Genomic DNA, 136,730 nt, shown 5'->3' with positions numbered 1-136,730 from the left:
TTGGTGTCAGGCAGACATCAAACACCAACAGGCTCCTCTCAAACCTGACCTTCAGCTGTGCCCACGGTTCTTCCCCACAGAGAGATGAACCACATCTGACAGATGGAGGTTGCCTCGCTGCAGGCATCAGCTAGAGAGGCTGCCCCACATGGAGCACAGCACTCACATGAAATGATATCCTGGACTAGTGTGGTGACTTCTGGCCATCATGGTGTGATGTGAGGACACTGCAGGCTGTAGGAGATGCACTAGCAGGGCTGACCAGGAGGACACATGCAGAGAGAGAGGGTTTTTTTCATTCCTTCTACCTCCAGCTGCCACTGTAAATAAACAGCCTGCTACTCGCTGTGGGCAGAAAGCTCACCAGATGTGCTCCTGCAGTCCCTGAAGAGACAGCTGCTGCTGGTGTAACGGGAGAGAAGGAAAGAGAGAGGAAGATGGAGAGGTGGAGCAGAAATGCTTGGCTGCAGGATGTGTTGGTGGCTGGGCAAAGCCAGGGAGGATAATGTTTCTAGTCCATCATGCTGGGACACTAAAAAAGGTTGTCACCCCAAAGCCACAGCTTTGTTTCCAGAACAGCACCTGAATCTTCACATTAGCAGCAGAAGATGCCCTGTGGGACGTGTTCCTCCCACACAAGGCACTGCAGGACCTGGCTCCTGTCCAATTTATTTGTTGTGATTTGAGGTTTGACTGTTGTTACACTGTCCTCCAACTCCAGGCAAAGCTGGAAGAGCTGATAATGCATAACACCATCACAGGTGCTGTCTAGGGGAAATCTGAGAGCTGGTAGCTGGAGGGATACCGAGGGCACCTGGGGTCTGCTGGTAGGACAGTGCTTTAGTCACTGGGGCCAGGAAGCAGCACCTTCCCTCATCCTCACTCTCAGCTGTCAACAGTGGGGATGGGAATGGGAATGGATGCAATGTTTTACCCTGCATCCCTACTCCACAGCATTTAAGGAGCAACAGCCACTGCACACCCCACTGGGAACAACACTAATGTCTACATTTCCCACTGGAAATAAATGCTAAGGTAGAGAAAGATTTAACACAGCTATTTTTGGACTACCACTACTTCTTTTCAGCATATGATTCAACACCTGATTGCATCCATTTTGACAACTGACTGCAATATTGGGCACTGGTGTCTCTGGGAATCAGTGACTGGGTAGACACAGCTGAGCTCCTTTGGACTGTGAAGTCTCCAAAACGTGACATTTCCATTATATTGTCCATGAGGTGGGCTAAAAACCTCAGTGTTGATGCTTGCTGAAGGCTCAGCTCAGAAACTGATCACTGTTATGCAGGTAATTTAGGGGTGCTATTTCTGTGGATCTGGTTTGGTTATCTCTTTTGCAATTCAGGAGTCTGACGGAATGTGTGCATGGAAATCAGTGCAAGAGAAAATGTCCCTGGCTTTATGTTGCTCTCATTTCTGCTTTTCAAGGTCTCAAAAGCCCCGGAGATGTGTTCCCAGGAGTAACATGGTCAGTGTGAGGCCAGCGTTTGTGAAGGGCTTTGCAAGACTTCTGACCACCCCACTGTGCTAAACACCAGCTTGACTCACAGGCAGTGACACTGACTTCTGGGGAGCTGAGTGACAGAATCAGGCCACACCTAGAAAAAGAAGTACATTGCAGCCAAGGTCTAACTTTCCATCTTTGAAATTCACAAAGGAAGCCTCAGAGTCTTGATCCATTTTTTTAATCCATGCCTCTTTGCATTTATTGTTTTGTTGCTGAGCCTTTGGGGTGATCTGGGATCATGCTTTTAACATCTTCTTCATGACCAGGAGGGAAATTTTATATGAAAGTCAGCACAGCTTCCTAAAACTGCCAGCTATTATGGGACTTGCAGGACTGTCATGAGAGCTGGCACCAGTGTTATGTATGCTCCCACAGGGCACAGGCTGGCTGCACTCCTCTTGTGCCCGCTACATCAGCATTCCAAAGGAGTGAAAGAAAAACCTGTCTCAGGCTGGAAATACCCTGGCAAATACTGCAATGCTTAGATCTGAGAAATGGGAAAGAGGAGATGCATGTTTTCATCCCCTTGTTTACTCTTTATATTCCACAGCATGATGTTTGTCTTGATGAGGATTCTGGTCTTTCCCCACGTCTATAGAGGATGCTTAACAGAATGAAAAATGAACAGGTCGAGGAGAAGAGACGAACATGGAGCAGATGGACCAAGATCTTCTTGCCATCAGTGGAGTTCTCAAATTTGCTTTCCTCCTCCTCAGACCTGCCTGTGATGTCGTCTGCCCCAAAATATGAGGCCCTGAAGCAAGCCCATTTCAGGCACAGACAGCGTACATTTAGCCATACAAACTTTCAAGGAAACGGGTATCTTGAGGATAGCAATGTATTCATCCTTTGAATACTGACTGGTACTGAACCATTCACATTGCAGACCTTGCCCCATTCTTTCCATGATGCCACAGCAGCTGCTGCTGCTGCTGCAGGAGTGTCCGGGACTTCGCCAAATGCTCCCTCCCCATCCAGTCCTCGTGGAGCATGGTGATGAGCTCACACATCTCCTGTGTGCTGCAAGAGGGGGCTCCTACTCCCCCCGGCACTAATTTTCAGCAGCTGCACGGGGCGGGGTGACGGGAGAGCCCATCCCAAATCCCGTCCCTCTGCCTTCCCGCTGGTTCTTGGCGCCCCGCATGCCCTGGCAGCGGGCAGGCCCGGTGACAGCCGGGGAGGCCCATGAAGGGAGCCCGGCGCCCTGCCTGGGCCTGGCTCGGACCGGGCCGCGCACCCGGGCCCGGCTGTCCCGAGCCCCACGCGTGCCCGGCCGGGGGTCGCGGCCCGCGGCAGCCCCGCCCCGGCAACGGCCGCGTCCGTGGCGACAGCGGTCGTGGCGAGCGCAGGGGCCGGGCTAGTCCTGGTCCCGCTCCGTTCCCTGCCCCGCAGCAGCAGGACAGAGCCGGCAGCCGAATCCCACAGGCACAGGTGCCGGGAGGGACCCATGCGTTTCACGTCCCGGACCCCCCCCGGCGGTTCGCAGGGCTGGGCACACCCCGCGCCCCTGACCGAGCCCTTACCGGCGGTTCGCAGGTCCGGGGACACCCAGCGCCCCTGAGCGGCCCTTCCCAGGGGTTCGGAGCTCTGGGCACACCCAGCGCCCCACAGCAGGCCTCCCCCGGCAGTTCGCAGGGCCGGGCACACCCAGCGCCCCTGAGCGGCCCTTCCCGGGGGTTCGGAGCTCTGGGCACACCCAGCGCCCCTGAGCGGCCCTTCCCGGCGGTTCGCAGGCCTGGCTCGTAACGAAGCGGCCGCGCCGATGAGTTCCTGTCCCTCTCGGGGTCTCTGGAGAGGAGTTTGGCTGGCGGGGGGAGCGCAGGGCCGGCATCCCCCGGAGCTGGGCTGGCGGGGCACCCAGGCGTTCTCCTTGCCCTCTGGGGAAGGGAGCCCTCTCCGAGCCTCCGGGGACCGGCTCGGCAGAGGCGGCTGCGCGCAGTGGCCGAGTCTGCGATGTGCAATGCTTTTTTGAGTTTTGGGTTCTCTGACATCCCACTGGGGCAGTGGCCCTTCCCAGGTCGCGCTGACAGAGATGCGGGAGCACAGTTTTGGCCCTTCACACCGCCAGGATTACAGTGGTGACATTAACCAAATTCCCAAACGGCCAGCTGGCCTCACTCTGCCCAATCTCCCACTGCAGACAAATTTCATTATATCTGAAGCTAAATAGATTCTTCATTTGGCTTTCTTTTTTTTTTTTTTTTAACTCACTCAAAGCCCATTGCAGTGTCTCAGGCCCAGACTTAGACTGCAACACGGTGTCCTAATGCACTCTTAGCATTAGCCCATGGAGGTGCCACAGAGCATGGCAAGTCCCCACGGGTGTCAGTGGGATCAGTGGTGTTATCCAGACTCAGGATCACTTGCCTGGACTACACATAATAGCATTAAGGTTGGCACACCTGCAGAACAACTGGCATTTTCAGGGTGCTGCTGCAGTGGCATAAGAGCCTCCTCAATTAATGGGCAGGCAGAGTTTCAGTGCAAATGCAGTCTTGGCTGGGGCATAACCACCCTCTGAAATAATTTATCCTGCTCTTACAAACTCTCCAGTAAGCACAGTGTTTACTGTTGTTCCATTTTTTGTATCTCTGTAATCCTGGTAGGAACATCAGCCAAAGGTCACCAGTTTCCATGCAGCTCTTTTTTTTCTGGTCTCTCTGGGATTTGGTGTGAATGAAAAGAGCAAAAATCTTTTATTTCCAGATCAAAACAGGATTAGTTGAAGAAGGTTTGTAAGGCATGTTAGTAGCAGCATAATTTGGTTGTGTGAGTAGATTTCTGTCAGTTCCTCTTGGGGAAGGGATGTGTGATTTCCTTATTTTTTTAAGAAGTTCAAGCATTATTTACTTTTCAGTCTGATCTGGGTGTTAAATGACAAAAACTGGGAATTTGCTACATGGCTCTGTTCACTGTATATTGTCTAATAAATCCTTTTTAGGATAGGTGACTGATGTGTATGCAGAGTGGGTGGGAAGGAGTGTGCATTAACAGTGTTGGCTTGGTTTATTGATAGTGAATTATGGCACTACTCCTGTGCTTAAATACGTGCTTGGCAAACCTGACTCTGGAAGCTGGCTTAGAGTCTCTGCTCTGGCTGGGTGAGACTCCTGCAGACAAAGCAGAGGGGGTGAGCTGTGAAGGAGGCTCTTCCCTGGTGCTAAGGGCACCTGGCAGGTGTGCTCACCACGCTGGTGTGGAGGGATTGGATGTATTGGGAGCAGTGGCTCAGCATCAGACCTGGCAGCAGGCATGGGGTTGATTTGGATGCTTTGCAGCCTTGCTCCTGTTGGCTTTCTAGTGAATGACAAGTGGGCATGGTGGAGTCAGCTGAGCTGACTTGCTCTCGGGCTCAGATGAAGGGAAAACCTCTCAGCAGCCTGGGCAGCACTGCCTCAGCGCAGCTATGTCTCCTGCCTGGACTCTTGGAGCCCATTTGGCAGCCCTGCATGTGTCATGGGTTACCTACCCTCTGAAAATCAACCTGCCATGGGTAAACAGGCAATCCCATAACCTCCTGGAGCAAACAGGAAATAATCCTAGGCCATCAATGCTGCACTGGCTCTCCCCAACCGCTGCCTTTTAATGATTGTTACCAAAAGGTCAGGAAAGCCATCAGAAGCTCCAATCAGCTGTGATTGGCCTGGGGGACAAAATGACACAGATGCTTTTTGAATAGTACAAAGGACTGAGCAAGGAGAAAACAATTTTCCCAGTCACTTCTATTAATGCCACCTCACTGCCTTCTGGCTGTGTTTTGCCCTTCCATAGAAGTCCATCGAGCACACCAGGAGCTGGGCCTCAGCTGGGTTAGTGTGCTGTGGAGAATCAGGTCTCTTCTTTTCCCCCTGAAAGGTGACCTATCATCATAGCACCTTCCGCAGGCACAAGGACCTTTGCAGGGAAAGGATTCCCAGCATTCTCACAGCTGCCTAACACTCACTCCTCTCCCCATTTCCACCCTTCATCAGATCAGGCTCCCTTTTTCTACAGCCTTTACCTTTGTCATCTGTACAATACTGCCTCCCAGGAAATACAGCTTCCTTGTCCTTGGCACTCTTCATCCTCCTGCTTTGGCTCAGAGAATGCCCTGCCTCTGCCATCCCCACCCTTTCCCAACTGTGCCTCTCAGGCCTGCCTCAAGTGCATTTGAAGAAGCCTTTTTTACATAGCCATATTTACAGCATGAATAATTTGCTCCACTCTTCTAGACCTCAGCATTTCACAGATCTCTTCCCTCTTTTGCAGGCCCTTCCTCAGATGCCTTTTGGAGGGGAACGGAGCAGAGGGAGTAACACTAGCAAAGCCAGCTCCGAAGCTTTCAGGGAGAGGGCAGAAGCAGCATCAGCTGGGAAGGCAGAGGTGAAAGGAGCAACCTTGTGCAGGGGAAGGAAGGACTAAGGTGGTTCATCTAGGGACCACTGTCTGGATCACATCCCTCATAAAGGAGGAGCTGGTTGGGATCAAACCACCCTTCAGGTGAGGGATATGGTGGCCAAAGATACTACATGGCAGTTATCCTTCCACAGGATCCTTTGATCCTGTTGGTACAAGGCCACCACTGCCCTGAGATATCCTCTTGGTCTTGCAGGAAGATCTCACCTCTGGCGCTGCCATCCACCTCTGCCTCATGCTTCTTTTAGGTGTCCTGCAGCCTGAAACTGCCCAGCCCTGTGCTGCAGCCCTGTTAAGTCCCATTAGCCCCAGTAAGGATCAGCATGGGTCTGTATGCCCTGGGGGGTGCTCACCAGACCTAGGTGCTCTTGTGGAACCCAAAACTCGAGTGGATGCTTCTTTCCTGGTGTCTTTTCTGCCTCTTTCAGACTGGCTGGTTAGAGAACCATTAGGACTTCCAGGCAATAACCATACGTGTGGGATTCTGAGAGCACTGGCCTTGAGGCTGGAATAGGTAACAGCCAATGGAAAACTTTGGTCTGGGAAAGCTCTGCAAAGTTAATAGGACCAGGCATCCTTCCTTCTGCTCCAGACTGATTCTTTTAGCTCATATCTGCTTAGGCTCAGTGTGGTCTGAACAGGTCTGACCCATCTCATCAGTTAATGGATGTTTGGAAGGAGTTCAGCCAGAGAATAATGGAGAAAAGCAGGAAAAGAATACACTTAAATGTATTCATCTGTAAAGCATCTGTCTTTAGAGAGTCATAAGAACAGACATACCAGATCAAACCAGGGGATAGCTGGCCCAAAAACCCATCTCTGACAATGGCTAGAAGCAGACACCTGGAGAAGAGCAGAAAAACAATGCAAGTATGTGTTCTTTCCTCCAGCACTCTCCCCACCTCCAGCTGTGTTCAGCTGCTCACACTGAGCCACATGACTTCTGTGTATTTCATCATTTCTCAAAGGGTTTCTCTATCATGGACTTTTCTTAGAGTCTGCAGACTCCTAACATCCGCAGCATCCTGTGGCAAGGAATTCCCCAGTTCAACTGCAGCCTGTGTGAAGAACCCTTTGCTTTAAGCCTAGCTCTTGCCAGCTTCCCCTATTACTTTTATTGGAAAAGGCAGTAAACAATCAATTCCTGTCCATCCTCTTCAACAGCACTCTGAATTAACACCACGTTATTATCTCATTATTGTATGTGGTGCCTAGAGACCTCTTTGCACAGGGCAGGGTATAAAGATGAGGCTCAGTAATAGTTGTTTGGCTGCAGTGCTTCCAGTCCAAAGCAAAGGTGGCAGGCAAAGGGCAAGTGTGTTACAGGAGAGCAGTGTGAGCTGACCATTAATGTTGCCAGCTTCTTTCTAAAGCTGCCTTTTTATTTTGCAGGTAACCATTTAGTGGTGACTCTCAAGGAATTTTCCCCTTGCTTCTCCTGAAGGAGAAGTAGGTCCTGAGCAAGGATGCAGCAGCCAGAAGCTGGTGATAAGAGCAGATCCCTTCCCTCACCATGTCCACCTCAGGCCAGCCTCACTGATGTCTCATTCTACACACGCCGCTGCATCACCGACGATCTCAGCTGGTCCCTGGTCACTGTCCCCCCCCTCACGGAGCTCTGCCTCCAGCACATCGCTCACAATTTCGAAAGTAAGTGGGAGCACATTGACTCTAGGACACGTGGAAGGAGGGTCAGTCCCAGAGAGCAGAGGGTCACCAAGGCAGGCAGATGCATCTGAAAGGCAGTGTGGCACCCAGCCCTGCCAGAGGAGCAGATGGGCAGAAATATCCCCTTGGGCAGCCAGTTAAACAAACTGTTTAGTTGCTATGTATCTGTACACTCCAGGGATGGCTGTAGTCCTCTGGGCTGCACTCCAGGATGTGAATCTGTACTGACCTTGTTCTATCACATCTTCTTCCATCCATGCTCTTCTGGACTCACCTCAACCATGACTGGGGCTGTGCAGTTGCTGTTTCCTGCTCTTGATTCGTACAGACGTTAGGGTAGCGCTCGAGGATGGGGCCCTGTTGTACTGAGTGCTGTACAAAGAGATGCAGAATTGCTCCTGCCCAAAGGAGCTATCATCTCAGTATTGTACTCACAGGCTGAGCCCTCCTCCATGGCTTTTGGTGGTGATGTGACAAGTTATATCCTCAGGCAGGGAATGTGCTTTTGAAGCAGGTGGACTGATGAAACACAGCAAAACAGAAGAAGCGTGTCTCATCTGAGAAAGAACTGACTGGGAGGGGGAGAAGAAGGGCCTGTTTTTTTGGCTGACTCAGTGAAGTGGCAGCAAAGACCAAAGATAGTTTTAAGGCTATGTCCGCACTGGGACTGTAAGATAGTACAAAGGAACTTAGTGCTGCCTTATGCCAGGAGCTGAAGGTACTTGAGGGTCTGAGCTGGGACAACCTTGCAGTCCCAGCAGCCTGATCAGTCAGTTTAATGCCAATTGCATTGGACCTGCACTGTGCACACATAAAATCTGTGTGCTCATTTTAATGGGGACCCTCGTGCTGTTACCTGAGCTGTGAGGCTGCACCTTGCCCACAGTGGGGCCTGAGTGAGCCTGAGTGAAGCTAGCCCAGCCCTGCCCATACGTGTCCCACCTCTGCTTGTGTCATGGGACTTCGCAGAGAAGGTCACCGCAGTGTCAGCTGTGGCACACTGGAATAGAGTCCAGGAAGAGGCTGTGGTAAAACTGTCAGTGTCCTTACGAAGGGAATGCTCCAGAAATTGGGGAACTATAAAGCTAATCCTACTTTGTGTTTAATAATCTGGTTTCCCATGCACAGGTAAGTTTCTTCACTGATGATTTATGTTACTCAATACAACTGTGTATGCATGACCAAATATTCATGGTGTGAGTACACGTGGCTTTTCTCTGGCATTTCTGGGCACAAAGAACTTCCACCAGAGAAGACAGCTGTGACAGACAAGACAGCTTAGGGCAAGCATTGGGAAAGAGACTCAGGGGAAAGAGTACCTGGGAAAACAGAATTTTTATTTAAACAAGGTGGACCTAAAAGCTAGGAGTGTGCCTCAGCTAAAAGGAGCAGGAATCAATTTGAGGTAAGACCTGTTGTAGTGTGTTGTTAAGTTTCTTGTGTTATTTCCCCAATTTATGTATTGTTTCCCCCTATTAAGTGTAAAATGGTTTTGTCCCCCCAGTTTTTCCCGCCACAGCCCTGATGTCCGTTAGGTTACCATGGTTACCCCTGTGTCTGTCACCCAAGTTATATAACTTCTCCTGCCCCTTTTTCCCTTTTTAGTAAATCTTTTCTCCTCCCTGGGCTCAGTCAATCACCCCCCACTCCTCCTGGTTTTCCAGAACTTTCGTTCCCCTGGAGGTGTTGGTTGGCTGGGGTCCCGGGACCCCTCCCTTACCTTTTGATTATTGATTTCCATGGAGTGTCAGTTCTGTGAACTTCATCCCCTCACCTTTCCCGATTGGTTCCACCTGTACCCACCCCCCTCCTTTATAATCCTGTTTCACCCCCTATTCGGGGCCACTTTCCCGGTTGGTTTCCCCACGTTGGATCCTGCTACACCTTCAATAAACCGACGCTAACCCCCGGTGAAGTGGTCAGCTCCGTTCCTCGCCAATACCAGCGGTGTGAGCCAGTCCGCAGCCAGCGCAGCCCGAGGCCATCAGACGCCGAGGGGTGCTGGCCAGGAATTGCAGAGGGGCGTCGGCCATTCACCCTCAGCTAGCCGGACTTCGAACTTCAGGCCACATACGCCCCCCCACAAGACCAATGCTTGAATTAAGATAAATAGGCACAAGGACCTGCATGAAAAGCGCACAGTTGTTCTCAAATACTGTTCTTCAATATGCTTAGAAACCAAAAGGGAGAAAGTTCAGCAAATGGCAGGCCAAGCTCTCCCATCACTGTAAGGCTGAATTAGTTCTCTTGAGAACCGAATTCCTGCCCTGAATATAAAACCAAGATTTTTTTGGCATTCAAATCAAGTTGAAATGGGGAGCACAGTGTCTGGTGCAGTTCCCAACTATTATGAGAGTAAACCAAATTGCACTGATGTTTCATTGTAAAAGTTAGAAATCATACATGGAAATGTACAGATGAATCCTACATGTGTTCTGCCAACTTAGCTCTGTGCTCCAGCTGCTGGCAACCAAGGAGAGAGCCAGTGCCATCAGAGGGGAGGGCATGGGCACACAGCTGGGGGCCAGGGCAGAACCATAGTGCCAGCAATTGTTCCTATGCCCAGACCAACCTCTCATTCTTTTTATCTCTTCCAGACAACCCTATTTTGAATGATCTTCTGCCTGAGCACCAAAAGAAGGTGGTGGAGAAGCTCTCCACCAGCCTTCCACTCTCTGTGACTGCCAACAGAGTAAGCCATGAGGAGTACTGGAAGAGGTGCTGTATGGAGCGCTGGCAAGTGTGTGACGTGTCCAACTACGGGGACAGCTGGAAACGGATGTTCTTTGAACGTCACCTGGAGAACATTCTGAAGTTTTTCATCCCTAACACCACAGACCCCGACCAGGTCCTAGACCTCATCCCGCTCTGCCAAGACTACGTGCGGAAACTGGAGATCAATCAGTTCCTGCCACCTTTGCAGGTGGATCCAAAGGAGGAGGGCCATGACCTCTCTGACGCAGAGGATGAGGCTGAAATGGGTGAGGTCTACAAGCATCACTACAACCTGAAAGAGCTCATTACTTCTCTGCCTCACCTTGAAGAGCTTCATCTCATTTATGATGTGAAGAGCTGTGGCATGAACTTTGAGTGGAACCTCTTTAACTTCACTGAGCTGGACTGCTCCAACTTGGCTTCTGCCGTGAGGATGTGCCGTAACTTGAAAGTAATATACCCCAAACTGAACCTTACTGCCTCAGCTAGATCTTCAAATTGCCTGTGGATAGAAATACCGGGATCAGTTCTGCTTGCTGGTACCACCCTTCCTTTTGCAAGTTACAGACTCTGACAGAGTGCAGAGATGTTAACCTGCTGGCCTAGTGCTGAGTATCTTGTTCTGCCATGTCCTTGTTAGAATGGGTTGTCTGGGGATCAGTGAGAAGAATGTTTCCTCCCACAAAACTTGTTGCCTGTAGCATAAGAGGCAGCAGCACTCTACTGTTTTAACTCTCATATAGTTCTGGGAGACAGGAGAGGAAAAGTCCAGAGGGAGCTTTTCATAAGGAGTTTTTGGTAGTTTTGCTCAGTAAATGCATGTCAGCCTCTCCCAGAGGAGAGAGGACCCCCAAGAATAGTGTGGGGAAACACTCACACTTGCCTTAGCAATGAGGGATAGTGCAGATACTCAGCCCCTCCAAAACATCAGTGGGCATTGCTATCCAGAGTGGAGCAGGAGTGAGCTGGATGAACTCCCCACAGACTCTCATACTTTGGGAAATATGGCTTCCAGAAGAGTAATTACCTCTCTTGTGGCTATTAGGATGCCCCAGGCACACAGGACATTGTTCTGTGGTTATCACTGGTGCACATGTTCATCCAGACAGGTTTGACTGTGATCTGGGCTGGGTTCTGCTGCCAGTTGCTGCAGATGTTTTGACAGCTTTATCTTGCTTTAATTTAGTCCCCAGTTAGACATTTTGTGCAGTCAGAGGAAAGGAACAGGCATTTCCAGGAGGCAAACCCTTTTTCTGTAGAATAGGCATGGGACATCAGTGGCATGCCCTGCTTTCTGGAAGTTTCAGCCCACTAGGAAAGCAAATACTTGAGCCTGCTTGCTAGAGGTGTCTGAAGTGAAGGGAGATGAATCCTGTCTGGTGGACCATAGGTTTAACTCCATGATGGTTTTGTACAAAGCTCAGTCCAAAGCCTCGGCTGTTGTAGTGACCCTGGTTTTTATGCCCACAGGTTTTCAAGCTGACACGAAGCAAAGTGGACGATGAGAAGATCAAGCTCCTGGCCCGTAGCTTGCAGAATCACCCTCGCTTGTTGGAGCTGGACTTGTCCCACAATCTCATCAGGGACCACGGGGCACAAGCGATTGGCAAGCTGATCAGCCACAGCAAACTAGAAACCCTCAATCTGTGTAACAACCAGATCTGTCACCTGGGGGCTCAGGCTCTTGCTCAAGGCCTGGCTGAGAGCTCCACCCTGACCTCCCTGAACCTGCGCCTCAACTTCGTGGAGGACAAAGGCGGGGAGGCGATCGGCCGTGCCCTGCTGACCAACACCAGCCTGAAGTGCCTCCATCTGGGAAGTAATAACCTGTCAGAGCCAACTGCAGCAGTGTTCTCCCAGGTCCTGGCTCAGAACACCTCTCTGACAAGCATCAACTTCTCATGCAACCACCTGGGGCTGGTAAGAGAAGCCTTTTCTGCCTGCAGTCTGTGAGCCTGTGTGGTGGCCTTGCAAAGCAGATCCTGAGGCTGTCTCAAAGCCACAGAGGCAAATGCATCCCTCATTTTGTATTCTTGCAATGATAACAATCAGTTGTGAGCCAGGAAGAGACTGTAGCAGATGTCAGGAAAGAGAAGGACACCTTCTCTGCATGAACATGCATTTACCTCGCTTGTAACATCTAGCTCTGTTCATAGGGCTGAATCTGTCTTTGAGGCTTTGGGCTTTTGGGCAGAGAGGGATTTTACCCCCAGGAAACTGAAAACCAGGAAGCATGTCTGTGAGAAGTCACAGATGCTTCGCACATGTGAGCGTAGTTAATGATAGGCAGCATGAGATGAGGGTCTCATGCATTTCTTCTGTGCTTTGGATCTGCTGTGCCATCTGTCACTCAGCAGCACACAGATAGTGTCACCCTTCCCAGAATTTGTCCTGTCCATCACATGCTCAGAGGAGACTGTTAGCAAATGGGCTTGGTTGTTGAGCTTCTGTAACTCACCCTGCGGCCCAGGAGCGGTGCGGTGGGTCAGGAGTGTCGTGTCTGTGTGCTTGTAAGTGGCTCCTAAAACACAGGCTTACATTTTCTAGACAGAGGAACATCCACAGATCTTACTACATCCCTAAGAGCTGCAGTATGCAACATGCCCACAAACCAGACCGCTTCTCTTCTGCTGATTAAAAAGAGCTTTAGAAATCTGAAACTAGACAGCCAAAAGCAATCATGCTGGCTTTTAAACTTTCTGTGCTGCCTCGATTATTCTCACTGTCAAATAAAGAGACAGCAAGACCAGCTGTCCCTGCTGGCAGGAATATTGGCATCAATGTATTTGACAAGGGTTTTAAAAGGATTTGATGGGAGAAAACCTTTTGTGAGTTCTGAGTTTTATGGTCCTGGATGTGGAAACCCATTTGAGTTTAATGATAGAAGGGGGCAAAGGTTGGAAAGGATAGAAGGATTTTTGTTTAGTAAATAATTATCTCTGTGCTTAGAATCTTCCTTCTGATGAGCTCTCCTGTTACCCATTTGTGAAGTTCCATGGCAGCCCAAAAGGTGGCTGGTAATATTATCTTTGGGAACATTGGGGGTTTTGCTAGAGATGCATTCAATTCTGACCTCTGTAGCCCATTAAAAAGAGACCTCTTCCCAGACCTTTTTGCTCTGTCCTTTTTGGCAAAAGGGCTAAGAGGCAGGGTGTTGGGATGAGAGGGCCATCTGGATGGAGGAGAAGGGGCAGGAGGTGTATTTGGTACCTGTAAGAGAATAGCAACAGCAGAAAAAAAATCTGGAAATTCTCACATCCCTAAATACAGTGCTTCATGTATGGGGGGGAAAACCTCCCTCTGGGTGGGTGCCTCCCAAAGGCTACATCACCTTTTCTGTCTCATGAAGGCTGGTCTTCAGTTCCATGAGATACTCCTCTCAGTAAAGCCAACCCAGCCTGGGAAATGGCATCCAGACAGAAAACTGCCAGTTCTGGGGCTCTCACAACTGCCAAGATGAGGAACAGCACTCTAATCCATTTGTGCCCAGCCAGCAGTAAGCTGGGAACTGGGGGACAGGGGAGAGCAGACTCCTCTCAGGTTATCATTGCCAGATGTGTTACTAACCAGCATGAGCTTGAGAACTCCTGACATGGTACCCAGAGGGAGTCATTAGCATGTGTCATGTCACAGAGAGCTGCATAAGGTTACACTCCTCCTTTGCACTTCTCCTGTGAGCAACATTTCGGACCTGGGTGGAGGCCTTTATCCCTTTTGGCACTATCTCATGGACCTCCCACTGGCAGCAGCAGAAGTTGCCCTGGGGAGGAGGGAAAAGGAGCAATACACTTCTGTTTTGGATATCCTCCTTTAACCATCCCCTCTGATCCTTTTGCAGGATGGTGGGAAGCAGCTGCTTGCAGGGCTGGCAAACAACAAGACTTTGACCGAGCTTGATCTCCGCCACGCAGAGGTGGAACAGGAGACAGATTTCCGCATTCACGAAATTGTGTGGGCCAATCGGGAAGCAGTGAGGCTGGCATCTCTGCAGCACCCCAGCACTGAACCCTCTGAATGAAGTGCTCCAGGGAGCAATGGGCTTTGGGTGTGCAGTCTTAGAAACACTCTGCTTCAAGGTCTTGGTTTTATTTGCTTTCCTGAGAAACACAACTTGTGGCTGCCACCGTAGCCACATCATCCAACCTGTGACTTCATTGGAGACAGACACTTGATCTCAAGGCACTGTAGTGGCACCACAGAGCAATCTGCCTCTTAAGCCCTCTCTCTCATTGCACCCTAAATCTCACCTCCTGTGATGCTTTTCTGTGCTCCAGCAGCAAGCTTATTTCAGGCAAGTGAATATTGTTTCACCTGTAAAGCAGCAAAGATGAAGTCTCTGCCACCTAAATGGTCTAGTCCAGACCTAACTTTAAGGTTTTGCTGAGGAGGATGTGAGGCATAGAGGATTGAGGCAATGTTGTTTCTAGTTCCTCAGCAGCTTTTTCTGGCTATTGCTCTGCTCAATAATCTATTTGAATTTATAGTAAATTTCTCTGGAGTCTGATATGGGTGGTGAAAAGTAAATAGAAATAAATTCAATAACTCAAGAGGTCTCACCACTGTAGTTTCCTGCTTTGGGCTGCTCTGCTTTTAATCAGTGCTAGCTTGCTTTGCAACAGGTGAATTCTTTACAACCAGATGCTTACCTTACCTAGTAGTGCTCTTCTGTGCAAACCTGTCCAAAGCAATCTGTGTTTTGCATAACTTCAAGCTAGAGGGGTCCCTTCAGGACTGCTGGCCCACATAGCTCACAAGTTTGAAAACAGTGCAGCTTCCTTGGGCTTGGAGCAAAATGGAGCAGCTTCCTTTTGCTCTACAGGCTGTAGTCATCTGAGGATGGGACAAGGCACATATTTGAGTGAGTTGGTCCACTGACCATCCTGCTCAGGAGATATCAGGGAATTAAGCAAGTGGGTTGATTTCCATCCCTTCCCACCTTCTGGGCAATGCAGGAGCTTCCCACACCTCTGAGCCCTGCCCAACGCCAGTGCTCACAGACCCACTGCTGGCAACCACCTCAGTGAATCATCTGAAACTTTTATTACACCGATTTGGTTTACAATCTTTGTACTTTGATATTTCCAACAAAAAAGGCAACATTGTGATATACTGTTTGTACATATATAGAGAGACAGACAGAGCTAGATCATATTGACAGAGTTGAAAAGTAAAAACCGTTTCCCAGTGTTCACAAAAGGATTTGTTCACCACGTACCCGCTTCTGCCTTGCCCTGCCTGATGGATACAGACACCGAGGTGCCGCTGGCCCCTGGTTGACAGGACCTTTACCTGCACCGTGTCACGCCCACATAGATCAGAAAGGATGGAGTGCAGGGCTGCCCTGGCAGCAGGGGTGCTGACAGGGCTCAGCCCCAAGCCCTCACAGGTTTGTGTAGTCCCTTCCCAACTACTGATGGATGCTCCAGGGGCTACGTCCAGAAGAATTCCTAACCAGCAGTAGCAACTGTGAAACCTCCCTACCTGGGCAACTCCCACTACTTGTTTCCCATCCTCGAGACCGAGGTATTGAATATACTTATTTATTTTTATTTGCATTTACAAAATATTTTCACTGGATGACACACCTCAATGAGATGAGAACTCATGTTCAGAAACAGCAGAAAAGACCCAGATCAGCATCAGGCTGATGAAGCAACAGCTCCAGCAGCGAGGGTGGGGGTTTAATGGGGGTGGCCTGGTCCTAGGCAAGCCTGCCTGTGGCTCCAAGGACAGGGCTGCAGCTGGTCAGCCAGTTGTGCAATGAAAGCTCATGCTTGGAGGGCAGCAATGAGATCCTGCAGACATGCTAGCAGACACATGAGGAGGAACTGGCCACCAGAGTCAGGGAGGACAAGGGACGGAAAGAAAAGGGCTTGGGAAAACATGCCATCACCAGAACAACTTCTAACTTGCTTTCCAGGAGCTTTTTTCACTGCTCATTTTCCTTCTAACAGCTTGAGACTGTTAACACCACTTAAGCACCCTTCAAACGCACTCCTGGGCTGCCGCATGCAGGAATGCCTGGACAGGTAGCTGTTGCCTGGAGAACTCTTTGCCTTCTCTCCCATCCATCTCTTGGCCAAAAAGCAAAGTCCAAACCAAGCAGCCTCCAGCACTTGCCCACACCCAAGACCAACAGTCAACTATCTGCCAGCCTGCAAGGGTTGAAACCATTTCAAATGCCACACACTCTGGCCAGACAGCAACAGCAGATTGTTGGAGTGTGAACATGCCTGCTGCTGGTGGGTCACTTGTCAGCTCCGGGTCCAGCCACCACGGGGTGGGTAACTAGCTGGTCACTGTGCTGAGTGCAGGGCCAGAACAAACCTTAGCTCTCCCTGAGGTCTATCTTCAAGGCAGGCTCTGAGGAGGGGGCGCCATTTGTGGGCCTCTGTCTGGAGGAGAGAGTGAGCTTGGGCACTGCCACCACTCCCAACACAGCATCAGCAGCACTCAGCAGTCAGGCTGGGAGCACCCCCTCACCCACCCCACGGGTGTGTGCCAGAGAGATGGTGAGACAGGGCCGGCCGGAAGGCAGAGAAGGGGGAAAGGCCCTCGGGCTCTCCCCCGGGCTGAGCGGGGCGTGTCCCATCAGGCCGGAGCGGGGCACCCGGCTGGCTCCCTCCCACAGCAGATGGCGAGCCCGGCTCCCGCTGCTCTGAGCAGAGCGCACACGGCAGCAGGAAACAGTGGCCAGCTTCCCAAGCCTGGCGGTTTCTGCTCACAGAGACCCAGGCATCGATTTGCAAGGTGTCACACTGGCATATGTCACAAACAGGATGGCAGGTTGATTTTGAGCACCGACTTGGGGAGGAGGAGCAGGTTGCCGCAAGGATGAGCAGAGGCTGTGTACAGAAATGGTTGCTGTGTTCAGCCTCCCTTTGCTCCCATGGACTGGATTTGTCTAGGCTGAGCTGTCCCTGCCCGTTTGATACCTGCTGGCCCTCTGCACAGTCAGCCAGGGTGCTGGTGGCTGGGTTCACACACAGGGGATGCTGAAAATGGGGGTCCTGTGCACTGCCTGTGGGACAGCACAGGGGGGTGAGGAAGAAACAGCACGCTTCTAAAACATAGTGCCAAGCACTCCTGCCCTGAAACACACACAGACAACTAACACAAACTCTCCCAGTCACTGGGAACCCACCACTGTATTCCATCACCCCTACAGCACATGTGCCTCGTGTCCAGCAGCTTCCCTCCAACCTCAATCACCTGCTAGCCCCGTGTACCACCCTGCTGACATGGCAATTTTGGCTAATCTAGATCCTTTCGTACTTCTTCAGTTGCAGTGAAGAGGGATGAAGCCTGAGCTCATGTAGCTGGGAAGATGGGAAGTGGCACAGAGCCAAGTCCTGCATCGGCTTCCCTAGGTGGAGGGGATGGCTCAGAAATGAAGCATTCCTCCTCCCTACAGGGTATGCCTGAAATAGCCAGGCTTGTCAGATTCCTGTCTCTGGCTGTGATGGATTAGCCTCTCCAAGGCACAAGGCAATTTATTCATTAGTGACATTTACACCTTGTGGCCATCGTGGTTGATGAGACGTGCTCAAGCTGTCACTGCTGGGCTTGGAGGTGGCATTGCTGCTCCAACAACGCAGTGCGACATGGCCTGGGCACCTCAGCTTGGGAATATCTCCTGCCTTTCTCCTCAGCCAGAGCATGCACAGATTGCTTTGAAAGCCCACTCTGTTCCTGAGCTTCTCAGGATGCCCTGCTCCATTTCCCTCCCTGCCTTGCAGCACCACTGCTCCAACACTGCACCCTCCTGCCCCATTTTGCCTTCTGTCTCCTGTAAAAACCACCACTTTGCAAAGCCCTTTACAGATGTTCTCAACCATCTCTCTTCCTCGCATGTGTTGCTGAGCATTCACATCCTATTGTGCCCTCAGTCAGCTGCCCTCAGCCCCAGCAGAGAGCACAGGGCCCACGTTTGCACACTTCTCCAGGAGATATGCTGCTTTCACCATGATGCTGTCCCCTGCTCCCTCACTGCCACAACAGCTGACCTGCCTCTCCTCTCCTCCCTGGTCCGGAGACCAGGACCACCAAAACATCAAGGCCTTCTGTCTTCTAACTCAGGACAAGTGCTGTGAAATTCTCTGGGAAAGCACCAAGTGATGGCAGGATGTGCTGCGGTTGCTCTGCAGCAAGCAAGCAGTGGGGCACGCCAGGGCAGGGAGCGCTGCTGGAAGGCTGTGCGCAGGCAGGGATGGTGAGGTCTGGCCACCAGCATGCCTGTGGTCATCATGCAACTGCTGGCATTCCATGGGACTCAGCAGGGAAGGACCAAAATGATGGGAATGCACGGCCTCGGAGGAGTTCAGGAGAGGGGAGTGCTTTGGCTAGCTCAGAGGAATGACAGTTTGCACATCAGGTTTGGGCAGGGTGAGAAGAGCTGGAAAGCGTTGTCCAGGGAGCAGATCCGGCAGCTCTCCAGTTTCAGACAGCCAGCAATGGATTAGCTTGTTCTCAAACACAGCTTGCTCCATGCTTTTATCCCCACTCCCTGCCACTCTCTGCAGCAAATGTGACACTTCACACCATCTCCTCACAGAAATCAGGTCAGGAGTTTCCTCTCACAAAGAACAAGCAATGCTCTGTCACCCTGAAAAGCCCTTGCTGCAAGGGTGGATGGGTGTCACCACACCAAAGCCATAAACATATCAATCCTCTGCAGGGCCACAGATCCCAGCTGTGCAGGAGCATGCAGAACCCCACCCTGCCACATCTGGGTGGATAGCCACATCACACCTCCAGAGACAGAGAAAGATTTTAAACTCTGGCCTCTGTTCCTGATCAACCCACCCGACTGCAAAGCCACAGGGCCACCATCCTGATCTGCTTTGGGCATGGGCATTCCTTCTCCACCAGCATGGCACATTACTAACAGAGATGGAAGGAGTGGAGAGTGTAAACCCACATCGTCACCAAAAATTTTTTTTTTTTTTTTTTAAGCAAGGAACAGCAATGTGAAACACTTCTAACAGCTGTTAGTTAGGCATTTCAGTTTGAAAAAGCCATTGGCATTCCCAAAGTGAAATCCTGTTATTTTGGGGTCTGGCTGTCACTGCTGTTTCCCCAGCGAGCTGAGCAGTGCTGCTCCATCAGACACACTGCTGCTCTCACTCCCCTCGGCTCAGCCCCTGGGGACAGGCTCTTCCTGGGAGCAGGTGCAGCACAAACAGAGCCCACCAGCTCCTGCCGGGGCTGAGCAGGAGGGGATGCCTGCGTTCAGCTGATCCTCCCCCTGCATCTGCTTCTGGAAGTGTGCATAGACTCAGGCTTGGGATTTTCCAAATTTTCACCCTGACTGGTTCATGGGCTGCCATCCAAAGTCTGAATTCATGTCACGGCAGCTGACGGCGCTGCTAATGGACATTGGGACCATGGGACTGGTACAAAGCACTACGTCATCTCACCACATTCTAGCTAGGCTTTTTCTTTCACTAATGTGAGTAGCTAAGATTGCAGAAGCAGCTTGTGCTGATGGAGAGTGAAAGAACCTCATGTGTCTGTGTGTGAAGTTATTTTGTTCTACAAAATCCACTAATTATAATCACAGTAGGTGATCCATCCATTCACAGAGTTCGAAGGACTGGGGAGGGTTCAGGATGGGCACCAATTTCTCACGAGCTTCATTTCCCCCAAATGAAGTTTACAAAAACCAAACGAACGAACAAACAAAATGGCCCAACAAAAAGAGTCTTCCTGGGGAATGGGGGAGGAATAAAACCCACTTAGCTTTCCAGCAGCCACTGTGCTTATTCTCAGTGCTGGATGGCCATGCTGCACACTGTAATGGGCTCCTGAAAATCTGGCAGCTTCTGGAAGAGTTGCATAGGTGGATGATATACCTGTTAGTAGAGCCTGTTCACGAGCCGCAGGAAGAGGAGCCTGTTGAACTCCACAGGGAAATGTCCCTCCCCCAAGACAGACATGAGGTAAGGAGGGAAGGAGGAAGGGCAGGCCACGAGGCCATGGGTCTTGCAGGTTCAGTTCTGTCCTTGGGACCTCTTTGAGCTCAGAGGCTGAAAGGCTGTGATCCTGTGGGAGAAAGCTCCTCTCCCGGTGCTGTGGAGGTCAATTTGCTTGTTAGCTTGCTTTTGAGGGAGTTGACGAGATCACATCCATAATGTTCCCCTTGGCAGAGCAGCTGTGAGGCAGTAGAGCAGAACAATTCAATCCACTGCTTGTAGAAACTACAGATATTCAACATTCATTCATGTTGGCCAAGACCCAACACAAAATCTATGCAGCAAAGCAACACTGTGACAGATCAATTTTTCAGGACTCAGGGACAGACCCCTGTGAGGAGCTGCTAAGCCAACCTCACATTAGTATAGTACCACTGGCTTCAGTAAAATTACCCTAGGAATGAACATAGCCCATTAATTTCTACCTGAAGTGTGACTATGACCCCTTTCCATTTTTTCCAGAATGCCCACAGGGAAAACAGCCCTAGGCAGGCTCAGCCCCAAGTCCCCACTGGGGTCCCAGGTGCTATGAACCAGCCTTTGGTCCCCATGCATACCTGGCTCAGTGGAGAGTGTAGGCCCAAGTGCATCACAGGAAGCAGCAGCACCAGATAGAGCTATCACTTAAACTGCATTTCATTGTGACATTGCCTGGATCCAGATCATGTTCCTACAGACTTTATTCTAACCACTGAATGTGAATGAAACATGATCAGAAGGACATACCCCACCTTGAGACTCACAGAGCTTTGCTAACACAACATCCTGGTGGTGGTGTGGCACTGCAGACCCAGCCCCTAGAGCGACTGCAGCAGAGCAGGAGCACACTGCAGCACAGTCTGTGCCCTGCTAAAGGCAGCACCCTGGTGACATTAGACAGCACTACTGAAGCCATGGGTGGAAAGGCTGGAATGAGAGCTTAAAAGAGATTATTTGTCCCACCTGCTAATCAGCAGGTGTTGTTTTACTGGCATTGATGCTACCTATCTTTCTTAAACTTCCACTTCATAAATATTTTCCTGCAGTTCTCACCCCATGAGTATCCACCAGTTATTAAACAACTCTGCAGCCTTTTGAGTGAAGAGACAGCAAAGAGGGCAGGGACCAGATAGATTTCTAAAGTGCATTTTATGGGGAGCAGAAAGGAAGGGGGGTGCATTTGTTTGACAACAGATGAACAGCAGGATGGAAGGCTTGGCCTTGGCCATAGGCTCAGATTCCCTCTCCCCATCCTAATGAATGCCCCTACAGCTGTTCACCCTGACAGCCCTCTCTGACACCTCCCTCCTTGGTGTGGAGTGAGACAGGACACACAGAGGGCTCAAAGAAGCACCACTTGGCTGGTTGGTGTCATCAACTGGTTCTGTACAAGCAAAGTGCTAGGCACTATTTGGGAAGCTTCTACTGTGTTGACAGATAGATAAATGGGTGGTGATATGTCTTGATGATCAGGTAATCCAGAGCTTCTCACACACTTCTTTCTCTCTCTCTCTTTCTTTTTCTCTAGTTCAGAAAAGCTGGAGAGCTTTGAAGTACCTGAAAAGTATATTGAAGAGTGGGAAACACCAAATAGCCCAAACCAATTGTCCAGCCTTGCAGCAGTAAGACCATCCCTCTTCTGGGTTGCATTAGCACCATGAGGGGCCACAAAGAGGAGCTGGTAGCATTCCTGACTCCCTCCTTCTGGTATATGAGGAAGGTCTGCTGCTAAGTGCAATGCTGAGCCTGACTCTCAACCCATGGAAAACTGCAATGTTTGAATGATGCATGGAAAAAACCAAAGCCATCTGACTGCAGAGATCCTCCTAATTATTGCCCCCATCATACTGACAAGCACCCAGCTCTGACCTTCCCAGAGGGTGATGTGTGCTGTCCTGCTTTTCTTGTGCAAGCAGCCAGCAGCTCTGTGAGCTCTGCTCACTTCAAAGAGATCTTCTGCACCAGGAATGAGGACACAGCCATCCTGACAGGCATTGACCAAGGCATTGCCTGCACCTTTGGCCCTCCTGCCTGGGCCAGGCTCAGAGCAGGAGTGACATACTCACTACATAGTGAAAACTTCCGCACCACCACTCAAGCCAGGGCCTGGCAAGTGAAATCAAGACTCTGGGCTTGGTGAAGAAAAGGCTACAGATAAGAGGCCTGCTTGTGTCAGGAAGGCCATGAGAAAAAGGAACAGAGCCAATTAGACTCACCAGTCAATGGAGGAGAAGTAATGGGATTAAGCTACAGCAGGGAGAACTCGGGTTAGATGTAAGGGAGAAGGCTACAGAGAGGAGCAGACTGGGCCCTCGAATGAGCTGCCAGAGGAGCTGGCATCACCAACATGGAGACGGCAGAGAGCAGACACACGTCTCAGGAAGAGCAGGCACCTGACTGCTGCACAGCCCAGAGCTGTGGTGGGTGGTGTCCATGTGCCAGGAGATGGGACCACTCCACCACGGAGAGGCTGTGTGCCAGAACAGGGACAGGCCATCTCTGGGTATCTGTGCTCATAGCCTGAGCCATAGGAGAATTACAGCAGCTGCCCTTGGTCCAGGGCACTGTGTTCTCTCACCAACACTTACGAGAAAACCCTCTTTGCTGGTAGTGTCCCATGCCAGGAGACAGGAGGGAGAGCCCAGCTTTCTGCTCTGAACTTTCCTGCCTGACTAGACATGCCAGGACGAGCCCTAGTTTCAGTTTCTCCTCTTCAGCTCCACCACTTCTCTGTCAAGCCACCAGGCAGCTCCTGTCCCTGCTGCCCAGTCCTGCTCCCCTACCATGTCCAAGTGCACCATCTCCCTTTCCTGAGCCTGAGTCAAGTCTCCAGCCTTGAGAAAATGGAATGGGATGGACCAGGGGAGCAGTTCTACCAGGTGCACTTGGGTAGCACCAAGAATATGAGGGATGGGATCACTGAGAAATCCTGGCATGCAGTGGGGAACACTGACTAGAGAGGTCCCACTCCTCAGGGTACTGTGGGTCTGGACCAGCCACAGACAGAAGCACTGGGACCTGGCTGCAGCTGACACCAGGTACATGGGGAAGGTGTTCAGCAACAGAAAGACTCTATGGATCCTGTGGGTCAGAACAGCAGCCGTGCCTCAAAGACCCACCTGGACAGACCACCTCCAGAATAATATTCCATATTATTCTGGCCCCCAAAATGGGGCCAGAGGAACAAGGCCAGGCATTCTCATGGAAAGCCCCAGAAAGAGCCAAGGACAGGTGCCTGAAGCTCTGCTGCAGGTGCTAAAAGCTGGGGGGCATAGAGACCCTGCTAATCTGTTCCTGTTGTGAAGAATGTCTTTTCCCCGGGGAGATAAAAGGCCTGCCAAAACTGAGATAAATCCATCTGTCCAAGGCACCTTGGAGGCTGGAGATAGAAAGATGAGCCACTGCAGCCTAATTTAAGCAACAGTGCAGATTTCAAAGAGAACATGTCAGGAAGGACAAGCGGGGACCTCATTCCTCACTAATGACCCATTGCAGCTCCACTGCCTCAATTCCCTGGGACATACAAGCACGCACCATTATCTCCCTGGAGTCAGGAGAACACTCCACACTGGCCTTGGCTTACATTAGGCCCTTGGAGAGAGGAGCACGAGTGCACAGCGAGCCAAATGTCATTACTAAGCAAGGAAATCCCAGGGCTGCTTTCGCCCAGTCTGAATCTATGCCAAAAATAATGAGAACAAAGTGCAGAGAGGGATGTGCCTACATCAGAGACCTTAATCTTCTCTGTCCTCCAAGGGACCCTCTTCTTTAAGCCAACATCTAGCTCTGGTAGTGAAAGTAAGGGCAGAACTAAGGGCTAAGACAGAATCATAAACACAGTGAGATTTTAAGAGACTTCCTGTTCAAACCACTGTTATTTGTAGTTTAGCACCCCAGATCCAGGAGGACAAGCTGACTTGAAGGGCAAGAGACGCTAACCAGGATATGCAGGGCATAAAGAGCAGAACAGACTGCTCTGGGGGAAATGAAAAGTGGAGCTCTACAATGCCCACAGGTACTGACCACTCCAGGCTTGCCAGCAGGAGATGACTTTCAAAATAGGACCAGTGTGGAACATGGGTGCATTGCAGCCTCCTCAAGACCTGGGAGGCAAAGCAGTACAGCAGCACGATGAGAGAGACAGACCCCTCATTAATAGCTGGCAGGAGGAAGATGGCTGGACTAAATACAGTGCCTCACTGTTCTGTGACAGATGGGGAGGCAGACACAGAGCACAATGCCCAGGTGCCACTGGACTTGCCCTTGTCACCCCAGATGTGCTGCTCTTAGCTTTTGTCAGCCACAGCTGATGAGGGAAGAAGGGTGAAGCTGAGGAATAGTGCTGGAGAAATCGCTGGCTGATTTGGCATGCACTCCCCAAAGAGCTGACTGAAAAGGAGACAGCTTTTCTGAGAACAAGGACGCAAGAGATCTCGGGATGTGTTGTTGGAGGAGGAAAAGCTGGGTGTGTGCATGCTGCAAACACTGTTGCAGCTTCAGTGACAGGAAGGTTCTTTGCCCAAGGTCACTGAGATCCTTTCCAGCAGGGTAGAAGGGGCAGCACAAAGCCAGAGCAACCTGCCCTGACAAGAGCAACGCAGAAGAACCCAGTCGCTAATGAGCTAAACAGAAGAGACACCTCACTTCTGACAGCCTGACACCTCCCTGCAAAAACCTGTTGTGCAAAATGTTTCACTTCAATCAGGTTTTCCTCTAACATATCCCCAGCCTCTGTTCTGCAGAACATCCCTCTTGGCAGTGCCTCCTGCACCAATAGTGGGGTACCACAGAAACAGAATCCTTTTGATCCTCCTTTCCCCAGTCAAAGTTCCCAATGCTCCAGCATGCTTTTGCATTTGTCCCTGCTATCCCCAGAGTTCTCTGCCAAAATGAGGCTTCCAGGAGCCTGCAGCTCAGAGTCTACAGCCAGAGCCCAGCTGGATCTCATGCCAAATTCACTTGTGCAGGCTTGCACTAACCTGCTGCTCCATTATCAATAGGTGAACTGCAGCTGAACCTACCAGAGACTTCCTTGATGCTTGGCTGAACCAATTAAGACTCACTTCAAAGCCAGGAAGGGTCCCCAGCCACTTGATGTGCCACCTGATACCACAATGTCTGTTCCAGTGCCATCCTCTTCCCCAGCTCACCAGGGGCCTCCCCTTTTCTCTTTCCAGCTGAGCCCTCCTCCAGCAAACACATCAGTAGCGCTGCAGATCTCTGCTCCATCTCGATTTGCACATTCATCCCTTCCCTGGTGCTGCATGCCCAAACAGAAAACCCTTTACCAAGGGGATGCTGACTCACACCTGGCACACCGAAACTTCCTCAGGAGCTGAGCATGAGATCCTCTGGAGGCAATGCCATTCCCAGCAGTGAGAAAAAATAACAGTCGGAGCATGGTCTAAAAAAAAAGTGGACAGGGTGGGGAACAGGCAGGGGGAAGGGGAAGAGGCGGATTCGTGGCTTTCAGCCTTTGCTCTAACCTGCCATTGAGCTCCACGTGCCTGGGCACCCATGACCTTCTGTCACAGGCAGCGACACCCTGCTCCAGGGGCATGCTCTCCTCCACCCTGTCAGGGCTCTCGCTCCAGTGTGGGAAGCAGGGTGGGCAGGAGTGCAGCAGGGTGCTTTTTGGTGGCTGCTGGTTCCTTGGAGCACGAGCCAGCCTGGAGCCAGGGCTGGGAGCCAAGGCCACCCCCTCCCTGCATCAGGCCTGTTGTTTTATTCCCCCCTTTGGGTCTTGATACCATGAATTATGGTTTTGCTGTTGGTTTGGTTGGGTTTTTTTTTTTTTGCATGTGGTGATCGGTCGAGAGTTCTGTGCCATGTCAGGGGGAGCATCAGCATCCACCCCTCGGGGAGCTCAGAGCCACAGCGGGGGAAGGTTTTGCTGGCTGCCGGAGCAGGATGCCATGTCCACTCCATCCTGATGTCCTCCTGGGCTATCCCCCTCGTGCTCCTCTCCCCAAATCCTGCGCCGGCTTGGGCCGGGCAATGGACAATGAGATCTCACCACCGTCTGCTTTCACAGTGAGGTCTCCACGCAGGACCCATTGCGATGGAGGTGACGGTGGTCATGGTTCAGGCAGCCTTCGTTGCGGTGTACAATGAGGACGGGGAAGTAGAGGGCATCCTGATAAGGAGGGGGGTCTTCCTCCTCCACAGTCACCTGGCTGGAGAGGCGTGTCTGCTCGGTGGGGCAGCTCTGCTCGTTGAGGCTGCCGCTCCGGCTCTGCCAGAGGCAGCTGCGGCGCGAGCCGTACAGGCGGCCCAGGGAGAAGCGGCTGCTGCTGAAGGGAATCCTGGGGCTGCCGTTGCAGATGCTCAGAGCGCTGCGGGAGAAGATGGAGGAGCTGCTTATAGTCCTGTGGCAGCGCTCGCAGTTCTGCCGGTAGCCCCCGTAGCGGCAGGCAGAGTAGCTGGTGCAGCCGGAGAGCCCCACCAAGTCCATCAGCACCGCTTCCGAGTAGCTGGGCACCAGCTGCTGGTTGGAGCGTATGTGCCACTCCAGCTCCGTGCTGTCCACCGTGTTGACACGGGGCATCCTCCGGCAGAAGGAGCGCTCCTCGGCCGGCGTCACCGCCACGTAATCGAACCCAAAGAGTTTTTCCACGTGGTAATGGACGTAGGAGGTGCGATACTCATTTAGCACCCGCAAGGGCCAGGACAGGGTCAGCAGAGCTGCCACCCAGAAGACATAGTGAGATACGTACCAAGGCAGGTTGTCTGGGTCGGAAAAGGCCACCATGTATTCCTTGAAGTCCACATTTTTGAGGTGCATCCCCTCCCTGGCCTCCATGTAATCGTCTAGGCCCTCGTTCTCCGTGAAGAAGCGGGCCCGCTGGGTCAGATAGGAGTTCTCGGACTCCACGTTGGCAAAGCTGAAACACTTGGTGAAGCGGAGCCGCGTGGCTGGGTAGCTCTCCAGGTCGATGAGGTCCTTGGAGATGTCCTTGACCCCGCAGTTGGAGTAATCAAACTCGGCCTCTGCCACGTGGGTGTTGACCCGCTCGTGGTACACCTGGGTGGTGGTGTAGGCGTCCCCGTTGCGGTAGCGGGTGACCTGCCGGGTCCTGCGCACGTAGTGGTAGCTGATGGCCTTCCACCAGATGCAGGGGGTCGCCTGCTGCATGCGCTGCACGCGCTCGTGCACGCTCTCCACGTCCACCTTGTACTGCAGCTCGTTGCGCGTGTAGCAGTGCCAGCACTCCACCAGGTACACCACATAGAGCATCACCAGGAAAGCCAAGGGGATGTAGACATAGCCGTTGGAGCAGGGGCTGTCATGGTACATCATGGACTTGCCCTTGTAAGCGCTGTCGAAGGTCAGCCGGGTCACCTTGGTGACGTGGCACCAGGTCATGGCTCCCATGCAGCCATACATGAGGAGGGACAGCAGCAGGCATTTCCAGTGGGACTCTCGGCACAGGGACTTGCTGAGAGACTGCTTCACTGGCCGCTGCTGCTCCGGGGCACCGGGGAGAAGAGAGAGAAAACAAGAGAGGAGTCAGCAGGCTGCAGGGGAAGGGGAGCAGGATGCTGTGGGGGCACCTACAGCTCTGTGAACACAGACCAAACAGCAGATGCCATGAGGCTCCTGGCCTCAGCGCGCAGGGCAGAGGCTGGGATCTCTCACAGGATGACAGCCATGCAGTGCAGGCAACTATCACCTCCATTTCTGGTGCTCTGCCCCTCCCTGGGAGACAGACAGAGCCCAGCTGGACATGGGGGAGAGAGGCAAAGGATAACTCTGTCAGCCACACCCTGAGCATCTCCCTTCTCCAACAGGGAGTAAACTCTACCCATTGCCACTTCCCAGGGAGAGCTGTTGGAGCATCAGATAAGAGTCTGGGTGATCTCCTCCACATTCCTCAGCTCTTGCACCCACCCCACCAGCACAGGCAGCTCTAACTAATGTCACCCCACCTGAGCCCCTCACCACAGCTCATCCCACTGCACACGAGTCTCTTCCCCGCTTCCCAGTAATGACCAAGGGCAACATTCCAATTCCTCCACCAGGGCGGCACAAGCTGCCTGGTGTGCGTGTCAGATGGAGAAACAGCCCTTCTGCAGCTGGGAAGGTCTGTGCTTGCTAATGACAATTCCCACTACAACACTTGGCAGCCTAAGGAGCTCTGAAGTGCTTCTCAAGTGCTTTATAAACCATACCAATGAGAAAGTACTTTTCCACTATTGAAATGGAGCCACCTCTGGTAGGAGAGAAAGCAAATATGGAGTAACATCCTAAAAAGTGTTCAGGCTGGAAGGAAGGAGCATTCTACCAATCTGCAGCAGCAAGGAGGGCAAGAGGCCACTCACAGCTGCTGGCAAATGTGCCTGCTTGCACTGGGATTCAGATGTGACAGTCCACACTTCTGGAAAAATTGCTCTTAGGTCTTTCATGGTGAGGAAAAGGCAGAACTTGAGCAACACGACTTTTTAAAGGGATTGCACTGGTGCCTTTACCACAGCACAGTGCAGGGCTTCACACAAACCCATGAAAAAACTTGGTTAAGGAAACCTCGGTCACTCTGCAACACTCTGAAGTCTCAAATATTGATCCATTGTCTGTGAGATCTGACATCATCCTACCCAAAGAAAGAACAGACAAAGTAACTATTTGCTTTCTTATACAGAAGATTTCATCCAGCAATCTCCAAAGGTGCAACCTGAGAGAGGGGGTCAAGACCCCCAGCCTTGTGCAGATGCCACCAAATTCACTCAGAGGCTCCAAGCTTTGCTCCCCCTCTGCCCCTGCAGGCAGCAGCAGCTCCTGAGCCCACCTCTGCCATGGCAGGGGCCAACACCAGCTGTAATGACCCTGCTCACAGCACTGCAGTCCAAGCCTGACTCCATTATTCTCCACTCCTGAGCACGCTGGGCTGGAGAGGTCTCTCATCCAGGAATCCCAAACAACTGAATGGGCTCACACTGCTAGGAAGCAGGAGGGGCACTTTCACTGTGGTATGAAAATGAAAATTAAAGCAAGAACCAGAAATCACAAGGGCACTGACAGGTCTAGGGGTAGACCTGAGCCTCTTCTTTCATTAAAGAAATGCATCTTGCCCTTCTGAAGAGCCCCTCATTCCTGGCTTGGTGCTCTAGAGTCCCACAGGCCAATATTTCCTCCCCACCCTTGTCAAAGCCTGCCAGTGGGACTTCTGTCACTGCACTCATGGATCCAGCCCAAATCTCCAGCAGAGGTTTCCCTCCTGGAGGCACAGAGCTCCCCTGCCTGCCCACCCCAGCAGCCAGCCCATGATGAGCAAGCAGGTGGCACATCCAGAGACGCCACTGCTGGCACGGGGAATGGCGGCACATCCCACTGGCACTCCCAGCCATCAGTAATGCTGAGCTGCTCTCTTTGAAGCCACTAGCTGAGAGCAGGAACCTGGGGACAGACGGACAGACAGACAGACAGACAGACAGACAGAGCCCAGGGCTGGCAGTGGGTGGTACTGGTCTGCAGGCAGCTCAGAGAAGTGCAGGGTGGCACTGCTGGCATGGACACACGTGCAGCCCAGTCTTCTGACCACTGCAGCAGCCTCACAGTCATGGGGCAAGGAGGCAACCCCAGGTAAGAGAAAAGGGAGTGAGGAGAAGAAAGGGGGCCTTTCAGGAGGCAGAGCCACCTGAGCTGTGCTCTCCCTCCTGAGGTCAAGGCTGCAGTTACCAGAGCTTGCTCAGACCCCTCTGTCTTTGCTTGGTTGCAGCACAGCTCTCCCATGCTGGAATACTGTGCCACTGCCCAGGCAGCTAAAGGCTTCCTCTCTCACTGCTGCCTCCTGCGTTGCAGGCTTTCCCTGGCAGCGGCAGCCCTGCTCTGCCTATGAGGATCTAAAGGAGCAGCTGAGCCAAAGGAGGAGCGTGGGGAGGGTCTGAACAGGGCCCTTGGGTGGTACATGCCAAGCCTGGGGTGTCTGTGGGGTGTGAATGCTGAGAAACAGCACCTTGTTTAGGAGGCAGACATGCAAACAGCACAAGGAATAAAGCAAAGCACCCAGCTCATTCATTTGCCAGCTGGGGAAGGGGCACCAGAATGACAGGTCTTTGGACACGTCTGTCTCAGAAGAGCAAATTCCACCTCACAGCCAGTCCCCAGCCCCGGCACTCTGCACTGCCCGTGTCGCAGGAGAAGGGAGCCGCTGGCTGCCACCCTGCAGAGATGTAGGCAAGCCCCACTGCGGTTACCCACCCAGGGCAGGGAGCACGATGCAGCCCAGGCTTGGTTCCAGGAACTGTGTTAGCAGGGCTCTGGTCCATGCATTAGTCTCCTCCTAGGACTACGCAGTACTCAGATACTGCAGCGCTTTTACGGGGTCACACTAACCCCTGCTGTAAACCGTTTACAACCCAGCCTTGTCCCAGGCTTTTGGGGCTAAAAACACACACCTCAGCTGCTCTGGTGGGGGCTCCGAAAGCTGAGCAAGTGCAGGGACGGGATACAGCCACAGCAGAGACAGAGGAGGAGCCAGATGCAGAGTCTAATCCCAGTAGGAACTGCAGCATCCCTGCTCCTCTCCCAGGCTGCAAAGGGCTCACAGGAGCAAACAATCAGCTCCAGAGATTCCTCCGCAGAAGCAGCTGAATAAGATTGTCTCCTTGAGCTCTTAACCAGCCTTGGATAAGTCCAGCATAGCAAACAAGCAGATGAAAAAGCTGGGGAAAGAGAAATCTGTCTCAGAACAGTGTCACTAGGAGGAGAGCAGGCACTGATATAAATGCCATCGTCATCTGCCCGCTGCAGTCTGATGGAATGAGGCAAAAGACTTGCCCTACTTCACTGCAAACAGGGTTTCCCTCCATCACCAGGAGCCTCCCTCACTGATCAGGCTCCAGCACTGGAAAGTGGTGAGCAAATCTGCTATTGCAGGTGCACTGGAACATCCCTGCAGTGCTAGGGGGCCAGGCTGGCCACAGCTTAGCTGAGCCTGTTGTGGGATCCCAACCAGCTCCCTTCCCTGTGCTTCAGTTCACCTCAGGGAATGCATGGGGCAAACCTCAGCAGGCACTAACTGAGACACAGCTCGGGAAAGGCAAGGGGGGGCTGCTGCTTGGGCCTCCCCTCCCTCCTGCCTGGCACTGGCCTCTGACACTGCCCTGAAGGGGACAGAGATGGAAGCCCACACCTGCAGCTGCTGCTCGGGATGGGTGGGGAGGGATGGAGGCGATGGAGAGGATGGAGGGTGTGGAGGGATGGAGGGGATGGAGGGGATGGAGGGCATGGAGGGATGGAGGGGATGGAGGGGATGGAGAGGGTGGTGGGATGGAGGGGATGGAGGGATGGAGGGGATGGAGGGCGTGGAGGGATGGAGGGGATGACTCACAACCAGCCATGAAGCAATGGGGGACACCCACAATGCACAGGGCAGAGGCAGTAGAAGAGGGGACCCCCAACACTGCTTGCACTAAACTCCTTTGAGGTCTGGGGGATTCTCTTTTACAAAAAACAGCCTCAAGGGGACAAATCTGCCCAGCACCTCAGTGGCCAAGCACATGGGTCAAAATCCCTTAATCACCCCTGCAACCTTGACCCTGCAACTTTGAATACTAAAACCCATCAAGTTCTTCAAGCTACTCCCAGTAACAGCCTGGCTCTGGCCCCATCCACTGTCCCCTTTTTTAACAAGCATTTCCATGTCATTACCTCCCATGCCTCTCACCTGCCCCTCCCTGCAGAAATCTCTGTGAAATCTCCGATTCACCTCCAGAATGCTAAACCTTCATATTTCGAGACAGCCTGGGTTTCAGAGGGTTAGGAGTCCTAGAGACAGCCCTCTAGAGGGCTGAAAAAACAACCCAAAAAAGCCCCAGAGCAGCAGCCTGAAGGCCCAGGTAGTTCCTGAGTGCCAGGTGGTGGCAGCAGCCTGCAGGGGACTCCAGAGGGACTCCTGAGCATCAGTTTCCATGGCTCTTCCCCAGGATTCACTTACATCATACAAGAAATGAATAAGCCCTGATTCCTTTGACCTCAAATCCCCAGAAAAAGGGAGGTAGGGAGGATCCAGTCATTTCTAGGAATTACCATTGTTTTTGAAGGCTCTGGACAAACATTGGCAACTCCTGGCCAGGATGGTCCCAGCAAATACCCACATCACACACCCCATGCCTACAGGTCCTGTCTACAAGCAAGAGGTGGCTCAGTCCCAGGCTGGCAGGGTTGCCAACTGCAGAGGACAGAGGAAGGCTGAGCATCGACAAGCCAGGGAATCCTGCCAGCAGTCAGCTCCTGCAGCGGTACCAAGGTCTCCATTTCACACAGCAGCTTGGAGGAGGACTGCTTCCTTCCATCAGATCCCCTCTGAGCAGCAGGACAAGGACAGGTTTTTGCTGGTTCCCAGCTGAAGAGCTTGTCCCTTGGCGTCTCCTACCCTCCAAGTATGCACTGAGGAGTGAAATTCAGTTCACCACCACTGAGTGTGGGTGTAGGCATGTGATGCCAAGATGGAACAAGGGCTCAGTCAGCTCTGGTTAACAGCTCTTGCTACTTGCCTTGCTGGGACAAGACGAGAAGCACCCGAAGCCCTGCCTGGCTCCCAGACACAGCAACCTGAGATATCAAGATGAGACACCTTCAAACAGGACAGGGCAAGTTTCCCATTTTCCAGACATCTCCCCTGGCTTCCCACTCGCCCTGGCCAATGGACCCTGACATGGGATTGAGCCACACTGCGGGGACACTCGGCAATGCTGGCACCAGCAGCTGGCTCTGATGGAAACCAGGACATTGCACAGCCCGTATGGCACTGCATAGGCACTAGAGGGGAGGAGGAACATTCTCCCCTCCTGGTAGTTCTGAAGACAAGAGGATTGCACTACGTCAGCCCATGAATCCAAGATTGCCACTAAAGTCTCTCCTCATTGCATCAGATGAGACACCAGCAAGCGTGGCACCATCACAAGAGGCTGCAGCTTTCCTCTCCTCCACCAGCTGCTTCATGCAAGTCTGTGACAGTTTCTGGCCACAGGAAGGATGCCCTTAGCCTAAACAGGGCAGGTCACGGACTACAGCCCTTCTGCCTGCCCCCATGGAGTGTTATACTCGTATGCAGCCACCACAGAGTAACTGTGGTGCTTGGACAATCCTATAATCCCTGCGAGCCAGGGGGCACTGTAGGTGAGGGAAACTCGTCTGGGCACTGCCCCTGCTACACTTTCACCCAAACTGGCTCCTGCTCTGGCACCTCTGAAAAGTCTGTGCCATCTAGAAAGTAGAACCAGCACTGCCAGAGCACTGGCAGTGAGAGACCACATCACAGCAAGCACGTCCTCACATGCAAAAAGCACCTCACAGTTTGGCTACCCTCGTCAGGGTCTGTCTGAAGAGCTGGGCTCAGACCATCAGGAGTTGCTGAATGCAGGCAGGAAGAGAGTAACAGACACAGAGTATACAGTATGTGTGCAGCTTCCCAGTCCTTGAACTTCAGCATTCCTCTCCTGCAATTATTTCTATCTAAATATAAATCTGTATATATAGCATAACCGTGCATGGGCATGCATGTTCTGCCCAAGCCAAGGAGGCAGAGAATACCAGGATTATGCAGCACTCACAAACTGCAGCTCCTCATCAGCAGAAGGGGAAGTGATGCACCAGCTTCTGAGTACCCCCAAGCTGCCCTCTGAGCTGTGGTCTCTCCAGAGAGGGCAGCCCACCACCTGCAGGAGAACACTGCCCTTCCTACACTGCCTAGTTCATCTCCACGGGTCAGCACCCCCATGGCATAAAGTGAGTCCCTCCAGCCAGTGCAGCTGCCTTCCCTCTTCTCGGGAAGCCCAAGCTGCAAGCAGGCTCTGTAGAGGCAGACAAAAAGGCTGGCACTCCTGCCTCCCGGTGGTGCTCCCAAGGCACAGGGCACCCTGCTCTTGACCCTTTCTGGCGTCTCCTGCCTGGACTCCAGAAAAGTCATCTGCTGAGGAAGACTGCAGCACACCTGGAGGCAAGGCTGTGCTGGTACCCGGCCTGCCCCAGTCTGCACCTTCCACTTCTCTAGCTGGGAGCAGCCGCCAGCCAGCAACAGCCCCTGGCTTTGCCATGTCCCCAAGCCCTCTACCCTGCTGCCCACCGCGTCCTGCCTCACAGCGACCCAGGCAGCTGTGCCACATCCTGGATGCGCCCAGAAGCCAGCGCACAGCACGGAGGGGGTCTCCACGTCCACTCCTCCCAAGCATAACAAGCTCTGCCCGCGGCTGTAAGCCCAAACGGTGCCCCGCGCTTCTCGTTTCTCATTTTTCCCTTCCTCCTCCATCCCGACCACTCCAGCTGCGGCCCCCGCTCCGGACGGCGCGGGCTGCTGCCTCCCTTGCAGCCCCGGAGGCTCCGCAGCGATCCCCAGGTGACTGGCAGCGATGGAGAGGAGGCGCGCCGGGGCAGCCCTTTGGCGGCAGGGCATGCTCGCCCCCAAACCCCCGGTGCCCCCCGGCCCGCATCGCATCCCCGGGGCCGGAGCGGGGCGGGAGGGGCTCCCAGCGAGCGGCTCCGTACCTGGGCGGGCAAAGCCCGGCCCGGCCCGCGGCGGGGCGGTCAATGCCCGCGCCACGCAAAGCGCCCGGGCAGGAAGGAAGGGTGGGTGGTCGGGGGCAGCCCCGGGCCGGGGGCGGCCGCTCTGCTCACCTCCTCTCTGGCCCCCTCCGCCTCCTCCTCCGGAGGCACCGGCGTGCTGCTGCCTCCCTCGCTGGCGGCGGCCGCCGAGGCCGGGGGGGACATGGCGGCGGGGGCGCCCCGCTGGCGGTGCCTGCGGGCTGGGCAGCCGCATTATCCCGCCCGCCGCCGGGCGCTGCCTCGCCGGTGGCCGGGCGGGCGGCGCGGCGGCGCGGCGGGCGGGCGGCGCGGCGGCATCGCCCCCAGCCGCGGCTCGGCGGCAGCGCTGGCCGCCCGCCGGCCCCGGCCCCGGCCCCGCCGCAGCGCAGCGCCGCTACACGCGGCGGAGGGCGGGCAGAGCCGCGGTGGGAGGGCCGCGGCGGAGGCGGGGGAACGGCACGGGGATGGGATGGGATGGGATGGGATGGGATGGGATGGGATGGGATGGGATGGGATGGGATGGGATGGGATGGGATGGGATGGGATGGGATGGGGATGGGGGCACGGATCCGCGCCCGCCCGAGCGGAACGGCAGGTGACCTTGAGGCGCCGGGCGGCAGCGGAGAGGGAAGGAGCCCTGTGCAGAAGCCCCTGCCGAGCCCCACCGGGAGCGGAGCTGCCGCCCGGCCCAGGGGAAAGCTCCTGCTCTCAGCAGCGCCGAGGGGTCGTCAGGCTGTCTTCGGTCCCAGCTGGCCAGCTGATGGAGAGGTGAGGGTCCCGTGGGTTTTCCTTCCCTCGGGATGAAGCGGGAGAACCGGGAGCACTTTGCATGTGCCCCGTCTGCTTTTCTCATCTGTGGGCACCCCAGCTGGTCGGGGGAAATGGGGTAGTGCTGACCGTGCTGGCACTCACGGAAATCTTTAGGTTGGGCAGGATCTCCCCTGCTGTGATCTGCGCCGGGCCCAAAGGCTCTCAGCTAGCTATTGCAGAGCCAACTGCAGCCTATTTCTCCACAGAGCTAACATGTTTGGTTACACGGATGAGTGGAACAGTCTCTTCAGACCCTCAGCCTAAACTGACTAGAGGGACACACACACACACAGTTTGGGAAGGGTCCATACTTGTCAAGATCTGGATATCGCAGGTACAGCCCAGCTTCCTTGACAGTCAGGAAATCAGGTGTCTCTGCAGGTGCTTCCCCAGATCCAAACTGGGGAGAAGCACAAGCTGCAGAATTTGCTGGAAACTACTTCTCTTTTTCTGAGCTCTGAGGCTCAGCCTTGGCAATGGGATGATTGGCATGCCCTTGTCCACTGTTGCCTGGGATGAGGAAGGAACAGTGTGTAGGCCTGATGGTCCCACTCAAGGAGATGCATCCGAGGGGAACTGCCAACCCCTGCTTCTTATGGGAATAGCTGTGATGGCCGGGGGTGCTGCTGAAGGAGCTCATCTTCAAAAGAGGCTGGGAATATGTTTCCTCTCGCCTTTCCCCTGTTTCCATGGGAACAGCAGCAAGCAGGAGCAGCCTGCTTGGAATTTCGCTGCCTACCGCTCAGACACCCCCTGCCCAATCACCCCGGCAGACTTTGGCTCTTGGGGGTTTCAGACCCACCCTCACATGACAGATCCCATGCTCTGAGGAGAGCTCACCCATGGATGTGTGTCATGGCAGAGCAAGGCAAAGAGGCACAAGGCCAGAGCTGCCACAATTCCTGTAGCAGCATGTTGTTCCATGCACACTAACAGACAGTTGAAAATAATTTGCATTCCTATATGCATTTCTGCTTTTTATAGGATGTGACCTCAGCTAGACCAAAAAGTGCCTGAGGGATGATCGCCCTCCAGGAACAGCACTGGCTTTATCTCAAATATGTGAATATCACACAAAAAGAGCAGAGCAGAGCAGAAGGGTGAAGAGGGGGGAGAGGTGGCACAAGGTTATGCCTTTGCATTCCATGGTGTCTTTTTCCCCAAGGAATTTGTCCATTTACTTTTGAATTTGTTTTGATTTTGGACTTGTAGATGCTTCATGCATTCTGTGGCAAGGAGTTTCACAGCATACCCACAGACTCAAGGACCTTCCTTTGATGTGGCCATCCTGGGCTTTTTATCCACTAGGACTAACCCTTGGGAAGCAGGCTGCTGCCACCCTTATGGACCTACCCACAGTGCGCTTTATCCTCCACTGGTGGAGTTGGTGGCTACTGGTGAGCCAGAGGTAGAGTTTTTTGTGTCAGGCATCTTTGATACTGGTCCTGGCAGCATATCTTGGAGACAGCACTGTCAAGCACATCACCAGCTGTGCTATTTTTGAAATGAGGTGGCACAAAAGAGGTTGTGTGCCCTGCCTTGTCTGAACTGGAGTTTTATAAGTTCTCAGCCACTTTCTGAGGAAAACAGGCACGTGGCAGATTTAGACGCTTGGGCAGGTACCCAAAGGCATGGCTGAAAATGTGCAGCAAAGGGCAAAGGACTCCCAGGAATGGGAGAAATAGGACCATATATGATGTTTAGGCCTTTCAGAAACTAAAGCAGGATGGACAGCATCCAAGATTGTGTTCTGTGTCATGATCACAGGGAGGACCCAGAAGCTGTAATTACAACACACTGCCTAATCCACTCAACCCTTCTGTTCTTGGGGGCAAGACACAAAAATGTGTGACATTTCCCTCCAGTTATTCCTGTAGGTTTCAGGATGCTCTAGTGGAAAATCATGTTGGAGAGTGGGATATTTCTGGGATGAAGGCCTTTCTGATGTGACAAAATGGTTGAAAGAAGCAGGGAGGCTTTTAAGATGACACAGCAACTGAAGTAGAGGTGGTGCCCTCACCAATAGGTTTGTTCTCCAGAAACCCTGTATCTGCCACCCTGCAGAGACATTCATATCTGTTCCAAGCAAGCATAAAGCATGACATCATATTAGCAGGATTCATTCACTTTCCATAATGCATCAAACCGCAAAAGGTCTCGCTCTTCTGTCTCTGGTAGTTACAGAAAATAGCCTTTTAGCTCCTGCTTAAATATGTTATTAGTTCTTACCCATGCAGCAAATTTGCATTCAATTTCTAGACAAAATTTTGATGGAGGCTGCATTTTAAAACAGATGGTCATAGATAACCTATCCTTGTGCTGGTATTTGTAGCCTGAATATAAAAATGGAGTTGTAGCCTGAATATAGAAATGGATTTCACAGCATCATATAGATATATATATCACTGTGTTTAGCTTTATTTTTTCCAATAGACCAAGTGTGATCGAGACTCAGTCTTTTGTTCCAAAGCAATTAATGATTCCTAGCGGTGTGCTGCTTTTTGTCTCTTAAGAAGATGCGTGGTAGAGAATCCCCTCATGTTAGGATGCAGGATTTTCTATGCTCAGAAATTAATGCCTATTCAATTTAGGAATTTCAAGGATACTTTGTGCTGGCTGCCTGAGCGTTCCAGAATGTGTCACTCCAATTAAATTACTCCTTATTAATGCAACAAGGGGAGTGTGGGTAAAGGAATGCGCCTCTTGCTCCAGTTAACAACATCCCTTTGCCGCTGCTGGTCAGTGATGTTGACTGTCTGAGTGCCATGTACCTCTGCAAGATTTGGCCTTAAAGGAAATATGTGCCATTAGTTGTGTTTTCATGTGCTGCACTCAGACTTCATGTGTGCTGGGAGGAGATTCAGGTGTGCTTTTTTATTGTGGGAAGGAAACTCCCAGGGGTCATTAATTGGTGACTGGGGAGCTCATTTCTGTTTAGCATCACTAGCAGGGGTACACATCACCACTGCAGTCCCCAAACACTCAAAATCTCAAACCTCACAAAGTAAGTGGGTTTGTGGCTGATGCTCTGGGGCACATTTCACTGAATAGAATTGCTGTCATTGAAAAGTCTTTGATCCCCGCTCTGATCCTTTCTTTTCCAACAGGCTGCCTGTATCCAGTTTGTTTGTGTTCCATCCAGCCTCATGAGAGTCTATTTTGTCATCATCACAGCTTTTGTGAGGCTCCACAGAGGTTTCTGGGTCAGGTTAAATCATTTTCCTCTCTGCAGTAGCCCAGCAGGATACCCAGGGCCCTCCCTCACATCCCCCCCAGAAATGAAAAGCGGATTCAGCACTGCCCAGATGCTGTTTGACAGTCCTCAGGACATTTTGTCCAATATAACTCCAGAGCAGCAGCAACCACCCCAAGTGCCTGGAAACTGAGCCAAATCCTCCCTTGCCAAATGCTTTGTTCTCACTTAAATGTTTGGCCCATCACCCCCAAGAAGGAATAAACCACAGAAACTAATGGCTCAGGGAATTTAGTCTATCTCTGGTTAGGTCCTGGGAGTCACCTCCCTAAAAGCAGAAAATAAGTTTCTGTTGCAGTTTTCCTTCCCCACACTGAAGGGTAGGACCTGACATACCCTGACCTGGAGAAGCATCCCTGTCCCACCAAAGTCTCCCCATGGACCTGGCTGGCAGAGAGGTTGCTATTCTAGGGAAAGGTCTAAAACCCACTGCATGCTTAGGGGTCATTGTACAGGCCAGCTCTGTCAGTCTGGCCAAGGTCCTGAGGAATGGCTGCAATCCTGCTTTCTGTGTGCCCCATCACTTTTTCATGATGTCAGAACTGCTCTGTCCAATGGGATGGCCACCTGCTCCTACTCAGCACCTGAATATTTCCAACAGCTCACTCACCCTCACCTCCCCTCCTTGTCACTGTGCTCACCTCTCTCTCCCTGCCCCTGCTTGGGCTCCTCACTTATTTTCAGTAGTGTGGCACCACCAGGCCTGTTCCCAACTCACTCTGATGCAAGTGTGGAGAGACACAAGCCCTAATTGAGTCTGGCAGCTGGGAGGTTTAACGCTCCTGAGAGCAGAGCCAAGCTTGCCTGAGTAATACCTAGCCACTTGGAGCATTGCTAGGATACAAGGACTGGGCTAGTGGGGGTGCAAGGCTGCAGTGAGGGGCTGAGGTGATGCAGAAAGCAGCTCAAACAGAATCAACTCAAAAATGAAAATTAACCCATGTTCCCTTCTATCAGCCATCAGGTTCAGTGCAGCAGTGCTGAAGCTCAGGAGCAGCACTGGCAGCATCTGTCCTGTGCTCTCTGGCAAGGTGAGCTGGGGGATGCTTGGGTGGGTTGAGGTTTTTGTTTGGTCATGGGTAGTCTCTGCCAGATGAACTGTACTTAGAGAGTCATGAATAAATGATAGCCCCACGATGGAGCACTGTCTTCCACAGCTATTCCATGGGGAGGGAGGAGCGTTCTTCATTAGAGTGATGTGGCCAGACAGAGGTTATCAGAGCCACCCTCTGAAGTGAGTCTGTCTCATCACTAGCTATAAAGAGAGCCCCAGGTGACAAGATTTCTCACCTAGGGCACAGTTTCACCATCTATTTAAGCATGGTTTTATTTTCAGTTCTCCAAGACCATGTGCCACTCCCTCCCCATTCATAAGCACATCTGCCATCTCCTTTGGGAGAGCTCTGAGCACACACACACATAAATACATAGCAAGTCTTATGAGCCGTGCATTTGCCCAGATGCAAGCAGAGAGTGTTGCTGCAGCAGCCAGCAGGCTGACAGGAATTACACAAGAGAGATATCATTTAGAATGAAGTTTTGTTAAAATATCATGGGGTTTTGTTCATTCACTTTGTAAGGTCGAGGATTTTTAGTGCATCTTTATACCAATCACTTTCTGTTTGTGGAAGTGAATGCCGAGAGTGCAGTGAGTTAGGTGTGATCCCCATTCAGGGGATTAACTAATCCTCTTGTCCAACTTCTTACACATCATACACACAGTGAGCAACAGAAGCAGGTAGAAACTTCCCTGTTCACTGGGACTCTGAGCAACAGTGGGAATCTCCTCAGGAAGGGCGTTAGCTGGGCAACTTGCCGACCACCTACCACATGTGGACAAACCTGATCTGCTCTGGGTTGTGTCACCACTATGGCACGATGGCTCCCATACATTCCAGGAGTGCACAATGGAAGTATGAGAGGTATCCAACAGACTGCAAGGAGAAAAATTCTGGCTGGAAATAATCCCATATTAAAAAAGCAAGCAGATGCCCAGAGCAGCATCCCTGGAGTGATTCAAAGCAACTCTGTGACTTCAGCCAGACTTACCAGGAGAGGGCAGCCAATGCTTTCTGGGCTGACTACCCCAGAAAATGGGTACTCGAGGAGGACCTGCATTGCATTGCTCTGTTGGAAAGCTTGGCCTTGCTTCTGGGCATAGAATCTCGAAAAGTCATGTTCCTCCTTTCCTTTATTGGGGCAGAAAGTGAAGCGACCCAGTTTGGTGCACTACAGAACTGATTTGCTGTCAGATATGTGAAACCAGTCAGAGCAGAGACTGTTGTCTTTCCTGAAACTTCCATCCTCTTCCAGGGCTTCTGCTTCACTTGAATGCCCAGCTCACAGGCTGAGCTCTCTGAGCTGGAGCTCCAGACAGAGGTCCAGGTTGTTGCTTGGGGTGCCAGCAACATCTCTGGTGGGGAGAATGCAAAGAGAGCTTCCTCAAATGGGGATCTAACACTTTTCTTATGGACTCAGCATTTCTGATTCTGGGGATGAGGGAAAAGGGCTGTATCCTCAGGGAATGGGGCAGCTCAGTGCTCATGTGGGATGAAAGCTGTGCAGTGGACAGCCTGCATGGGGGGAAGGTAGCACTACTTCACGGTGTGAAGTATTGTGGCAATAACTGCTTATCACAATTTCAGGTAACCCATGTTGCTTACAAATGACAGGACCACAGCCAGTAATTAAAGGGCCATTATATTTTCTCAGATCAGACACAAACTGGGTATAATTTGCCTTTCTCCATCTCTTTCAGCTGCATTTTACTTATGTTATGCAGTTAACAGTTCCAAGAACAGAGAAGATGCTGGTGCCAGGCCAGGCCTTCGTTTAATTTAGTCAGTCAGAGGGCTGTGCTTGGGGATAGGACATTATCAGGGACAATACCCGGGAGTCTGGGTAGCCTAGGGATTCCTTCCCATGTCCATGCTCTGACCTGATGCTCCTCGCAGCGCGGTGTGGTGGGAAAGCGCTGCTGCCTTGAACAGCGTGTGCTGGCACTGACCTCTAGTGGGAATGGATCCCTTTCTCTTTAGATTTTCCCTGCAGTTTTAACCATTTTAAGTGACACATATTAAAGGGGACTGGAGAGACCCAAGAATCAGAGCTTCGTTTTTTAAAACCTTCAAAACTAAATCAGAACATCAAGATTTGCCTCATAATATATTTAATTATTTTTAATCCCTCTACCATTGCCTTCAATACGTTATATATAGATATTTATGCATATGTGTATCTCTCTGTATTTAAAGCCTCTGAAAATAATAGAAGTCCAAAACTTGCAGAGCCAGGCAGAAAAGTTCTCTGTTAGGAAGACAGCATGAAAGGGAGCCCAACCCTCACAGAATGAGTAACAGAAGGCAAATAACGGGGCAAGGAGGCCAAGTTCCTCTTTCAGACTTTCCAGTAAAATTATCTGAAAGGTTAATAGAAGCACACCCAGTCACAGGAGGGTGGCAGGAGATGGTGCCTGAGCTGGGTGCAGTTGAGAGGTCAGAGCAGAGGGTGGCTGGCCATGGATGCTGGGGGGCATAGCTGATGGCCATGGGGCACGCCTGGTCTCCCCACTCAGCTGCAGCCGACCACGGCAACACAGCCCTGCCACAGCACTGGCCAGAGAAAGGAGTTCAAGGCTCACCTTAAGGAAGCTGCAAGATCACAACCTCCAGATAAATTCACATCAGCAGCAGAGGACGGCCACTTCCAGGGGCTACTTGCTAGCCAGAGGTGTAGACAGCTTGCAGTGGACTGGACTGTGGAGTCCCTGGTGGTGGGTCTTGAATTGCTTCCTTGCTAGAGCGGGTCCAGGGCTTACTACTCCAGGTACTGTGCTTTGGCTGAACTGTTCCTGCACATGTGCTAGTCCTGGAATCAGGATCCACACCTATTTCCCAACTGGAACAGCACATGGCAATATAATCAAGGTGAGACTGATGCTTGATGCAAAGATAAGCTGCAATTAGCTGACAGAAAAATTAAATCTTTGTGTATCACCAAACAAATTTGTGTTGATTTGACCACTTTATCCACAGGAAAGTGTACAAGGAACCATTCCATGCTGGAGCTGCATCTAGTATGTTACTAGAGAAAATGGCAAAGGCATTTAGGAAGGCAGCTGGGGGATAAGGCAGTAGTAGTTGGGTATGGAAAGCTGAAAGAATAGAAATTCTGTGTGTGGATCAGGAACAACAGCTAGAGGTGGAGCTGGGATGCAGCCACCACCAGGGTGTGAGAAGGAGTGACATGGATATATGGCCCAGATCCCCATACTGCACTGAAGAGAGCTGACAGACGGGGAGAAGCTCCTTTCCCTCAATAATTGTAATCTTGCAGTGACACAGTGCCAGAGACACAACTGGAGACACTGAAACAGATCCTGAGCATGGCAAGAAAACTTGTGACTGGAAGTAATTGATGCAGAAAGAGACTTATCTGTCTCCCTGCTGCTGCCCTCACATCCTAAAACCTTTCTTCCTACAAACCCAAAGCAACAGCTGCAGTGTGGGATAGGGAAATATTTGTCACTCTGCATGTAGTTCCTGTGAGTCCATCCAGTATCCATCACCAAGTTCTTCCCAGGTAAGCTTCCTCGCTGGAGATTGTTCCCCTCCTGCTCAGATGAACTGGAAAAAAGGGCATCCTGCACAGACAGAAAGTCCTCTCAAGCAATAAAAGCAAAAAGTGAAACTGATTTTAAAGTGTCAGCTGTGTTCAGAGCTATCTAGTTTGTCTTTTGAGGAAAGCCCACTGCTTGGGACACTGGAAAGTAATTACATTACATCTATGCAGATCCATAGGAGTTTTGGCATTGGGAAGAGAGCACTGGAATCCAGTCTGGTCAATCATTCACAGGCAGTGAGCTGGGCCTTCATTCGACCTTCTATTCTCAGCTTTATTCTCTATGTCTTGGCTGCTCTTTTGTGAGCCCTGGTAGCCACTCTGGGCTTTGAAAGGATTTCTATTTGCAACACAGAGCGGTGGTGAGAAGCGGCCGGACGCAGAGGCTTGTGCAGCCAGCTACAGTGACGTCCTGGCTTTCCCTGTGGAGGCAGAAGAGATGAGAAGGTGTCTCGGTGGGTGGAACACTTTGGTGTACGCACGCGGGAAAGGCGAACGCCTTGTTTGCACCTCTGCTGCAAGTGGCATCCACCATGTTGTTTCCCACGGAGCCCGAGCTTCACCCAGCACCTGCACAGGCTTCAGCATCCTCACCCACACACCGCCTGCTTGGACAGGGTCCCGCTCCCTGCCCTGGCAGATCTGCCTGCTGTTTAAAGAACCCAAACCAGCCGGGCAGGGGGAGGCAGGCCGAGGACAGAGCGGCGGGCCCGGCCCGGCCCAGGGCAGCGCAGCGCGGCCGCCTCCGTGCCCCGCGCACCCCGGGTGCCGGCCCCGCTGCCGCGGCCGCCGCCTCTCCCCCCCCTCGGCGCTTGTGCGCTCCCCGGACAGCAGGGCGGGAGCAGCGGCCCCGGGTTGTGCCGGGGCGGGGCGCGGCGGGGGAATCCCGGCCGGGCGCGGCTGACTCAGTGCGGGCAGCGGCAGGAGGCGGTGGCGGAGGCGGAGCCGTGGCGCCTTAGACCCTGCGCCGGCCGCCGCTCCCCGGCTTTCCGGCCATGAGCCCCCCGGCAGCGGGGCCGGGAGCGGGACCCGGGCCGGGCCGGGCGGACGGCGGGCGCTGAGCCATGGCGCGGGCGGCGGGCGGCAAGGAAGCGGCGGGCTGGGAGGGCGAGGACGGGCAGTGCGACTCGGGCATCGAGTCGCTGCGCTCGCTGCCGGGCGGCAGGGAGACCCCCGCCGCAACCGAGGGCCCCCCGGCCGCCCCCGAGGAGACCCTCGCCGAGGCCGCCGCCGCCGAGGAGCGGCTGGATTCCAGCTACGGCTCCGGCGCCCTGCCCGAGGCTCTGCCCGAGGCTCTGCCCGGGCTGCCGGGGGCTCCGGGGGGCCGCCCCGAGGAGCCGCCGCCCCGGCCCGAGGGGCTCAGCCGGCAGCAGCTGGACGCCCTCACTTACCTTTCGGAGGACGGAGACACGTGAGTGACCCTCGGGGAGCTGCGAGCCACTGTCCCCCGGCCCCGGCTGCTCCCCTGGCAGCGGCGGGAAGCCGGAGCCAGAGATAAGCCAGGCTGTGTTTGCCGCGGTCCCCAGCCCTCCCCCGAGGAGCATCCGCTCAGCCGTGTTGTTAAGGTCTCCCCGGGCCCCTGTCCTAAGAGCCTCCCGCCTTGCCTTGGTGTGCGTGGATGCTTGGCATCCAGGTTTGGGTGGGTGACCCCTCTGACCCTCCTGAGGTGTGTGAGCCACCCTGAGAGGTATCTGAGCCAGGTCCAGCGGAGTGAGCGGGAAGAGAGGCACCCCATTATGGAGCCACCATAGAAGCCCACCTCCACTTGCCATGGGGCTGCTAGCAACTAGAAGAAAGGGGAGAGCGAATCAAGCCTCCCCCACTCCCTCTTCCCCAGAGAATGCACCGTTTCCTCTACAATGGGGAAGGCTTGGCTGCGTGAGAGGGCACGTAAGCAAGTCCTGAAGCAAGATTAGCTGTGCAGGGCAAGACCTTGCGACGGCCGTGTTAGACGCTGCTCAACCAAGCAACCCAAGAACTATTTGTTCTCAGGTGGGAATCGCCTTGCTTTGCCAACTTGCCCGCAGAACCGCGGGTTTTGGCAGAGCTGTGACGCACATCCCGATGTGGGGCTGCCCTCCTGAGCTTCTGTGACAGAGACAAGTGTTTCTCTTAACGAGGGGGGCTTCCCACATCTGTAAAGCCCTCTCAAGGGCAGAGGCATCACGCCAGAGTTATTTGGTTTGGCTTCTGGTAATTACCTTCAGCTAATCACAGCATTTTTCCTGTTGTACGTTCCCTCGATGGAAGGTTTTCGTCATGAGTGTACACACAGAGCGTGAGCGAAGTGTTCTCACAGCTGAGGGCGAAGCTTTGCCCCAAAACCAGGCTAGAGTTTAATACTGAGTAATGGTGCAAGAGGAAGAGAAACTTAGAGGCACTGGCATGATCAAGCAGTAGTGAGAGCAGCAAGAAAGCTCTGTCCTTGCCTGGCACAGCACATCTGGATTGAAGCTGAAGATGAGCTGGGAGACAGCCTGAGTGTTTACTTCCCTGTTAGGAAAGAATCTGTGCATCTGCTAATTAGTTCATTAATGCTGACTCTGGGATCTGTTCTGAGGATTGGCTGGAAATCTCACGGCAAGCAAAGTTACACTAAACCCAGCCTCCCACACTCCCCAGACAGGCTTTCTAGTCCTGTCCTATCTACAGGCTGGTTCTGTGGCTCCTCAGAATGGAGGAGCTTTGCCAGTTTTCCCAGCTGTAACACTAGAGCCAAGGTGCCCATGGAGAGAGCCAGGCGTCTTTTAATCAGAGGTATGGAAGTAACACTTCCCCCCAGGCTTGTCTGTCATGGTGTGCCCAGGGCTCGGTGCTTGCTGTCTTATTAGTGAGCCCCATAGATGCAGCTGCTTGGAGATGCTTTTAGTGCTTGAGGCTGTCTTGTTTGGTGCTTGAAGCCTTTTGCCTGTCAGACTTGCTTGGAGAGACCTAATGCAAACATCTTATTTACTAGGAAAACATTAATCAGTGGTGCCTTGGTTACTGTAGGCAGGAGAGGCTCTCAGAGGCTGCCTTTGCTCTTCTGTTTTCTCTCCCTCACAGTGCATTTCAGAACAGGAAATCTGTTAAGACGGAGGGAGGGAGCTGTAGGTCTGCTGGTTGTACAGCTCTGGGCTCACCATGTCCACACAGGAGACAGCTTTCCTGGGATCTACTCCCACTGCTGGGAAAAGAAACTATTCTTGTGGTTAGAGTGGTGAGGCTGTGGATTTGTGCCTCCGCTATTCTTGTGTCTGCTCCTGACCCTGCGGCAGAGGTAGGTGGCATTTATATTTAGAAGTGCTGAACATCCACCACTCAGGTCATTGCAGATGGGGACTGTGAGCACCCAGAACTCATTGAACTGCCACCGGTTTTGTATGTGAAAACAAGTCAGGGCTGATAGTCATGCTAAAGTCTATGGTAAAATTGCTCATCCAGTGACAGAAGGTCCCCAGAGAGAAGGGATCAGATGGCCACAGGCTACATCCCTTTCATCCAGCCAGACAAACCCATCTTCATTTCTTCTTTTCATCTCTGTCAGCAGCATATTTCCCTGTGTGCCTTTTTTAAATGTCTGCCACAAAACAGCTCCAGGCAGAGAATTAAAATCATACTCTCATTATATTTCAGAAGACTTGGGCAACTACACTGTCCTGTAATTGTAATTTTGAAAATACAAAAAGTCCAGGGGTTGTTTTGTCTAAATAGTTCCTGTTTCCCCAGATGCCCTTGCTGGTACTGAGCTGAGAGGAGCACTGGGCTTGCACAAAGGGAGCTGGCAAAAGTCTTGCCTCTACGTCTTACGAAAATCTTCACCGTCCATGGCTCCCTCAGACTTACCCACCTGTGCCATCTCAAGGTGTGCCTGTGTTTGTCAGCCTGGCACTTGTGGGGTGAAAACAGGAGGTGGAGGCAGAGGTGAAGAGCACATGCTTGGGCGGTTGGAGTGCCAGCAGGATCCTGCTTGGATGCCTCAATGCCTGCCTGCCTGCCTCCGCAGCAGAGGAGCGTCAGAGCCAGCAGGATGAAGCAATGGGGCTAAAGCTGTCTCTCCTTGTGCCCAAAGTTAGAAGGAATCTCACTTTGGCAGGAAGGAAATTGGCTAACAGGAAGGACCAGGGTATAATGACCAGTGAAATGCGTGGGTGCTGTCTTCCAAGAATTATTTGCCCAAATGTCATCCTCTTGTGGCTCCCTCGTGCCACTGGCAGTCCCTCTGCCTCAGGGAAGTCAGAGCTGCAGTAATAAGGCACATCAGTTCCCAAGAAGAGTGTGGCTCAGCTGTGAGGGCAGGAGAAGTCAAGTATGAGGAGTGGGGTGGCAAGCGGAAGATGGTGGGTGTGCTTTGGGCAGTGATCTGTATCCTGCTTATCGTGTGGGCAGGTGGAGAACAAGCCCTGTGCACTCCAACTCAAATGGTCTCCTCCAAGCATCCATCTGGTGACCTACAGCTCCAAATACCTGTCTCTTCCATGTAAACAAACTCCTTTTCTGCCGACTTGGATCCTGATGGGACTGCTCTGTGTGGAAGTGAAGAGAGGGGCTTTCCAGCTGTGGGCCTGGCTGCCTCTGAGGGCACTGCAGGCTGATTTATTGTTGTGCCCCAGCCTCCAGACCACCTCAGCCTTTGTGAGGATTCACTGAGGAAACCGAGTCCTTCCCCACCTCACCTGGCAGGTGCACAATTCCACCATCCTGGGAAAAGGATGAGTGTGGGACCAACTCCTTGGGGGTGAAATGGGGTGTGAAGGGATCACCTGCTTTTGTTCCAGCACAAGAGAAAACCTCCCCATTTCCTTGGGCTGATGTCAGCCTCTGCCAGCTCTGGAGAGGCAGAGTTGATTCATGAGAGTGTGAAGTTAAGCACAGTTTCCTCTCTCTAGGACTGTATAGTCTATCTTAAACTTAAAAACATGTTTTCCTTCCTGCCTGTGCTGGTTCTTGGGCCACACACGGCTTTCTGCCGTTGTACCTGATGTCGTGGTGATGGAAAGGCTGGGGACTGTGCCTCTGAAGGAGAGTGAGTGTCTTATGCATGGGGCTCTGTATGCAAAGCAGTGCAGCACCTCTGCAGGGGTGAAGGTTAAGGGACCCCAGCTCGATCACAGAAGGAAGACCTAGGCCTCCTTGAGATGGAAAATGGGACTGTGTGGTTTTGGTTGGGTGTGCATTTCAGGGAGGGAGGAGAGCAGAGGAAGCCTGACTTCCTCCTTCCACCAGAGACAAGTGGTGTCCCATCTGCTGATAAGAAATCACGTGCCAGTGACTCGGGGGCTGAAGTGCCTTAACCAGGGCTTGGGGACAGTTAATCGTGTAAAATCAGGGCCCCGTGGGAGCTGCTGTTCTGAACTCTTCACGTGGTGGTAGTGAAGGGGCCTCCCTTGCCTGCACAGGCTGTCACTGAGCATGAGGCTCATCTTCAAGAGGCCAAGAGCCACTTTTAACCATTCATTGGCATGTGCCAACCATAACCCTCTCCAGTCATGTGGTCTTGGGCTGGAGATCTTCCCTGAGCGGGGGAATAGAGGTTGTTCCCGTTTAGGTTTTCTGCTCCAGTTTGGCTGCTTTCTCACTGCTTGCCCCGCTGTACGAGGGTGTTGCCAAACCCCTGTGCACCTGGGGGAGTGCTCAGAGTGTGACAGCAAAGATAAAAGAAAGGGAAGGAAGGACAAAGAAACAGAAGACTGGAGAGACTCCATTTTAGGAGAAGGATTAAAGAAGTCAGATGCAGGGAGCACACCTTGTTGTTGGTCAGGCTGTGAGTCCCCCTGCTTTGCTGGGCTGTTGCCAGCTGCCCAGCAGTGGGATGGCCACAGTTAATGGGAAGTGGAGATGCTCTTGGTTTTACCAGAGAGTCTTCAGAAACCTTGCTTGACTGCCAGGATTCAAGTCCATCCCAAGTTATTCCCTAGCATGCTGCTAATTGTGGGGCATTGGAGAAAGTGAATCCTAACATGGGTCTGCCAGGAGGGAGATTTTCCTGTGTCCAGTTCCCTATCCCTGTACTCTCAGCTCTTCCTCTGTGTGTGCTCAGGAGTTTGGTAAACAGGAGAGCCTGGTGTCCCTCTAAGCAAGGCCAGACAGCTCTGCACAAGTTGCTTTGGAATGCCCCAGAAGTTTCTGGCTGCTGCAGGGGTCACACACATCCAGCCTTGGAGTAAAGTGGGTAAGTCCTGGCAGCCTTCTGAGCTCGTGCAGGCTGGAGGTTTTTTTCCCTGTTTGGATGACTTCAGCCTGGCCTGGAGGAAGTTTCTTCAACCTTTCCACCTGCCTAGGTTTGCCTCAGAGCTGGGGATAAACACAGGGAAGTTCAGCACAGAGGAAAGGAAAGAATGGCTGGAAATTTCCATGTCCTCGGATGCAGAAGCCTGGCTGTAACAGATCAGCCAAGGTGCAGAGGGCTTCAGGTCCTTGCACTCTGCAGGCAGGCTTAACTGCTGCTGGGACAGGGTTGAGCTCAGCTAATTAAACACAAAAATTTTGCTATTTTTTATTGGCTTGAGTTTGGGTTTTTTTAGTACAATGTGAAAAAATGAGGAGTCAGAGCTGACTGTGTAGGAAGAGCTTGTGGGCTGTGAGCTGTGAGAGTGGCTGCTGTGTGCCTATCAGTGGGCTGTGTGGGATGCTCTCTGTCACAGAGCTGGGAAGCCCCTCTGACTGAGGCACATCCAGAGCTGAAGGGGGGCCCTGAGGCATCTTAGACCCACGGCTTGTGCCTCATTAAAAGAAAATTCTGAGCCAGTGAGGATATCTGTGGGGTTGTAAATGATTGCTAGGGTGTGTTGTACAGGCTCTGGCAAAGTCCAGGCGCTTTCCTCTTGTGAGAGGCTCTCCTGACCTCAGGATATCTCTTTGTGTACAGAAACTGTAGAATGTATTTGTCTCCCAAGGAGTCAGGTATGAGTTTGCTCTGTTTGAAATGGACTGTCCACAGTCAATGGACTTTTTGGGATGTTTGCTGCTTTTATTGAAGTTGTTCGTCATGCTTCTCTGATGGTGACTGGCCCCTGCTTGGGTGGACTGACCTGTTTTCTGGCTTGGCCCATCTGTGCCTAGATAGTAGTGTGGGACAGGCCCCTTGTTTTGCAGGGAACAGCCCACATGCATCTGATGTGTAGTGCTTCTGCAATCCCAGAGCCACCATCTGCTCAGAAATGGAGCAAAACTCTCAAATGTGTGGGTGAAGAATCTAGAGGTTATGAGGTCAGCAGGGTACCTTCTTGTCCCCACCTCACTGAAAAACAGGGTGCCCACAGCCCTTCTGCCTCTCCTGCCAGTCAGCCTCCAGCTTCCCTCATCCTCAAGCACTCAGACCAGACCCTCTGCAGAGCACCCCAGGAAAGGTGAGACTGTCTCCTCTGCTCACCTCTCAGTTCCCACCCCTCACTCTGGCCCCAGGAGCAGCAGGCTGGGAAGCAGCTGCTGCCCAGACTGGAGATCAGGAATGCTGAACCCAACGTGGGTGAAAGGGATTTGCATTCCTCTAGCTGCAACCTCCCTCCAGTCCCATCCCAAACCCCCCTCCACTCAAACTCAAGGATTGCCTTTCCCAGGGAAGGGGTGATGAAACCTGCAGGGCAGGAGCACAGAAGATGGGATAAGGCAGCTGAGATCAGTGCTCTCTTGGAGCTGCCAGAGGGCAGCTGGAGCAGCTCTATGGAGCAGGGCAGCATTGCACTGGTATGTGGGGAGGAAGGAAGGGAGCCAGGCTGGGCTGGTTCAGGGCTGCAGGGCAGGATGAGCTGTGCTTGCTAAGCCACTGGCAGAGGTTCATGCTGGTGGCTGAGGAAGCGGTTAGCAGTGCAGGTTACAGGGCTGGAACAGGAGAGCAGGGTAAGCCTGGAATTCCCCTGCTCTTTTCCTCCTCCCTTTTCTCTTTTCTATTGCTGCTGGGCCATTTCCTCCCCTGAACAAGTTTCTCTTGTGTGAATTGTTTGCATGATCTACTGCTCCACTCAGCCAAAACAAGGAGCTGGGAATGAGCTGTTCCTGCTGCAGGCAGGGACCTTATCTAGAGAGAGAAAGAACTTTTCAAAACAAATTCAGTTGAATGCTGGGTCTCCTGATTAAGGTGCTTCTGGGGTGATATGGTGAAGGGTGAGGCTACTTTGTAGACAAGGTGTCTTACTCTACAGATGGGGGGATCTGCATGGTCAGCTCCTTTTCTAGAGAGATGGAAAAGGATAGCCAGAGAACTGGTGAGACTTCATCCGTTCTGCTTGTGTGTCAGAGCTGGGTGTCACTCCTTACACTGTTCTCCTGCCTCCAGTCCTCATGTGTGGAAACTTTTCCTACTGGACACTTAAGGTCACTCAGAAGTTGGAGATGGACAGCACTGTGGAAATAGATACTTTCCTGTGCCTAAGCTAGGATCACTTTGGGCATGGCAAGTTCATTTGCCTGGGATATCCCCAGGGATAGCCCCAACCTCTCTGCTGCAGGGGTAGATCACTTTGTGCCGGGGATGTCCTGTGCCTTTGTGATTCAGAGTGTTGAGTCCCCTTATGCCAGGACAGAGCTGGTGAGCAAGTGGAAAAGCTGAGAATGAACCCAGCTCCTGTGCTCCTGCTGTGTTTCCCTTGCTCACAGCTCCTCCATCCGTGCCCTTTTCAAAACTCCCTGGTGCCCTTTCTGACTGTTCCTGCTGGGCACCCAGCCCTGTGGCTGCAGCCAGGAGCACTGCAGGCAAGAGCATGGGAGGGAGGGGGCAGGCAAGTGGAGGAAAGCAGAGGGGAGATGTGCAGGCAGCCCGGGATGGGCACGGATCTGAGTATGACAGGGCAGAGGGCTTGTTGTGGCAAGGGCACACTGCTGTGGCTGGGCACAGAGGGGTTCTGGCAGCGAGTGGCTCTCTCCATTGCCATGCCCTGGCTGTGGCACACCGTGTGCCAGCACACAGCAGCCCATCAGCAGCTGGACTACGCAGCTGCTGTGACACAGAGAGAGGTGGAAAAAAGTGGAGATTGGCACGATGCCTGCCCCTCGAGTCTCCTGGGTGTAAGAGGTTTCCTGAGTGAGGAGACAGTCCCAGTTCCTGGCTGGCAGCGCTGCCGGTGGCACAGAATGCCTCAGTGCACATGTGCTCCTGGTGAGCTCCTCCCAGCCCACTGGCCTTGTGATGATTCCCCCAAGAAGCTCAGGTTCTTGCAGCCATTTCAGGAAGTTGAGGGCTGATAATGAGGAAAGGCGGGAACGAATGCAGAAATGAAAGCCCAGGAGGAGGCTGCATCCGGGTGGAGAAGGAAGGGGGAGGGGGAAAGCAATCCTTCAAAGCAGGCACATCCCACTGACAGGTGAAAGCCGGAGCTCTGCCCAGAGGAATGGTCACCCCGATGCCTCTGCAGCCGGGATGCCCGAACTAGCGCAGTGTCAGCCCAGCCCTGAGCCTTGTTGAGCTGCAAAGGCAGCCAAGCCAGGACAAGCGAGGTGCTGCAGGGGCAGAGGCTGCTCGGGGGTTTCCGTCTCCCCCGGGTGACCGCCCCGCTCGTCCCCGCATGACAGTGCAGTGTGGCGTGGGCAGTGACACAGGGGCCCGGGGGATTCCTGGGGCACCAGGGCTGTCGGCCGTGGGACACAAGCATGAGCGCTGCTCTCTCCCCTGGGAGCCCAGCGAGGCTCTGGAAAGCGAAAGCACCAGCGGTTTAAAGTTCAAGCTGAATAGCCCTGGAAAGTCCCTTATTTGAGCAGTCTTAACTCTGCTGTACCTGAAGAAGGCAGATCCTGCAGCCTCTTCCCGGACGTGGTGCCCTGGGAGCAGGTTTGGAGAAACAGGGGCTGTCCCTGCAAGTGTGCAAAGGACACCTCAGCTGAGGTGCTACCACAGGGACTGATGCCAAAGCCAGCAGGGAAGCTCCCTGCTCAGATCACACCTAAGCTAGGTCAGTAAAAGCCTGATGAGAGGAGCACTGTCCTTACGTCTGGTTGCCTTGTTCCTGGGCTGGGCCCCTTGGCTGTGCCTCTGCCTCATGGTCCATGGAGGGTGGCCAGACCCTGCCCATGGCCCTGGGAGTGCTGGCAGTGAGGGGCACCCCATGGCTGTGCAGAGGCAAGCAAAGTTGGGTGGCCTCCCCTTCCAGCGGGGAATTCCCTGCTGCAACATAACCTGGGGCTTCCCCAGGGACAAAGCCTCTCCTGTTGGGCACAGCCTGTCCCTGGCAGCAGGTGGAGAGGAACTGGCCTTTAGAAACTGTAAAGTGCACTTTGCCTTCAAAATCAGGTTTCAGCTGAAGATGCCTGGGGTTCCAGATGCTGGCTTGATCTTCAAGCAGGACTTGGGAAGAGGTCAATAAAACACATTCTTGGGGACTGGCCTTTGAGCTTCTCAGCACATTCATGTCCCAGTGCAACTGGCAAAAAGACAGTCCCAGCCCCACTTCTTGTCTGCAGTTCTTTAGGGCCAGGTGCTGTTCTCCTGCCTGTGGAGAGATGCTCTTTACACCCCACATTGCAGGTGGCACCCCAAAGCTGGGCTGTCTGGAGAGCGGGGTGTCTTGCCAGGACTGTCACAGCTCTCACCCTCCATCTCTTGGCCCTGTCAGTCTCCATCAAAGCAGCATGGGTGGCAGAGCCCAGCCTTCAGTTTGGAGCTGGTTCTTTCCAGAGACAGAGGCCACCCAGGGCCTCTGGTGCAGTGGTGAGGGTCAGGAGGCTGAGCTCATGCCTGCCCTGCTGTGCAGAGTGGTGCAGAGTGGGAGATGCTGCCTGCTGACCACGGTGGCCAGGTTTGACCTGTGGGGGCTGCCCTGTGGTGGGAGGATGGGCCCTTCCGTGTGGGGGGGCTGGGAGGCAGGAGGTTGGCAGGGGAGGCTGGAAATTCCCTCTCAGCGCTGCCTCTGTTCTGCTCTCACTTCTCTTCTGACTGTGCAGGGGCCGTCTGGAAACCAGACCTGTCCTTGGGCTGGGGGACTCAGGTGCCTGGCCACCCCATAGCTGTGGGGACCACAGTCCTGAGGACCAGAGCTCCCTGCTTGCCACCAAGCTCTGACAGCTGCATCCCTGGTGTCCCCTGTGCTGGCGGGCTGCGTGCCAGCCCTGCCATGGCAGTGCTGAAAGGGAAGGATGTGGGGGAGAGAAGAGGAAATCAGTGTGGGACCGGCAGATTGATCGCCTGCCATATGGACTGTGCCATGCAGGTGATCTTGGACCAGCCCTGGGCTCCTGCCCAGCTTTGGCTGTTTGCCTTTGTGGAGGGAAAGCAGAAGTACAGTGTGCAGCTGGCAGGAGGGAACTGGAATTCCCCGGGTAGCTGCCAGAGCCCAGACCTCTCTCCACAGGCACCAAACCCAGCTCCTGGACTCTGGGAAAGACATCCCAGGCTCTTTGGACCTACCCCAAAGGATTGGAGGCCTGGCTTTGGGCAGTGCCAGACTGAAACTCTACATGTTGTGAGGTCTGAGGGAGGACCCTGTGCTGCTTAGCAGGGACAGGAGGGTCTATTCCCCGTGGGGATCATAGTGAAGGACTGCCATGTGGAGTCTCAGACCATGTTCCTGCCTTGGCCCTCTGCTGAGCTTCCCCAGAGAGAGAGCAAGATTGAGTACCTCCAAGCTGGAGGGAAGGGGACTGGAGGAAGCAGGGAGATTATTACTTCATGCAGCAGGGAAGGATCTCTGTTCCAGAGCATGGCACTTGGGACTTATTTTACTTTTTTTTCTCTCCTGTCACCATTAACCCTCTGTAGGTTGGTTCATCTGGCCATTATCCACTGTGTCCCAGCTGTAGCACTCTGCTGCATCGCTCAGCTACCCAGGGAGGTGCTGGAGATCCAAAATGATCTTTTCCAGGTATGCTGTTGTGATAGGCAGAAGATGGGAGGACAAGAAATGCCACAGGCTGTTCCCTGGATAGCTGCTCAATCCATCTGTCCCTTCCCCAGGAGCCCACACCTGCTTCCCCCAGAGCATGGTGAAGGTCCTATGTGTGCAGCCTCTTTGCGGGGGGGTTTCTTAATAAATTTTTAAAAAATCAACCTTCTATAAATGATAAAGTCTATATCACTTATTACCCAGCTGGGGACCCCTTGTGACATCTCTCCCCTCTCTGATTTCTCTGCAGACCCCACTCCACCTGGCTGTGTACCTGGAGCAGCCCAGCGTGATCCAGGCACTCATCCACAAGGGAGTGAACCCCGGGCTGCAGGACCGCAATGGCAACACGCCGCTGCACTTGGCCTGCGAGCAGCAGCACCTGCAGTGTGCCCAGCAGCTGCTGGAGGGCACAGCCACCCCGGATGGCACAGCTCAGCCCCGTGGGCACCACCAGGACCTGCAGCTCCAGAACTGGCAAGGTGACACCTGGGGGCAGCACAGTGGCAGAGGTGATGGCCAGATTAGGGCAGACACTATGAGATGTGTATGCAGGGATCCAGGAGCACAGCAGAATGGAAATGCAGCTGGGATTGGTATGCCCCAGGGTGGTCTGGGCTGACTGTGGCTCTCTCTTCTGCCTCCCCATCACAGGCTTGGCCTGTCTACACATCAGTACCTTGAAAGGGAACATCCCTATGATGTCTCTGCTGCTGGAGAGTGGTGCCAACATTGATGTTCGGGTAAGACTGGGCATGGTGTGATGTTTTGTAAAGGCTGGGATGGTGGGTCTTTCCTTTGGGCACTCCCTTCAGCCCGAATGTGGCTTGGGAGCACTGAATTTTGAGGGAGTAGAGAGTAAAGGTCCTTGAGAGATTGTTGGGTGCTGTGACAGCAGTCAGGGTGGGGGCTGCCCTCTGCACCCACTCAAGAGGGTGTGGGTGGGTGCTGCAGGGCCCATCTGAGGGACCCCCCACCCACCCCCTTGTGATCTGTGGGTTGCAGGAGGGCACGAGCGGGAAGACCCCATTGCACCTGGCTGTGGAGTGCCACAACCGTCGGGCTGTGCAGTTCCTGCTGCGCCATGGGGCCTTCGTGGACGCGCAGATGTACAACGGGTGCACTCCGCTGCATCTGGCCGTGGGCCGCAGGGACGCTGCCATCGCCGCCATCCTCTCGCACTCCGGGGCTGACACCCTGCTGAGGAACATGGAGAACGAGACAGCTCAGGACCTGGCTGATGGCAACGATGATGTGAGTCTCTGTGGGGGGAAGCCTGTGGCTCTGCAAGTGTGTCAGGGGGTGCAGGAGTTGGATGATTAGAGGGACTCTCCTAGGAGGAGTTTCCAGCTGTTCCTGTCCTTCCCTGTATGTTGTAAGCATTGGCTCTGTGATGTGTGGGATAACTGCCTTTTGCCTCGAGCCCTAGGAAAAGCCTAGATAAGGCTTCTTGGCAATTCCCTGGGGATGTGGGAGGCTGGAGGACTGGGTGGGGGGAAGATTTAGGCCCCTACCCCAGTTTGGTGGAGACACAGCCCTGGATGCTTACATGTCCATACCCTTGGTCTTTGCAGCTCCTTGCCTTGCTGCCCTTCGATGACCTGAAGATCTCAGGGAAGCCTGTCGTGTGCTCTGAATGAGCAGATGGACTCCTTTGGCCTGTTGGGCTGCCTCCTTCCTCTGTGCTGCTGCCCACTAGGATCTTGCCTGCCGGCATTTCAGTGGGAGCAGAGACACTTTGGGAGACTTATCCCACTGCTCCTCCCCTCTTTGGAAAAGTTTTGTTTGCCTCAGGCTGCCATCCCAGATAGAAGAAGGTGGCATTATGAGCACTACACAGGGGAGGCTTTTCTTTTAGAATTTGTGCTCTGCAGCAGGACTGAATTTCTCCTCCCTGCCATAGGTCTGACTTGTGGGGATCTCCAGCATACACAGGGAAGGAGCAGGAGAGGACTCATTCTCACACTGTGGGCCAGACAGAGCATTGTCTGGCATCCCATCAGAGTAAGTGTGAGGTGAGGAGAGTCAACACTCACTCTAATAAACGTTTGTTGTTGCTGTGGGCACCAGAGGTCTCATGTGATCTAACCCACCGCACACCCCACAGCGTCAGGAGGCTGTGCATCACCGCGGGGGCCTGGGGACACGAGGCTACCGGGCTTTCCCCAGTCTGCCTGCTCCCTCAGTCCTTCACTCCACAGAGGGTGAGTGGGAGCACAGGGCCTTCCCCTCTTGCAGAGCCTTTCTAGTGCTCGGGGGAGGCTGGGGATCCCAGCAAAGTGTTCTATTCCCATGCTGTCTTTACGAACATCTGCCTGCAGGCCTGGAGAAAGAGCACAGGAGATGCTGAAGACCAGGTTGTGGATCCCTGCTTCTGCCATTGTGCCTTATGCCTTGCTGCTTTACTGTGCTGTCATTTCCTCTCTCACAGAGAACAGGAAGATCCTGCCCCCTCTCCTCCCTGGAAGGGGGTTAAAAAACTTAGGGTATGGGTCTTCCCTGGCTTTTAGATCCTCCCAGGCCAAAAGTGGAAGAGGTGGCAGCATTATCTTCCCATCCCTTTTGTTGTTCAGCTCACCACCCTTCCCTGCCACTTACTTCTCCAGCCAGAGGAGCACATGCAATGCATTAGGAAATCAGCCAAAGGTGCTGTGGGAATGGAGGCACAGATGACTTACCCCATCTCAGCCAGGAACATTCCCCACTTGTTGCTGGGAGCAGCTGCTATTGTTTGGGACAAATACTGGATGGTGCAATCGACCAGGATGCTCTAGAGTTAGCTCTTGTCTTCTTCCTCCCTTCTTGTAAGGGAATGCTGTCAGGAAAGCAACATAAGGACCCCCCAGGCCTTGGGACCTTGCCTGGTTTCCTCAGGAGTCCAGGGTTGGATTGCTCTGTTTCTTTTGAATCTTTGCCTCTCGCCTTCTGGCAGGGCCTCAACCCTGCTGCAAACCCATGGGGCTGTTTCAAGGACATCTTTCACAAGGGACACAAGGCACTTCCAGGCTGCCCAGAGAAGAGATGACTGATGCTGCGGGGCAGTGCGGGCTGGTGTGCCCAGGGCTGCGGCTGGGAGCAAAGGGAAAAGGCAGAAACAAGTCATCTGCACTTTTTTGTTTGTTTCGTTATTTTAAAATAAAACTATTTGTTTTAAAAAGGTGTATTGTAAAACATCACTGGGTGGCCACATGCTGGCTCCAGCCAGCCCTGCATCCATGCCTGGGGCTGGGATAGGGGATTCAGAAGCAGGGCTACAGTAGGTGCCAGACTGACTGCAGTCCCTGGGCAGCACCTGTGCCAGGGACCAGCTGTGGCTGTGCCCAGTGCAGGGCAAACCTGAGACAGGGGGCAGGAATCAGCCTGGAGGTCAGCTTTGAAGGCTTTTAGCTTGGATCAAGAATAATGTGGCCATCAGGAGTAGGGAAGTCATCATCCCTCTGCAGTTATGAGACCTCCCATCATGTCCTGTGTCCACTTCTGGGCCCCTCACTTCAAGAGGGTGCTGGAGCATATCTAGAGAAGGGCAGCAGAGCTGGTGAAGGAAGGGTTTGGAGCAAAAGCCCTATGATGAGCTGCTCAGGGAGTTGGGAGTGTTTAGCCTGGAGATAAGGAGGCACAGGGAACCTTGTCACTCTCTACACCTCCTTGAAAGGCGGGTGTGTAGCCAGGTGGGGATCGGCCTTTTGTCCAGGCAACCAGTGCCAGGACACGAGGACACAGCCTCAAGCTGTGCCAGGGGAGATTTAGGTAGGAGGAATTTCTCTACAGAAAGGGCAATGAGACATTGGAATAGACAGGCCAAGGAAGGTGGTGGAGTCACCTTCGCTGGAGGGTTTAAGGAAAGATTGGCTGTGGCACTCAGTGCTACGGTCCAGCTGAGACGGTGGCGTTCGCTCATCGCTTGGGCTCGATGATCTCAGCTCTCTTGCAGCCCGATTGATCCTGTGCTCCCGTGACCGCGGCCCGCCCCGCCCCGCTCCGCCGGCCGCGCTGCCTCCGGAGCGGCAGGGGCGCTGTGGGGCGCCAGCGCGCCCGCCGGGCGGGGTTCCGCCGCCGCCGCCGGGAGCGGAGCCGAGGGGAGCCGGCCGACACCGGGCCGGGGCCGGGCCGCAGGTGGGTAACGAGGCCGGGGCGGGCGCGGAGGGGGGCCGGCCCACGGGCGGCAGCTCCCGGCGAAGGCTGCGCCGCGCTGCCGGCCTGCTCGCCGCGAACGTGGCCGCCGGGCAGGGAGGCGGCGCCGGGGCCACGCTCGTCCCGCAGCCGGCCGCTCGCCGCTCCTCCCGCGGGGCCGCCGCAGCCTCGGGCAGAGGAGCCCCGGAGCGGGAGGCGTAGGGCTCGCCCCTCCCGGGAGCCCCGCGCCGTGCCCGCGGCGAGGGTGCCCCACGGGCGGCGGGGAGCCCGTGCCTCTGCTGTGGCCCCCGGGCAGAGGCGGCGGTCCGCCCTGGGGGGACAGGGGCAGGCAGCCCTGCGACCCGGCTGCGTGCAGGGACAGGGAGATGCCGAGATGTTAGTATGGACTTGTCAGCTCCAAGCTTGCGTTTGACCTCAGCCCTGCCAGGCGCTGGAGGCGCGCTGAAGAGTATCAGGGCTGTAGGCAGAGATCTTTTTCAGAGCCGGGACCCCGACTGTTCATGCCAGGCAGCGGGCTGGGTGCCAGCCCGGCTCTGAAGCGGTGCCTTTGAGAGCTGCCTTTGCAGTGCCCAGGGGAGCAGCGGCCGCTCCGTTGTCTCGGCTCCTGGGCTGCTCCGCAGAATAAGGCTCCTTTCATGCCTCAGCATGCTCCCTGCTCGGCCCCCCCGCTTTCTACCTGTAACACTGGCGTCCCTGTTCCTTCCCAGCCTGGGCAGAGAGGGCAGGGGCTGCTGCACTGAGTCAGCTCTCAGGGCCTGGGAATTGCTAGCGCAGGCATAGAGAGCCATTGTCCCTCCATAGCCTCCTCTTCACGGTCGCTGTGGGAGAGCGGAGCTGATTCTCCGCCCATGGCAGTGCTGCAGGAGCTGGCGGGGTAACAGCAGGCGCAGCCGTGCTGAATGGAGCTTGCACAGTCCCTCTCAAGTTGCAAATGTGGCAACAGACCCTGTCATTTATATCCGACTTCTGCAAAAGGGAACGGTGTTTCTGCACCCCACCGCCAGCCACAGTTACTTAATACGGACAAACCCGGGAGCGCTGAGGCCTGGTTTTGCATCCCACAGCATCTGAACAGCCTGCGATGGTGCCCCTGCAGCAGGAGTGATTGAGTGGAGGGGTCAGACTGTCATTTCCAGGGAGGGGGGAGACACAGGAGTAGGAAGCAGGCACAGAAATCCACCCCTAGCCATGTGCACCTCTCCCTGGTCTGGGAATTTCTGTGTTTTATGTCACAGAAGGGAGTTTTCTGGGTGAAACACAGCCCCAGCTTTGGTCAGGTTATTGAACTCCAAGGGCCTGGCCACAGAAGCTGAGGATGAGAAAAGTCCCTGAGGTCTTTCCCAAGAGGTTGATTGGAGCGCTTGCTCATGAAATGGCAGGGGACTTTCTTGCCTTTAAAGTCCTTAAAGTTTGTAATTTTCTAAGTAAAGTCCCTAAGTTTGTAAATTTCTGTTTGTAAGTTTCGTGTGGCGGCTACTAGAGGTCACAGTTATACAACACTGGGGCCAGGTACACCCCTAAATAGGGCCTAATTCCTCTGACTCGCTTGTTTCAGGTGGAGGCGGAATTAACATCTGTGTCTCTTTCAGTCACAGGAGCTTTTCAGGTGTGTGTTTATGTCGCCAGCCCACAGCGCTATCACCTGGTCCCCAAGGAACTGGGAGGCTTTTTCAATTGAGGGAACTGGGGCAGGGATGTAGCAGGGACCAGGGAAATGTTCTACCCTGCTGCAGGAATCTGCAGCTTGCTTTGTGAGGGGGGATGCAGGTGGCCTTGGGTGTAGGAAGTTGTTGCCTGCTTGCTCATTCTGTTGAGTACCTGGTGCCCCTGAATATTGCATGTTCGCCTCTGTGAGAGAGAGAATGGTGAAGGGAAGAACTCCTTCAAGGACTAGTGAAGCTGTTTTAAAGCTGGCTAGATGACTTCCTACAGCTACAGCTGAAGAATATCAGCTATACCTCATTGCATAGTCCTGGTAAAATCCCAACCAGACAGCTGGTAGGAAAGTTCCTTTCCAGTCTTGCTTTCTGGCTGTGTTTTGTCAAGTGGGTGAGCCCTGGTAATTTCCTGTGAGCTGTGAGGAATGCCTTGGCACACTTCCAGTGCTGCATGGGGAGGTGGGGGAGGCTGGCAGCCCCAAACCCTGCCTCTCATCCATTCACCTGGCGTAGCTAGAGGGGAAAGCTCTGAACTGTTTGCTTCCAGAGCAAGGTTGCTCGTTGCCACAGGCTTGAAACATGAGCTTCTAGGTAGGAGTAAATTCTTCTGTTCAGTGACCTTTTCCTTTTCCACCCAAAAGCTGTGTAAAGTTTAACTTATAAAGGTGAGGTGTGAGGTGCTCCTTACATTTGGAGTAAGAGCGTAGTCAAAACCAGATGGTTACAGCAGTGTTCTCTCTAATCCTGGGAATCCATGGTTCTAAGTCCACATGTTCCAGAGCAACGACCCTTACCAGAAGCAAACACAGATGTCTGGCCTGTGCTTTTCAGCTCCAGAGGACTCTTCCTGCTCTGTGTGCTGCCAGCATTGCTGTTGCCACTGCAGTGGGTCTGGGTGGCTGTATCACAGGTGATGAGGATCGGGCTGGATGGTGGGTGTGTTTCAGCATGTGGAGTGGAGCTGCCCGTGTACCAGCAGCCCACCACCTGCCTCTCTCTCTCTCCGCAGATTTTGCATTCCCCTCCTGCTGGCCTCCCTTCCTGCGATGGCTGCAGGTGAAGAGATCACCCCTGCCCTGCAGGACTCGTGGGGGGACTTCTGGCTCTTCCGCTTCTTTGTTAATGCTGCCGGCTATGCCAGCATTGTGGTACCGGGCTTCCTCCTCATCCAGTACTTCAAGAGAAGGAACTACTTGGAGACAGGTAGGAGCAGGAGCTTCCCATCCTCAGCCTCACCTCTCACAGAGCTGTGTCCCAGTGCTGTCCAGCTGCTATCCTGAAACAGATTTCTCTGAGGCCCCCGTGCTAGCCGATCTGGAGGCTAGTGAGGAGGAAGGCTTCACCTCAGGCTGGTGCAGCATGTGGTGCCCAGACTTTGGTTAATTATGTCTCCATCTTCTTTTATCCTGTTCAGGCAGAGGCATTTGCTTCCCTGTCATCAAATCTTGTGTGTTTGGCTCTGAGGTGAAGTCTGTACATCAGGATGATGGCTCCCTGCCACCCCGAGCAGAGCCCACAGAGTCCTCCACAGCCCGACAGGTCTTCAAGCTGCTCTTCTGTGCTGCTGGTCTACAGGTAGGGGTCCTGTGCATGTGTGGCTGTCCCATTCTGAAAGGAGGAATTGGCCAGTGACTGTCAGTTCCTTGGAGACTGAGCATGCAATGCTGTCCTTGATCAAGGCAGGGTTGGAGGATGGGAAAGGACATTCCACCTCCAAGAGCTGTGGAGGTCTGTTTAGCTTTTGTCATTTGGGTTGGAGCATCCTGTCTGATCACAGTCCTCTAGAGCCTCTGAAAATTCTGTGATTCAGCAGGTTGGTAAGGCTGCTTTTGTTCTGGCTCTGATGTCAGATCAGCCCATAGTTTGTGCCCTCTTTTATCCCAGGCTCTCCCATGGGTCACTGTCTGGGGCTGATGCATTCTGCCTTGATGGATTGAATTTGAGTACTGGAAAGAAAATACTTAATTCAGCTACAGATAAACAGGAATTTAAAATCTTAGATTCCCCAAGTCTCATTCACAGCCTGAGCATCATTAGGAAGGACAACTTTTTTGATCTGTGAGGACAAGAAATTAGCAGTGTGGGCAGTGAGATAGAAAAACCCAGGTGCCCTGCAGCCAGGAAACAATTCACTCTCTGGCTTACTCCTCCAGCCTATTCAGACATGCTGTGGGCCACCAAATTCTTTCATCTCTCTGTGTCTTACTTTCTTGGGAGATGTGTGGTGAGAGGAAGTGTGTTACTTCTGTGAGAGGCTTGGTGTTGCACCAAAAGTAGTGGAGATAACAACTACGACAGTGATCATCCCTCGTGGACAATTTTGTCTGCTGGTTTTGAAATTAGAATTGATTTGGATGTAAAAACCAGACCTAGGGAGCTGGAAGTGAAAACCAATGCAGAGCCCACTGGGAAAAGTGCCAGGACCTGCCGCAGGGAGCTGGCACCAAAACCGCAGTTGTGTATCAGTGGTGTTCCCTGATTCGGTCAGTCTGGTTCCACAGGCTTGAAGCAGCTCAAAGCTAACTGCTCGCTCTCACCAGGATGTTTGCATTGTGGGCTTTTCTCCCCTGCCCACTGAGAAGCTGTGCTTTGGAACAGGATGTTCCTGGTTGTAACCACATGGATCAGCAGGTTGCCTCAGATGGGTGGAGTGGGGGGTGGTCCTGTCTCCCAGTGTCTCCAGGAAGCATTGCCATGCAGAGCTGCGGATCTCAGGACTTCTGCTGCTCAGAGTGACCCTGAGATGCGTTAGAAAGTCTTGTTTCCCAGCCTGGCAGTCAAAGAAGGAGTCAGAATTCTTCTGTTCTCATTCTCCAGGTTGTTTATTGTTTATCTATAAAATTCTTTCTCTGACCCGCCGAGGTCCGTTCAGCAGGTTAGACAGAGGCACACTGACTGCCCTCGGGGCAGTGTTATCTTTTATACTAAAAGCTACATGTACATTATTTACCATAACTCCCCAATACCTATCACCTATGCTAAACAGTGAGTTTCTACCTTAAACCAATCCAAAAACATCACAGCAGAAGATGGAGGCCAAGAAGAAGGAGAAAGACTGGACGTGCCCAGATTCCTCCATCTTGCCTCCTGAACCTCCATTCTAAAAACCCAAAAAAATCTATTTTTCATCCTGTGATAAACTAATTATTATTCTACTTAGACTTTCGTGGCTTGCAGATCCTCATATAAGGTTGATAATTTTTTCCATGGGTTATAATCAAAGTCACAGGCATCTTGGGCTCTGTGCCAAGGTCTCTGAGCCCCTTGGCAGGGGTTCAGGCAATCCAGGACAGCCAGAGGGATGTCCTGAATTCCGACATGGGGAAAGCAAGGATCTCCTGAGGTCTGTTCTTCCTGTTGTTGCTGGCAACTGCTGTTGTGGGTCCTGACTCTGCCTGTGCTCCTGCTGCTTTGCAGATTTCCTACCTCACATGGGGTGTCCTCCAGGAGCGTGTGATGACGAGAACGTACGGTGCCACTGAAACAGACCCTGGAGAGAAGTTCAAGGACTCCCAGTTCCTCGTGTTCATGAACCGCATCCTGGCCTTCACAGTGGCTGGTCTGTACTGCGCCCTCACCAAGCAGCCACGCCATGGGGCTCCTATGTACAAATACTCCTTTGCCTCCCTCTCCAACATCCTCAGCAGCTGGTGTCAGTATGAGGCACTCAAATACATCAGCTTCCCCACCCAAGTGCTGGCCAAGGCCTCCAAAGTGATTCCAGTGATGATGATGGGCAAACTGGTGTCACGCAAGAGCTATGAGTACTGGGAGTACCTGACTGCTGCCCTCATCTCCGTGGGGGTCAGCATGTTCCTGCTCTCCAGCGCTCCTAACAGGACGGTGTCCACTGTCACCACTTTCTCTGGCATAGTGCTCCTGGCTGGCTACATCATCTTCGACAGCTTCACCTCCAACTGGCAGGACGCTCTCTTCACCTACAAGATGTCTCCCGTGCAGATGATGTTTGGCGTCAACGTCTTCTCCTGCCTTTTCACTGTGGGCTCGCTCTTGGAGCAGGGTGCCTTGCTGGAGTCACTGCGCTTCATGGCCCGCCACTCGGAGTTCACCGCCCACGCCGTGCTGCTCTCCGTGTGCTCCGCCTGCGGCCAGCTCTTCATCTTCTACACCATCAACCACTTCGGGGCAGCTGTCTTCACCATCATCATGACACTGCGGCAGGCCTTTGCCATCCTCCTCTCCTGCCTCATCTACGGGCACACTGTCACTGTGGTGGGTGGGCTGGGCATAGCCGTTGTCTTCATGGCCCTCTTCCTGCGCGTCTACGCCCGCAGCCGCATGAAGAAGCGCAGCAAGAAGCTCCCGCCGGGAGAGGCCCCTGTTCAAAAGGTCTAAGGAAGCTGAGGCCATGGCATGTAAGCCATGCCTGCTGTTCTGCCTCCACTTGAAGGGCATTTGCTGGATTTTCTCAGAACCCACTGAGAAGAAGAGTGGGGTATGGACAAGCAGGACCAGTGACTCAGTTTTCCACCTGCTTTTCCTGAGAAAGGGTCTGGAACAAGCCCGGGAAACGCTCTGGGCTGACGCAGCTCCAAACCTTTCCATTTGCCTTAATAGGTTAAAGACTTGCAGCCAAGGCACAGGCCTGGGGACACACCAGCATGGGGCTGCTGGTATTCCTGCCTCACCTCTGTCTTGTGGCTTCTCCCCAAAGTCACTGATGAACAAGGGAACTCTTCCCTGGCACTGTCTTGCCTCTGGCTAAAGCTCCTCCATTTCTGTTAGTACTACAGAGCTTGGCAGGAGGAAAGGGCAAGCAAAACACTAGGTTTCTTTTTGAAACACCTCTGAGTGAGGCAAGTCCCAAGTTGAGCCCATCCAAGGGTGGGGAGTGCTCTTCTCCATTCCAGGAGGGGCTCTGGGTAGTAAGGCACAGGCAAGGGAAGAACTCCCAGCCTGTCCTACCCCAGGCCTGGGATCTGCTCTGGGAGGGCACTGCAGTGAAAGCCAGTACCTCCCAGTTTGGTTTTATCAATTCTTTACCCCTGCTCCAGGACACTTTTCTTTCCCTCTCAGCCCAGGCTGATTTTTATGCAGTATCTGAGCTGGACAGTTCCCAAGGCTTGCTGAGTCTTTGAGGTTGCTTTTTGGTTACATCTGCTGCTGTTACAGGCCAAAGGCTGCACTGCCCAGAAGCCCCAGCACCACCTCGGGCTCCCTCAGTGCCGTGGTTTCTGAGCTTTGCAGTTGCCATTCAGACAAGCACAAACAAGCCCTCTTTTTCCTGCCACCTGGAGGCACTGGCCCTGGTTTTCCCAGGGGCTGGCCAGAGTCTGTGCCTGGAGGGCTGGGACACGGGGCAGAGCCCGCATGCGGTGCCTTGTTCCTGCTCCACAGACAGCCGGGGATGGAGCAGTGAAAGCTGTTCTTCCCCACAAGCCTGGGTTTTATCTGTCAATCCTTTTCTCATCAACACAACCTGACTGACAAACCAGCAGGTTTTGGTACTTTTGCAAGGCAACTTTTTTCTCTTTTTATTTTATTAAATTAAAAATATGCTGCATATAGTGCCATGGGTGTAAATGTGGGTTGGTTTTTTTTTTTTGGTTGGTTGGTTGGGTTTTTTTTCCATGTACTTGAAAGGAGGGAAGAGATTTCCAACTCTTCCTGTGTCCCTAGTCTCTCTGGGACAGCAGAGTTGTCTTTCCAAATACAGGTGCCTCTCTCTTTCAGCCAAGGCTGGTTGCACTCCAAGCTGCAAGGCCTGACAGATCATTGCACACTCAACTGGGGAGCACAGCCAGGCTTGGAATGCTGCTTGTGCTGGGGGGCAGGTGAAGGAGCCATTAGCCTGAGCCTAGTGTGGCTCCTAGGTTCTCTCTGCATGGTGCAACTTAAAGAATTCCCAGTGGGTGTAGCTACCCAGAGGTGATACAGAGGCCTGCTGAGCACATGGCAACCAGGGCCAGCGGTGCTGCAGCACTTTGTGGGCTGTACAGGAGAGGCTTGAGGTGTGGAAGGTCCATCCTCCTGGCACGTGTGGGAGGCCTGGTGAAAAACTGTAGGCAAGGGTGAATACGGGGTCAGAGACAGGACTGGGGCCTAACACAGCTAGGGAAAGGGGACACTCACGTGAGGGTTACAGGGGAAACAGAGGAGGAGATTAGGAACAGTGGTGATGTAGTTGAGCCTGGAGGGATACCAGAGCTGGTGCTGAGCACAGCCCAGGCTTCAGAGCACTTGGCTCTCCAGCAGTTTTACCAGTGCTCCTTTTCTAGCTCTGGGCTTTTAGAGGTGCCTGTACCTCACAGCTTTTCATCCTGCCTTACAAATTCACCCAAATGTCTGCACTCACCCTCTGCGACAGACTGAGAATGGAATGTGATTTCCTTTGATTAAAAACAAAACAACAAAAAACCACATTGCCAGGTCAGGAATGGGATACAATGGGATAACCTTTCTAATTTAAATGTAGATTTAAACAAAACATTAGTGGAAAAAGAAAACCCAGGACATTAACTTAAGAAGTTAATTTTGACTGATTCACTATTTGGCAATACTTGCTATCAAGACAGAAATCCTGGTTTTGAACAATTTGCTAGCTCAGCTCCACCACTGCCCTAGCAGGCTGCACCCACACAGCTGCCACACTGGCAGCACAGCCAGTGTCTGGGTGTGCACAAGGGATTCCAGCAGGCTCTGCCTCCCTGTTGAATATGGATACTTGCTAAAGCCCATTCCATTTTGTGCCTGTGGCAGCTGGCATGTGGGCAGCAAGAGAACTTAACTTAATGCAGCAGAAGAAGTTAAGTGTCACTTTTCTCTGACAGACCCCAAGGGCCATTGTGGCCAGGGGTGACAAACCTCACACTGTGAGCTCAGTGGAAGGGGCAGCTCAGTCAGAGGTGATGTCCCAGGCTTCTCTTCTAGGACATAGATGGAAAGAAGGCAGATACTTCCCAACACCCAATGGCTGCAGAAGGCCAGAAAGGGCAGGCTGGAGGTGGGAGGAAAGGATTTGAGTCTTTGGCCCAACAGCTGAAGAGAGGCAGCTTGACACCAGTCCTGAGCTGTCACTCCACACCCTGCTCCACGCTGCTATGGAACAGGCAGATGGCTTCTGCCACTGTCCTGCCCCAGAGGTGCTCAGGTCAAACCACCAAGCAGCAGCTCAGCCAGCTGTCCCACACAGACTGGAAATTTGCTCCCAGGCAGGGGGCATGCAGCTCTCCAGGTGGAGAACTACTGCTCATTGGAGATGACCCCACCTGCACAGCAGGTCATGTGTACCTTCCACCCACTTCATCCTGCCAGGGCATGGAAGAGATAAAAATCTCCTAAAGCAGGGCTCAGCAAGCATTCAGGGCACAGACCTACACAGCAGAGTCCAGTGCCCTCAGGAGCAGGCTGAGACATTTTCCTCAGCAGAGCAGGCATGAAGCACAAGGGACCCCACCATGTAAATCATCAATTCTTTAATTCCAGTAGAACAAAAATCCAGAAAAATACTCAAACAAAACCCAACCAAAATACATTATGCTATCCTGGGGCTTCAGGGAGGCAGCAGTTTGGAGGAAGGGCTCTCCCACCCCAGTAGAATAAGGACAGTTTGATGCCTACTGGTAACATGGGACACTCCATGAGGGGAGAGAGGGAAGCCTGAAGCCTCCTCACACCTCCACTCCCCATCAGATGTTCCTACACAAGCAGAAAGACACAGAACAGACAGGCCTCAGGCTACCTGAATCACTACTAACAAACAGGGAATCATGCCCTCCTGCACCCTGCCAAAAACAACCCCAACCAAACAGAGCCAAAGGAACAGACACCACCAAGAAGTCAGTAGCAGCTGGTGGGAGCAGACCATCTTCTAAGCAAACATGATAGAGCAGGGGTCTGGCAGGTGAAGGAAGAGCCTTCCTCCTTTAGTCTACCTCTTCCATGCGGGATGTATCTTCATCTCCCTCCAGAGGGGGGATTTCCTCAGGGGCAGCTGCACTGGGCTCCTCTGCAGCCACCTCATCTTCATCTATGCCTGGGAGAGGGGAGGAAAGGAAGAGATAAGGCTTCCAAATGACACCTAATCCCAGATATACAGCTTCTCCAAGAGCAAACCTGGCTCCTACCTCCAGCCTGAGGAATGAGGCTATTAGCATCCAATAGTTCACAGAATCATAGAATATTCTGATTTGGAAGGGACCCACAAGGATCACTGAAGTCCTGCTCCTGGCTCTACACAGGGCAGCCCCAACAATCACACTGTGTGCTTCAGTGCTGTCCAAACACTTACTGAATGCTGGCAGGCTTGGTGCTGTGACCACTTCCCTGGGGAGTCTGTTCCTTGGCCAGTCACTCTCTGGATAAGAAACCTTTAACTAATATCCAACCTAAAACTCTCCTGACAAAGCTTCATGACATTCCCTCAGGTCCTGTTACCAGTCACCACAGAGAAGGTACCAATGCAGGCCCTCTGCTTCCCCTGGTGAGGAAGCTGTACACTGCAATGAGGTCACGTCTCAGTCTCCTTTCCTCCAGGCTAAAAACTAATAATTGCAAGTCAACATTGTTAGTAGTAATTGTCAACTCCAGCACTAATCCTGAATCAGTAGCATCTTCCCAGTAACATCTACACTACTATATGGATACTAGATATGCCATTAGAGTGCACTCCTTAGCCAATTAAAATTAACTACAGAAGATTTGTCACCCAGCACCACAAAGCCTGGAGTTTAAGCCAGGAGAATGCGGTTTAAGCCATGAGCATTTCTCTAGAGAAAATTGAAGTAAATCCAGTCAAGTCACAACTAAAGCAGTTGCAAGATTCTAGAGCTCATCAGTTTCCAACCCTGCAGGCTGCTGTTTCAGTATACTCTGAACAGAAAATTGTCCTACCATACAGTCCCCCTACCTGCAACTTGACTAACAGAACACCCTACTCTTACTGAGACAAGGCAGCATAGGGTTACCAAGTTAGTTGTGCCAAGCCACAGCACCTTCTGACTTACATTTTTAGCTGAATTTGGAGGAAAAGGCTGTGTGCAAGCACAAGCTGTTTCTCCAAATGGGTCACATAACCCATGACAGACTTTTCACATTTACTCTAAAGGAATAAAAAGCCTCAGCTTGTCATCTGATCATCCTGGTGGTGGCTCCTGGTGTTGTGGAGGACAGGGCAGTCCACCCAGAGTCCTGAGCCCTCCTTAAGTACCTTGTTCCAGGTTTACACTTTCTCCTGGCCACCTTATGTACAGAGCCACTTCAGCACACCATGGCAGCATGGCTCTCTTAGTGGCCTCCCCCTGCCCCAAGACACCAGCCTGACCAGTTAACCTGCTTTCAGGCCTGCTGCAGGCTTGAGAAGTGGCATGGATACTCACCAAGCCCGAGTTTGATCATCCTGTAGATGCGGTTGGAGTGGGTCTGGGGATCTTCCAGGGAGAAACCAGAGGACAGCAGAGCAGTCTCAAAGAGCAGCACCACCAGATCTTTAACAGCTTTGTCATTCTTGTCAGCATCAGCCTTCTGGCGAAGGGTTTCTACAATTGGGTGGTCAGGGTTGATCTCCAGGTGCTTCTTGGCCATCATATAGCCCATGGTCGAGTTGTCCCGCAGTGCCTGAGCCTTCATGATGCGCTCCATGTTGGCTGTCCAGCCGTATGTGCTGGTGACAATGCAGCAGGGGGACGAGACCAACCGGTTTGAGACTGTGACCTGCCAACATAGCCAAGGGTTAGCTGAGCAAGGCCCCCATAAGCCCTGGACTGGGCCCAGCCACAGCACACTACTACCTAAGTCTTTGCCCCTGGTTCACCTGGGGACACCCCAAAGCAAGCAGAGATGCTCCAAGCAGCTCCAGGACTGCTGCAGACTAATTTGGACAGCTCAGCCAGCACTCAGAGCACCCACTGCATGTTTCCCACACTTACCCTCTCCCATCAATGCACGTATTTGGGTCAGTGCCCCTCGCCTGCAGCCTGGCTGCTTAGAGCAAGATGGTGCATGCTGGGACTCCAGTCTCCTCTAGCGGCTCCTCTGCAGGAGATGAGAGGCATGCATTGAGCGGGGACCCTCACCTGCAGCACGGAGGGCCCAGCCCTCCTCCCTCCAGTGCAGGGCTAAGCTCCCTGCCCCTCTCACCTTCTCCACCTTCTTGTCCAGGATTTCCTTCATAAGTTTGCACAGGTTCTCAAATTTGGCCTTGCTCTCCTCCATCTTTTTTTTCTCTTCCTCGTCCTCAGGCAGCTCCAGCCCCTCTTTGGTGACTGATACCAGGGTCTTGCCATCAAACTCCTTGAGCTGCTGCACGCAGTACTCATCGATGGGCTCTGTCATGTACACCACCTCAAAGCCACGCTTCCGCACGCGCTCCACAAAGGCTGAGTTAGCCACCTGCTCCTTACTCTCCCCTGTGTTTGTGGAGGGTAGAAATGAAACATCACCAAGAGGTAAGAGCTGGTTACAGCAGGACAAACACCACCAGTCACTTGAGACCCCTAAAATAAAACTGGCAGCAGCCAGGGTTCTTGGCATGGTGGCTTTTCCCCAGCCCCCAGGAATGAGCTGTAATTCAGCAGAGGGCAGCAGGAAGTGTTTTAAATTAGGGTTTGTATGCAGGTTACCTGCCTCTGCCTTGCTAGGCTCAGAGGAGCTCTGGCTCACCTGTGATGTAGTAGATACTCTTCTGGTTCTCCTTCATGCGGGACACGTACTCGGAAAGCGAAGTCACCTCCTCGCCTGACTGGGACGTGTGGTACCGCAGCAGCTCCGAAAGGCGCTTTCGGTTGGTGGAGTCCTCGTGGATGCCCAGCTGGGAACAGAAGAGATGCATGAAGTCTCCAGGACAGGACGTGGATGCACTTGGCTGCCCCTGAGGCACAGCCAGCTGCCCAGCTCCTGATCATTTGAGTGTTTGGCCTAGGGCAGCCAGAGGGGACAGCTGCCTACAAAGCCACGCAGAGGAGACACAGCGTAGGAACAAGACTGCTCCTCAGGCAGATGGGTCATGGGCCCTTCCCTCCTCCAGGGGTAGGGTGCCCAACTCACCTTCAGATTCTTAGAGAAAGCTTCATAAAATTTCTTGTAGTTCTCTTTGTCTTCTGCCAGCTCAGAAAAGAGCTCCAAGCATTTCTTCACAATGTTTTTGCGGATCACTTTGAGGATCTTGCTCTGCTGGAGCATCTCACGAGAAATGTTCAGAGGAAGGTCCTCTGAGTCCACAACACCCCGGATGAAGTCTGCATATGAAAACAGGTGTCAGGTTAAGGATTCTGAGCTTCAACATAGCAAGAAAAGAGCTAAAACACAGACTGCTATACACCCACACCAGCCAGCGCCTCATCCAGTCCCTCTATACTGGAAGTGGAACCACAGGCTGTGGGGATCCCAGCTCTGCACTGGGAGGCTGAGGCAGGGGCTCTTACTTAGGTATTCAGGGATGAGCTCGTCACAGCTGTCCATGATGAAGACCCGCCTCACATACAGCTTAATGTTGTTCTTCTTCTTCTTGTTCTCAAAGAGGTCAAAAGGGGCACGGCGTGGGATGAACAGCAGGGCCCTGAACTCCAGCTGCCCTTCCACAGAGAAGTGCTGTGGGACCAGGAAAAAAAGACAGCTGCTGGGGTGCTTCATTTCTCCTTTCTCCAGCTCCCACAGCAGGGAGGCTGAACTGCCACTCTTCATCACTGGGGCTGGCAAAGGGGCACAGCAACATCTCTAGCATCCAAGCAGAGTGTATTTCCTCCTGCTCAGGCCCACTATCCCCTATGTGTCAAGGTTCTCTGGCATGCAGCAGGCTTGGACAGAGAAGTCAGTGCTTCTCTGAGACCCCACATCCTCCTGTCTTATGGACTGGCACTGCCAATCCTTCCACCTGCAAGGGAGTTACAGTGCAGGTTGCTCCATCACCAAGTGGCCTGAGAGTGCTCAGTCCCACAGAGGCACAACCATGTGGTGACTCTGGATAAGGGCTGGAAAGGGGCCTCCCTGGAAGGCACGGTGGCCCAGCACCCACCTTGACAGCCAAGTGGTCCTCCCAGTCATTGGTGAGGCTCTTGTAGAACTCGCCATATTCCTCCTGGGTGATGTCATCAGGGTTGCGGGTCCAAATTGGTTTGGTCTTGTTCAGCTCCTCCTGGTCAATGTATTTCTCCTTGATTTTCTTGGTCTTTTTCTTCTTGCCTTTGTCTCCCTCCTCCTCCTCATCAGAGCCTACATCCTCGATTTTTGGTTTCTCTTCATCTTTGGACACTGACTCTTCCTCCTTCTCATCTTTTTCCTCCTCTGCTTCATCATCACTGATCTCTTTCTCACGTTCTTTCTCCAGCTGTGGAGAAAGAAACAAGCAATAGTCAGGTTTAGCCTGAAATTACCAAGAACGTTACCATATTATCCAAAGAAAGTGTATCTCTGGAAAATGAAAATGCAACATCTCAAGCCTTGTGTCAACTGTTGAGAAAAGTGGCAGGAACCCTCCTTTTCCATGGCTGATTTCAGATGATCTTCGGCTGCAGAGATCAAAGGCCTTTATTGTGGCTGGATACCCACCTCCTTCACCTCCAGTAAGCCCCCAGCCTCAAACCACCTTTGGCCACAGAAGCTGAGAGCATCACTGCTCAGTGCCCAGCAGCCAGGAACTACAGAAGGGACCCAAAGGGATCGTACACTGGGCCTTTTGTGTGCTCCTGTTTCAAACATCACCCACCCCTGCCTTCAGCTTTCCACCTGGTCCCCACAGCCCTTTCCTTACGTACATAGAGCGTGATGGGGTAGCCAATGAACTGGGAGTGCTTCTTCACCACCTCTTTCACACGACGCTCTTCCAAGTACTCAGTCTGATCCTCCTTCAAGTGCAGGATCACTTTGGTGCCACGTCCAATGGGCTCACCTGCAGCGTGGGGAGAGAAACATCAGCCAGCTCCTCCAGCCTCAGCATTATGTGACAGCCAGCATTAACCAGTGTGGCTCACGGCGCAGCATGGCTCTGGGGAACACCAGCCAAAGGGGAGCTGCTGGCAGGAAAACGTGCTTGGCTTTCTGTACAATACGCACCGTGGTCAGTTCGGACAGTGAACGAGCCCCCAGCTGACGACTCCCAAGCATACTGCTCATCATCGTTGTGCTTGGTAATGACAACCACCTTCTCAGCCACCAGATAGGCAGAATAGAAACCCACACCGAACTGCCCGATCATGGAGATGTCTGCACCAGCCTGTGAAAGCAGAGAGCAGCTGCTAAGACCAGGGTGGAGGTAGAAAATGTCTGTGACTGATTCACAGCAGCAAAGAATTGGGTCAAGCACACAGAGAAAAACATGCAAGTGCCAACAGGCAACCAGCTCTACCCTGAGCTCCTCCCTGGTGTTGGAAAGGTGGGGGAAGCACACTTGAGTAGGCCAACATCTCCCATGGCAAACAAGGCAGGAGAGCCTTTTTATTGTTTATTTATTATCTGTACATTCAGTGCCAGCCTGTGACCCAGGGAACCCATGCAGCCCAAGGCAACCCACCTGCAGGGCTTCCATGAAGGCTTTGGTCCCAGATTTGGCAATGGTGCCCAGGTTGTTGATGAGGTCTGCTTTTGTCATCCCAATGCCAGTGTCCACCAGGGTCAGCGTGCGGTCCCGGGGGTTGGGGATGATGTCAATTTTCAGGTCTTTCCCACTGTCCAGCTTGGAGGGGTCAGTCAAGCTCTCGTAGCGGATCTTATCCAGGGCCTAGAGGAGAGAGGGATGGATGCTCGACAGGGCCTCCCTACTCGACAGCCTCCTCCAACCCTCCCTGCACAAGCCTTCCCAGGAATCGGCCTCTCCCCGGGCATCCCTGCAAGGACACCAGCCCGACCCCGACCCCCCGGCACGGGAAGGAGCCCGCTCCCGCCCGGGCTCACGTCGGAGGCGTTGGAGATGAGCTCCCGCAGGAAGATCTCCTTATTGGAATAGAAGGTGTTGATAATGAGCGACATGAGCTGGGCGATCTCCGCCTGGAAGGCGAAGGTCTCCGCATCCTCTTCCTCATGCTGCACTTTCTCGGGCATCTACAAGACAAACACATGCCTGTTTTCAGTGCGTTTTCAGGGCATGAGAGCCAGAGAGAGGGCGGTGGAGGCATCCGGCCCAGTCCCATTCCCCATCCCTTCCCTACCGTCTCGGGCGTGGGGGACCGGCGAAAGAGCTATATCCCCCCGCCGGCCGCTTTTTATAGGCACGGAACGAAGGGGGGAGCCACAAGGCACATTGTATCCTTCCGCCTTAAAGGGGTCTTGGTCAGCGAACCACAGATCGATGGTGTATGGGAGGCACCGGCGTTGCCGTTTAGCGGCGGCCATGGCGGGGGCGGGCGTGCAATGGATGCTCGGCTTCACGCTGCCGCTCTGCGGTCGCCAGCCGCGGCTCCTCGCCGCCCTTTGCCGCGTCGCTCGGAGGGCCGTAGGAGCGGGACCTCCTAGAGCCACGGCGAGGGGCGGCGGGGAGCCCCGGCGAGGAACTCTTTTCCACGCCCCGCCGCGGAGGAATACAGCTGCGGTCAGAAATCCATTTCCAGAGTATTCCACAGAGGGTACGGCAGCGCCTCCTCGGCTCCATGGCTGGGGCAGGGAACTGGGAACCGCACTGCCCCAGCTTCAGCCTGCAGCTCCCCCCGAGGCCGGGAGCCGCGTAGTTCTGCCGGCCTGAGGCTGCGTGGAACTTAAGCTCCAGCGGAAGGAGGGGCGGGGACAGAAGGTGTCAGGGCCGGAGTGTGTGGCAGGCCCGTGTCACCGCTGCAAAACAGTGCTTGGAGACATTGCCCTTACAATGTCCAAGGGGAATAATAATACAAATAATCTTAAGCCTTACCATTCCGGTATTTGCAGTAGTCTATCTGCTTCTGAGCTCCTCAGGACAAGAGAGACAAGGAGCTCCTGGAGCCGGCCCAGCGGAGGGTAAAAAAGATTATTAAGGGACGGGAACATCTGTTTTAAGGGGAAAAGATGAGGGAGCCGGGCCTATTACGCCTCGAGATGACTGAGAGGAGAGCTCATCAATGCCTATAGGTATCTCAAGGGAGGGTGTGGAGGACAGAGCCAGGCTCTGTTTGGTGCTGCCAAGCAATGGGACAAGAAGCAGAAAGCACAAACTGATGCACAGGAAATTCTACCTGAAAATGAGGAAGAACTTCTTTACTGTGTGGCTGACCCAGCACTGGAACAGATTGCCCACAGAGATTGTGGAGAGTCCAATCTGGAGGTGCTCAAGAACTGTCTGGACACAATCCTGTGCCTGTGGTCAACGATGACCCTGCTTAAGCAGACATGGTGCACCAGATGATCCACTGTGGTGCCCTCGAACCTCACCATTCTGTGGTTCTATGTTGAAGCTGTGCGTACAAAAGCCCTGACCGGCAAAGGAAGCTGGAAGTGGGATGAGGGGACCCGAGCTCCCACATGGGTTTTGGTGCCTGGTGGTGCAAAGAGGTAATGGCAGTGAATGAAGTGGGACAGAGGGAAGAGGATTCCCGCTGGCAGGCTGGTGTAGTTCACCCCAGGAGCAGGAGGTGGCACTCTGGCTGTTCCCAGACACCGGGAAAGCTCCCAGATGCAGTGCTGCAGGTCACTGCACCTCAAAATGTGAAGGTGCATCTGCTCTTTGTCAGAGGTGTCAGTGGTCCCTTGGTGTACCTCGAGGGCACCATCCCTGGGGTGCTGGTGGATGAGAGGCTGGCCATGAGTTCACCACGTGCACTCACAGCTCAGAAACAGTGGTGTCCTGGGCTGCATCCAAAGCAGCACGGCCAGCAGGGAAAGGGACAGTTTTCTGCCCTTCTGCCCTGGTGAGAGCCCACCTGCAGTGCTGCATCCAGCTCTGGGGTCCCCAGCACAAGAAGGACAGGGACCTGTTGGAGATAGTCCATAGGAGGAACAGCAACATGATCAGAGGGATGGAGCACTTCTCCTACAAGGGATGTCTGAGAGAATTTGAATTGTTCAGCCTGGGGAAAGCTTTGGTGTGACCTAATTGTGGCCTTCCAGTACCTGATGGGCACCCACAATAAAGAGGGACAGGGACAAAGAGTATGTAGTTACAGGACAAGGGGGAATGGTTTCAAACCATTCAAACCAGAGGGAAGGTTTAGATGTTGGGCAAGAAATTTATTATTCTAAGGGTGGTGAGGCACTGGAATAGGTTGCCCAGAGAAGCTGTGGATGCCCCACCCCGGGCTGGATGGGCCTGCATGTAACCTGGTGAAGTGGAAGTTGTCCCAGCCCATGGCAGGGGGTTTGGAACTGGATGATCTTCGAGGCTCCTTGCAACCTTACCATTCTGATGTTATGGTTCCATGATCCCGTTCCCACACTGGCTGTGTCCCTCAGCTGGGCCTGGCTGTGCAGGGCATGCACACAGCGTTCCCACCATTTCTGATGCTGGTGGCAGGGCACTACAGGATGGTAAGGAAGTGCCAGGGCCCTCTCACTTCAACCTCTGACCCTCCACAGCCCCTCTCCCCTGTGGCGACAGAGACAAACACACACACACACAAAGGTGCATTTTGTCCTTTTTATAGAAAATGGCAACTGTATAACACATTTACACAACAAGGGACAGGAAAGCCAAGGGAAAGGTGAGCCTTCCCTTGTAGCACACATGGGTAGGGAAGGCAGCTTCGTTGGGAAGAGAGTTGCTGCTTTTCCTCTTGTAACCCACAGTAAAACCTCCTGTCACACAACCAGGAGGCTGAAAAAAACACAATGTCAGAATCACCAAAAAAAGGGAAGAGAGGCAGGGAGAGGGGAAGAAGGCGGGGTGTGGGTACCTCCTCCTCCCTCAGCCTAGCCACGGTGTTGGCTCTTTCTGTGGCTGGGACACAGATGTCTACACTTTAGGGACACACTGGTTGGGGGGATGTGCGTATAGCAGAGAGCAGGGATGGGAGGCTGGCTGGGGCTCTCCTCCCCATTCACAAGTCTACCAGCAGGAGGAGGGTGTGGGATATTACCAGGCACCCTAGGAGGAGAGGAGAGAATCTCTTAGGTGCTTTGGAGACAAGGGCAAGAGAAGGAGTAACACTAATTACCAGCCTTTCACTCTCTTGGAGAGAAAGAGGCTGAAAATGGCTTTCGACCTTGAGCCAGGGAAGTTACACAGCGTGGGAGGCAGCTGGAGATCCCGGGGGTCTTACAACACACACAGCACGGGGAAGGAGAAGGCACGTAGGCCTGAAGGCATCACACAGCCGAGCGTGGCAGGAACCAGGCCAAGCCTGCGGGAGTGGAACCGTCCCTGGGTGTGCTGTGGCAGTGTGATTTGGCAGGGACAGGTGTGAGCTGTTGTTTCCCCACAGTGCTGAGGTGTCCAGGCCCTCAGTGGAGGATGCGGAGCCATCTCATGGTGTCCCTGCACCCTCTGTGTGCCTCTGCTAGATGAGCATTCGGATCAGAAAGGAGAGAGCAGCTCCTAGGGCCAAACCCAGAGACAGGAAGAATGCCATGACAGCTCCAGCTGTCTCTGCTTCGTGCACAAGCACTTTCCTAGGGAAGAAACAAGTGTCAGATCCACCCTCAGGATGTGTGTCCAGTGCCCTGCTGTTCAGTCTGCAGCAGAGGAACAGCAAGAAGAAATCCCCCTTGGCTCCCAGAGCCACAAGAACTCCAAGTCTCCACACTGTTGGCTCATAAAGTGCATCAGGCAGGCCACCCTGAAGCTCCTGGCACCAGGGACATCCCTCTCTGACCCCTGTGGGGCTCCTTGTGCTGCCTGTGCTGGGCAAGGCTGCTCACCCTTGCTGTGGGTGCTGTGCCATGCTTTGCTCCCCTCCAGATCCCCGCTGCACCCAGCCCCTTCCCCTGTGTGACAGGTGGGGAAAATGGAGAGCCCAGACAGCTTCCTCATCCCTAGGATATGGAAGCGCAAGCCTGGGAGATGGGACACTGTGGGTAGTGACAATTCCCTTCTGTGCCTGTGGCCTCTTCTCCAGATGCCAGAGCTGGGCAGAGCTAGAACTCCACAAGTCATTCCAGGACTGGCATCTGGGGGCATAACCAACCCTTCCCTTGTCCCCAGCTCGCACTCACTTTGGCCCGAAGCACATGCAAAGGCTGGCCAGGTAGCCATTGGAGATGGAGAAGAAGATCATGAAGATGATGTACCAGGCGTCATGAGAGAACACAACAGGCAGGTAGTAACGGGGCTGCACGTTGCACAGCATGAAAAGAGGGACAAAGATGACACGGAGGACCACCATCACTGGCAGGAGGCAGCTGTCCATCCCGGGCTGGGAGAAAAACACAGATTGCTGAGCAGCTGAGAACTGCACATTCCCCATCCCATGGCATGCTGGCAGGGCTGTCCCTACTGCACCAGGGCTGTGGAGGAGCCAGAGATGGCAAAGCTGCTGAGAGACTTTCCTGGCCACAACAAATCTCAGCATCACCACCTGCAGTCATAAGTAGGCTCTAGGTCTGGAAGCCCTGTTGCAGGTGACTTGAAGCAGCACTAGAGCCAAAATACTGAGCCAGGCTTGTGGGCAACTGTTAAGCCCCTGCTGGCAATAGGCAGGCAGGCCAGAGAGCTTTGTGCACGCTCATGCAGTGAGCCAGTGTGGCTGAGGTAAAGCCCCTCTGGCGCCTCAGCGCCTGCAAATGACTTTAGCCAGCTCTTCAGCACCCTTCGCCATCCCCTGCAAGCAGGGCAAGATCCAGCAGTCTGAGAAAGGGATTATGCTGGGGCTGTTTTGGAATGTGCTGGGAAAGGCATGGACTGAGTTACAGTCTCCTTAAGTCCTACCAGAGTTCCTGAGCAACTAAGGCTGGGACAAAGAAGGAGGTGCCATCCCCCTGTGTTGTCCCTGCAGCTGGGACTGGGACTAGGCAGCCCCTAGACTGAGACAGACCTCGTCCCCTCAGTGAGGTGCCAGGGTTCACTGGTCTGAGGTGAGAAGCACCACAGCTGCCTTGGGAGCTGCTGGGCTGGCATGGCCACAGGAAACTCCATGAACACAGGAGGAAACTGAGGTTAGGCCAGCTGCTGTGCCCATGGGGCAAACTGGAGACAGCAGCTGCCTCTCCTGCTTGAGGAGAAAAAGAGTGAGCGGGGCCCCAACCAGGGAAATGTGGCCCAAACCACATGCAGTCAGACTTTCCACACAGCCTTGTTTTGGAAACATCTCCTGCTGGGTCATCCCACCATGGAAGCTGTGGCCTGGACACCAGGCAAGGCGGCTCATGGCCAAGACCGAAAGCAACAAGCAGTGATGGCCAGCGGAGAAGCAGCTCCAGGCCATGGGGAAGGCAGGCCCAGGCAGACCCCATGAGGCATGTGGTCCTGAGGAGCTTCTCCAAACAAACATCCTGAACAATACAGGGGGAAACAGGGGTGGGTGAAAGGGCAGGAAGAGACCCAGACAGGAAAGCCCCTTTCCTTGCCCATCCTGAGGAGATGAGAGCAAGGGGATGTGGCAGGGGACAGTTCTGTGACCCACATGGCATGGCCCTGCCCTGCTCCAGGACAAGGGTCTTTGAAGCAGCTGTGTCCTGTGCCAAGGCCAGAGGTTTTATTTTGGGCTGCCCCGTCTTTCACCCTCTTTCCCTGTCGCCATCCTGTCTCGTCGTTTGCATAGCTGGAATGAAGGTTTGTTTACAGAGAGGCTGAAATGGAGGAGGCACCTTTATCCAAGCCATGTTGAAAGAGAGGTGGGAGGACAGAACAACACTGTGGTTCTCGGCTCTGACCCATAAATCTGCGCTTAGAGCTTAAAGCAGGAGTTATCTCTGCACCTCCTTCCTGCTCCAAGGCATGGATGGCAGCCCCAGTGAGAGCTGTGGCTGAAGGACCTAGGGATAGACACTGCCTGGCATTTGCTCTCTGCCCCATACTCACCCATGTGAAGAGGGCAGTGAGACTCCGTCCTGTCCAGTCAAAGACGTTAAAGAGCAGGAAGCAGGAGACAGGAATGAAGTAGAGACCTGAAGAAGGGGATGGTCAGTGAGAATCCAAGTGTGACCCTGTCCCTCAGAGCCACTGCACAGAGACTGTCTGTCTTTCAGATCTAGGTCCTACCAGTTTCCCACTAAGGCCTGTAATGGTCTCCCAGCCCCGTTGGTGTCCACATCCAAACCATCATGCACAGTGGTTCCCTCTTCCCTTCCAGCATTCTGTATTGGGTTTGTGTGGCAAGGTTTTGGTTAACAGGGGTGGCTCCTCAGAGAAGCTGCTGAAAGCACCCCTAGGTCTGACAGAGCTCCAAGACGGACCCACCACTGGCAAAGGCCACAGTGACAGTGGTAGGGCCAATGGGATGACATATTGAAAAGGGGAAAAAAAAATCTCAACATGTGCAATTGTACCCGGAGAGAGAAGTGAGAATATGTGACAGAAACAGCTCCACAGACACCAAGACCAGTGGAAAAGGAGGGGGGGAAGGCGCTCCAGATGTCAGAGCAAAAATTCCCCTAGAGCCTGTGGTGAAGACCATGGTGAGGCAGACTGCCCTCCTGCAGCCCAAGGAGGTGCATAGTGAGTCAATATCCACCTGCTGCCTGTGAACACCACCCTACTCTGAAGCAGGTTTGCCAGCAGGACTTCTGACCCTGCAGGGGACCCACGCTGGAACAGTCTGTTCCTGAAGGACTCTGTCCCATGGAAGGGACCCAGGCTGAAGCAGTTCATGAAAAACTGCATCCCATGGGAAGCACTCACATTGGACTTCAAGGAGGACTGCCTCCCATGAGAGGGTCCCCATGCTGGAGGAGGGGAAGAGTGAGAGGTGTTCTCCCCCTCAGAAGGAAGCAATGGCAGAGGAAATGTGTGAAGAACTGACTGCAACCCTCATTCCCTGTCCTCCTGCACTACTGCAGAGGGAGGAGATAAAGAAATCATAAATGAACTTAAGCCTGGGAGGAAGGGAGGGGTGAGTGGAAGGTGTTTCAAGATTTAGTTTTTATTTCTCATTGTACTACTGTGATTTGACTGATAAATAAGTTAAAATAATTTTCCCCAGTTTGAGTCTGTTTTGCCTGTGACAGTAATTGATGAGTGATCTCTGACTGTCCTTATCTCAAGCCTTTTGTCATATTTTATCTCCCATCCAGTTGGAGTGGCTTTGGTGCGCACCTGGCATCCAGACAGGGTTACCCCATCACACATACCTTCAAGCCCCACCTTCTTTTCTCCCATGTACCTTGTTCTCAGTTTTTCCCTACCTCACCCCCGTCCCTGGCACACTTACCCCATTTGTTTCCCTCTCCGAGGACAGTGGACACGTTAGCTGTGATGGCAGGAAAGACGCCGATGGTGACAGTGAAGACGAAGCAGACAGACAGAGCCAAGACCCAGAGCTAGGCAGATGAAAGAAAAATGCTGGTACCAAACACAGGGAAAGAGACCAGTGCAGGGCTGGTCTCCTCTCCCCATGCTCTCCTACACCTGTGCCCATCCCAAAAGGAAGGGCAGGATAAACTTGCTGGAAACTCACAGACCTTCTTAAAAATAGCAATGACAGAGGGCTGCTCATCAGGGTTGTGGATAGGGATGATCTTTGAGTTATTCTGCTCCATCCCATTCTCATCTGCAGGGAGAGACACAAGTAGGGCATAGCAGGCCCCAGAAAGCAAAGATCTAATTCAGTCCTTCTATCTCATTCTTTCTTTAAGTTTTTTCTTTTCCTTCTCTCAGCTCCTCACCTTTCTTAATCAGGTCTCTCTTGGTCTCCAGCTCTGCATTGTACACGCGGTACTCTGTCTTGTCCTTCATGTAGTAGTATCGGAAGAAGTCCTGCAGAGAGACAGCAGGGAGGACTCATTCATGCGTGCAGAAAGAAGGCTGCCAGGGGCTGTGTGACAACAGCAGATATGGGCAATATGGGCAGAGTATTCCTTCCAATTATGTCTGATATTGATGCTTTCCTGCTTACCCAGGGACTCAGATACCCCAAGTATACTGGGGTATCTGTGGTGGGAAGTATCCCAGAGTGATCAGGGGAACAGGAGAAGCTGCCCTGACACAAGAAGTGGAGGCTGCTAGTGGGCCATGGTTCTTGTGCTGGGATGTGCAAAGGTTCAACGTCCCCAAGCCCTTCCCTACCACGACAGCAGTCTCACCATGTGAGGCAGAATTACGTAGGAGACGATTGCCAGCACGATTGTCACACAGGCCGTGGTGAAGTAACCGATGAAGCTCTCGGGTTGCTGGGCACCAACTGAGAGCACAGGAAGGGAGAGGAAAGGAAGATGATGACAGCTGAGAGGAGAAAAGCCCTGCTGCCATCTTCCACACAGCATGACCTCGGCAGATGCTGTGACAGCAGTGGTCTGGGAAGGCCCTGTCACCTGCAAGGCAGGGATTACTCACTGGCAATACTGAAGATCATTGCCAAAGCAGCGAAGGTGCCTGCCAAACCCTGCCCACTCATGATGGGGGCCGTGTAGCTGACAGGCAGGAGCCCTGCCAGCCCAAACAGGCTGCTCTGGAGAATGGCGCCGAAGGCTGCAAAGGGGAAGGATGAGCAGATATGAGAAACCAAAGGCAAGGATGGACTGCACCTCTGCAGGGAGCCAAGGCCCCTGCCCTGTGAGGCAAAGCAAGTCCCCCTCCCCCTTGGCTCTGCACTGTGAGGTTCATGTTTTTCTCCCAGAGGGATCAGCCCTAGCCATGGGGCTGTGTCCCTCTCCTTCCCCCAGTGCTTCACTCACAGTTGATGAAAACAATGCTGATCATGGTAAAGACGAAGAAAGGAAGAGGCTCCATGGGGACTTTCACCATGATCGCAGTGACCAGAAACACCAGCCCAATGGCCACCAGGCTGCCTGAGATGCGGATCTGCTGAGGAATCCTACAAAAGAAGGTCTCAGTGAGGAAAACCCAACCCCCCAAAAACCTGGGGCTTGACCAAGGTGTAACTGTGGGAGTCCCAGCCAAACCCTGAGACAGGAGACCGGTGTTTTGCCTTTGACTTGACTGAGCTGGCTGTAGCTTGGCTCAGTGCTGGGACAGGAGAACAGGCCAGGGCAGGGTGGCCCTATGGGGGCTGGCAGGGGCAAGGACGGAGCAAGACTCACCGCTGGTGGATGAAGGAGTTGAGGCAGGTGAAGAGAAGGAGGGGCACCATGGCACAGAGAGTCATGAAGTTGTCAAACACGGACTGCAGGTAGGAGGGTGGGACAGTCTGGTTCCCGACATGGCTCGTCTCCTCTGGGTCCCCAAGGCGACTGATGAAATACTGCAAAGGAAGGAGCCTGGTGGGGCTGAGATTCTGTGAGGCCTTCCAAGGCCACCCTTATTCTCTGTTCAGACCCATGCCCATCCCTCCTGCTGCCTCAGTGCCACTCATCACACCCAGGTCACACATGCTGTGCTGTGCTGCCACATCTACACCATGGTCCCTGGACATGACAGGGGACAATTACTGTCATGGACAACAGCAGGAGGGAAGCCCTCACCTCCCTGGCGGTCATGAAGAAATTCCATGGCAGCAGCGTTCCCAGGCCGAGAATGAAGAAGATCAGCCAAACAGCCTTGTACCTGTGAAGGGAACACAGTGGAGTTTGGAGCAGAAGCTGGGTATTGCTTCTGACTGTCCCTGACCCAGCGGTGGGAGGCATCAGACAATATTTCGTGCCCTGCCCCACAGCACTTGCTAGCCTGGGCTGCCAGAGATACTGCACGTGTGGCACTGCAGAGGGGCTGTGGGAGGCCCTCCCCAGGAAGCTACAAATGCAGGGAGAGGCTGGCTGCTCCTCAAAATGTAGCACCCAGATACACAGCATCCATAACAAGGTCTGGGAAAGAGTTAGGCTCCCCAGGTGTGTTTACAGGGGACTGTTTACAGTTTACAGCCCATTTGCTGTGAAAAAGCTGAGAAAGAAGGGACAGCTTGGTAGGCCAGTCAGCAAGCAGCAGAGGGAGTCTCCCAGATGCTGGGTCCCTCTGGCCGATCACCCCCTGCTATCCTGGATGTGTCCCCACAGCTACATCAGAACCCATCATTACCTATCTTGGGGCCCGTCTCTTGCTGTCATCTTGTGTGGCAAGAGTTAGCACAGGTCCCAGCAAGTCTTATGGTTGCTCTCCGCCTGGAAAACAAACAGAAGATTTTACGGGAAAGTGAGCGACACATGCCAGGCAGGGGCAGCACTGGTTTTAACCCCAACCCATGCTGCCAGTAAGTATTCCACAGTACTGGGAGCCAAACACCAATGCAGAAAATGACGAGAGGACAGTGCAGGAGCTTTGTAAACCTGCAGCTCAGAGTCCTTAAGCCAAGAGGCTGTGGCACACAGCCTTATTCTGCTGGCCGGGCACAGTAAGCCTTCCCTCCAAAAGGAAACTGCTTTCCCGAGATACCAGGCTGCTCATGCTGGCTGCCCAGCTGCTTGCAGCAGGTTCTTAAGGGATTTGTGAGCCTGCAGCTCTCTGTCCCCAATCCTGGGGCTGTGAGCGAAGCGTGTGCGCAGTGGGCTGTGTCTGCCCACCCTGCTCGCCCCAGCTCCTTACAACGCCCGGGGCTCCGTGCCACAAAACACACATTTAATTCAGCAGCCTCTCCGGCCAGAACCAGCAAATCTCCCATTTTCAATTCCACCTCCCTGGGGCTCTCACAGCCCTTTCCTGGGTCACCTTGAAAAGCCAAGGGCGTCCCCGGCACTGCTGTCGCCTCCCGGGCACCCACCGCTCCTTCTTCCCCGTCACCACCTGCCCAGGCGCTGCACTGCTCCGAGAGCCCCAGAGACGCGGCTCCCAGAGCCCAGAGAAGGGACTTTCCCTCCCCGGTGACCCCCTTTTCCCGGCGCAGTGGGATTAGCCGCCAGGAGGAACCGCGGGCCTGCCTTGTCCTTTTCCAGTCGGGGCGGCGCAGCATGGGCTGCTCCGGCACTTGTCCCAGCGCTTCACCTGCAGCGGGGCTGCCGGCGCCGTGTCCCCGGCCCGCCCGGGACATGCCCCGCCGATGCCTGCTCCGACGCCGCCTGCAGCATCCCTGCCCGCGCCCTGCCAGGTAGGGCGGAGGAGGGGGAGGAGGACGAGGAGGAAGAGGCAGGCAGCAGCATGCTGGGATCTGTAGTCCCTGCCAGCCCCGGCTCGCACTGGAGGCAGCGCAGCCCGTCCCTGGCGCAGGTGCCCGTGGGCTTCTGGGCAGAGCTCGCCTCCTCCTCCGGTAGCACCCTGCCGGCTGGGGAACCTGAGCTACCATGGAGCCGAAACATAGCCGGTGGGATGTGGAGAGGGATTTTAGAAGCTCCTTGGGCCGCTTGGGAAAGACGGAGCAGGACAACAGTATGTCCGCAAAGGATCGAGGGCTCTGCCAGCCCGGCAGGTGCCACCCTGTTGATGTTGGAGCCATCTGCAGCACCGCTCCCCTGCCTTCCCACACAGACAGCTCGGGGGCATGACAGCTCCTGCTTTGCCCTTGTAAGCCAACCGGGCTTCCAGAGAAAACATCCCAAAATCCCCTCCTGGCAGCCTGCCAGTGCCTCTGCGGGGAGGAGACATCCTCACTCGGGATTAGCAGAGGGATCTGCAAACACAACTGCAATCCCCTCGCACACAGAAACCTCACCGGGGCCATTGCTTGTCTCCGAGCAAACAGATCTCAACCCAAAATAGGCAAGAGAAACTCAGCTTCCCCCATGGGTCCCCAGCAGGCCCCAACATGCTTCCCTTGCCAGCCAAGCCGCTGATCCCCCTTCCAGCCCCCACCAGGTCACACTGCTGTCCCTAGAAATAAAGGCAGGGACTGACGCCATACACATACCTGGGAGAGAGAACAGAGCCAGGGTGAGCCCTGTGTTCGGAGTATTTGAAGGCAGTGTGTCCCCTGCTTCCACACCCCCTGCCCTTGCGGGCGAGCGGCAGGCCTGGCTCCAGTCACGGGGGCCGGAGCCCCGCGGGTTCAGTGGCACTCGCGGAGGAGGAGAAGAGGTATCGGGTACCAGAGCTGGCACACCGCCCAGGTCCTGCTGCCCAACCATCCAGGGAGGGGAGGAACACAAGGGCGCTGAGGGGGAGATGACAGGAGCCGGGGGTGCTGGGGAGGAGGCAGTAGGGAGTAGGACTCTGGGGGTGCTGGGGCAGGGCGCTCCACCATGCTGCTTTCCCACCACCTCCTGCTTCCGTCCGGAGCGTGCCCACATCCCTGTGTCAGGAGCCCAGCCTCCTTGGCAGCCCTGCAGTCTCCTGCCCTGCTCTGTTTGTTTTCTGTCTCACTTTCCTAAATGCCTCCTCTAATTTTTTCCACAAAGAGACAGTGCCTGCCAAGGGCAGCAGTCATTACAGCAGGAAACACTTCCAGCTGCTGGCTGTTACAAAGAACCCTACAACAAACAGAAATGTTACATAACCAACACCAGCAACAGGTGACAACCCGGCTCCCACTTGGGGAGAGCTGCCCATGGGATGTGGAACAGATGCCACTCTTCCAGCTGGCACAGCACAGCTCCAACTGCCCCCTGCAGGAGTCTGCTGATGTTTAGCCCAGCCACCAGCTTGGTGGCTGCGCATCCTGAGGGACACAGAAAAGGAGGAGAAATGTGGGGCCTTGGCCTAAGGACATCCCTTTTCTTCCTGGGCATAGAGCAGTCTGTCTTACCCCATGGAAGTGATGTCTAAGCAGAAGAAGCAAGATCACAAAGAGTGGGCTTAACAAACCATAAGCTAGAACATTTGAGCAGGTACAAACGGGAGATGGCACAATTTTAATTGCCCATTTGTGACACACAAAGACTGTGACAGACGCTGAGTGACGCCCTCAGTGGCCATGTGCAGCCCCATTGGCAGCCAAGCCCAGGGAGCTGACAGCAGGGCCAGCTGTCACCAAAACTGCCTAACCTCTGCAGAAAAACCCGCACTGCAGGACAGCCACACCTGCAGGCAGGCATTTGTCACCTGGCATTGGACACTTCCATACCTCTCCTTTTCCCCACATCACCTTTTCCTGCTGCCTTCATCAAGGGTAAGCATGGTGCATGCTCAGTTTCCCACTTGAGCAATTCCCTCGTGCCATGTAGGCATGCTATGACACCATGGAATTGTACCCAGAAACACCACATTTTTAAAGAAAAGCCATTTACACCACACCAAGTGTAGAAGTGTCCTGGCAGTCCATAGCCAAGGGGTTTCCAGCAGATTCACCAGCAAGCACCTCGTGTCCTACTGGCACCATTTGTCAGGGGATCATTTTGCAGGGATAATGTCAGTACTTCCTCCAAGCACGGCCAAGATGGGACAGGACCAGTTGCCTCACCAGTCTTTCACCCCATCCCCTATGTCCGCTCGCCCACTGGGTTACACCAGAGTTCTCCTGGCAGGAAGGCTGATCCAGGGGCCCCTCCAGGTTTATCTTCAGGCACAGAACAAGCCCAGCGCAGGTATGCAGGTCACATGAAACCTTGGTGGCCATGACTCAGCTGAAGATAGGAAACACTTACGAGACGGCCCCGTTTCATGAGATTTCATATGCGTGCCTGAACTCTGACCACACTGCTTGGGGATCCTCCTTCCTTGTGCTGGGCTGCAGGCAACTCCACCTTCAGGACACACGCTTGTATTTCACAAGACAGATGAGTGTGTGCAGTTGCACAGCACTGCTGTGGGGCTGAGATGAAAACAAGCTCTCCCAAAGCAAGGGTAGGCAGGTGCCTTGAGTCAAAGCAGAGGCTGGTCCAGCTCAAAGGCTGTCTCCATCAGAGTGCAAAAGCAGATGCTAGGAAAGAGTAAATGTGGCATGAGTGTGGACTAACTGTCCAACTGTTTCCCCAGCCTCGGAGCTGGAAGGGAGATTATGTTAATGTGTTTTGTAGCCATGGTGGGTTTCACTTCTGTGAAATCCTGCTTCCCCCTTCAGCTCAGGAGCTCCTGAGAGAGGGCAGCAGCTCTCCCCACATGCAGGGCCTCACCAGGGCTCCCTTGCCTTCAACATCAAAGGGTGGATGAACACTGGAGTGGCTGCTTTACAGACCTGGATTGTATCCACCCAACAGCACATTTTTCAAACAGAAATTCTAGCTCACTTAGTCATTCAGGCATGGCTCCATGCCTTTAGTCCTCCTTGTTGCTTTTCTCCAAATCTTCCCTGGCTCCTCTCGATCCTTACAGAGATGCTGGTGCTGGGGGCACATAGGGACTGTGTGGGGGTGATACCCCAATTTGAAGAGTGGCACAAAGCTTTCCTGCTTTGTTTCTGCTTTGTAACTGGGAAAGATGATTCAGTGTGTTTTCATACACACTGAGTTATCTGAAATCGCCCTAGGCCTTGCTGTGGCCGGCTCATGGCTGGCTTAGTGTATAATCTTGTTTGTGGACTTGGGGCTTCTTCCCTCCCCTCCTTGTCTATCACTTGATATTTATCTAAACTGAATTTCAGTTGCCTGGTGTAATGGTTGTCAGCGCTCCTCCTAGCTGGCACTTGTCCCCATGAACCTGAGTAATCCAATCACCTCAGCAAAGCCCTGTCATCTCATTGCTCATTCTCTTTTCCAGGTCACTCAAAAATATGTTGAAAAAACATCTGACCAATGCAAAGATCTCCTTTTTCTGGAAAAACTGACTGCTGACTCCTACACTCTCTTTCCTGTTTTCGTACTAATTTTGGAGCAGAGTGAGGACTTTCCCTCTTGACCAGCAAGTTCCCTTAAGAACTAGACTGAAAGCCGGAATTTTTTGGAGGAAGCAGCGTGGGCACTCTGAGCCCAGACTCCCTAAGAAGTGCTGCTCCAGTCCTGGGTGCCTCCCCACCTGTCCCTGCACAGACACCCAGGACATGCAGCAGATTCAGCAGTTGGCTTTCCCTGAACTTCCTTCAGCCCTTCTTAGAAAATAACGTCATATCTTTCCCTCCTCCCAGTCCCTGGGGCTGGAGCAGTTGCAAATGAATGACCAGGGGCCACAGTCACAACCAGCCACATCACCCTCCCTTTCCTTCTGGGGAACATTGCCTGACCCAAGACACTTGTTGCTGTTTACCTTTGCTTTCTAACCTTTCCCCTGCTCTGAGGAGCTCCCCAAAGAAAGGGGGAAGAAACTGTTCAGGCTCTTGCAGAGCTAACAGTGAGGTAAAAGCTTCATCTGTCTTTTCTGCTATGGCCTCTCTTCCTCTGGTCCCTCATCCATCCAATATCCTGCAGCAGGTTTCCTCGTCCTGGAGTGCTTTTTGGCTGTTCCCATCAGCAAGTTGATAGCACTTCCTCTTCTTCTTGTCCTCTCTGCCTCTCAGTAAACAGCCTTGTGATGCCATCTGCTCTTCCAGCCCTACGCCGTGCCTGCGTCCTGAGAGACAGCTTAGCAGGGGAGCAGGAGGGAGCAGGTATTTCTGCTTTCTCCCTTGATTTGCTGTCTGCAGACGAAGTTCTCTGCTTTGCCAGGGCTTGGGCAGCAGAAAAAAAACCTCTTACCAGGTGGTCTGTGCAGCACCCTCACCCCACACAATGAGGGTCCCTGGGCAATGTTTCTGACCCATTTTATCTCGCTCCCTTCGCTCCTCCATGGACAAAAGAAGAGGCACCTCTAAACCCCCCTGCCTTAAGGCTTGCTGCACCAGCAGCGATCACAAACTCCTCACCAAGCAGCAGCTGTGGATTCTGACCCTGCTCCCAGCACTAGCTGTTATCTCAGATGCCGGGTGGCGCAGGGGGAGCATTCAGCCCTGGTGTGTTTTGAACTTGTAGACCAACCAGGCTGAAGTTCCTTATCTGGAGAGTTCAAGGAGCCCTGAGAGGCTCCCTGGGGGCCCTTGCTCCAGGCAGGTAAAGTGATCCTGGGCAGTAAATTCCTCAGCAACTCCAGCACTCTCCCTGAAGGGCTTCCCAGCCGGTAGAGGGCAGAGGACAGTGACAGGGAAGAGCCAGTCTTAAAACTACCCCAGTTGGCACAGCTGGCACTATCCCAGCTGTCTGACTATCCCTGTCAGACCATTACTGAGTCCCAGGAAGTCCTGAATATCCACCTCTTCAGCAGGGCAGCTGAGAGGGTTCCCAGCTGTGACTAATACTGGTCAAACCCCATCGATGGCAGCCCCAGGATGAACCCACACACCTCTCTCCTCAGCACACAGTGAGTGCCCAAGCCCTGGTGCAATCTGGTCCCTGGCCAGAGAAATCCCCCCAAGGAGCAGAGATGGACAAACGCTGCAGAGGGACATGGCAATGTCACCACAACAAGCTTACCAGAAGGGCAGGGCGGTCCCAGCCCCTTGCTCCTTGTCACTTCAAGCCACAGGACGATGCAGGGACAATGCAGCCTTGGCAGAGGTAGGAAAAGCGCCACAAATATTTGAGGTGTTGCCTGCTCCAGGGCCGGCAGTTTGGGGATGCGGGAGGAGATACAAGCGCCTGGGGAAGGGCAGGAGCAGGGGACAACGTCATTTATGAGCAGGCGTCAGCAGAGGAGAGATAAGGTGATCTCAGGAAACTGTTTGCAGAGACAGGATTCTTCCAAGAAGCTGGTTTCTCTGATGGCACCTGCTCAGGCTGCTCTCCCCAGGGAAAGGACTGTGCCCTCCAAGCCACAAGCCCAACCTGCTTCTTGGGAGGCTGTGGAAGGAGACACGTTTTTCCAGGGCTAGGTTCAGCCTCTATTTGTGGAAATTTAGAAAAAAAAGACCCTTTCTCCCAAGGGCAGAGGGAGGGATTTGCTCAGGGCTTCACTCAGTGCAGCTGCAGAGGCTTCCAAGCCCAGGCAGAAACCATCTCCAGCACCTGGATGGTGCTTCCAGGCAGCTTTCAGCACCTCCAGGAGCTGCAAGGAGTGGGAAGGGGCACAGAGTGACTCACTATGGGCATGCACAGCTCACCAAGCTCATGACACCTGGCCGTGGCTTCTTGAGGGACCACCAGGGGTTTGGGGGGAGCCTGGGGATGCCTTGCCCCAGACCTTCAGCCTCATCCAGCAATCCTCTGCAGCCAACAGACCCTCACAGCCCACGTCTGCAGGGCTGGTCCGAGTCCCCAGGGATGCCAGGCTCACCAATGGAGCTGCTGCTTGGGGGCCATAGGGGAAGGGAAGTGCTGGAGGAAGGGGTACTTCCCTCCAATCGATCTGGGGGCTGCAGCAGGAAGAAGCACAATGGCAGGAAACCACGTTTCCGCTTCCAAATGGAGAAAACCTTACAGGGCACCTGGGGAGAACAACCAGATATCATTAATGTAAAATTCATCTGGGGGCACAAGGAGCAGCCAGAGGCAGCCCTGAGTTGGAGCGGGTCCTCCTTGCATGGAGGAGCCTGGGTCCTGATGCAGTAGTGGCACAGGCCACCACATGCCAGGACAGCCATGCACAGAGGACAATCCCAACCATGCACAACACCAGGCACAGTTATGGCTCTTGCCGGCCCTCAGGCAGGTCCTTATTTCCACCCAGTCAGGTGGGAGGAGGGATGCTCCCTGGTGGGTTGGGACAGCACTTAGGTAAGACCCCTTGGGATGTGGCTGCCAGAAGCACCTCTTTTGCATTAGCAGCTTTCCCTCTCCCTGCTTTCATGCTTGCTCAAGAGGAATCCCTGTCTCTGTCTGCATCATAGTATCTTGGTTGGCCACACCTTGGGCAGCAGCTAAAGCAGGTCAGAGGGGTGGGTTGAGCCTACAGGACCATGTCCCACTTCCCCCTCCTGTCTGCAGCTGAGGGGAACAAAGGTGAGACACAGAAAGAGGAGCACACAGCAAAACAGGCTGAGAGCAAAACAGCTCTTAGGCAGACAAGTCTGAAGATAAGCACTCACTGAATATGTGGGAGGAAACCCAGTGGATAGAATCCCACAGCTGAGGAATGAAAGAGGGGTGAGATGAATTTTTCCATAGCCTGCCATCTCCTGGGCTCGGTAGGGCCATGTCTACCAACAACACATGGCTACCCCAAGGTCACCACTTGGGGAGCAGAACCAGAGGGAAAGAGCAGGACTGCAGGAGGCCACCTGCCACTGGCAGCCCTAGGGTGCTGGGATGTAGAGTGGAGATGATTCCCCCTTCATTGCTTCATGTTGCTGGCTACAGGACTGAGCTCAGAGATGGCAGACCCAGGAAGGAGTCAGGTCAGGAAAAACATAAGGGAGCTGAGCATGGAGAAGCCTGCAGAGAGGGTCTGGAGGAGAAGGATGGGGACAGCTTACATTGTTTGAGAGGTCCTCAAAACAGTCCTGCTGTGAGGGGCAAGGCAGAAGGGGCTTGGAGGGCTCAACTCAACCACTCTCCCACCCCAAATGCCATCCTGTACTTTACAGGAACTGCTTTCCCCAAGGAGAATCTGAGTCCTCACTCTCTTGTCCCCAAAACAGAGATGCTTCTAGAAGAGCAGGAAAAGCCAGCAGCCAACCAGCAGCGAGAGCACCTGCCTGCAGCAACCCCCTGCCCACTGCCACCCCCTGCACCCCAGGGCACCTCCACCTCCCAGGACAGAGCTGTCCTTCCAGCTCTGGCTCCTTCCTCGATGGAGCCAGATTCAAAGGCGCAGCACTGGCAGGACCCTCAGCAGGCAAGAGCTGCCCAAACCCAGTGCGAGCTGCTGAGCTGCTGCCCCCCAAGAAGGTGGGAGAGCATCCCCAGGGCTGGGCAAAGTGAACCTTACTGTTGTACCTGGAGAGCCCAGCAGAAGGCTGCGAGTCCTGTTTGGGGTACTGGCCCAGGAGCAGAGATCATTTTGCTCCCCCTCAGTTTTTTGGAGGCTGGTCTGGGCTGCACAGCTGTTTCCAATTTAGTGGAGGACAGAGAAACGAAACCAGAGCCAGAACAACACAATCTTCCCTTGGTGTCACTGTCTCCCCAGCTTCCAAAATTCAGAGAGGAAATTCCTCCCCACTGAGCAGCAGCCCCCTTGGCAGAGGATGGGACAGACGTGCAGGAGCCAACCACCACTGGCCTGTGGTGAGTCGAGGCTGGCACTGTCCTCTGCATGTCCCAGTGGCCAGGACAGAAATACATGGGCTATTTTGGGTCCCCACAGACCAAAGGGGCCTTTTGCTTGCAGGCCAGCTCAGAAGAGGGGCCCTGGCTGACCGCTGCTTTTGGCATTAAATGTCTCAGTCCTACTGAGAAAGAGGATGGTGAGCACAGAAGCAGCTTTTGGGACTTGTCAGGGTCCTGTGCAGTCTGTCTGTCAGCCACCTGTCCTGCCAAGATCCTGCTCACTGCCCAGACAGCCACAGCATCTTACAAATCCCGAAATAGATGCTAAATGCAGCTATTTCACACTGGCTCTACTCCAAGAGACAGGGAGTGTCTAACATGCCCTCACCTCAAAAACCTCCTTTGTGCCAGCCAAGGGGCACCCCACAATCCCCACAAACAAAAGGAGAAGGGATGGATGCCCCATGTGGGTCTGCTTGTGCCAAATCCACTCAGTTCCAAAGCTGCAGCCATTTCCAGAGTGGGGTAAGGTCGTCCCCACAAGTCCCAGGAGATGAAGGGACTAGAGGAGCCACACACACCTGCACATTTCCCAGCAGGGAAGATGCTGCCTGCTGAGAGCTGGGTTTTCATATCCCTGTTCTGTGGCAGACACAACAGAGCTGTGAGTGCAACACACGATCTGTGGAGCGAGGAGCGGAAAGCCAAGGAGGCAGCGATGTGGTGGGAGCAAAGGAGTTGGAGCAAACAGCCAGGGCAGGAGCACCATCTCCAGCACCCTCTTCCCTGAATAACTCAGCTTCCCCAAACAGCCTGGCAGGATTGAGGAACCAAAGCAAGACTTGAGGCAGTCACCTCCTTCGGAGCAAATAAGTCAGAGCCCAAACCTCCCACCCTTGGCACTGGCCTTGGCTAAACAGCGGCAAACAGGAAAATCTTTATGCAAGTAGGATCAGGCGGGGAGAGTAAACAGGAGGTGGGGACTGCTGTGTCTGCCCAAATGCCGTAAAACAGAATCTCACACATAACCAACAATAATAAGCCCAGCCACAAGCTGGGAAAGAGCAAGTCACATCCCCTCCAAATCCCAGCCTGTGCTGCTACGTCAGTGCAAACAGCCACCGCCCAGTGTGCCACAGCCATTGTATCGCAGCCTGTCTGGCACCCTGGGCATCCTCAGGATGTCTCAAGGAAGCACAAAAATCTCTGCATGAGAGCCACTGAGTGCTCTGCTCTTGTGGAAATGCCACTTTGCAGTCATTGGCATTGGCTGGCAAGCTCCAGAAGCCCCTGAGCCTCCCCAGATTAATGTGGGCAGCAGAGGAGATGAAGGCGGCTCTAGACACCCTGCTGGGAGTCCCAAGGTTCCAGCAGCCTCCACTGGGGTGAGCTGGCCATCTGGCAAGGTGTCAGGGCATGCCTGGGTGGATGCTGAGGTACCTCCACAGTGATGCCAGGTGACAGGGAGCCCAGGGCCTGAGTCTTGCTGGAGCAGTCCCTCTGACACCCTGCATCCCCTTCACAGCCACAGGGAAGGAAGGGAGGCTCAGCACACTTGTGTGCTGAGGATCAATTGCCAGGCTATTTACTGATGCCGGGTTTTGTTTCTGGTCAAAGGCTTCGCTTTTGGAGCAAACCCAGCTGCAGAGACCGGGCAGGGGGAGTGCAGTGCTCTTCTGCACCTTCCTCATCCCCCTGCAAGGCATGGATTCGGATTCTGACCCACACCACGTGGGCACCCCACAGCTGCTGCCTCCAGCCCTATTCAGAAACATGCTAGCAGATCAGCGTCCTGACATGGTTCACCACACAAACATGCCAGCCTTGTGTGTGTTGCCACGAGGAGAGGGTGTGAAGATGGGAAGAAGAAGCTGCAGGGTAGGGTGGATCACTCCATAATAGCTTGGCTGTGTTGCTGTTGGTCTGCATCCTCCTGTGGTTAATGGATAACACTCCTGTGCTCTTGCCAAGACGCCATGAAGACCCACCCAACCTCAGCCACAGCCCAACACCTACAGACCCTGATGGGATGAAAGCACCATGCACTGTGTGCTTCTTGCAGCAGTGGTCTTCTTGTGGGGGCTGAAGTCCAGTCCAGAGCAAGTATCATCAGGGAAATGAGAGTACAGCGCTAAGGGAGGATAAAAAATTCAATTGCCTCCAACTTGGTCCTGAGGCCAGAAAATTACACCACCTGTCACAGGCAAAGCAGGCAAGACAGATAAGGCTGGCATCTCCTTCAACCCTGAGCCTCGGGCAGGACTGAGAAGCCAGATCTGCCACCAGACCCTCCTTCCTCCCTGGCTGTTCTCCAGGAGTTATCCCCAAGCTTAAAACAGGGGAGTTTCTCTCATGAAGGGTTTACTATGGCCATGCACAAAAACTCCAGTGAAACTCCAAAGCGCTCATGGGCTCGAGCCAGGTGAACAGGCCCTCAGCCACAGGTGTAACTGTGTCTATAGCTGGAGGTGCTGGGCAAAATGAACCAGGCAGGGATGAGAACCATGCTTGGAGCCACAGCTTGGGCAGCAGAGGAGACACCAAGCAGGGCAACCCAGGCAGGAACCCTTCTTTCCAGCAGCTTTGCAGGAGGCTGGAGCCACTTCAGTGCCAGTCTGGGGCCACAGATAACGTTCAGGTGGATGGATGGCTTGCCCTTGGCACAGCACGGCTGATGACACAGTCCTGCTGCCCTGACTGAACCTCAGTACCAGGCTAGAGCAGGCTGGCATAACCCTCCAGTCCCACTGCTGCTGCCCACCCAGTCACGTCCCTCCAAGCCCTGCTCTTCACCTCCTCCCTCTGCACCTTCCTGGTCTGCTCACTCCAGGAATTTCCAGCTGGAAATTTCACAGCGAGGTGCCTTCCTATCAGACTAGTCCTAAAGGAAATGAACTAAAGCAAGTCTCTCTGGCAGTCGTGTGATGGGAAGAAGCAAGCGGGCTCTGCGGAAATGTGCCTGACTTCCTGCTGACAGCTTCTGCACGAGCCATGGGCAGGCAGTGGGCCTCTGCTCCCTTTTGGCCCCAGGGAAAGTCGGTCTGCTGGAAACGCAGCCTGACTGTGCTCTCCCACGGCTCAACCAAGAGGCTGAAAGAGAGCCTTGAGCACGGCACCCAGAATGCCAGGCTCACCAATCTGAGTCACAGCTAGTGCCTGACAGCCACACACACAGAGCTTTGAGCCTGCCCTTTCTTGAGGAATGGCAAAACCAGGAAAAAGCCTGCTCCAAGCCAGAGCAGGACCAAAATGTCACAACAGGGACATTTCTCAGACCATTGCCATCAGCAACGAAATTACAAAGAACATACTAGTGTTATTCCTACGCAACAGCTTCCCTTGTATTACGGGAACAACAATCCTCAGATGCATTCCTCATGCAGCATCACAGCTCCTCTCTCACATAGGGACCCCAGAGCCCATATACAGCCTCCCCCCACTCCCCAGCTAGGTCCGCGGAATCTGGAGTGGAAGATGGAATGGAAGATGTGTTGCGGCCTCAGCTGGGGAACTGAGTCCCTCCAGACCACACACCCTGCTGTAACCAAACCCATCCAAGCTCTGCCCCTACTCTGCACACTTCTTTCCCCATCTCACGTCTTGCACACTCTTAACCTAAGAAGAAATTAGTCTTTATAGCGCTGCTTAATCAAAGATAGCTGTGTGGTGAGTAAAACCCTGACTCCTGCCCAGCTCATGCCTGTAGCTCATTTTGCATAGTGCTTTGGGCCTCAGTTTGTTGGCAGCTGAGCACAAGTCAGCATGGAGATGAGACACTGAGAGCTGGCAGTCCTGCAGCCCCAAGCAGTGCTGGGCTGGGAGGGGTCTCAGGCCAGAGCTCAGTGCTGGGAAGGCTCAGGAATGTAAGCAAGCTTTACACTGTGGGGTCAGTATGGAGCTGGCAAGGACCACAAGCAAACAGAATTCCCTGGATGAGAGCGGGCGTTGGCAGCTTCCGTAACATTTGCCAAGGGCCTGGATGTTGTACTGAACAAAAACAACCAAGATCTTCACGTGTCCCATGGAAACCACCAGAAGCTGTTTGCTGGCTTCCTATAGCCAGTGGCTGGTGCTTTCCCATTTGGACAGGACACACAGGTGATCCTGGTCTCCCTCTTTCCCAGTGGGCTGGTCCCTAAGCCGTGCCTCTGCCAGGAGAACTGGGAATGAAGCTGGAAGCTGGGCAGTGAAGAATGTGCAGCACAGGAGTGGGTGAACGCGTGCCTTGTCCTCCGCACCCTGGCTTACCCCCATACCACAACAAAGAGTAAGACAGGTCAGGCCAGGGCGACAAAAAAGCCCATGGCTCATCTTTAAAGAGGAAGAGGCTCATTAACACCTCCCAGCCCAAGATAATGAGAGCAGCGATGCCATGATGCCATGCTGGGCAACTGATGCCAGTAGTTAATTATGCAGCTTGGTGAGGAGAAGAGGGCCAACTGCAGGACGGAGGTACCATACTGTCCTGTGTGCTGGTGCCACATCTGCTGGTTTAAGCTGAAGCTAATTTCTTCAGCCTCCTCACTCCAGGTATCTGGTACAGCCTCTACCTCTTGTCTGCACCAGTTGTGGAGGGACAAGTCATCCTGAAAAGATGCATCAAAGCATCTTTTGGGGCTGCTGTTAGAGCCCTTGGTGCTGAGAAGAAAGTGCCTTTGCTCCTTGAAAAGCTTTTTGGTGAGCCAAGAGCAAGCCTACCTGTCTTTTCCAGGAGCAAAGAACAATGGCAGGAGCAGGAGTGCTTTGGGGGGCATATGTGTGGTGTCAGCACTGGACTGACACCATCAATGGCCCATGAGCTGCACAAAGACAACCAGTGAACCCAAGGGAAAAGCATCCCTGCACAGTCACATCCTGAGACAGCTTTGTAGAGAAGGCAGGCTCGAGGGAGCCTGAGGCTGTCCAGCAGCTTGCAGGTGCTGGTGAGTGGGAACAATGTCACCAAGCCGGGATGCAGTGCAAAAGGGGAGTGGGATTTCCCATGTCGGCACTCACACAAGTCCCTCAACTGTGTCTGCTCACAACAGGCAACTGAGGGGCCATTGGGTTGTTTTCTGTTTCGGAGCAGTCGGGAAGTGCATCCAGCTGTGGCCAACAGCTGCACAAATTCCTCCTGCAGCCCCTAGCCCTGGGATCAAGGACACAGGCTTTACTTGTCTGCGATCCCACAGCTCAAGGGCTTAGCTGCTGCTGCCTTCCCACACAGTCTGCAATTCCACAGCCCATTCCCGAGAGGCAGATGGGAGCGCTGCTGAGTACAGGCAGGGACTGTGTTGGTCTGGCACTATTAGCATCTAGCAGGGGTGTGAGCCTCAGATTTAACTACAGAGGTGAGGAGGAGGGCAGCACAAAAGGGCTCCGCAGGAGCTCTTGGCACTTCTGCCTGGACCCGCTCTCCATTAACGCTGACGGTTTACTCAGGAATGGAAAGAAACACTCACTAAAATCATCCCACAGCCAACAGGCAGGATTTTCTTGAGCAGGACGTGGGGCAACCCCGACCCAGCAGTTTTTCTGCCAGCCAAGAGGGCTCTGCCCCACTTCTCGCACAGCAGCACATGGCACAGTGCCCACGCACCTGCCAGCGGGTCCCCCCACACCCGCGGCTGAGGCAGGCTGGCAGACACTGCCGTGCACATGCACCCCCCGGCACGGATGTGCACCTCTGCAGCCGCAGGACCGCGGCACAATCCCCTCGGTGCAGTCCTGCATCCCAGGTGTCAGAGCATCACTGCGCTCCGCATCCCCAGATCCACGTGCCGGCCGCTCCGCATCCCCAAAATGACATGCTCTCCCCGCGGCAGTGACTGCGAGAGGGGATTTGTAGTTGCCGTGCAAGGTAGCCAGGAAGGACCCTCCCCGAAAAGCAGCATCTACGCATCGCACACCCCTCGCCCGGTCCCCCAAGCCGCGACTCGCACGCCGCCTCTCCGCACGCTGCGCCGCCGAGTCCTGCGCTCGGGGAATCCCCCGGCTCCCTCTGAAGGTTCCCCACGCATAAGGCAGCTCTGAAACGCCGCCAGGAGCCTCGCAGGGAGCCGGGCCGGGTGGCCAAAAGCTCGGCGACTTTGACCCAGTACCTTGAACGGGAGCGCGCACCGCTGCCTGCCTCCGCTTCTGTGCCCGGCGCGGATGGAAACCCGCCGCCTCCGAACCGCGCTCTAAACTCCGCCTTCAGCGCCACGCGGTTCCCGCGTGGGAGAGGCGGCGGGTTTTCCCGCTTCCCGCCCGCTCCCCGTTCCCCTGGCCCCCGGGAGAAGAGGGCTGAGAGGAGCCGCTCTCCCCCGCGGCAGCCGTGCGCCCCTCGGGGCGAACCCACCTGCGCCGCGCTCCCCGCGCCGCCCGGCGCTCCGCCGCCGTCCCCGAGCGCGGCCCGCCCGCCCTGGCTCCCCCCATTTCCGCGCCTCCCATCCCCACCCCCTGCACTGGCGGGAAACCCTCCGGGCCGCCCCGCTGCTCCTCGGGGAGGGAGCGCAAAGCAAGCGCCCTCTAACTCCCGAGCCGCACCCAGCACCGCGCTTGTCTCAATGCCCGTGCGTTAGTCGATATTACAGCTCTAAAGGGAGCCACGCATTAAATTACGGCTCTAAATGGACTGTGAACTGGCCTCCAGTTCCTCACTTGTGCCCCATGCTGCGTTCTAATTCAGACAAAAACACTCTGCTGGCAGTCACCACATAAGGGAGTGATATATATACCTATATACCACATATATATAGCTATACATAGATATATATACATCCATATATATGTAAACATATATATGGATGTATGTATATAGGCACACAAATATACATATGCGTGTTTATACACACACACACACATATATATATGCAAAAGCACCTTATTTTCAGCACCAAGGGCTGTAACATCAGGCTCAGAAAGATGCTTTGCATACATGTGTATATGTGTGTGTGTATAAATATATATATATATATATAATAACTTTCTTGAGTTAGTGCGTGTCATCCCTGCCCATGGCAGGGGGATTGGAACTTAATGGTCCTTAAGGCCCCTTTCAACCCAAAATTTGCGATTCTATAAATCACAAAAAGGATTGAAGACAGCTTTTTGCACTGTGTATTCCCGGTGGTGCTACCCAGGATGGCAGGCAATGTGCATAGCCCTGTGCACCTTAGCAATCCCCTGTATTTGCAGGATATAAGTACTGTGTGTATTCAGTATCCAAAGGGCAGGCACAAACTCTAACGTTAGTTTCTTATGGCTGCTGCCTCCAGGTTCCTATCTCTCCGGAACTGATATCTACTCTGCTGAGATCACAATATGTTGCTCAGCTGAAGTGCAAACGTGGAGGATTCCCCAGGTACTTTGTCCCCCAGCAGAGGGGAACGCACCTGAATTTAACCTTATATCTGTGCGGTTAAACAGTGACAGAATTTTTTTTTTTTTTTTAATGTAGCTGGGTGTTTAAAGGAACTGGCTGGCTGGCTCTCTCCATTCTCTGTGCTCTGCAGGCACAGGCAGTGGCACCAGAAAGTCCCTGAAGCAGCTTTGACTATTAAAACATTTGTTCCATTAATAAACACCCTCAGAAAATTCTCTGCAGATGGTGATCAGTTTGGGTTAGAAATTAAAACCAGAAGTTAAAACACCCCCAAAAGCTCTGGCAGATTCTCATTCTCACGCTCTCTCTCTCAGTAAGATGATCCCTAACACACATCTTCCTGCAAAATCCAAGCACCAAGCTTGTATTTTAAGACAGACCTACAAAATCTTACCACGTAAGCAAGAAGTCCTCAAAGCCCAAGAAAAAGGCAGTGGTAACAGGGCTGAGACAGCTACCGGTACTTTCTGATCTGCAGCAGTGACAGACACTGTGAGTCTCACCCTGAGGAAAAGACCTCTCCACTGATCTGCTCAGAGGCAGCCTCTGCAGCTGGATCTCTCCCTCTGCACTGGCCATGGATATTTGTCATGGTTATGGGCTTCTGGGAGCAGGTAGCAGGGTACCCTAACAACATGAGGAGAGCGCAGACAATGCTGCCAGATAGTACAACAGGAGGCTCTTTCCTTAAATTTAAGATCCATATCAGATCAAATTAAATTTAAAAGCTCTCATCTCCAATTAAAGCTCCCAGGCTGCATCTCCCAGGCAATGACAGATCCAAGCCTTGGGCCTGCCTTTTCTCAGCCCCCTTTCTGTAAGCCATTCTGATCTGGAAAGTATTCTGGGTAAGCTGCAACAGAGACAAGAACTCTCTTCTCCCCATCTTGCCTCCTCTCCTATCTCCCCTCTTCTCTGCAAAATCCAAACAAAACATCAAAGCAAGATCATCCCCTTGGGATGTCTTATGTCACCTCCTCTCTAGCTTTGAGATGTGCCATTTTGTCACCCACAGATCCCCACAAGCCCCCTTAGTAGTCCCTGGAACATGAATGCCACAGCAGCTTGGGCACCGTGTTTCTCCTTGTGATATCCACACTTGCTGCTCAGCAGCATGAGCTAACATTTAAGCATCTCTACAATTTTTTTTTCCTAAATAAGCTCCAACTTTAGCACAGACTAAAAGCTGTGAGAACCAATTCCCCCAGGAACTTGAGCCCAGGGTCCAGACGGGCGCTGCCCAGCCAAACTGACACTTGTGGCTCCAGAAGCCAGGACAAGGCTCTCAGCCTCAACCATTATAACCTCGGACCCCATCGGGAGGAGAAACACCACAAAATTTACCTTTGAGTGGATATTCCAGGAAGTTTCTCCTTCAGGACAGGGCGGGTGCAGCCGCTGCCTCACCCCAGGCTTTCAGCAGCAGGGCTGTAGCACTTACCAGCACCAAAGCACAGGATTAAATGTTCTCTAATTTGCAGCTCTGGTCCTGTCTGCACAGCCACTCCCCAATCACCGGAATCAAACCTCTCTCCACAGAGACGCTCTCACTGGAGATGGGGGATGAAATCCATTAGCGCTGAGCAGTGTCCTAGCCACTGGTGACCGCAGGCAGACAGGAGGCCAGCAGACAGACAGACAGACCCCAGGGAGGCACGGACAGGGGCGGCTTCCAGCTCCTATGCACAGCACCGGCTGCTGGCTGCTGTCCTGCAGAGACCTGTGCCCCCACCCATCACCAGCCTGCAGGACAGGGTCTAACAGTGTCTTCTCTTGTGCAGGCACAAGACCTGGAGCAAGCAAGACACTGTGGGGTGAAGCAGGCTAAGTCTGGGAGAGAGTGAGCGTCCTTTAAAATCCAGCCCTGGCTGCTGCAGGACAGGAGACATTTCGCTCACAGTTCTCTTCTCCATAGAGGCACTTTAGCCCCTCAGGGAGTTCAGCTGCTCCCAAGAGCAATGCAAGTCCTTGGGTTGTGTAATGTCAATAGCAGCACGCCTTTTCAGAGGGGTGACACCTCCTCTACGGTACATGGGAAGGTAACAAATTGCACAGCCAATAACAACTCATTTATTGCCCCAAAAACATGAGCTCTTTGCTACAGGGCCAAGTGGCCTTGCTTCATCTTGGCAAAGGTGTTGCATTTGAAGAACTCTCTGCTCCCTAGCGGCTCTCATGTTATCATCTTCACCTCTGTGTGTACAATAACAAACCTCCTAGAAACAGCAAACAGCTACGAAAATAGTCTCTGCTCCCAACTGGAAACAGCTGCGCTTTGCCCAGCCCTGGTACTGGGCCCACCACTGGATGACCCACAGAGCTGGGCATTTCTCCCCTGTGTAATTCGGGCAAGGAGAAAAGGCAGCCTCGAGTGGGGCCTGGGGGCTTGCTCTGTTCCCACCCTCTCCATCCCCAAAGCAGCAGCTCAGTGCCAGAACACGCTGCTGCTGTTGGCAGATGGCTGCACTCCCCAGAGCAAAGGGAGAAAGCAAGGGAGGAAAGCAGCCAGCAAAGCCTCTCCCTTACATAAATGAGGCTGGGAGTCCCATGGACATGCTGGTGGGGCTGAAGCTGCCCAGCCCTTTGAGTTTTCTTTCTGAAAACTCACACATGCACTGCAGGCATTGTGATGCCGTCACCTGGAGCCCAGTTTGTATGCTCTGCTCACAGCTAGTTTGTGACAGGCAGAACAAACAGGCAAAGAGCTCTCCCTTCAGTGACGCTTGCTTTCACGCCAAACCTTTCACAAAAGCTGCTTTTCCCCACCCCTTCTCCCTTGTACCAATTCCCTGCTTTAACTAAAGCTGTAAAATCCAAAAAGGGGAAAACAAACAAACAGCTGGTTTGGAAAGCAAGAGCAAAAAGGGAGATTTATTCCAGGCAGAGGTTATTGCATCATAAGAGCTAAGGGAATATTTTTAGTGCCTCTTGGGCAATATTAGAGTTTTAGGGCCTGAGGAGCTAGGCAGTATTTGCAGGCACTTAATGTTTCCAGAATCCTTTACACTTGGCACCCACGTTCACCGTTTTCCTTGGAGATTTGCAAGCACTTTGCAACCATACATTAATTAACCCACCAGCCCTCCTCTGCAGTGAGATTTCCCTTTCCCTGTAATGTGCCTGTGCTAGGGACAGGGTAAACTGAGGCACGGCAAGGCCATCAGCCAGCAGCAGAGCTGAGGCCAGGGTGCTGCATGCCATCCAGCTCTCCTTTCTATTGCAAAAGCACCCTTCCCTTTGTAAGCATGATCCACACCGACTGCATTTTCCTCCACTGGATGCTGCCTGCCCCATTCCAGAGGAAGGCATGGGCAGGTCAGCTCATAGAGCCTCTGCATTGGCCCTCGGTGCCCCAGAGCAGAGAAACAGAGAGCCAGTATGTCTGAAAGGCAGAGCAGGCAGGCAGGAGTGGAATGGCAAACAGATTAGCAGCTGCATCCAACTGCCTGCATGTGTGACAAGGCAGCTGCACAGGGAAAGGGGGAAAAGGGGCATTTTAATTAGTCACATGAAGGGAAACATAGAAGATGCTGAACCTCTGTCAAGTGTCAGCAGGTTATTAATCTATTAGCTAATAAGGGAAAAAAAACCTACTACAGGCTTCTGGGAATCCAGTTATAACAAGACTGCAGTGATCATGGATGCTTTGATAGCCAACAAAGCATCTCAGCCTGTTGCTGAGGTCAGCGAGTGGCTCGGGGACTGATCATTTTAGTTTTGCTATTCCCTTGATGGTCCTGGCTGGCCCTGGAGCAGCATCCTGGCTGAAGAGCTGCTGTCACTCTTTTTGGGGTGGGAGATCTCCAGTCATTGCTTGCAGGACTCCTGACGCTGATCTCTGGGCTCTTGGTGCCCTGCCCTGTATTTTGGGATGAGGTCATGCTCACCTGTTGGCCTGAGCCTTGCTGGGGGAAGGAGCGGGCTGCAGTACCCTCCCGAACTCTGCTTGTGGCACAGAGCTGCATATCACCGCTTGCAGGGAGCCACGCAGACTTCCAGCATCCTGTCCTCCCTCTGCTTCCTTGCACGGCTCGACCTGCAGGGATAAAGTCAGGCAGCTGCCTGTGACTTCTTCACTAGTGGCCTGAGGGCAGCAGGACCTTGCTGCCAGCAGCAGCAGCAGAGCAGCCCGGGTGAAACCCTGCCAGGAAAGGCAGGGGAGACGGAGGCCCTTGCTGCCCCTGCCACCTCCCCATGCTAAGTATCACCCTTCATTGGTAGCACTGAGCTGCAATGCCGTGACATCTGAAGCACTCACAGCCCTGGTGAGCAAATGGTCTGGAGACATGACAAGGAAGGGCTTCCACACGCCTCCAGCCCAGTGGCAGGGCCATGGGTGTTTTCCAGCTGGGCAAGCAGAAACAAACCCCATTGTCCACTGATTGGACACAGCTCAGCAAGGGGCCCATGGTGCCTACAGGGCTCCTGGGACCTGGCATGCACAGTGGGGTCCAGTCAAGCTCCAGCCCCCTCTCAGGCTGCTGGAGGCAGGGACAGCCTGCCCAGTGGAACAGCAGCATCTTTGGGACACAGGACATCTCCCTGCTTTCAGTCAGGGGGACACAAGCCCCTCTGCCCAAATCACATCTGAGGGTCTCCCATCCTCACCAGCTCCTGGGCACAATCATTCCACGGGCAATCCTTCCCTCCTCCATCCCCATCCCTCTGCCTCCCTCCCTGCATTGCTGCTGCCCTCTCCTGAGCTCCAGCTGCCCATTTGCTTTCTCCTACAAGCATTAAGGGAGTAAATACTGACTAATGGTACCAATTAGCAGCTGAGCTGCTGGGTGCTAGTTACTGAGTGACAGCTGTGCCGCCAAGGGCCAAGGGTGAAGAGTTACCTCACTGCAGGCAGTCTCCACCTGCCAGGGCCCAAGCTGAGACTTGGATAAACTCAAGACACACAGTTCAGGCTCCCACTTGTACCAGGGGTGGCAGGGTTAACCCCTGGCTCAGCGGCAGGCAGGAACACCCTGTGGCATTCAGGGCACAGACCACTCCAAGCACCCTGTCATGGTGTCACTCCAGGTCTCCTTGGCTGAGGATGGAGCCGGTGCTGGCAGAGGGAGCCACTCTATAGCCAAGGTCATCTGGCCCATTGAAGCAGTGCCGGGGGCATATCCTCCTCCTTAACTGGCAGCACCAGTCTCCCACGATGGAGCACAGCCATTAAGAAAGAAGTGGCTGGCACTCAGCCACACTTGTAAAACACCGCAGGGGAGCTGTGCGCTGCTGGGAACCAGGGAACCAGGTGAGAGGAAGAGGGGTGGCACCTGCTGTGTGGTCCCGGTCCCCCTTTGACAAAGTCCATCCACAGCCCAGTGGAGCCAGGTGCCCAGTGACTCCCAGGGTTTCTGAGAACCATCTAAAAGGCACAGGGTGGCTTTCTGTAGGATGGGTGAATGCTAGTTCTGGAGGATAGCCTGAAGCCATGGCTCCCCATCAGCCTCCCCGAGGCATCTTGGTGGCAGCAGACAGAGCCATGCTCCAGCTCTCCGGGAATGCTGCTGCAGCCAGAGTGTGCCCACCCTGCCTGGCAGGGCAGGGCCCAGGTGCCTGCCTGTTCTCCCAGCCAGCCTGCTCCCTGGGCAGTCTCTGTGGCCACTCCGTGGCACCACAGGGACCATGGCACACAGCCACCTGCAGAGATGAGGGCTCCAAACACAGGTCCAGGAGCTCTCCCAGCCATGCCAACCTCGGTCCGTGCCTGGCCCGACATTTGCTGGCTGGCGTGGAGGAATTCCGCTCTGTGCAAATGTCTGGCAGGGCTGACTAAATCCTGTCTGGAGACTAAGTCCATCCAGTCATGCTTTCCCCTTTGGGCGAATCAGCAGCGGAGCTGCGGCTGAATGCTCCCAAACATCCCCCAGGGAGGTCTCCAGGAGGGCCCTTTCCCACAGCTTCCAACAGTACCAGCCGTTCATCATTTCTGCTCCTTGCCAGTCATGCTTCCGCGGGTTCCCAGGCTGAAACGGGGCCCCCAGGCCACCCAGTGGAGCACAAACATGGGACATCAAAAGAAGGGCAGGCCAAACCCATGACCAGCAGCCCAGCTGCCAGGGTACCGCTGGGACTGCCCTCCCCCTCTGCAAAGCCGAGAGTCCACCGGTGGGCAGAGGATGCTCTGGCACGGACCAGGGAGGAGGGAACCTCGGGGCGTCCTGCACCCCTCACACGAGGGGCTGGGGTACATGGTTGGGAGCCTGCAGCGCCCCGCGACCATGCTGCGGGGGAGCGCGGCAGCGTTTGCCTGTCTCTGGGGGAGGCACTGGCGTCGGGCCCCTTCCCAATCCCTCTGCAGAGCCGCCCCATCCCGAGCGGCTTCGGGGCCGCCCCGGCTCGGCTCTGAGCCCCCAAACTCATCGGCGGGCGCGGGCCGGCGCTGCCGCCTGGCGGCGTGACCGGGAGGGCGCTCCGGGAGCACCGCACGGGGAGCGCACGGGGAGCGCGCGGGGAAGGAATTAGCCGAGCGCGGGCTGAAGCGGCTCCGCGGAATGCGGGAGCCAGCGAGGGGAAGCAGCGTGGAGGGAGGGCAGCAGTGGCGAGCCGGCGGCTGGTGGGAGAGGGTCTGGCATTCTACGGTGGAGAGGCATCCCAAGCCACCCCTCGGGCAGGGCAGGCACGGCCCTGAGCACGAGGGTGAGCATCCTCATCCACCATGAGGATGAGGAGGCAGTGAGCGGCAGCAGGGAGATGGGGGAATAAACGGCACTGGGAGCCAAGTGCACAAAGTGGGACAGGGCACGCCGAAGTGTGGGCTTGTTGTGTGTGCTGCGCTAACCCATGGAAGGACTGGGGATGAGTGGGAGATGGGAAAGCTGGGAGTAAGCAGGGAAGTCCGAGGACAGAATCAGGAACATTTTGTTTGAAGGTGGTTTAAAGAAGGAGAGGTTGCTTACAGGTAACACACTGTGCAGAAGGGCAGGGATAGCGTTAGGAAGCAGATTTCAGGGCCAGGATGGATCACATGAGGACATAAGACTGTGACAGTCACCCTGAGCACGGCAGCTGTCCTGCAGGGCTGTGCTTGCTGCTCAGCTGCAGGCCACAGAGGAAGGAGTTCTGGCTGGTCCCCGGCTGAGAACCCTAAGTTCCACAGGAATGGGATGGGAAAAGGCTTGAAGTGCACCTCCTCAGCATAGGTTACTTCCCAAAAGGCAGCTTGCCTTCTTCTCTCCTTGCTCCTGGGCTGTGAGACATCCAGGAGCAGCCTTGTGCCAGGGACCCAGTGCCTCAGGGACAAGAGGGGCTCCTGGCACTACCCTCCCAAGGACTCGGGGCCTCAGGCTTTATCCGGTACATCCATCCTCAGCTGATAGGGACTCAGTCTCCAGGGAAACAGCCTGCTCTTCTAACACTGCCCCCCAGACCCAGTAAATCTCTTTTCTGGCAAGCCAGATGACAAAAGTCAGCCCAGACAATAGCGGTGGCTGGCTTCCCACAAAGATCCCTCTTCTGGGGAGGAGCTGCAGACCCCTGTCTTTCTCCACTCTCCACACAGGATCTGCCATCTCCAGAGGATGCAAGCAGGTGGGAAGGTCTCTTCTGACTTTTGCTAGTTCTTTTGCTAGTCCTGGGATGGTAAAGTTGGGAAGCTTCACAGCAGAGCTGAGCTGCTATGCAGTTCCCAGCAGTGCTGCTGCTGGCCCTGCTTTGCATCTGCAGTCACAGAGGTGCTGGGTTTCCTGCAAAAAAGCAGGCTTCTCAAGAAAGAAAAGAGCTGCACAAACCCCTAGCTTTCTGGAGAGCCCTACAGGGTCTTGTTGCTGGTAGCTCAGGGCAGGATTGCCTGCTCGGATGGAGGACAGGCTTCTCTGCCACTGCTGCTGGGTGTCTCCCATCCTGCTGGTCCCAGAGACATCCAGCTTGCCTTCAGGGATGCTCTGGGCATTTCCTGGCAGGGAATGGCAGGACTTATATGTCTGTGCAGAAAACAGGGCAGCACAGCTGGTGCTCCTCCATCGCATCCTCCATCACTTCCCGTGCACAAGCCAGAGGACCATTAATAAATTTCACTATCTCCTACCAGCCAGCTGTGCCAGCTTCCCTCACTCTCTACATTTTCTGATCCATTTCAGCCCCTACAGCACCTGCTCCCTCCCTTCCCAGGGCAGCACCAGGACACTGAATGGATAAGGACAAAAAGCAGCAGTGGGGGACCCTGTTTTCTAACCTCTTGCACTAAGACCTTTACAGGGGCAGCAGAGCAGTGCCCTGACCTTGAGAGGCACCAGTGATTTGGACTGATGTGGGTCAAGAGCCTTGTTACAAACCCTGCTCTGTCTGTTCCTTCACCTCTCTTCTGCCTGCACGCGAGGTCAGGCTCCTCCAAACAAGCCTTGGGCCATGCCTCGGACTCAGAATGCAGCCAGGACCTCTGCCCTGGGCCAAATCACTCCGAGGGCAGCCCGGGAATGGTGCCTGGGGAGAAAGGACCTGCATGGGGAATGGTGCAAGCGGGCAGGGCAAGCTCCCAGCGGTCAGCCTACAAACAGAAAGGGTCATGGGACAGTGCCCAGCTACTCGGACAAAGGGCCTGCCAGAGGCCAATGGGGTTGTAGAAGTTGTTGTGGGAGGGAGGTGAGCGGTGGCAGAGCCCCAGGAACCCCAAGAACGGGGAGGGCTCCCTGGAGGTGTTCCCTGTGGTGCAGGCACCCCCGAGGCCATACAGGAACGTGTGACTGGTGGGGCAGGGAGGGAGCCAGCACTCGGAGGAAGCTGGGACTGACACAGAAGGGTGACGGGGCCAGTAAGCGGGGGCCGTGCCAGTGGTCGGGTGACATCCCCATGGGTAGGGTAACCAAACACCGTCCCCAGGTGGCTGTTTCGGGGGAAGGCGAAAGGGGAAGCGTTTCTTGCCCCGCGGTACTGCGTTCCCGGGACAGGCTCCCCAGTCCCGCGGCGGTCCTGTAGAGGGAGGGGAAGGGAAGGCAGCAGCACCCAGTCCCGGCAGGAGCGGGGCCGAGCGCGCCGGGGTCGGCGCCCCGGTCGGACGGTCGGACAGTCGGACGGTCGGACAGCCGGCCGCTCCGCACGGCCGCCGGGGCTGCCCCGAGCGCCGCCGCCGCTGCCGGAGCCCCGCTCCGCCCCAGCACCCACCCGCACCCGAGGCTGCCGGGGCACCGCCGCGTCGCTTACACGTTTCCCCGGGGGCTGCCGGCTCCTTCCCGCGGCGCCGCCGCCTGCAGGGCACGGTCCGGTCCCGCGGCGCCCGGTGCCAGCGCTGGCGGCCGCGGCAGGCCGGGTCCTAGCGCTCCCCGCCCGCCAAGGGCACCGCGCGGGCGGGCCGGGACTGCCCTCGGCCCCGCGGCCGCCGGACTGCGGCCCCGTGCCCCACCCCTCGCACCCCGCTTTGACCTCCCAGCTGCACCGGCCGCACCTGAGAGCGGGAGGCTGCAGGGGTGGCCCCGCTACCGCAGCTCCGGCACAGGAATGTCCGGTGCTCTGGCTTTCCGCCAGTGTCTCCCCTCTTCCTGGAATAGACCGCTGGCCCTGCTGCCCTGGGAAGGGGTCATAGCCGTGCTGTCCTTTTGCCTAGGCAAGGAGGGCAGGATGCCGGCAGGCAGCCCCTCCACTGCTGCTCCCCGCTTTCAGTCCCGCCTGTGCCGGGGTCAGGCTCCGAGCCCTCCCTGCAGCTCTGGGATTAGAAAGCTTCGGACCCGGGCTGGGGTCCCTCTGTGTGACGGCCCCAGAGCTCAACACAGGCTACCGGCTGCAGGGTGACCTTGAGCAGGACCGCCGAGCTGCCGAAAGGGGGGACAAGACCTTGGCTCAGCGCGGGAGGCTGGAACCAGACCCTCTCCTTGGCGCCTGGCAGAAGAAGGCACGGCAGGGACAGTGCTTACTCTGGTCACCTCCCTGCCTGCACGCTGCCCTTACCTTGATAGCTCAGCTCTCCCGGTGCCAGGTGATGCTGCCTGCGGACTCCTCGCTGCCTGGTGCCAAGCAGGACTGGGATTTCCCACGGCAGCAGGACCAGGGTGCAAAGGCTTTGCCACCCTACGGGCTCTGCAGCCGGAGTGGGTTTTAGAGCCCTGGCGCTGGCTGGGGCTGGCTGAGCACGGCTTCCGCTGGCTCAGCAGGTGGAGGCTGCATGCACGGGCAGATTAGTGGGGGGGGGAGGAATTGGCTCCTGCCATAGGAACTCCAGGCAGGATTCGTCAGCGGGTTGCTGTGGGGCCAAGTTCCAGCACAGGGGAGGAGAGAGGGGAGGCTCTGGGTCGGCAGCAGCCTCAGGGGGACAATGAAGCCTGTGTGAGGGGGGGACTGAAAATGGTGCTGCAGGTGCCAGCATCATCCCTGGGATGGTGTTATCTCTTGAGTAGCACATGTAACCCCTGCTCCTGTGCTGGACTTGGGCCATGGTGGGACCCTCGCTGAGGTCCCATGGGTCAGCATCGAGCCCTGGGGCCAGCAGGGGGGCCCTCAGTGAAGCACCCTGCACCCCCTGCCCCTGTGCCGGGCCCCGCAGCTGCTCAGGAATGAACTGGCAGCAGCCCACCAGCTGCTCTCCTGGTATGCGCAGCCGGAGCCGGAATGCTGTGCCTTGACCTCCTCGCTGGTCTGGACAAGCCTGGCCCCTGCCCAGGGCATCTCCCCTCCCAGCCTTACCATCCTGCTTGTCTTTTCCCATTAAGGAAGTGCAGGCAGCTGAGCTTTGGTGCCGGAGGAAAACAGGTGTCAGAGCCAAGAGTGATGGAGCCAAGGGGGGGGGGGTGGTAAGACACAGGGGAAGCTCAGAAAGCACCCCCCTGCCCACACCAGGGCATTCCCCACCGCTTGCTGGGAACCTGGAGGAAGTCCAGGCTGGTAACCCTGGTGTGGCCACCTCCACCTCACTGCCTGTCTCCAGCCCCAGGAGCACTGCAGGAGGGAGATGGGGTGGCAGGAGTATTTCTGCTCTCCCAGCCCTTGCTGCAGAGCTGGGCTGCAGCCAGCACTTCTATTTTAAGCCCCACAATGTGTTTGAGGAGGCGAGTGGTGTGCACAGCTGAGTCTCACGGCCTGACAGGGAGAGGCCCTGCTACCTACATCCCTGGAAACTTCCCCTTCTCCCTTAGGGCATGTACAGGCTCAGGGCAGGTTGGACCAGCTGCTTTTTCCCCTTTCCAGTACAGGTGACAATTGGGGCAGTTGAAATGGGCATGGTCTGGTGAAGTTACTGCAAAAATATCTGGGCTGTAGGAATGGGGGTCTATCCACACAGCCCTGCCCCTGTCTGTGTCAGGCAGCGTTCACCTGCTGTGACCTAGGCTGGCAGCCATCCTGAGAGAGAGCAAGGCTGGGCAGGGCTGTGCAGGCAGGAGTATTTACTCTGTAGGTAGTGACTTTCCTGCTAAGCTCCCAGGGCAGGGAAAAGGGGCCCAGATAGCCTGTGGGATTAGCTGAGCTGAGTGCAGGCACAGAGGAAGCACGGGACAAAGCATCCTTGTGAAAGGCACCACACAGCTCAGGCTTCCCCCCTCAAGCAGGACTGAACCTCACTGCAGGGCCCTCCTCCTCTGAAGCTCCTCTGACTCCTTAGCAAGGACCACCTTGCAGAAAGCTCCTTTCCTCCTGTGCTGATGGATGCTGCTGGACAAAAAAGCTCCACACTAAGTGTCTATTTATCTTTTAATAAAAACCATCATCCACCCCCCTCTGCTCCTGCTGTGAGTCATTAGGATGCCTGGGCAGCCAGGGGCACCCAGGGAGAGCACTGGGCAGGAGGGGTGCTCAGCGCCAGGCTGAGGCTGGGGGCTGCAGTGGCTGGGGCACAGGGCAGCCTCAGGGCTGGCTGAAGCAGAGCCCCTTGGCACAGCCCCTTGCCCCTGGGGAGGCAGTGAGCCATGAACTGCTGCTGAGAGTAGAGACCATGCCAGAGCGGCCCAAGAGGAGGATAAGAGGCAGGTTAGGGCATTTTCTCCCTTTGTCTGGGACTCACTCTTTCTTCCCAAAGAACTTCTTGAAGACAGATTTGTTCTTGGTGCGAGGGGGGCTGGTGGTCTTCTCCCCCCGTGCGTCGCGGGGGCTCCCTGTTGGTGCCACGAAGGAGTGGCAGCGTGCCCGGGGCACAGCCTGCTCCCCGATGTACAGCGTGACTGAGTAGCTGCTCCCGGCCCCCGCCGCCTCCTGGGGCACCGCCCGCGGGCTCAGCTTCTGGTACGTGGCTGCAAGAAGGAGCAGTCAGCGCGAGGAGCAGGCCCTGGCAGCCCCCTAGAGCCCTCCCCAAATGGGGGCTGCAGCCAAGGGCACAGGTATGTAGGACCAGGTGCGTGCTGGAGCAGCATCGCATCTGATCCTTGGCTGTCTGTGGGGACAGAGGCAGTGGTGCCACCTCCTGGCTGTGACAGAGAAATCAGGACTGTACCTGAGGTGAAGGAGTAGGACCTCCTCTTGTTGGCCACCAGCCCATAGTCATCCTCGGGGCAGATGTTGTCCCACAGCCCAGGGGACGCTCTGGATGGCCACTGCTGCTCCTTGTGCCCAGCCCCCTGAGCATTCTCTGAAGCAGAATGGAGACATGTCACAAGGCAAGGCCATCACAGGACAGCCCTGTGTCAGCCCCAGAGAGAAGAGGCAAATGTATGACTATCTCAGTGTCCCAGGAAGTGAAGTAAATGTTCCTTTCCCCACGTCCCAAGCCCTGGGACTACTAGCCCAGATACCACCACGTTCAGGACTGACCAACAGCCTTCAGCCTCCCTCAGCTGTCTCCTATGTACCTCTCTGGGCTGGGGAGAGAAGCTGGGGGACAGTGGCAACCCAGCCAGACAGGAAAGTCACCTGCTGCTGTCACAGTCCCATCGAGTGGGCTATCCTGGCTGCCCAGTGGCCGCTGCAGTAGTGGGCTTGCACAGGGTAACATCACAATCTCCTGGCTCTTGGGAGTGGTGACCTGGTGATGTCCCTGGAGGTGGGAGGTCCCAGTGCTGGAGACCTTGCTGGAACTGAAAGCAGCAGAGATTTAGCAAACCAGACTGGCCCACCAATGTCCTACTGGAGCAGCACGCTCTGGGAGATGTGGGATAGAGTTATACCAAGAACCAGCTGGCCAGCTCCTGGCTACTCACCTGCCAGTACCACCAGTGCCCTCGACACGCTGTGCTGCTGCCTGGAAGTAATCCACTTTGGGGAAACCTGGGGGCACAGCAAACATCCTCTGGATGCTGGCAGTGCACAGGACTGCCACACAGAGCCAGTCCCTGACCTGACTGCCCATGCTGCATGGCTGGCTCCTCCAACCTCCTGCTGTAGCACCTGCTCTTGGTCTTGACAACCAACCTAGGATTTCATAGCAGGGCTTGAACTCCTCAGGTATGGGGACAGCAACAGGAAGACCTCAGTATTGCAGGTCTCCTTGCTTCAAGGGCAAGCAAGGCATTTCCAAGCCCAGCGGATATGGAGGAATACCAAGGCACAATTATAATTTTCCTGACACTGGCTTTTTGCTGCTGAAGCACCGCTGACGTCAATTGTGCTATTCCTGATTTATAGCTGTGTATGTGGTGTGAAAACAAAGCCTCCAAATCCTGCCTGGCAGAGAACTGCTGTTCCCAAGGCAGGCTAGGAGGATGCATAAATCAGAGTAAAATGTTGTGCTGCTTCTCTTCTGACCCCCCATGTATCAAAAGGCTCAGCGAGGGCTGAACAAACATGGTAACCACAGAGAGCTGGGCCCCTGCTCTGCCTGCCAGGGCTGCTCACCTGAGTTTTGCTGCAGCTTTGAGACCCATTCCTTCATGAGGGACTGGGTGGGGGCCCTCAGGAGGTATTCAGAGCCATCCTGCAGCCTGCAGGGAGAGGGAGAGGGGAAGAACAATGTAGGGTGCAGCTACAACAGCCCCCACAAGACCAGAAAAGAAGAGAAGCAGGTGAGAAAGAAGGAAGGAAATCCTCATTTAAGCACTGAGCTGGTCCTGCCTGGGGATGTTGGTATGTGTCTGCCCCAGCAGGGACACTCTTGGGAAGGCTGTGGTTACTGCCCTGCATGGGGCACTCACTGAAGCCTGAAGCAGTTGGTCTTCTTGGTGTACTCGGCATCTGGGGTGCAGACTGCCCCGGAGAGGTTCAGGGGAAGGGCCACCACAGAACTCTGCAGCACAAGGGAAAGCAAGGACAACAGCGGGATTGGATGGCTCTGCCTTCCCTGGCCACGGGGCCCAGAGCCATCACCCTGCCACCAGCCCCCTCCCCTGTTACCCCAACATCCCCAGGGCACCTTGAGGCTGTCCCTGCGGTCCTGGTAGAAGCACAGCGTCTGCCTCATCAGCACGGCGTGGAAGAGGCCCCAGGCCCGGCAGCTGGCCTGTGGGACACAAGCAGGGCACAGCTGTGATGCCAATAGCTTTGGAAGAACACAGATGGTCTCATGGCACTCAGAATGGGGCCCAGGGCTTCTGAGGTGTGCCCTTCCAGAATGGCCAGCAGCATTCCTGTGGCACTTCCAGGAACATCCCTGGCTTCTCTCCACCCCCTGCCATGTCCCAGCACCCCTGTCCCAAAGAGCCCCACAGCCATGTCTGTACCTTTCTCCCTCCTGTCTGCAATACGTGCTTCCTTTCCAGCGTCCCCTCCATCATCTGAAACTCCATTTTACCAGGCAGGACCTGCAAGGGCACAGAGGGTGAGCAGAAACTTCTCTGGGGCTGGTGGTGCCAGCTTGGCCTCCATGCATATGAGGTCTATATGACCCATCCCTGGTGAGCGATGCCAAAGTGGCAGTGGAATTACAATGAGGAACAACTTCCTCACCTGGCCAGGGGCTGAGCTCTGTGTCAGCTTTAGGGGTGAAGTGCCACTTTGTTGAGGCTATGGGTTGGTGGGGGTGTGTGTGCTGCAGGGACCCCAAATACCACACCTAGCCCTTCCCCAGCAGCTGAAGAAAAGGGGCCACTGGAGTCAGGGAGTCCCCAGCTACAGATTATGTTTGCAGGAGTGGATAACCCAGCTGCTGCCTTGGCTGTTCCCCAGCCCCTACCTGACCCTGAAGCGAAATCCCTGGCCTGCGGATCTCACCTTGCTGCTCTCCTCTTGCCGATGCCTCCGCTGATCCCAGGCACTGGAGGCATCCAAGGGGGCTGCAGGCACCAGCTCCTCCTCGTGGGGGGAAACCCTGAGCCCACTGGGACTGCCACTGCCACTGTGCACCACCCTGGGGCTCTGCTCTCCCAAGGGGCTGTGGAGCAGCTGGGCAGCAGTGGGAAGGGTGAATTTGGCCACTAGCACGTTGTTGGCTGATGAGAGGATGAGGGGCCCGCCAGCAGTGGCGCTGGGGCTGGCCAAGCTGCCCGCCCTGCTGTCCATCCTGTGGCTGGCACAGCTGCCTCCTGGTGAGCTCTGTCGCTCGTGTGCCCCATCCCAGATGGCCTGCAGCTCCTCCTCCTCTTCCTCAAACTGCCTGTGGGCAGGGTGGCACACTTCCTTAGTGCCCAGTGCAGGGCTCTGGGGCTGTGGAGTGCCCAGTGCCCACTCAAAGACAGAGAGCTGGGTGGGGGCGGCAGGGGAAGCCGGGGACCCTCTGGGCTGGCTGCTGCTGGCTGGCTGCTGTGTGCAGGCAGGGCTGGGGATGGCTCCAGCCCTGCCTGGGGTGCTGGCAGGGGATGATCCAAGCTCCAGCCAAGCGGCTCTGTGGTGCCTGGCCCGGCCAGAGACAGTGGGGCTGTCATCCTGGCCAAAGCGGGTGCCCAGCTCGTCCCCCATGCCGACACGGGACGGCTGGCTTGGCCTCAAGTCCAGGTCTTTACTGGTGCTGCTGGGGTGCTGCGGGCTCCAGTGCTCCTTCCCAGCACGGTGTGCTCTCTGCTGGCTGCAGCTGGGCTTCAAGCTCACCTCCTCGAACCACCTTTCTTGCTCACCCTTGGGGGACATCCCCAGCCTCTTGCTGGGCCCTTGGGGACTGTGCCCATCTTCCTGCCATCCAACTCCATGTGTGCCTGTGGGCTTCCATGGCCTCACTTCTTGATCCTGCCTCTGCTCCTGCCCCTCTGCCTCCTGCTGCCGTGCCTCAGCCCCTCGGCGGCAGCCCAGGACCACTGCATCCCGTGGCAGCTCCAGGCTGAGCACGGAGCCCAGGGAAACACGGGGACATGTGATTTTGGGGTGAGGGAGGCAGGGTTTCTGAGGGGCCGCCCCGCACTCGGCATCGATGTCCTGCACCAGCGGGTTCCTGACATAGAGGAGCAGCTCCCCAAGCTGAGGTCCGGCGGCAGCGGCCCCCGGCCCCCCCTTCCTCCAGCCACACTTCTGAGGCCACGTGTTGCTGGGGCCGTGGCATTCCTCGGGCGTGGGCCGCAGGGAGCTGTCGCCCATGATGCCCCGCAGGGTGAGGAGCCGGGCCTGCTCTGCCCGGGCCTGCTCCCGCCGCTGCAGGCTGTTGAAGAGGCAGCCAGAGCCGGCCTTGGGCAGCGTGTGGGACACGGCCGCCATGCCACCGCCGGGCCCTGCAGGGCGCCGCACAACGGTGGGCGGCCGCTTTGCCGTGCAGGTTTTCCTGGCCTCCGCCTGCACCTGAGGAAACAGAAGGAGAGAGGCGTGATCCCCATCGCTGGAGCTTCCACCATCCTGTGCCAGCTGCCCCGTTTCCATGCTGCGTCTGGGAAAGCAGGGGGCTGCAAGGGCAGGCAGACAAAAATGCTCACCAGCAGCACATGCAGTGTTGGGAATGACAGAGCGTCACCTCTGTCCCCTGAGGGCTGCGCCCACACGGGTGCAGGCAGGGTAGAGCAGACAAGGGAATCTGCCCATGATGGAGTCCCCCAGGTATGGTACAGCTGGGGCTGACTACCACACAGCTTTTCCCTGTCACTGCTGACCTCCAAGCCATCACTTTTGGGTGGCTACTGAGAAAGCAGTCACTGCAGTCCATGCCTGCCAGCCCTGCATGCTCCAGGCAGTAAAGCAATAAATGCAAGGGCGGGGACTGAGTGCAAACCCCTCCCCTCCTGTTCCTTGCAGACCCTCTCCCGGGCTTCCACAGCTGCAAGAGTCTGCAGGAGCTGGAGCAGTGTCCCCCTGGATCCATTAGACTGGATGGTGCTCATTACCAAAAATCTCCTGGCAGCCCAGCAGCCCCTCATCCTGCCTAGTGCCCTCCAGCCTCCCTGTCCTCCTGCCCTCTCCCCTGGGCTACTGGGCTAGGCTGCCCTTAGGGCTCCTCACACACAGACCTTCTTGCACAGGCTCTGGAGCAACAAGAGATGTGAGCCCCTACACATTTCCAACTCCCAGCCTCAGAGTTACAAGCCAAGCAACCTGGAGTGAGATCCCCAGCAAAATGAGCACCTCAGACAGCCCCAGCCACCCTTGTCCCCTTCAGCTGGCTACACAAGAACTGCTCCTGTCCCCCAGCAATGGAGCAGGGAGGCTCTCCCACTGGCCACCAGCTAGCTATACCTCCCACGGCCACCAAAACTACTTGAATGGAGGGCCAACTGCAGCAAGCCCTGCCTCAGTCCCCTCCTCACATGTCCCAGCACCCACACTCTGGACCCCACAGCATCAGAAGGGTTTTCCCTCTCTCAGCAGACCGCTGCCACCAGGGCACCGTGGCCTGGCCAGGAGGGTTGTGGCAGGCAGGTTCACACCATGCAGCCACTCTGCCCGGCATGCAGCTTCCCCCGAGACGTTACCTCTTCCACCAGCTGGCGTGCTGGCTTTCTTTTTCGCTTTAAGCTACCCCAAGTGTTTCCTAAAAGCCCCTGGCAACGCTTCCAAAAGGTTTTACAGCCTGAGTGTTTAGTGGCGGGGAGCTGAGCAAGGGGAGAGAAAGAGACACACAGAGAGGACAGAGTGGGCAAGGAGCTGCAGCAGGAGAGCACGGGCAAAGTGGGTGGCGCAAGCCAGCCTCAGCCCTAAGGCATCATGCAGCATCAGCATGGCCAAAGGCCCCTCTCCTGAGACCAACACAGTGCCAGCAGCTCACTTAGAAATGGTCAGAGGGGTCTCAGCTTGGGGATCACCCCGCTGCCCTCCCAGTCTGCATGGAGCACAGCTCCAGAGAGCTGCCCTGGCTGTGTGGCTGCTCTCCCATAGTTCTGCCAAAGCCTCCCACCATCCCCCCGTACCGCTGGCAGTGCCTCCTCGCCTGGCCGCTCGCTGCTGGCCAGCAGCTGGGCCTTCTTCTTCTCCCCCTTCTTGCCAATGCTGAGGATGAGGTTGACTGTGCCTCCGAGACCACAGGAGCCCCGTGGCGGCAGCAGCAGCGTGGAGGTCTCAGCAGGATCCCAGGTGCCAGCCTCCTTGGGGGATTCCACATCAAGGGCTGTTTTGCTGCTGGGCTCCCCCCAGCTCTGCCCCACTCCTGACGGGGCATCTGAGAGGGATGATGTTGGCGGGGAGATGGCTTTTTTCTCTGGAAGCTTTGGCTCTGATCTTTGCACAGGCTCGAGGAGGGAGGAGGGCGTGAACTTCACTGGGCTGTGGGTGCGTTCCAGGTGGGGTGGGATACGTGAGGCATGCTGCTCCTGCAGAGCAAGGCAAGAGAAGGAACATAAAGTAAGGGCTGCTGGAGTACCAGGCAATTTCTCAGGATAGCCTTCCCTTTGCCCTGCCTGAACCCCAGCGACTCCCAGAGGTATTGGCATGCATCCCTCCCCACCTTCTGCACCACTCTCTCCATCCAGTGCCTCTGCTACCCTCAGCCTCAAGGCTGGTCATTCTCCCTGGTAGTCTCAGCATGGCTGGGTACTCACTTGACCAGTGGGGGATGTGCTTGAGAGGGTCTCTGGCTCCCTCCTGTCCTCCTGTCTGCTCCCCAGATCCTGCTGCTGATGCCTCTGTGCTCGCCAGCGCACCAGCACCCAGCCCAGCATGCTCTGCAGCTCTTCCAAGCGCTCCTTTATCTGATGGGAGGAGAGATACTGGGCAGCCTGCAAGGACTCCTGGCCCAGGGACACTGGCCCTACCAGGATATCTCACAGCAGAGCAGATGGGAAGTTTTTGTGAGTGGGATACAGTCACAGCCACATCAACTCAGATCTCAGGATCCACTGGATGAAACTTCTTCCTGCCCTGAGCAGCCCCAGGGATGCATAGCTGTCCCCATCCCACTTACTGGGGCTCTGCACCCACACCTTGCTCTTTCTTTCATGGTCTGTCCCCAGAGGGCTTCAGGAAGTGCTGAGAATTTTCCCCCAACCCCATTTCCCCTGTTCTTACTGTTGCGCTCAGGTAGTGCTCCTCAGACACCAGCTGTTGCCCTGCTGCTGCTAGTGCCTCAAACTCCTTGAGTTTCTCTTCAATTCTCCTCTCCAACTCCTCACATGGGGTCTCCGGGATACTGGAGCTGCTTGGACTTTCAGAGAAGATCTGAGCCCGGGTGTCCTCAGTCCAGGAGCTGTGAGCATGTGAAAGACAGGCTGAGGAATGACCCAACACTTCTCCAGCCCTGCAGCCCCAGGAAAGCCATTCCCATGCTCAGTGATATCTGGAAGCATCTCCCTGGGATTGTGGCCAGGCTGTTGGGGCAGGATGAGATGCTGCAGGGCTGCCTCACAACAGACAGCTGTGGTGCAACCCTGCATTCCAGGCTCCCCATGGTCACGCCTGGCTGCAGCTCCAGCACTGCCCACATAGCTGCCAATGCCATGCTCTCGCCAACTCCCCCTCAACCCCCACAGAAGCAACCCCAACAGCTCACTGCCACTTACATCATGGCTAAGTAATCCTTGAAGAAGTGCCGGAGCTGGCTGGCCTGCCGCACGCGGAGCCGGGTCTCCCGCAGCAGCTCCTGCAGCCCTGCCCAGGCCCACAGCGTCTCCTGCAGCTCCCGGCTGACGGGGCACTGCCGAGCGGGACACAGCTCCTGCAAGCGGGCAGCCGCCCTCTCCAGCTCCTCCAGCTGCCCTTGCAGGGTCTGGGACACTGCATGCTAAAGATCACAAGGCAGGAAAGGTTCGAGATGCATCCAACCCCTCTGAACCCAGGCTGCACTCTCCTGCATTCTGGGATGCAGGGACAGAGGAGAGGATGCTGCTACATGGGCAGAGCCAGCCTCAGTGGGGAGCACAGCAAGAGCACAGAGCTGCCTGGCTTCCCTGCCCTGTGTGTGTGAGTCGCTTCCCCACCAGAGGCAAGATGAGTAGGTGCTGGCAGCTGGGTGTTGGCACGTGGGAGCTGATGCAAGCTCTGTCCCCTTGCCTGGCCCACGCTATCAGAGGGGAGCAGAGCAGGCAGGTCTCAGCTCCACTGGAAAATTCCATCCCGCCCTGCCACAAGTGTGCCAAGGCTTACAACACCTGGGCCCCCGGAGGGGGGCCAGTGCCTCACTGAGACAGCCCCAGCCAGCTGGGACACCTCCCTGGCAGTGCTCCCCTGACTCACCTCCATCTCCTGCTGGCAGCTTAGCAAGCCCTGCAGCCCTTGCAGGTCCTTCTCACTCTTCACCGTGGTGAAGCTCTTCTCTGCTAGGGCAATGTCTTCAGACAGCGCCTTGGCTCTGCACTGAAGGGCCTCCAGCTGTGGGGATATCTTTGCCACCTGGATGGGCAGGAGGGGACAGAGAGGGAGATCAGCCCTGGGATGGGAGCCCCACCTGCCACACAGCCCCAGCCCACCCCAGCCTGGGACACCCTGCCATGCAGCTGCAAAGGGCAGGTGCCAGTCACGGGAGAGACAAGGATGCCAGCCTTGCACAGAGCAGTCCCCATGAGTCCCAATGTCCCTGTGTCCCACTGAGGACAGCTGAAGTGGGTGCCCTGTCCATTCAGCTGGCATGTCTGGCTGCACATGAACCTCCTGCATGCCTCCCCAGGTCCCAGCCTCCGTTCCCTACCAGACGCTCCAGGCTCTCCGTCTCTGCTGCCACCTCCATGACCCGCTCCCGCTCCTTCGCCACGTCATTCAGCATCTCCACGGCCTCCTGCAGCTCTCCCAAGGGCCGGCTCATGTCCTCACTGCTTGGAGACTTCTCAGCCTGGGCTGAGAGCGGGGGAAAACACCCCTGCGAGCCACAGCGCCCACTCCCTGGCTGAAGCCAGCAGAAACACCAGATGTGAGAGATGGGGAGTGACACCCCGGGCAGCTGGGCTGGAGGGGAGCACCCAACAGGGGCCCCATGCCAACTGCAGATCAACCCTTGGTCCATTCCCAGGTGCTGTGTGATCCCAAGGGATGCCTGGCCATGCTGCTCACCGCTGCAGACCCCTGCTGGCTCCGTGCCTCCTCCTCTTGCAGGTCCTGCAGGAACTCAGACAGCACCAGGGAGTCCCGCAGATCTGCTGCCCGGTGCCGCAGTGCTGCCTGCACATGTGCCAACCTGTGGGGATGGGTGCTCATCAGAGGTGCCGGCAGCTTCTGCACCTCCTCAGGGACAGCATCCTCCTCCCCACCCAACCTGGGCACCAGAGAAGAGGCACCTTCCTCCAGGACTCACTTCTCCTCCACCATCTCCACTTTCCTCTGCATCTTCCTTGCCCCCTCGTGCTCAGTGGGTGCCTCGCTTGCTGCTTCTTCCCGCAGTGCCTGCAGCTTGAGGCCACAGAGCAGGAGCTGCTTCTCCAGCCGGCTCATTTCTTCCAGGTCCTGGCGCAGCTCTGCCGGGCTTCTCATGGCAGCTGGCTCCAAGAGCGACCCAGCCACGTCTTGCAGCCACCGCTCAGCCTGGTCCAGCTCCCCCACCAGCCTCAGGGCCTTCAGGGAGAGCAGGGAATCCCTCAGCCTGGCTCTGAGCCACCCAGAGGAGGCAGGAGCCATGCTGGCTTCCCACTGGGGGGGTATCTGGGGCACAGGCAGCACAGTGGGAGAAGTGTGCCCTCTGCAAGGCCAGCCAGAGATGTCGGTGCCAGTGTGGCATCTCCAGGCCCCAGAGGTGCCAGCCTCACTTGGTGATGCCCAGCAAGCTGCTCCACTTGAAGCACGCCCTGTGCCCTCCCAGCCCTGACTCCACGTACCTTATCGATTTCTTGCAGCACCACGCCATTCTCCTGGTGCCTCCTCTGCAGGTCCTCCCACAACTCCTCCAGTTCCCGCAGCATGGCCTCCACCTGAGGGCTCCCATGAGGCCTCCCTCGTGCTGGCCCCTCCTGGGAGGCAGGGAGGGCAGTCAGGATGGGCCCCACCTGATGTCCTCCTCCCACCTCACATCCAGGCAGGCTCACCAGGAGCACAGCCCTGGCACTGGGCTCTTGCTGCATCTGTGCTGCCTCCAGGCTCGCCGCTGGACATGGGGGGAGTCCCATAGCCACACTCTCCTTGTATGGGGACAGATCCTGCTGAGGAGCAGGAGACATGCTGGGTTAGTGCCCAGACCAGGTGTGTGGGCACAAGCTTGCATGCCCACGAGCAGCAGGAGGTTAGGGAAGTGAGTTCTTCCCCAACACGATCTCCTCATGGATGGGCAGGGAGCAAAGGGGACTCTTGGGGGGACATTACCGTGTTCACCACCTGGCAGACGTCCTGCCCTTGGGTCTCCAGCTGCCACATCCCCCACTCAGCCTCTGCCTCTCTCCTCCTCCAGCAGAGAGAGAAGAGGGACAGTCAGGACTGCAAGGCTCCCCCTTGCACAGGGGAACCCCATCCCTGTTCCCTTTGACTCTGTCCTGCTCCCACAGCCACCTCCACAAGCTGGTACCTTTTGTTGTCCCCTCCATGAGGGGGCTGTCCCACTGCTGGGGAGCCAGTCTTGCTCTCCTCTCCTTTCTTGTTCTCTGCCATCTTCTCCAGCACATCTTTTGGTACCTGCAGCACAAAGGTTCCCATTCTTCCTTGGCCAGCACAAAGCAGACATCTGCTTTGCCCTGGGCTGGCACTTATCACCTCCCATAACTGCTGGGACCAGATCCAGGAGTGTTCAGCTTGGATTCTGCCCAACACCTGAAACCCTTTCCCCTAGGCTCCCTTGTCTTCTCGAAGCAGAGGAGCTGAAGATGCCTGGAGGAAGCCAGTGCTTACCATGCTGCCAAGTCCTCTTGTCCATTTGGCTGCTGCTTCCTTACCCACAGCCCCGTGACTGCTGTCGTCTCCTCGAGGCTCAACATTTGGAGCTGCAGCTCTGCCCCCCGGGGAACTGCCTGCCCGTGCTGGAGCCTTCCCTGTCCTGGGAAAGGAAAGCAAGGGAAGCCCGGGGGAGCAAAGGATAAAGAGAGACCTTGAGTGGAGCTGGTGCCCCAGAGACAGCCTGCTAGGGGCTAACCCAGGTCTTTCCCAAGCCTCTGGCTCCAGTGCTGGGAGGTCAGGGCTGGGACCCAGCTAAGCCCTACCTCAGTGCCTGCTGGAGCTGTGCCCAGCTCTCCTTTACATCTCGGTGCTTTGAGGTGACTCGGGCTGCCAGGCTGGGCTGCAAGTTTAGGAGTTGGGACACTGTCACATCCAGCATCTGGAGAAGAGAGAGCAGCGGGGAAGTGATGGAGACGGGGCTCATGAGTGACAAACCACCATGGCCACGGGCAGGGTGTGTGATGACAGCCATCTCTCTGGGGGCAGAAGAGGCAGTGAGTGCGTATCCCAGTCCTTGTCTGCCCCGGGGACACTGCCCCATCCATCACACAGCCTCAGCCACCCACAGGGGGTTGCCCGCAGAGCCCACAGCACTGCTGGTGGCAGAGCTGGCCTGGGAAGGCTCACATTCCCCCTGTCAGGATGCTCCCCAGGGCTCAGGGGACGAGGCAGAGTCTTCACTCACCATCACCTGGCTGGCAATGTCCCTGACATCCCGATCCTGGCAAGGCTCGCCCTCCCCTGGCTTCCCTGTACTGCAGATGCTGCTCTGCTGTAAGAAGAGGCCACGGTCAGCAGTGGGAGGAGGACAGGGCCCTGCTCCCAGCTCCAGCAGAAAGAAACAGTGCAAAACTGCACTTGCCAGCCTGGCTCCCTCTCCCCATCCCCTGGTTCTCTCCCCAAAGCCCAGGCTGAGAGTACTGGGACCACAGGAGCTTCCATGCAGGAGACAAGAGCAAGGTGCTGCCCACCAAGTTTCATTCAGGCCGTGCAACAGCCCCACACACCAGGGTGACCCTGGCTCCAGTGCAGATACCTTTGCATGGATGACCCCGAGTAGGATATCTGCTTGCTGGAGGAAGGAGGCCACCTCCAGGGCCAGCTGCAGAGCCTCGTGGTGCTCCTTCAGGGTCCCCTGCAGCCGCAGCCACCTGAGCAGGTGGAAGGGGAAAGATGAATGGCAGCCTGTGCCTGTCTGGGGAGCTGTGCAGAGCTAGGCTGGGAAGTCTGGGGGGTCCTGCTTCCCATCTGGTCAGCTCCTGGTGCCTGGCTCAGCCCTGCTCAGCCCATGTGTCCTCACACCACTCACGCTTTGTTAAGGTGCTTGCGCCGGGCTGAGATGTTTCTGCTCTCATTTTTGCCTTGTTTCTCCAGCTTCTGGGCCAGGCTGTTCAGCTCCTTGTGCAGACTCTGGAACTGCTGCTCCTCCTGGTCCGAGCAGAGAGGAAAGACATCAGCATCCCTCCTCAGGGACCTGTGCCATGCCCCAGCCTCAAGGTGTTTGGGGTCCCTGACAGATTGGCAGTCCCCCAGCACCTCTCACCTGCTTCAAGTCAAGGATGCGGCGAGTGAGCTGGATCTTATCCGGGCTTTCCTGCAGAAGGGCTGCCAAAGAAGGCTTCTCCTCCTGGGCCAGGCAAGGGTGTGAGGAGGTGGGGGGACAGCCAGGCTATCCCCTTCCCCAGACCATGCTTCCCATCCCTCAAACCTTGTGCTTGATCCATGCCTCCAGCCGCTCAGCTTTCCTGTTAAAGTCCTGCAGACTCCGCAGTCCGCCCAGGGCTTTGCTCTGGCTGGCAGCCGTCTGCTTCAGGAGCTGCCACTGCTCCTGCAGGGCCAGCAGCTGCCTCCGCACAGCCTCTGCACTGGGGCCTGCCCTCCACATCAGCTGCTCGCCCATCTGTGGGGCCAAGGGACCCACTCAGCACCAGGGGTTCCCAGGGACCCTCTGCTGCAGAGAGCGCAGGGACACAGGTGCTGTGAGTAACGGGGGCCATGCCACGCCATGCCCTGCCTGGCCCCACCTGATTGAGCTTTATCAGGGTGTTCTCAAAATCCTTCATGTCCCTCTGCAAGGTCTGGGCCACCTCCTCCCAGTCCTGGATGTCACAGCCGTCCTTCAGGTCCCGCAGCTTGCCTCGCACCCAGCTCTCTGCCTGCAGCACACCAAGAGCCATGTGGCTGGGGCCTCCACCAGAGCCTCAAGGACACGGCTTTGGGACCCAAACCCAAACCTTCCCAGCTGTGACAGGGACTGGAGTGCACCCTTTCAGCTCTGGGAATCAACAGGCCAGCAGAGCACTCAGGACAGCATCTGTGGCAATGGGGGTGTGAAGGTGTGTAGCACTTCACTTCTTTCCAGCATCTCCCAGCCCAGCAGGAGAAGCTGGGCTTGCCCAAGCAGGCCAGTCTGCACAGAACATCGCTGCACAAAGCATCTCTCCTCACTGCACCCTGCTCCCCAGTGCAAATATCCATGCATTCTTACCACCATGGCCTGGAAGCAGCCCTCCCACCATCTCAGTTCCCATGCTGCTGGGGAGGGACAGGGTCTGAGAGGAGAAGGAGGAGGCTGAGGAGAACGGGGCATGGGAGGAGCATGCGCACATGGAGAGGAAGCAGGGCCCTGGTGTGGGCTGACCCCCTCTCCCTGGGGCTGACAGCCAGGGAGAGGCAGCCAAACATGATCTCATGCCACAACCATGGCTGTGCTCGGGCTGGGAGTTCAACCCTCCCTGCTGCGCACCCCACCCCACCCCAGAGCTCACATGAAAGGCTGCCGGTGGCCCTCCGTTGCACTTCCCACACAGGCCCTGGGAGAGGGCCCAGCTGCCTCACCTGCAGCATCTCCCGGTTGAACTGGGCTATCAGAGGACTCAGGTCAAGGAGAGGGGCTGCTCCCCCGCCGCTGCGCCCGCTGCATCTTGGTGCTGCAGCAGACTCCTTGCCCTTGGGGCTCTCTTTCTGGGGTGACGACACCGGGGGTGCTGCCAGCTGTGGGGAGCAAAGGTGGGGTGGGGAGTGTCAGTGTGCTGCCCCAGGGAGCCCTCCCTGTCACCTCCCAGGAGCATTTCAGAAACCCAAGTGAAGTAGGTCAGCATGCCTTATTCTTAACTCCACTCCTTCCCTGACATATTTGGGGTTCTCCTCCAGCATACTGAGGTACCACTTCCCTCTACCAAGGCCACACTGGTGGCTTTTGCAACCGCAGCAGGGGGTTGCTGGCCTGTCCCTCAAGTGGGTCACTCCCTAGGTCATTCCAGGCTTTTGGGATGGCACCTGGCACCTGGACTGGTCCCAGCACCCACACTGGAGATGGATGCAGTGCTTGCTGCCCCTCCAGCCTCAGAGAGTGCATCCCTGTGAGGAGCATTTGTGTCTCTTTGGTGTCACGCAGGGAGATGCTGCCAGGGGATGGGATGGAGGGCCACAAGGCAGGTTCCTGGCAAGCCTCCTTGGTGGCACCCAAGACCCCCATCCCTGGTGAGTGGTTGCCGGGGGCTGAAAGTGCAGCATCTCCCTTGGGATTTGGCCTTGTGGGCAGCCAAAGCTGACGAAACCCTCTGTCAGGGTTCCAGCTCTGCCAGGGGTGACAGCAAAGGTCAGCCAATGAAAGTGCTGGCCCTTCTCCAAACTCAGCCCTGGGCCCAGCTGCACGCTGCCCAGGGGACAGCACCATCACCCGGGCACTTACTTCCCACCCTTCTGCCCAGGGATGGGGATCTGACTGCATACTAACTCATGGCAAACAGGAAACAGAATTTTCAGGAGGAACCCAAAGGTGCAAGGCTTGCTGCCTACTCTCAGCAGGCAAAAATTGCTCCTGGGGCTAGCCTGGGACAGCCCTTCCTCGAGAGGGCTGGATGTGAGCTGCCCCACAGGGTTTTAGCTGCCCCCGAGCCCACCAGGGAGCAATTTTCCAGGAGCCTGTGGAGCAGTGGGGTTTGGGCAACTGTTTCAGGCTCTCTAAGCACTCTGGCATGTGCTGCCCTGCTGACAGCACGGGACTCACTTTCCAATGCCTGTTCTACTTAACCACAAGAACTACAGAAATCCTCTGTCTTTATTTTTTTTTTTAATTTTTTTAATAGCAACACAGATTCTCAGGCCCTCCTATGACTCCATGACCTTTAGTCTCTTGACTCAGCCATGGCTGAGGAGCCCATAATCTGGCTCCCTTGGAAGCAGTAAAACCCCTGGATGCTCCCTGGGGGGCTGATTCCTGGCCCCACCATGCCCAGCTTGTTCCTGCACTCACTGCAAGAGGCAAGGCTCCATCCACACCTGGGCACACCACCAGGGACCAGCCTCATGCTCAGCTCCAAGCTGCATGTCATGCCCCCCTAATGTCTAGGGCAGAGGCACATACCGCATACAAGGGAGAACATCTGTCCACTGGAGAGCAGAAAACGCTGGCCTGAACACTCCCAGGCTCCTGCTGCTTGTCCTCTGCATCCACATCCTTCCTGAGGAACACCTAGAGGCAGGAAGGCACAGCTGTGAGCCTGGTACTGTGCTGGCAGCCTAGGGGGCAGAGGAGCACTCACCCACCTCCCTGCCCTGGGCCAGACACTGCTTGGCTGCACTTTTGCCCGTCCCTCCTTACACATCTTCTTCTTACCACGCTTCTCCAAACAGCATCCACAGCTCCCACCACGTGTTCAGCAAGTGGCAAGAGCTCCTAAGCCTGCTTTGCTCACTGCCTTCTCCATTTTAGCTCCCAGTACCCCCAACACCCTTTTCTCTCCTTGAATCAATTCCAAAGCCAGCAGAAACCCATTTAGTGATCACCACTGGTCCCTGGTCATCTAAGGATGTTCAGAGTGAGACTCCCCTGCCCTCTTCCAGAACAGCAGGGCAGAGGCATGAGGGCACATGATGATATTAGCTCCAAAATCATGAGCTTGAATCCTCTCAGCTGCTGATCCCTGATCTCAGCCTAGCTGGGAGATGAGTTAAGGGGGCAGCTGGCTTGCAGGGAAGGGCTTCCAAAGGACAGGGGTGAGGGTGGAAGCAGGAGAGGCAGGAGGAAGGAAGTCCAGGAACTGCAGCCAGGCACAGAGAGGATGTCCAGGATGAACTCCACATTACCTTATCCTTGATGCAGCACAGCCCCAGGAGGAGAGGTGCGTGGGATTGTTTGGATCGTGCCCAAGGGCATTAAGCCTCATCCTCTACAGATGGATCTTTTCTTGGGCTGTTGGATATAACAGGCTAACTGAGGGAACTCCTTCCACTCCTTTCCTGGGGCCACCTTGCTGTCTCTGTAACAGCCATCCAAGCAGGCACAGGGCAGCAGAAACAGAGTGGTGGACAATGTGTGCTGCCCTGACAACTCTGATCCTCTGAGATCGCTGCAAACAGGGTGCTGGATCAGCCAGAGCCAGCCTACTGCTGCTCAGGCCAGAGCCAGCCTAGTGCTGCTCAGGCCACTCCAAACTGAAGACACTGACCAAGGGAAATGAACCTAGGAAAATCAGAACTCCTTTCCTAAATAGAACATTTCTTCCCACCATCTCTTCAGCACTGCAGAAGAGTCCTGGCATGAATGGCAGCCTAGAGCATAGGGCTGCTGCCACCAAAAAGTCTCAGAGCCCAACAAACAGCCCAGCAGGAGAACAGCACCACTGGACCTTTCCAAGGACCTGCAAAGCTTGGCCCATGGCTGCAGAGGACAGACCACTGCCACATGCCACAGCATCCCATCCCAAACAGGAAGAACAGTCAGGGTACAAGGCTGAATCACAGCTCAGCAGGCACAGTGAGAACTCAGCAGGATGGTATCAGAAGGAGAAGGCACCTCCTTGCCTGACCATGGGCCTGAGAGGTTTGGATGCATATTTAGGGAATGATAGGGAGCTAAATGTGAAGTGCCTGTGAGGCATAAGACCCTAGAAAGCTCTATGCACTAATGTCTCAGGCTGGCCCCCAGGGCTCAGCGTGGGAGACAAGCCTGCAGGTGACACGGGAGCTTTATTTAAAGTCCCTGTCTCACGATCCGTCAGCCGCAGGAAAACAGGGCTGCCAGCACAACGATGACTTCATCCTTCCCGCAGAGCTGCTCCACCGGGACTACCCCCCCTTCTTGGTCCCTCTGGCTGGAGCTGGGTCCTCGATCCGGCAAAACAACAAACTTCCTCAGCAACCAAAGTCCGGGACAAGGAACTGAGCCTGCCTCCTGCCATCCATGAGGTGCTGTGCTAAACATTCCCTAGCAGGACACCAGGCTCGGTGACACGAGCAAAGCCACACGTGAAATGAGCACAGCAGCCTCAGCTGCCGCCTCTGCAAACACTTCTTCCCCCTCGAAAAGCAAAATTAACACGGCACATATGCTTGCCGCATTCCCACAGAACGGGCACTAGTGACTTCCCACGAACATGAGGAGCCGGGGCCAGACCCTCCACTGTGCTCATCCCGGAGGAGCCCCTCGTTCCTACGGGGCAGGAGGAAATGGCAAATCCATGGGCTGCGGGGTACGCTTGGGAAAGCATTGCCGTGCTCTGCGTGGGAGATAGTGTCCCTCCTCTCCTCCAGCTGCCATCCCACACGTCTTCCCCTGCCCCCCAGCTCCCTCTTTCTCCCAAAGCTCCATCTTGCAGCCTGCCCACCTCTCTCAGCTCCACAGGCTCATGCTGGACAGGGAGGAGGGGCCGATCCTGGCAGGCTCCCGGGAGTCCCGCACCACCGTGGCCAGCACGTGTCCCTGCCTTATGTGACAGAGGGGAGCCCTCACGCCGATGCCCTCCGGGCTGCGCAGGCTCCGCCGCCCGGCGAGGAGCTGACTGCGTGCCGGAGGAAGCGGCACCGCTTGCGAGGCTGTGCCTGGCCTTTATTGGCAATGAAGATGAGGGCTTTGGCAGTGGGCTGCGCGGCTCTCCCCAGCACTATCCTGCCGGGAAACCAGCTGCTGCAGGTGAGGGTTAAATCCCAAGGAGTTCCTGCCTGCCCTTGCCAGAAACTGCGACGTCTCTGAGATGCCCTCCTCCCCATCCCACCCACAGGGGGTCTCCTGGGCTCTGGCACTGTTGAATTCGCACCTCTGTGCCTGCCAGCGCCCAGACTTGGAGGGCGGGGTGCCGAGAGCCCTAGATCCTGATCCTAGCCTTGTCCCAGCTTTGCCTGGCTGTGTGGCCCTTCATGAGTCACTTCCCTTCTCCCAGCCTCCGTTTCCCCTCTGGTGAACGAGAGAGTGAGTTCCCAGCTCCCCGCACTCAGCTGCATCACCACAGGCATCTCCAAAGCTGAGCCCTCCATAGCCAGGCTCTGGGGCAGGGCTTTCCCGGCTCATCTCAGCCCCGGGGAAAGCTCATCTCGCTCAACCGGGAAGAATTCCTGCCCTCCAGCCTGATGGGACAGAGAAGTGCGTGGGGAGGGCACATGGCAGGAAAAACAACTACCCCAGGAGCACTGCAAACACTGCTGCCTGGACGGCACGGGCAAAAGGCAACAGGGATGAGCGCAGTCTCCCCGGGACCTATCCATCCCCTGGCAGCGAGGAATGGGGAATTGCAGGGAAGACAGGGCGAGAGCAGGGCACAGGGTACCGGGGTCGCTTACCTTGAACTGAGCTTTCCCTGTCCTGCTGTTGTTGTTGTTGTGGTTCCTCTCGCCGCCGGCGCGGGCAGGGTCCCCGTGTCCCCCTGCCTCTGCCGTGCCAGCGTCCCCGTACCAGTTGGACAGCGTGATCTTCTTAATAGAGCGGGCTAGGGAGCTGCGGTTCAGCCGCTCCTCGTCGGGGCCCCCGTCCTGCCCGGGGCTGGGGCTGCGGGGCTGCCCCGCGGCGGCGGCGGGGCCGGCCCGGGCGTGGGCCAGGTAGAGGGAGATGCGCTCGTTGATGCTGCGGCGGAGGCCGCGGTGGCTGTCCAGCGCCGAGGCGAGGGCGATGCCGGGGCAGGCGTCTCCGGGGAAGTCCGCGGCGCACTTGGGCAGCGAGAGCCGGGTGCTGATGGTGAAGGGCTGCACCTTCCTCGCCGTGCTGCCCGACATCCTCGCCCTCCCCGCTGCCCGCTGCGGGCACTGGGGGTCCCGGCCCGGGTACCGTGGGGTGAAGCGGCCGTGTGGGGCCGCCGCCGCCCGGGAGAGCGGGTGATGGAGATGGCCCGGGCAGCGCCGGCTCCGTGCCCGGGGCGGGCGGGGGCGCTCAGCGGCGGGGCGGCCCCGCGGCGGGGGGCAGCGGAGCGGGGGGCGGCCCAGCCACCATGGCCGGAGCGGCGAGGCGCGGGCAGCCGTCCGGCCTCGGCTGCCTGGGCGGGCCCTCCGCCCCCGCCGAGGCGCGTCCCCTCCCCTGCCCGGTCCCTCCTCCCGCGGCGGGCCGGCCGGGCGGGAGGAGCCGCCGCGCCCTGCCGGGTCCGTCCCGTCCCGGCCCTGCCCGCGGCCGGCCGGCTTCAGTCGTCCGCCTTCTTGCGCAGGTTGAGGAGGCAGAGCAGGCAGGTGAGCAGGGCCTGGCGGCTCTCCGGGGAGCGCAGGCGGCGCCCCAGGCGGCGGAGCGGCGGCAGCAGGCGCCGGCGGGCCAGCGGCAGCAGGCGGGCGAGCAGGGCGCGCAGCAGCGGGGCGGCCAGCGGAGGGGCGGGCATGCTGCCCCCGAGCCTGCGGGCACAGCGGCACAGCCCCGGCCGACCTGCGGGAGCGGGGGCGTCCGGCAGCTCCTCACGTTGTGGGACGTCTGAGCTGAGCGGGAAGTTGGGGGTCCGCACGCCCCTGGGAGCGGGGGCTGCCTGGGGCAGGCCCGGGGGAGAAAAGCTGGATGGGGCTCCTTCCCGCCTCTTGCCCGGGTCGCTCTTACCCTCTTTGAGAGCCTTGGTGCTCCGGGACACCACTCAGCTCGTTCTCCCGGAGCAGCCTGGACTGCTCGGCTTCCCCAGCGTGGACCTGCCACCAGCCCAAATGGCAGGAACAGCTCCAGTGCAAGGGACAACAAAAAACCCCCAGCTGTTCATTTAAATGCCCCCTCCTCCCAGGCCCGACAAACACTCCCTGAAAGTGATACTGCTTCACAGCCGAGGCCCCATTTGTCGGGGCGGCAGTGTAGGGGAGACAAGGGGGGCAAGAGACGATCAACATCTGCCCACCACAGAAATGTGGGCTGGCAGGGTGGGGTTCTGTTTCACGGCAAGGCTTTGCCATAGCCCTTGAGCAGACAGCTGAGTCCAAAATATGCCTGCCTGTCATTCCCTGCCAGTGCCAGCAATTGTCACCTGCTCCTATAAGGGCCAGGAATGCAGGCCAGGTGAGCCGGCAAGGAGAGTAGGCAAGGGATGGCCCAAGGCGTAATGTACTGAGGAGCAGTTGGGTACTGCCCTGAGAAAGAGCTTTAATTTGGCTCCATGAGTGGCTCCAGAGCAGGATAGTAACATATGTCCTGCACTTTCCAGCTGTGTTCCAGTGTTCCCAAGCTAAGTTAGCTTGGGGCAAGCAGCCAGGGGAGCACAAGTTAGCCAGAGTGAGAGTGCAGGCAGGAAGGTCCATGGTCATGTCTGTGGCCTTCCACTTCCCTCCTCTGCCGGACCTTTGTTTTGTTCCTAGTGGATGTCTGTTTTCATTTCCTCCCCTTGTTTCCTTCCAAAACCCTGCCAGGGCCCTACTTTTGGCTCTAGCTCAAGAAGAATTTAGGAGACTGAACAGACACGAGGGACCAAAAACCACTGTTCCATTTCCCTGCCTGCCTGCTGTAAGCTGTCCCTTGCCCAGTAAGTCCCATCCAAGGGTTAGCTCAGCCAGGGTGACCTTTCCCAGCCCCATGGATTCTTCCCAGGGAGCCAGCCATGGATGAGGAAAGCAGGCTGGGACACCATGTGCTGGAAGCAGAAACAGCTCCCCGATGGCCCCAGAGCTTCATGGAGCGGGGCTGACGTCAGGCCCGTGGGACTGGCCTGGAGGCTCCCGGGCTCAGGGTGGGCTGCTGTGCTCAGAGGCCGTGGCACAGGCTCAGGGCTCCGTGCTGGCTGCCATGCGGAAGCAGGAAGAGCTCCCACAAAGGAAGCAGGAGCCAAAGCTTTGCTGCAGCTCTGTCAGGGTTTGTGTTCCCCCAGGAGGAGCATCTCCCCTTCATCAGGGAGGCAGCGGGTGCAGTGCTTGGCCTGCTCTGGTGACTCCTGGGTTCGCTGTGCTGCAGCCAATGCTGGATCAGCCTCGCTTAGTGCCTTGATTTCCCCAGTACAGCTCCACTGGGAATATCCTCTCCTTGTGCAGAGGGCACTTGCACCACTCTGAGCAGGCTGGGGACCACTGGGATGAAAATGCATCACCCCAGGTCAGTGTTAGTGATGACAGTAACAGAGGAGAGTGGACGTCTTATTCCCCAGGGAGCCTTTTCCTAGGAAAAGCCCTGCCTGGGCTGAGGGAACTGATCTTCCTGCCATCCTTACTGGAGGAATCCTGTCCTCCAGTCCCACGGGGAAAGGGAGGTGTTTACCAAGTGCAGAGATGCTGCAACACATTCCTGGGAGCATTGCCTCTGAGTGTTAGGTTGTATCTGAGTGTAATGTTGCCGAGATAGATACACAAGGGAGTGGATGGAAAATTCTTTGGGAACAAAGGGGCTGTAGTGTGTGGCCTCTGCAGAAACCTGTTCCTTGCCAGGGAGGGAGTGCAGAAGGCTCTCACCCTGCTTTGAGAGCCAGATGCTTGCAACATCCCAGCAGTGAGAAGAAGGTGGGGCAGGGCTTAATTGCCAAGCTCTTGGGGCTCATAGAAAGGCAGATTTTTGTCTCTTGCCAAAAATTCAGAGATCTTTCCGAGTCGCTTTTCCCATCTGGAAAGTGTGGGCCCAACTGGGCAAAAGTACAGCCCAGGGAGATGAAGGGATGTAAACTTTATCTTCTGTCGAGTAGAGCCCACAGCTGGGAAGAGAATGCAACCTTGAAAGAAAACAAAATCGCAACAGTATCTACTTTGAAACCAAGGATTTAGGGCAGCAGAGTCCTGCCTGTGTGTTTTCTAGGCCAAAGCACCTAGAGCCTTGCTGCAACTTCTCTGATCCATGGAGGACTTTCTGGTCCTGCAATCACTGCTCTGTCTCCCAACACTTTTTGCTGGTCTATGTTTCATCCCTCTTCATCAGGATACTCAAAATTCCTCACTAAATGGTTGGCCTGTGTTTGGCTGGGTACGTGTCAAGATTGCTTCCTTTCAGGCACCCATTTTCTTTATTGTATACCCTATCAACTGATGGGAAGGGCTGAGACCCACTTCCCGAGCCTAAGCAGGGACTGTATACCCCTCCATAGTACTTATTTCTCACAGATGAGCAGTTAACAGCTGACATCAGGGAAGAAGGAGCAGGAGATTCCTCCGGGCAGCTCGAGGAGGATGTGGGCTTCTGGTTAAGCCTGTGGTGCTGGCAGGACTGCACAGAGCTGTCCTCTTGTCTTCTCCTCCCTGCCATCCCAAAGCCCTGAGAATTCAGCTTGTCCAAAGCCCAGCCCCTTCCTTCTTGCTGCTGAGCCTGGGTGAGCTCACAGCCCACACATCCTCTGGGCAGATCCGGGGGTTGGAGCCAGCCAGCTCCAACTCCATCTCCTCTGGGAGAGGATGGACCCATTGGGACACCACCTCAGAGGAGGCACGGCTGGAGGGTCATGGGTGTGTGCTGGGCCAGCATCTGGGCAGGAGATGGCTGTGCTACCTCCTAGTACAACTCCCTTCTGTGGAGGGAGTGTCTTCTGAGCAGTCCCGTGCCCCATCACACAACAGCCAGTCTGGCACAGGCCACCCCAGGAGTGACCTCCCAGCACTCAGCCTGCTCCCAGAACAGCACCTCTGCTCTGTTGTTTGATAAAATCTCCAAAGGATTCAGCAGGGATCATGGGAAGAAGGGCATCTCCAATAGATGTATGAGATTTGGTGCAAGTCTTGCTCTGGGCAGTACTGGGAGTTCTCAGAAGTGGCAGAGGAGGAAGATGAGAGTCAGGAAGGCCAAGAGTATTTTGTTTTAGGAAACCTCACCCTTCTGGCAGGGATCCTGGAGCATGCTGGTGGTGGGGACAGTGGTGGCACCCAAGCACCCAGCCCTGTGCAGGAGGAGCACAGGCCATTCCTGCTGAGGAGGGACACAAGTGCTATAAATAGGTTGTTTAATGCACTGTGGCCAGGCCTTGGAAAGCCCCAGCCCAGGCACATTCCCTGCTGCTGGCGCTGAGACGGCAGCTGTTGAAAAAGGCCGAATCCAGCAGCTGCTGGCTGGCGCTTCTGGCCCCAAGTCCCAGCCCTCCTGCTCCCCTTGGGGGGTGGCTGAGACCTTAGCATCTAGTGGCACAGGTACTAAGGCTCTGTACTGGTGCTGAGCCAGCGGTGACTGCAGGATGCTGCTGATGCTGGAGGGACAAGGAGGATAAGGAGAGGGCTTTCTTCCCTGACACCCCTTGCAGCAGTGGGGACAGCACTGTGCCTGGCTGGGAGCTGTGGGGCCATGCTGGAGTCAGCTGCTGCCCACCCACGAGCCCTCAGCTGTGCCTGTCCCCAGCCCCAGCTTGAGATGCTGGGCTGGGCCCCCACACCCCGTCCCTGCTCACACAAAGGCCCCTTGTGCCCACGGGAATGACATTCCTGCAGTCGTGGGCCCGGGGCAGAGTGAAGCCTGGCCAAGGGGGAGATGCCAGAGCCCAGCCCAGCTGCTGGGGCAGCTGCTGGGGCCAGGTGGGGATGGGCTGCAGTCCTGGCCCCCTCCCGTGCCTGGGGATGG

At 55.2% G+C, this 136,730-nt stretch overlaps 7 protein-coding genes across 21 annotated transcripts in view; 3 read left to right on the top strand and 4 right to left on the bottom strand.

Moving 5' to 3' along the window:
* Window positions 1-14,639, top strand: part of TCTE1 (t-complex-associated-testis-expressed 1) — a 25,508-nt gene extending 10,869 nt beyond the window's left edge. Inside the window, exons 1-5 of one of the 2 annotated variants that reach the window (XM_064708887.1) lie at window positions 2,868-2,959; window positions 7,316-7,573; window positions 10,189-10,757; window positions 11,777-12,226; window positions 14,145-14,639. In XM_064708887.1, the coding sequence (XP_064564957.1) occupies window positions 7,390-7,573; window positions 10,189-10,757; window positions 11,777-12,226; window positions 14,145-14,324 (1,383 nt within the window). In that variant the 5' untranslated portion in view covers window positions 2,868-2,959; window positions 7,316-7,389 and the 3' untranslated portion in view covers window positions 14,325-14,639. Of the gene's footprint in view, window positions 1-2,867; window positions 2,960-7,315; window positions 7,574-10,188; window positions 10,758-11,776; window positions 12,227-14,144 lie in introns of those variants that run through there. The other variant, XM_064708886.1, reaches the window with a different exon arrangement.
* A 684-nt stretch (window positions 14,640-15,323) lies between these two features.
* Window positions 15,324-35,050, bottom strand: TMEM151B (transmembrane protein 151B). 5 transcript variants are annotated; one of them, XR_010439599.1, is made up of 3 exons: window positions 34,874-35,050; window positions 25,281-27,724; window positions 15,324-20,459 (listed from the first exon to the last, which is right to left on the bottom strand). XR_010439599.1 is itself a non-coding variant. In XM_064708882.1 (2 exons), exons 1-2 carry the CDS (start codon window positions 34,964-34,966, stop codon window positions 26,288-26,290), a joined length of 1,530 nt encoding a protein of 509 aa, XP_064564952.1. In that variant the 5' UTR covers window positions 34,967-35,050; the 3' UTR covers window positions 15,324-26,287. The 5 variants fall into 5 exon arrangements, 1 of the variants encoding a protein (XP_064564952.1); XR_010439601.1 differs by having other exon boundaries at window positions 25,569-27,724; XR_010439600.1 differs by having other exon boundaries at window positions 15,324-25,663; window positions 25,746-27,724.
* A 9,370-nt stretch (window positions 35,051-44,420) lies between these two features.
* On the top strand, window positions 44,421-58,411 carry NFKBIE (NFKB inhibitor epsilon). The gene is made up of 6 exons (XM_064708880.1): window positions 44,421-44,874; window positions 55,129-55,231; window positions 55,503-55,734; window positions 55,907-55,995; window positions 56,258-56,506; window positions 56,827-58,411. The coding sequence occupies exons 1-6, from the start codon at window positions 44,528-44,530 to the stop codon at window positions 56,890-56,892; spliced, it is 1,086 nt and encodes a 361-aa protein (XP_064564950.1). The 5' UTR covers window positions 44,421-44,527; the 3' UTR covers window positions 56,893-58,411.
* Window positions 58,412-59,281: 870 nt separating this feature from the next.
* SLC35B2 (solute carrier family 35 member B2) lies at window positions 59,282-66,585 on the top strand. The gene is made up of 4 exons (XM_064708879.1): window positions 59,282-59,365; window positions 62,051-62,244; window positions 62,456-62,616; window positions 64,459-66,585. Exons 2-4 carry the CDS (start codon window positions 62,088-62,090, stop codon window positions 65,395-65,397), a joined length of 1,257 nt encoding a protein of 418 aa, XP_064564949.1. The 5' UTR covers window positions 59,282-59,365; window positions 62,051-62,087; the 3' UTR covers window positions 65,398-66,585.
* Window positions 66,586-68,462: 1,877 nt separating this feature from the next.
* HSP90AB1 (heat shock protein 90 alpha family class B member 1) lies at window positions 68,463-75,267 on the bottom strand. The gene is made up of 12 exons (XM_064708878.1): window positions 75,141-75,267; window positions 74,887-75,033; window positions 74,507-74,713; window positions 74,050-74,209; window positions 73,752-73,885; window positions 73,013-73,324; window positions 72,423-72,588; window positions 72,046-72,236; window positions 71,662-71,809; window positions 71,140-71,408; window positions 70,380-70,713; window positions 68,463-69,037 (listed from the first exon to the last, which is right to left on the bottom strand). The coding sequence occupies exons 2-12, from the start codon at window positions 75,031-75,033 to the stop codon at window positions 68,928-68,930; spliced, it is 2,178 nt and encodes a 725-aa protein (XP_064564948.1). The 5' UTR covers window positions 75,141-75,267; the 3' UTR covers window positions 68,463-68,927.
* Window positions 75,268-77,516: 2,249 nt separating this feature from the next.
* Window positions 77,517-111,245, bottom strand: SLC29A1 (solute carrier family 29 member 1 (Augustine blood group)). 10 transcript variants are annotated; one of them, XM_064708868.1, is made up of 14 exons: window positions 111,014-111,245; window positions 105,022-105,170; window positions 84,956-85,038; window positions 84,406-84,487; window positions 84,025-84,185; window positions 83,659-83,798; window positions 83,318-83,452; window positions 83,068-83,165; window positions 82,651-82,741; window positions 82,447-82,535; window positions 82,197-82,305; window positions 80,849-80,934; window positions 79,045-79,244; window positions 77,517-78,501 (listed from the first exon to the last, which is right to left on the bottom strand). In XM_064708868.1, exons 3-14 carry the CDS (start codon window positions 84,982-84,984, stop codon window positions 78,390-78,392), a joined length of 1,332 nt encoding a protein of 443 aa, XP_064564938.1. In that variant the 5' UTR covers window positions 84,985-85,038; window positions 105,022-105,170; window positions 111,014-111,245; the 3' UTR covers window positions 77,517-78,389. The 10 variants fall into 10 exon arrangements, with proteins under 10 accessions (XP_064564938.1, XP_064564945.1, XP_064564946.1 ...); XM_064708875.1 differs by lacking the exon at window positions 105,022-105,170 and having other exon boundaries at window positions 111,014-111,232; XM_064708876.1 differs by lacking the exons at window positions 105,022-105,170; window positions 111,014-111,245 and adding an exon at window positions 102,479-102,599.
* Window positions 111,246-112,733: 1,488 nt separating this feature from the next.
* Window positions 112,734-132,379, bottom strand: LOC135445799 (spectrin beta chain, non-erythrocytic 2-like). Its single transcript, XM_064708865.1, has 32 exons — window positions 131,609-132,379; window positions 128,418-128,525; window positions 126,887-127,042; window positions 126,073-126,204; window positions 125,757-125,948; window positions 125,592-125,675; window positions 125,358-125,476; window positions 125,085-125,199; window positions 124,734-124,820; window positions 124,312-124,427; window positions 124,004-124,148; window positions 123,684-123,790; window positions 123,485-123,563; window positions 123,211-123,324; window positions 123,004-123,135; window positions 122,487-122,743; window positions 122,246-122,369; window positions 121,887-122,081; window positions 121,436-121,591; window positions 120,763-120,983; window positions 120,272-120,449; window positions 119,806-119,955; window positions 119,179-119,577; window positions 116,132-117,622; window positions 115,642-115,722; window positions 115,335-115,421; window positions 115,117-115,208; window positions 114,821-114,906; window positions 114,187-114,253; window positions 113,900-114,063; window positions 113,484-113,618; window positions 112,734-113,283 (listed from the first exon to the last, which is right to left on the bottom strand). The coding sequence occupies exons 1-32, from the start codon at window positions 132,035-132,037 to the stop codon at window positions 113,054-113,056; spliced, it is 6,228 nt and encodes a 2,075-aa protein (XP_064564935.1). The 5' UTR covers window positions 132,038-132,379; the 3' UTR covers window positions 112,734-113,053.
* Between the last annotated feature and the right edge of the window lie 4,351 nt (window positions 132,380-136,730).

Source organism: Zonotrichia leucophrys, chromosome 3 (assembly GCF_028769735.1).
Source record: "Zonotrichia leucophrys gambelii isolate GWCS_2022_RI chromosome 3, RI_Zleu_2.0, whole genome shotgun sequence".
In the NCBI taxonomy this organism is placed as follows: Eukaryota; Metazoa; Chordata; class Aves; order Passeriformes; family Passerellidae; genus Zonotrichia; species Zonotrichia leucophrys.
The sequence above is the reverse complement of the archived record's forward strand: the minus strand, read 5'-3'. Positions and strand labels throughout refer to the sequence as shown.

Coding starts and splice junctions, on each gene's coding strand:
- SLC29A1 (XM_064708868.1), bottom strand. CDS start 84,984: ATGACAGCAAGAGACGGGCCCCAAGATAG. Junction 84,186..84,405: donor TCTTCATGACCGCCAGGGAG/GTGAGGGCTTCC, acceptor CTTCCTTTGCAG/TATTTCATCAGTCGCCTTGG. Junction 82,536..82,650: donor GAGAGACCTGATTAAGAAAG/GTGAGGAGCTGA, acceptor CTCTCCCTGCAG/ATGAGAATGGGATGGAGCAG.
- TMEM151B (XM_064708882.1), bottom strand. CDS start 34,966: ATGTCCCCCCCGGCCTCGGCGGCCGCCGCCAGCGAGGGAGGCAGCAGC. Junction 27,725..34,873: donor CGGAGGGGGCCAGAGAGGAG/GTGAGCAGAGCG, acceptor GCCCCGGAGCAG/CAGCGGCCAGTGAAGCAGTC.
- NFKBIE (XM_064708880.1), top strand. CDS start 44,528: ATGGCGCGGGCGGCGGGCGGCAAGGAAGCGGCGGGCTGGGAGGGCGAG. Junction 55,996..56,257: donor GTGCCAACATTGATGTTCGG/GTAAGACTGGGC, acceptor TGTGGGTTGCAG/GAGGGCACGAGCGGGAAGAC. Junction 56,507..56,826: donor TGGCTGATGGCAACGATGAT/GTGAGTCTCTGT, acceptor TGGTCTTTGCAG/CTCCTTGCCTTGCTGCCCTT.
- HSP90AB1 (XM_064708878.1), bottom strand. CDS start 75,033: ATGCCCGAGAAAGTGCAGCATGAGGAAGAGGATGCGGAGACCTTCGCC. Junction 74,714..74,886: donor TCATCTCCAACGCCTCCGAC/GTGAGCCCGGGC, acceptor TCTCTCCTCTAG/GCCCTGGATAAGATCCGCTA. Junction 73,325..73,751: donor GCTACCCCATCACGCTCTAT/GTACGTAAGGAA, acceptor CTTTCTCCACAG/CTGGAGAAAGAACGTGAGAA.
- SLC35B2 (XM_064708879.1), top strand. CDS start 62,088: ATGGCTGCAGGTGAAGAGATCACCCCTGCCCTGCAGGACTCGTGGGGG. Junction 62,245..62,455: donor AAGGAACTACTTGGAGACAG/GTAGGAGCAGGA, acceptor TATCCTGTTCAG/GCAGAGGCATTTGCTTCCCT. Junction 62,617..64,458: donor TCTGTGCTGCTGGTCTACAG/GTAGGGGTCCTG, acceptor GCTGCTTTGCAG/ATTTCCTACCTCACATGGGG.
- LOC135445799 (XM_064708865.1), bottom strand. CDS start 132,037: ATGTCGGGCAGCACGGCGAGGAAGGTGCAGCCCTTCACCATCAGCACC. Junction 126,205..126,886: donor TCAACCGGGAGATGCTGCAG/GTGAGGCAGCTG, acceptor GGTGTGCTGCAG/GCAGAGAGCTGGGTGCGAGG. Junction 113,284..113,483: donor GTCCTACTCCTTCACCTCAG/GTACAGTCCTGA, acceptor TCCTTCTTGCAG/CCACGTACCAGAAGCTGAGC.